General features: G+C 29.0%; 2 protein-coding genes across 2 annotated transcripts; one reads left to right on the plus strand and one right to left on the minus strand.

Moving 5' to 3' along the window:
• Positions 1 to 22238: 22238 nt before the first annotated feature.
• On the minus strand, positions 22239 to 110781 carry LOC107436583 (protein lap4). The gene is made up of 39 exons (XM_016048347.4): positions 110152 to 110781; positions 106865 to 106982; positions 106597 to 106675; positions 104309 to 104398; positions 104106 to 104226; positions 103035 to 103109; positions 101621 to 101794; positions 99872 to 100161; positions 99280 to 99346; positions 98336 to 98441; positions 97444 to 97568; positions 94366 to 94479; positions 88271 to 88367; positions 85724 to 85887; positions 84572 to 84712; positions 81459 to 81579; positions 81054 to 81187; positions 78854 to 78931; positions 77126 to 77239; positions 74449 to 74790; positions 73548 to 73631; positions 72395 to 72574; positions 71181 to 71633; positions 65065 to 65175; positions 63899 to 63961; positions 61041 to 61157; positions 40195 to 40311; positions 38623 to 38685; positions 37254 to 37460; positions 36503 to 36559; positions 35095 to 35166; positions 34940 to 35014; positions 33111 to 33248; positions 31404 to 31566; positions 29800 to 29941; positions 28146 to 28304; positions 27346 to 27449; positions 26374 to 26425; positions 22239 to 24692 (listed from the first exon to the last, which is right to left on the minus strand). The coding sequence occupies exons 1-38, from the start codon at positions 110311 to 110313 to the stop codon at positions 26394 to 26396; spliced, it is 5049 nt and encodes a 1682-aa protein (XP_015903833.1). The 5' UTR covers positions 110314 to 110781; the 3' UTR covers positions 22239 to 24692; positions 26374 to 26393.
• LOC107436584 (uncharacterized) lies at positions 110766 to 120766 on the plus strand. The gene is made up of 2 exons (XM_016048348.4): positions 110766 to 111035; positions 116848 to 120766. The coding sequence occupies exon 2, from the start codon at positions 116883 to 116885 to the stop codon at positions 120555 to 120557; it is 3675 nt and encodes a 1224-aa protein (XP_015903834.3). The 5' UTR covers positions 110766 to 111035; positions 116848 to 116882; the 3' UTR covers positions 120558 to 120766.
• Positions 120767 to 121896: the final 1130 nt, after the last annotated feature.

A 121896-nucleotide genomic window follows, 5' to 3' on the forward strand; every position in this document is an offset into this window, starting at 1 on the left:
AAACTGGAATTAAAGGGATTTGCCTCGAAATAAACATCATTTGATAAGTTCAAATTCGTTATTTTCGAACGGAAGATGAAGGAAGAAAGAAAAAAAACATTTTTGAAATCTTGGACAGGATGTTAGTTATGGCAGCTTTTTTTTCTTATGTTTGATGAAAGAGTTTTAAAACTAATCTTGAGTAATGAGTAAACTATTTTTTAGAAAAAAAATTCTTTATTTGAAAGATTATCATGTTAAAATGTAAAGCTGTGGTTCATTTTGTTGTCGAAATATTTGAATAAGATTGCAAATCCGGTGTTTCCTGAAAGCTAGACTGCCACTTTAACTTTATTAAAATTTTAAGCAATTTCCAGGGAAATGTTAATATCATTATTAATTAATTGTTAATTTCAAACTAGATATTTCTATTTTTTTATGTACAATTGAAGTAAAAGACGCTTTATTTAAAAATACATTTTGTATTTATTTCAACTGTCGTTGTTGTTGTAGTTCATTTACGTCGCACTAGAGCTGCAGAATGGGCTATTGGCGACGGTCTGGGAAACATCCCTGAGGATGATCCGAAGACATGCCATCACAATTTTGATCCTCTGCGGAGGGGATGGCACCCCCGCTTCGGTAGCCCGACGACCTGCACGCGAAGTCGAGCACTTTACGGTAGAACTGTTTAACGAGGACCAATACCGCACACCCTCGGTCCCTACGCAGACTGATCCAAGTGGTCACCCACCCGCACACTGACCGCAGTCAGTAATGCTGGACTTCGGTGATCTGCTGGGAACTTTGTCTTAATGATCAGTCCACTGTGGGACTTTCAACTGTCATGTTTTATAAAACAAACATGGCATAAAAAAAATGTGTTTAGACAAAATGTCGAAATAGGGGAAAACCATTATAAGAGAATAACTACTTAATAATCAACTAATAACTACTCAATGATCTCACGCGGAACGCGGACATTCGCAGGTTTACGTCTAATGACAGATCAATTTTTGATCGAATATTTACGGAAAGCGATTATTCATTACAAAGTTTTAATTAAATCCATACGCATATTTTCTTAATTTATTTTAAAAAATTTGCTTTTAGAATTTATAAATTAAAAAAAAAACTTTGTAAATGGAATTCATAAAAAAAATGAATTTATAAAAAAGAAGAAATATTTAGAATTTATGAAAAAAAAGGAAAAGGAGGAGAAAGAAAAGAAGAAAAACATTCAATAATCATGAAAATACCGTTGATGTTTTCAAGTTAGCTTGCCTCATAGTAGATTCGCCACCCTTGCAACAATTTTACCTTTGCGCCAGTTGTCCTAAAATTTGGCTCAATATGAATCCTATAAGAACATGCATCGAGGGACCAATATTGGGATGCCAAGATTTTGTAATTTTGGTCCTAGAATTGCCTATGTAGGGCAAATATTGGTTGTAAAGTGGCTGTAAAATATCGGGTGAATCGGAAAATTCTATATAGGGCCAATATCGGAAAAAAACGTCCTTTTGCAACCTTATTGAGTCAAGATTCATGAATATTAGTCCAATGAGAGCCCGAGTTATTTTGCTGCAAGAGCAGATTCCGATTAACTTCTTTTACGACAGGAAAATTACGTATAGCTATCAAGCACGGGCATACATTCCTCCAAAGCCTGTAGTAATTACTGCTGTATCTAATAGTGTAAATTACAACCTCAATAACCTTTAGAACTTAGAACCTTCCATCTGTTAGTATTTCAAGCTGTGGAAATAAGCGTAGACTAAAAAAATCACAGACGATAATGAAATCCTTGAAATAGAAGTTTAAAAATCTGTTTTAGGATTTTGTAAAATCGTTTTCTTTTTTTATTTTACTAAAAAAAGCGATTTAAAAATAATGTAGCGCCACCCAGTGTAAAAAAGCGAAGATCTTTAAAAACTTTCGATCTAAATAATGATGGTATTTTCACTTACCAGGACTCAATCTTTATGGTTCCGGGACCTAACATTAAATATGCAAACTATAATTTGTGAAAACGATATTTGAAATCAGACATAAAAACGTACCTTCTCTAAATAAACATGCCTTTTATTTGACGGATTCGGATTATTAAACCTCAAAACATGAGGAGTAGGTGAATTCCTATCATTTAAAATAAAATTCGCTTTTTTTAATTTTGCAAGCTGTGTCCTAAGTTTATTGAACATTAACACCTTGCTTTCAGAAAGCCTCCCAAGTGTTTGAAAACAAGACTATAGAATTTCAAATTAGCCAAACTATTGACTTACAAACTCTTAACAAGTCTTTTCCGTTTGACTTCAAATTTTAATTACATATTTAAAGTCACACCATTTCCAGAAGAACTTATGATTATTTCATTTCATTGGATAGATTTTTTTTTTTTAAGAACTAATGTCAAGCAAATTTTGTTCGTAAATAATGAATTCTATTTTCAAATATGTGCTAGTTTAGCAATAATAGGTATATTAAAAATAGTTTCTATTACATGAAGCCAGAACTCAATTCGTCCAATACATAATATGTAATGTACCATTTTTCCAATAGGTGGCGATCTTCCAAACAGATAGAGGATTTTTAATTTTTCCGCAGTTCAGCTGTTTCGCGCCATTTGTGGGATTCTTGTAATTTTGCAGTTGAAAGAAATCTGAATGACATGGAATTCTTGACAGTTAATATAAATAAAAATATTGTTTTATTAGTTTATTATATTTATCATGAAAATTATATAGTTTTTTGTTGCTATAATTTGAGCAAAAACTATTGAAATCCTTTAACATTTCCCTTACATTTGAAAATATTGAATATATTAGTTATTATTTCGTTTAATCCTTTTTAAGAATAATAGCAGCAAGCTTGTTTTGGGACTCCAAGTGATTTTCAGGAAGAGGGTGCATTTCTTGTTTTTTCAGTGGCGCCATCTATGGTCATGAATACGACTTCAGCCACACACACGTCACAGCCCGTTTTGTAAGGAGGACCCATTCATACTCCATTTATTCATCCGAAAATAATAATTTTGACCTGAACCTGAGAATGATCAATCTCCGATTCAGTACCCCCAGAGGTACTGAATCGGGGGGTATTTACCTCTGTCATGGGAACTTGGAAAATTTCATGATCCCGACAGATTTACCGTGCACCAGTCATCATTTAATACAAGGGGATCGTTCGGTTGGGGGATTCGAACTCACGAGGTCTTACCAACCGGGCTACTTGATTGTATTCAAGATTGTTGTTGTATTCCGGGCTACTTGATTGTTGCAATTATGAACATCTACCTAAATGGTTCTTGTAGTTCATTTACGTCGCACTAGAACTGCACAATGGGCTATTGGCGACGGTCTGGGAAACATCCCTGAGAATGATCCGAAAACATGCCATCACAATTTTGATCCTCTGCAGTTGGGATGGTACCCCCGCTTCGGTAGCCCGACGACCTGCACGCAAAGTCGAACACTTTACGGTAGAACAGTTTAACGAGGACCAATACCGCACACCCTCTGTCACGACGCAGATAGATCCAAATGGTCACCCACCCGCACACTGACCGCAGACAGTGATGCTTGACTTCGGTGTTCTACTAGGAATCGTGTCTTAACGATCAGTTCACTATGTGACCCAGGCTATTTGAGGAATAAATTTGTTAGGCATTTGTCTAAATTTTCATACATTCAAAAACTGTCTTTTTTTTTCTTCTTTTTAACCTAAGTTAGGAGTCACAGCCGAGCCAAAATTTTTCGACTCCAACACTTTTTACGACTCCGATTCGTCAGACTCGTTTCAAACCGATTGTGTTCATCGAAGAAAAGCTTAAGAGTTATAGAGCTGGCTTTTGCATTTATTTGGAAAAATTAGTTTTTCAGTTCACCGGTTGTTTGTTTAATAGCGAGTTTTTTTTTCTTCTGAATTTTGTTCCACATTATTGTCATCCTTATTTTTTTCGCGGCAACTGTGGCCTAACCTCTTTTCGGAGGTTAATAACATATTTATTACATTTAAATCCCAGAAACATTGGTCACCTTCGGCTTTTGCAAATTCATTATTAAGTCAATATCTTCGGAAAAAAAGTTGAAGGTTACTTTTATAGAAAAAAAAAGTAGCGTGATCAGTAGCACACCCCTAATACGCCCCCTTGTTTCATAGAATTATTTGCTGAAGTAATGAAGGAGACTTCCGTGCGGATGTTCCATTTGAAGAATTTACGACATTATACTTCCTGCTGAATTCTCGAACTTTGTACGATAAATAGCTCTTTTACGGATAAGGAATTCTCGGAATTTTATTGCCTTGAACTACACTTGAAAATACAATAGTTCTTCGATATTATTAATCGAAATAAACAAATAAATAAAAACTACTAAACTAAGATATACTGTAATCGATTTATCAGAAAAAAAGTTAATATATAAGGCCAGTAATAAATTATACCAGATAATTCTTTCGAAGTAGTTGCACATAAATTTTTTTTTTGGAGATTGACATCAATGACAATTTTATTTTCAGATACTATGTATGTATATTTTATTTCCAAAAGCCAAATAGCTAATCCTCTGTTTATTTATTTGTTACATTTTTTGTGCATTGTATTCAGCTAGTTGACAAAAAAAGAACGGTAGGAAAAAAGCTGCACAGCTAGGAGGTTAATTTGTGTGAATAGTGACATAACTAACCGGCAACATTTCCTTCGTTAAAATGCGAAGCACTCGAAGTAGTGAAGCCGAAGTCAGCAAGGTCCTGCCCATCTGGTATATGTGAAAGACGGCTAGGAAGAAATGTACTAAAAATTAATTACTCATCTAAAACAGCTTAAAATGTATTGTTTTGTGATCACTTTAGAAGTTTATTAAAGCGATTGAAGAATAATGGCTCAAAATTCTCTAACGGATTACATTTTATGCAGCTTAAAATTTATTGTATGAAGTCTAGTAAAATTGGAAACGATCCAACAATAATATATAAATAATGATTCAGAATTGCATAATGGATTGCATTTTATGCAGCTTAAAATCTATTGTTGCAGAGAGTCTTGAAGCTTAGAAAAATTTAAAACGTTCCAACAATAATATATAAATAATGATTCAGAATTCCATAACGGATTGCATTTAATGGAGCTTAAAATCGATTGTTGCAGATAGTCTTGAAGTCTAGAAAAATTGAAAACGATCCAACAATGATATATAAATAATGAATCATAATTCCATAACGGATTGCATTTTATACAGCTTAAAATCTATTGCTGCAGAGAGTCTTGAAGCTTAGAAAAATTGAAAACGATCCAACAATAATATATAAATTATGATTCAGAATTCCATAACGAATTGCATTTTATGCAGCTTAAAATCTATTGTTGCAGAGAGTCTAGAAGCTTAGAAAAATTGAAAACGATCCAACAATAATATATAAATAATGATTCATAATTCCATAATGGATTGCATTTTATACAGCTTAAAATCTATTGTTGCAGAGAGTCTAGAAGCTTAGAAAAATTGAAAACGATCCAACAATAATATATAAATAATGATTCATAATTCCATAACGGATTGCATTTTATGCAGCTTAAAATCTATTGTTGCAGAGAGTCTTGAAGCTTAGAAAAATTGAAAACGATCCAACAATAATATATAAATTATGATTCAGAATTCCATAACGGATTGCATTTTATGCAGCTTAAAATCTATTGTTGCAGAGAGTCTAGAAGCTTAGAAAAATTGAAAACGATCCAACAATAATATATAAATAATGATTCATAATTCCAAAATGAATTGCATTTTATGCAGCTTAAAATCTATTGTTGCAGAGAGTCTAGAAGCTTAGAAAAATTGAAAACGATCCAACAACAATATATAAATAATGATTGCAATAACGGATTGCATTTTATACAGCTTAAAATCTATTGCTGCAGAGAGTCTTGAAGCTTAGAAAAATTGAAAACGATCCAACAATAATATATAAATTATGATTCAGAATTCCATAACGGATTGCATTTTATGCAGCTTAAAATCTATTGTTGCAGAGAGTCTAGAAGCTTAGAAAAATTGAAAACGATCCAACAATAATATATAAATAATGATTCATAATTCCATAATGGATTGCATTTTATACAGCTTAAAATCTATTGTTGCAGAGAGTCTTGAAGCTTAGAAAAATTGAAAACGATCCAAGAATGATATATAAATAATGATTCATAATTCCATAACGGATTGCATTTTATGCAGCTTAAAATCTATTGCTGCAGAGAGTCTTGAAGCTTAGAAAAATTGAAAACGATCCAACAATAATATATAAATAATGATTCATAATTCCATAATGGATTGCATTTTATACAGCTTAAAATCTATTGTTGCAGAGAGTCTAGAAGCTTAGAAAAATTGAAAACGATCCAACAATAATATATAAATAATGATTAATAATTCCATAACGGATTGCATTTTATGCAGCTTAAAATCTATTGTTGCAGAGAGTCTTGAAGCTTAGAAAAATTGAAAACGATCCAACAATAATATATAAATTATGATTCAGAATTCCATAACGAATTGCATTTTATGCAGCTTAAAATCTATTGTTGCAGAGAGTCTAGAAGCTTAGAAAAATTGAAAACGATCCAGCAATAATATATAAATAATGGTTCATAATTCTATAATGGATTGCATTTTATACAGCTTAAAATCTATTGTTGCAGAGAGTCTAGAAGCTTAGAAAAATTGAAAACGATCCAACAATAATATATAAATAATGATTGCAATAACGGATTGCATTTTATACAGCTTAAAATCTATTGCTGCAGAGAGTCTTGAAGCTTAGAAAAATTGAAAACGATCCAAGAATGATATATAAATAATGATCCATAATTCCATAACGGATTGCATTTTATGCAGCTTAAAATCTATTGCTGCAGAGAGTCTTGAAGCTTAGAAAAATTGAAAACGATCCAAGAATGATACATAAATAATGATTCATAATTCCATAACGGATTGCATTTTATACAGCTTAAAATCTATTGCTGCGGAGAGTCTTGAAGTTTAGAGAAATTTAAAGCGATCCAACAATGGATACATAAGTATTTGGTTCACAATTCCATTATGGATTGCCTTTGATACTGCTTAAAATCTATAGTAGTAGAGAGTCTGTAAGCTCTAAAAAACGATTCAAGAATAATACATAAAACACATATACGTACTTGGTCTTAAAATTGAAGACATTTCTTTTCACGAGTCGGCACAAGCATAAAGCAAAGCACTTAAACGCTGGTTCATTTTTTCATATTTTAAGTTAAATTTCGTTTTAAGTTAAAAAAAATTTGTTCAGAGAAAAGTTTTATGAACTAATTATTATATTTTTTAGTCTTCAAAAGAGTATACAAAGTTAGACGTAAATAGCGTATCCAATGAGCGAGCAAAGCGATGCAGCATCCTAGTTTGATTCATAATTCATAACGAATTTTATACAACTAAAAATCTATTGTTGTAGACTGTAGAGAGTCTAGAAAAATTCAAAACGATCCAACAATAATATAAAAATAATAGTTCTTAATATCACAACAGATTACTTTAAAAAAAAATAAAATAAGAAAAAGAAGGGTGCAAAAAGTAAATTAAACATCCGCTGAAGCCTAGGGGGCTCATGCAAGTTGGTTCCACGATTTAATATGTTTTTTTTTTGGGGGGGGGGGGGAATCTAGTCAGCATTCCGCGCGATTTCGTTTTTACTTTCTAGGCAAGCAGACACCTATCGATCTGAAGCTGGGTAAACTTCTGGCCACCACTGAGAATCGGACCCTTGTCCAACACAATGACAGAGAGTGTTTGCTAAAAACACGTATCCCACTGAGCCATCTAGTCTTATATTTTGTGAATTTCTCAACGATTTAAGAAGTCTTACCTGATCTAAATTGTGTATCACAGTTGAAAAGAATCACGTATAAACATAATTAAATTTCAAAAATGATTTTTAAAAAAAACTTGGTGGTTCCGTCGCCTAACCGCTTTCCCTCTTAAAATTCCAGAATTCTACTTTTTTCAGATTGCATCCTAAATTGCATAACCTCCCTGGCCGAGCGGTGTGCGAAGCGTGGAGGTAGCGGGTTCGAATCCCGCCATCACCCTGGATGCATCTTCATGCTGTCCCAGGGAACACAGAAGTCAAGCATCACTGTCTGCGGTCAGTAAGCGGGTGGGTGACAGCTTTGATCAGTAGGGACCGAGGGTGCGTGGTATTGGTCCTCGTTAAACTGTTGTTGTTGTTAATTCACGTCGCACTGGAGCTGCACAATGGGCTATTGGCGACGGTCTGGGAAACATCCCGGAGGATGATCCGAAGACATGCCATCACAATTTTGATCCTCTGCGGAGGGGATGGCACCCCTGATCCAAGTCTGCGTAGGGACCGAGGGTGTGCGGTATTGGTCCTCGTTAAACTGTGCAACCGTAAAGTGTTCGACTTCGGGCTCAGGTTGTCGGGCTACCAAAGAAGGGGATTCATCTCCTCTGCAGAGGATCAAAATTGCGATGGCAGGACTTTGGTTCATCCTCAGGGATGTTTCCCAGACCGTCGCCAAAAGCTCATCGTGTAGCTCTAGTGCAACGTACATAAAGTACCTATCAATAGAGTGAGATGGATTACCGGAACACGCCACTGATTCCCTTACACGAGGGAAAAATGAAAATATTAAAGTGAATACATTCCTCCAGCAAAAAATCGTAAACTGGAAATCCTTAAAATTTTAATCGCAAGTGTGTTGAATATTTTATTTTAAACATTTTTATAGATTATCATAAAAACGGCCAATAATTTGGATTACAATAATGTAAAATATACCAAAAATGTAAGAATTTATTTCATTCGACTCCTCGAGGTTTCGCAATATATCTTAATTGAGAGATATGGCAGAAAAAGTGAAGCTCTTTCAAGCGAAGAAATGAGCTTTTTTTTACGTCACAAGGCCATTTTATCGAATGAAGAACTCTCTGGAAGAAAATTTTAAAAATTCTCTCTGCATTAAATTGAATACATATTAACTCCAAGTTCTCTTAATAAAAAAGTTTCTTGCAATACTCTTGGAATTATATAAATGAATAACATAAACGAAAGAGTCGAAAACGAAATTTTAAAATTTAGAACTAATCCGAAATTTTAAAAAATGTCCTTCTCAATTGTAGACATAAACGTGGTAGTAAAATGTTTATAATTCCTCAGCGAAAAGTTTTTTCTTTACTAGTAAAAAAGGAATTAATCCCCAAGGCTAAAAATTGGAAGAGTTTAGCTGGGAACGCCTGGTTCAGAAGGCCTTGGTTCAACCTGGACTGTCGTGCAAGGATTGATAAATAATAGAACAACATTGATAATACCAAATGAGTTGCGCAAAATCATCGTGAGCGACAAAAAATTTAAAATTAGGTTTTTTATATGTATGGCATTTTCGTATACTACTGATTGCAATTTTTTTTTCTTCAAAAATAAATCTTCTTTGAACATGTTTTTGAAATTCTATTTTAGTATTCATAGCAATAGAGAGAAAAGAGCTTTTCCCAAACTCTATCGTGCAGCACTTAAGTTGTCTTTTCAATTGTACAGCAGTAATTGTAGGGTAGAAATTAAACATTTCAAATGTGAATTGCATTGGCATGGAATAGTTTTGACAATAGAAAATGAGTACAGTAGTACAGAAAGAGTACTGAGACTAATCACCGGTATTTATATACTCTCTGGTCATGAAATTACCATGCATAATACTATAACGGATGCCCCAAACGATACTTATTATTTGGAAAATACACTTAAGAAAAATGGAAGGAAGTAGAAGTTTATGGTTAGCTGCATTCTAGGAAACAAGTTTTACATTCCCCCCAAAATTTAAAAATTTGAAACAAAGTTCGTCAACAGATGGCACAGCTGCAAAAAACAATATTGTCAGAATAACCACCGCGTGCAGCAACAAGGTGGTGGATTCTGAGGACAAAGTTAATAGAAACTCGTTTAAATATTTCGATTAGAGTAGCAGAAAAATTTTTTTTTGGATTATTTTCCAATCAGAAATGCAATCCGTTGATGAACTTTGTAACTAAATTGAGAAGGAATATAAATTAGTTTCCTAAGCAGAGCGCATCAACCGTACATTTTCGATATTTCTTCAGTACTTAACAATTGATTAATAAAATCGTCGTGCATTTTTGGGGATATTCGGCAGGTTAGTGATTGAAATTCTTGTTGTAAAAGTATGAAGTTTGCAGAACTTGACTAAGGCAGGGGCATACGGGGCAGTTACCCACATCAGAGGGAGGCCCCAAATCAAGTAGAAAGTTTATTTTACGTTTCCTTCTCCAGTGAACTTTTTGTTTTAAAACAAAATATCAATATAGTGTAAAATTCGTCAGTTTTATGTTAGCTTCTTCATTGATCTATCGTATGAACATAATCTCTATTTCGTAAATTCATGGCTTTCTAGGGCGGAATTCAGCTAAATTTTCGCAATTACGATGGACAAATTAGGCCAATCAAAAGCCTGCATTTTTTACATATCGCAAAATGCGATATGTTTACAAAAATACAGACTTTTGATTAACTTTAATTGAGCCATCGTAATTACGAAAATTTAGCTGAATTCCGCCCTTATGTCAGCAAGGATATAAATTTTACGCGACTAGATGATTAAGTTAACAATCAGAAAAGTGCATCTGGCATGATGGATGAAGAATTGTCAGAAAGTCAATAAAATGGACAGAACGATATTTCGTCTGACCATTGGAGGGGGAGGGCTTTATAGCTATTTTAGGTTCTAGGCAATCTCCTATCATGCGAGGTGAAAAATTTAAATACCTCCGTAAAGTTTGACTGTTCATTACTGAAGTAGCGAAGCAGAGAGGGCCCCCAAAGAAGTTTTTGCCCCGGGCCCCGATTAGGCTAAGTAGTCGGGCCATGCAAGTTTGGTTACAATTCAATAACTTAAAAAAAAAAAAAAAAGAAGAAGAAGGAAAGTAAAAAGTTAAATTAAAAAATAATTGCAAGTTAGCTTAGTTTTCCTGAAGAAAAAAAGAAAAAAAAGAAGATATATTACACTTTCTGATGAAAAGATACAACTAGACAAACAAAACACTTCATTTTTTTACTCAATATCAAGAGAATTTTAGAACGACCGATACTTCAAAATTTAACTAAAAAGTTCTGTTATTAAAGGTCGATGCAGCAGCTGTTGAATTCAGAAGATCATGTTCTACTTTTCCTCTTTTTAAATAAAACTGGCTCTAGTCCAAAAGGTTTTAGACTTGATGTCTCCAATAAAATCTGGACGCACAACCTTTTATGAGAAGAGGCAATATCTTTCTTCGTCGATATTGATTTTGGGAGTTGAAATAAATAAGATTCAGATTTGTTCTTAAATGCGTCTAAACGAATCTCTCCATCATTTCACTTAAATATTAAATTCATAGTCTGAAAGCATAACAGTTTTAAGTTATGTAAATTAATACATTTTATTATTTATTGCGCGGAATTATCCAGCATAGTGCAAAAGAAAGCGATTTTAAAAAAGAAAGCGATATTTTTTATAGTCTAAATTGGAAGTTATAGTATATGGAAATTCTTGTTTACTCTGAATTTTAAATTTATAAATTTTTTACACTATAATTCTAAAAATTCGTTTGTTCTTTGCAATAAGAGTATTGGAATTTAATTTTTGTTCGTATAATAGCTGAATAAATATATGCATTTAAAGATAATTATGCCTGTTTAACTAAAAATATATCAAATAATACATTTTAATTTAAAATATTACATTTTAATTTGCTCATCACTTCTGCTTGCACGGGATGTAAATAATTAATAACCTTCTAAAAAAATTCATTTACCCTACATTTGGTAATTCCAAAAACTAAATTCTTAAAGTTTAAAATGCCGATAGTTAACAAAATTGGTTTTCTGAATAATCTGATAATTTTAGACCACAGGTGCCCAGCGTGGGAGTTATTATATCAGCCGAATATTAATTAAAAATGGTTTTCTAGGTAATCTGATAATTTTAGACCACAGGTGTCCAGCGTGAGCAGTGGCGGATCCAGCGGGGGGTCATAGGGGTCATGACCCCCCCCCCCCCCCAATTGAAAAAAAAAGTAAAAATAATAATTTTTTCAATAGTTTACAAAAGAAATAAAATATTTCAAAAATTATTTAAGGGAGCATATACACCTATGTAGGTCGGAAAAATCGACTTTTTTCCATCTAATTATGTTCTTCACTGTTTCAAGACTTGTAAGCAGGACTTGAAGTGCCCAACGATCCTTCCAAGATTATTAATGCCTGTGACATCGATTTGTACCCATCAATCAATATGTTGTTGAGAATTTTAATAACTCTGCCAGTTAGTGCAGCAAAAGCAGAACGTTCCTTTTCAACTCTTCGACGTCTCAAAATCAAGAACTCAAAATTAACTTAAACATTAATCGAGAAATTGATTTAGATGTTGAAAAAATCATTGACAGATTTACCAAAGTTTCTAAAACACTCATTACATTTATTATTTGAAGATTTTGAATGCTTGAATTATTTATGCATTGTTCTATTGTTCATTATGAAAAAAAAAAGAAATGAAAAGACTAGTATTGAAATACCCAAAATTTTTTTAAAAAAAATTTTCAAAAAAATTTTTTTTTATAAAAAAAAAATATTTGTGGGGAGAGGGGAATCTGAGTCTATGACCCTCCCCAGGAAATATTTCTGGATCCGCCCCTGTGCTCTGCTTTGATAGCCCTACGACCTGCGTGCGAAGTCAAGCACTTTACGGCAGAACAGTTTAACGAGGACCGATGCCGCGCACCCTCAGTTCCTAAGCAAGCTGATCAAAGTGGTCACCCGACCGCAGCCAGAGATGCTTGACTTCTGAGTCGATATATATATATATATATATATATATATATATATATATATATATATATATATATATATATATATATATATATATATATATATATATATATATATATATATATATATATATATATGTATATATATATATATATATATATATATATATATATATATATATATATATATATAAATAAATTTAATAATAAACTTTCTCTTATTTATTACAAACATTTATATGAATTGCACAATGAATTAGTAGTTACTAGGATTACATTATACAGTAATAAACGAAATACTAGGTTACTAATTGTAACCTAGTATTTCTTTTATGAAATAATTTAAATGACAAAGGTCAAATTATCTGGAATGTCAATTTATCCGAGGGTACTGCGTTTTTTAAATGAATTAAATATGACGTTTGCCAGTTCCACCATCAAGCCAATGATTTACAGAGGTTTCTGCACAGAAATCTGAAAGGGGTTTTCCATGTTCATAATTGCGTTTAACGCTTCTTGTTTAAGACCAGTAACTAATATGTTTTTTTGTAAGTTCATTGCTGAGTAGCTCCTTTCAACCGCTGCAGTACTCCCAGACAGAGAAAACATCAATTCCATCATGCGCAGTATGTTGCTGTATTGTGGGTCATTTTGCTACCTTGTAACTCGTAAGACTCTTGTAAGATAACAAAAATTTAAAATGTATCACGAACGTTAACGGGAAAATGGCCGTCCGCGCGGACGTCGGATTCGAGAAATTCGTTGTCCGCTGGGAATTTTTGACCGCCGAGGATGGGCGGACGAGCTGTTTTTCGATGTAACATAAAAAGCTTCTATTAATCTTTTTATGTTAGTTCTTCCCTACAAAACTTAATCCTAATTAATTATTCAAATCGAAATGCTTTCTCACACTTTTAAAAGTCACATCCTGTTCTTAAAATCTCCCAAGTATGCATAAATTTAAATAAGGACATTTTTCCCTTTAATCTTCCTGGGAATCACTCAACCTAGTACATAAACCAATAGTAATTTCTATTTTTTCCCTCTTTTCCCTATATAGAGACATTTTCGGATTTTTTGCAAGATTTTCCCGACCAGAAAGACTGATCGTCCATGGAGTAAACTACACTTTTCGTTCGCCACTCAACAAAGAATGACCTAATAAAATTTACTTGCTTTCATTAAAATCCTGTAACTGTTTTCCTGCTCGGTCCGACTGCATCATTTTACACATATATATATGATTTAGATATTTTAAATTGTATAATAAATATATCGCTCATGGGCTGCAATAGTGGCACAACTCAAAAAAATCGCGTTTTAGACTAAGAACAGGTGTAAATATGAAAATAAACATTCTTTTCAGCAGCAATATTAGCACAACTCATAATCTTCGTTTAAGCAAACTAAAGCATTTCTTATGCATTTTGCTTAGCAATGAAAACTTTAAACCCACTAATCTTAAAACTTGATTTTTTGAGTTGTGCCACTATTGCAGCCCATGAGCGATATATTTACCTCAATGCAGTTTAAGTAACAGAAATTCCAGCAATGTTTAAAGAAGAACTAAAAAATAATGATATAAAAAATTCACAAATACTTATGTCTTAAAAAGTTGTACTATTTACCTATCTACCGAAAATTAACAAAGAAGTACAAAAGTAATATCTTTCAAAACTATAAAACGACTAAAGAATCAAAATTATTGATAGAGAAATAAAATAGTTCAGCTAGTTTGGAACTTTTATTCAGATTTGTTTTAAGTATATAAATTTTAGGTAAAATGTGGTAAAATACTTATGTTTATTTTTCCTATAATTTTTAACCAATAAGTGCGATATCAATACGAAATTTTCTTTTTACATTACTGGTTAATTTTAAATGTAACGTACAAATTTTCGGCATGCCTAAATAGAATGTGTTCTAAACTATTTAATTTGATTATCTCATAACTTTTAAGAACCTACCACAGGACTTGAAATTCCGGATTGCGCTAAGTGCGAAAAAAAATTACAAAATGGCACATTATTGCACATAGTAAAAATGTTATTCTTTTATATTCTAAGGGAATATCATATCAAGGAATTAAACTGTTAAATAATAATAAATAAAGTACATTATGACTGATCTGATTTTTTCACAATCTTCCGGTCAAAAAACGAATTTAATCTATAAAAACTTGTTTGCGTTTTGGGGACTATGGGTAACGCGATCTTATCACTAATTACAAGACTAGAATCTTATCACTAATTTCATTCATGCTACTCTTTTTATTAAAAATTTATTTTGTGACAGTTAGAATTGCATCAGATTTTGTATTATTTTTCAATCACTCTTTCCTGTTCAAAAATTACAATGAAACATAATTCCCATAAAAACAATTCCACTTAAAATACTCCACTTACTTAAAATAGTAAATGTTAGTAGATATTAGAAAAATGTAGGAATGAAAAATTTAAAAAAATTAATGCAACAAATTTTTTTTACATAATTGTTTGAAAATACACTTAGAAACTGAGAAAAATCGAATTTTTATATTATCATTCCTTGAAAAAGAATTGAAGAGATCACAAATAAATAAATAAATAAAAATATAACTAGTCACCCTGAATAGCTTTTGATGTAATGATCGGATCTTCACGTTCTAGGACTCAATCTTAATTGCTTGAAAAATTCCCAGAAACATGCTAATAAATTAGTGCAGAAATTACGAGATCACGCACCATAAAGTACTTTCTTTGATTAAACGTACCTTTTTTTCAACGACGTTTCGAATTCTGGCCCGTATATTATGGTACCAAAAAATTTCATAACTGTCGTTGAACAGCCGACCCAATTTTATGGGTTTACGACTACTAATGTTCAACTCCGTAGTACTGTAATTTTGAACCCAATACAGAAGACAAGGGAACTCCTGGATCGAGTTTTGAGAGAAATTTGCCTTCGTGGAGGACTTTTTGATGGAGCTAACCAGCATTTGCGTTACATGGAGAGGAAGGCAACGAGAACCTCCCACGGTTAGCCTGTAACAAGAGGACTCTAACCCATGATCTGTCTACCACTGAGGATATTTCACGTCAGCACTGTGGTCGGTACAAGCCGCATACGGAATTCGTATCGACTGGGATTCGAATCCGGTTCGCCTCATTGGAAGGCGAACGCTCTATCCCTGAGCCATCGCGGCTCTGGTACCAAAATATTGGGGGAATCTGGGAAATATAACCCCAATAGTTCGACCAGAACAGAAAGGCGGTTCAAAATTTGGACCCTTAACTTTCGCCTTATCTAATGAACTTTATAAGCGACTTGAAATTATTTTGCACAAAATTATAAAATTCTTTTATCCAGAGCTAATTTAATGCAAAAAAAAACAAACATAATAATTATTATAACTTCTAGTAAATATTTTTTTTTAATAACAGTCAAAATATTTTGAATCGTAAGCTATAAAAATTTTTTACATTATTTTAAAGTATGTAATTTTATAAAGAAAAATGCAGAATTTGAATGATATCGGTCAAATAGTTTCTGAGAAATCAAATTTTAAAAACACGATTTTTTCAAAATTCGTTTTCTCAGCAAATATTTCACCGATTTCGCTCAAATTTTTTATTTAGCCATGCAAAATTACATTCTTCGAAATGAGGTATTTTATACCCTACAATTCAAAGTTACACCAAAGAAACCAAACTCATATAAACCAAAGTTACACCCAAATTTTTACACAATTTTAAAGGATGTATTTTTACAAGAAAAAATGTAAAATTTGAACGAAATCGGGTGAATAGTTTCTGAGATATAGAATATAAGTGTACAACTTTTAAAAAATTCTATTTCTCATAAACTATACAACCAATTTTATATTATGTAAAAATTTTGTATTATACCGTGGGTCATAAAAAAGTGCACTTACAATCAATAGCTTAAAAGCATTGCTATAGAACAGGGTTTCTTAACCTTTGGTTCATGAACCCCTAAGGGGTCCATGAGTCATATTTTGGGGGTCCGCTAACTACTCCTAATTTTTAAAACGTTTGGAAGCCTACCCATTGCTTGTAAAGCGATCTGTGGAGGTTGTTTGGTATCTTTGTTAGAGTCCCCACTTAAACTCTAGAAAGAAATATAACTCTAGGAAAGCGTTCCACATGAAAATGTTTCCGAGAACGGGTTATAGGTCTCTTCATAAATAACACTAAGTTTAAATAAATATCTTTATTAACATTTAGGAAGCTTGTAAATTTAACTAAAACATTCTAACATATATAAAACTTAACCACTTTAACATGGAGGCAGCATAGAAAAAAACTGCGAAAAGGTAACCGGCGAGAACATGCCGGATTGCTAGCTAGAACCGACGGGGAGAGAGAGAGAGCAAGCTGTGAGGATGCGGCCAAGTTATATCCAAAACATACTGTGCGCATTTTACTGATTTCGCCCTTCACGCATATCTCCATTCAGGTATGAGGTTTACGTCAATTACCGGCTGCAAGCTGCGTAGTCCAACGTCAGAGATTCGTAGTTCGGACTTTGCATTTCAGACCGCAACGCCACAGATCCATGGCAGCTATAATTCCGTTTGCTACAGTGTATCCTCTCGAAGCGGGATTTTCCACACTCGTGACAATAAAAACAAAACATCGAAATCGGTTGAATGTTGAACATGATATGCGTGTTGCTTTGTCGAAAACTGTCCCCCAATTCAATTTGTTAATTAAGGAAAAGCAGCAGCAACCGTCACATTAAAAATTTTAATTATAAAAATTTTGTATACTATTAAAGTAATAAAATTAAATGTTTTCTAATAATGGATGGTTTTTGCAATTATTTTTTTCACAGGGAGGTGGTCCGTGACTTCTTAAAACATTTTAAAAGGGGTCCATTATACCAAAAAGGTTAAGAAACGCTGCTAAGAAGAATATTCGCGCTCAAACCCTTGGTTGGCATTTTCTTTTTCTCCTTCCAATCATAAATATTTTATTTAAAGTAATTAACTATCTCCTAATGGTGAATCATGACAATACTCTCAATTCATAAGTTTTCTTGGGAATTATAATAAAAGAAGATTTTAAGTTTTGTGTCTTGATATGTATCATTAAAATGGAATTAAAAAAATGTTTATCTAATGCTTTTTACATTAAGAGAAAAAACTAAACCAATTTTTGGGGCAAACGATTTTATAAATAACGTGATTCCGAAATCGTTTTCTAACGTTCAATTTTACACTTCTGATTTCGAATAAAATAAAACCGCTTATACATAAATAAAAGCCATTGTTCAGGAATTAGCCCATTTTAGTGATCACAACAATAGTTTAATTTGACATTTTGTTTTTGTTAAAATTGTAATTATCAGAACGAAAAGACTTCATCAAATGACTACCTAGAGTCACTAAGTAGCATTCATTAATGATTGAAATGAGCCGGCAAAGGCATGTTGATGAAATCGTTCTAATTATTAACTGATATACATAATTAGATGCAAGCATTCCTTCCTGAAATGTTGAAATAAATGTTTTTATTTCAACATGGTATTCGCAATCAGCATCATAAAAACATTTACTGCAGAGGAAAAGTTTTTGCACTCCTTACAAACACGATTTATAACAGCTGATTTCATATCCATCAATAACATTTACACATAAGTTTTTGTATTATTATAAATATACAACTTTTGATCTAATGATCGGATCTGCACGTTTTAGGATTCAATCTTAATGGTTCGAAGAGGTAATCACAAATATGCTAATTAAGTAGGGCAGACGATATTTTAAGTTACGAAATCAGACACAAAAACGTATTTTCTCTGAATAAACATACCTTTTTTTCCCAACCGATTCGGATTTATGACCTCCTAAATATATCAATCAAAACCCAAAATATACCCGGCAATCTGGGAAATATGGATTCCATAGTTAGATCAGGAGAGTGATTTAAAGTTCGAACCCCATAACGTTAATTTTACTTCGTACGTATTTCACTTTGTCTCGAGAACTTTTAAAGCGAACTGTAAAATTTTTGCACACTATTATAAAATTCGTTTATCCAAAGATAATTACGCGCAAAAAATAAATTTTATTAAATATTATTTATTAGTCGAAATTTTTTTGAATTATTAGGTATACAATTTTTAACATCATTTTAAAGTACGTATTTTACATGTCAAAATTCATAGTTTGAGCGAAATCGGTTGGACAGTTCCTGAGAAATCGAATTTTAAGGAAGTCTACATTTAAAAATTCGATTTCTCAGGAACTATTCGACCGATTTTGCTTAAATTTTGTATTTTACCATGCAAAATTACAGACTTTAAAGTGCTGTAAAAATTGTTCACCTAATTTTTTCCTAAAAGTATTCTTGATTATTTTACCTAAATGCAAAGAATATTTACATTTTGAATGACCCAAATTATTGTTAAAATTTCTGTAATTATAAATAATACTGTAATTAAAATTACTGTATTAAAAGTTATTTTTAAATTTGTTTGAAAATCATATTTCACTGTTCATATAACATTTTACTCGGGTCAAATATTTGCTTGTTAAATATTTTAATAAAATATTTAACAAGCAAATAAAAAATATATTTTAAGTTTCAATACTCTTGGTCACCTACTAAGAACACCGCCCCTTTCTACCAATATTCTCAATTCCATTCTATATAGTTACCACCAAAGTGTAAAATATCAGTTATTCTGTAGAGTGTAGATTAATAACAGTGATCCGTTAAAATGCCAAAATATTGTTTTATTTTTCAAATTACCCAGGTAATTTGCAAACTACTTAGTTAATCAGCACATCCCCGCGTACTTTGCAAACTACCTAGATAATCAGCACACCACTAGGCAATCGATAAAATGAAAGTGCAAATCTGCTGAAACAGCAACGTTTCTGTACGCTTAGATCAGCACACCACTAGGCAGGCACTCGATAAAATGAAAGTGCACATTTTCTGAAACAGCAACGTTTCTGTACGCTTAGATCAGCACATCACTAGGCACTCGATAAAATGAAAGCGCAAATTTGCTGAAACAACAACAACGTGTCTGTACGCTTAAATTAACATATTTATTTTTTCTATCTAAAAAAAACAAGTTAATAAAATTAAAATTTTAGTTGATAGAACCAATCAATTTATAAAATATAACACAATCAACCAAACGGTTATATTTCAATTAAGGACATATACATGTCATTTATTTGTTGTTGACGTATGCCATTAAGGCAGAAGGGGTGCGATTCTTGTTTCCAATGGCCCCATCTATGACCAAGAATTCAACTTCTGCCAAACCCATACTTCACACCCGTTAATAGGGTGGACCCATTCATACATCCACAGGTCGTAATTTTGACCTGAATCAGAAAACGATGAATCTGCAATTCAGTACCCCCAGAGGTATTGATTTGTTATAGGAACATCGAGGACTTTGAGACTCAATAGATTTAACTAGCCAGTCAGCATTTACTTCACGGGGAGTCTTCGGCCGGAAGGGATCTAACCCACGACCACTTAGACATGGGCCCAGTGCCCTACCAACCAGGCTATCCCGACCCATGTCATTTATTTAATTAGATAAATAATTCCAAGAAACTGATGCCGTGGAATCTTGTTTTATTCATATGAATGCTGATTCCCTTGTTCCAGCCCACAATTTATGTTGAGTACCAATAAAATACGATTGCAAAAGGTTAAATAAAATGTAAAAAAAAAGGACTCATTTTTAATTGTAAAAATATACAAGATAAAAGGAAACAAAATATGATAATATAAATATTAGTTTATTCCCACTTCCATAATATACAATACAAAAATAATTTTTTAAAAATTTCCAATATTCATCAATATATCTAAAATTTTTTTACATACGCATATAAGTAAAAAAATTTACACTCAAATTTTTTTTTAAAAAATGTGGCAAAAGTCAATTATTTATATAAAAATAATTTTGACAAATATATTTTCAATAAAATTTTTAAACCATTTCAATTTCTCTCCTTTTTTAGAAAATGAATTATTTTTAACATTAATAAATTAGATGACAATAAATATTACATGATTGGTTTCAGATCTGTCTCCAAGAAATACTGTACATAATAACACAATAAGAGAACCAAAATTTTTTCATACAAATGTTTTTACCATTTCAAAGATTTTTATAATTTTTTTTTATACAATATATGTTTGAAAACAATGCAATTCTCAAACAAATGCCTCATTCCAAAGATCTAACCTTATTTACAATAACTTACAAAAAATAACAAACATTTATATTGCAAAGAAAACAGTAACCTTATATTTTTGTAAGTAGTATTTTATATGAGGGTTGGCTATAATCAGAATGTTTAGACTAAAAGAAACCTATTTTATGAAACCTATTTACTCTAAAAAGATGCAACACACAATCATTTTATTCTAAATCAACAGTTAAAAGAACTCGTAATATAAAAAAAAATGTTAAACAAATTTTATAAAATATAAAAGTTAAAACTTATAAAAGTTAACTTATATGAAAGTTGTATACGATTAACTTCAACTTTTCTGATTCAATTAATCATTTTTTTTTGTTTAAAAAACCAGCTTTTTTCCAGTTTTATTAAAAGGCTTTTCAAACAGAAAAATAATTTTCGAAAAAAATTTTTGGATATGATTTAATTAAATGTTGTTGTTAATTTACGTCGCATTAGAGCTACACAATGGGCTATTGGCGACGGTCTGGGAAACATCCTGGAGGATGATATGAAGACATGCCATCATAATTTTGATCCTCTGCGGAGGGGATGGCACCCCCGCTTCGGTAGCCCGACGACCTGAGCGCGAAGTCGAGCACTTAACAGTAGCACAGTTTAACGAGGACCAATACCGCACATTTGGTCCCTAAGCAGACTGATCCAAGTGGTCACCCACCCGCACACTGACCGCAACCAGTGATGCTTGACTTCGGTGATCTGTTGGGAACCGTGTCTTAACGATCAGTCCACTGCGGGACGATTTAATTAAATGAATTAAAGGTTCAAGAACCAAAAGCAGTTGTACTGTATCACATTTCTTTAAGATACATAAACATTGCAAACTAAAATGGAATAACATTAACTAAATCTGATACAATTAGAAAACGTGTTAAAAAACAAAATTAAAAAAATAAAAATAAGTAGCGTACTTTAGAGTCATGAAACTAATACTTACACATATATAAACACGAGAAAGTAATTTTTGATAAAAAATTGGTTTAAATTAATATGAATTTGTGTAAAAAACAAAAAAAAGTTCAATATATTTTTGCATCAAAAAGTCTTCAAGCATGCCCTGTTTTATTTTTCGCCAACCCTGACTTGATTTATAAGCTTAAGCAGTTTATTCCATTCTAAAATACTAAAATATCGAAGAGAACAAAAAAAAAATCTCTATGAACTTCCCTTTGAATCCGCATAAAAATGACAATCTTAAAAATGGATGATCATGAAATATAAAACAGAGATTATAGATAAAATTCTCGTGAAAGAATGTCTCTTGAATATTAAAAAATAAGTGAAAATTAGTATAATTGCAATATGATAGATGTGAAATAGTTACAAAGTCGATATACTTCTTGGTTATGGCAAACAAAAAAGCTGAGAACTATTAGATACAGTAAAAAAAAAATAACAAGGAAAATTAAGACTTTCTTATAGTGTGGTGATGGGAAAGATTAATACACTTCTTATTAATTAGATGGCACTACTTGTCAGGCAAAAATTGTTACAATAAAGCATTATTGTGAGATTAATTTCAAACAGACAACAAAGTTAAGGTGGGTGTGCACAATTGGTCCAAACAACATTATTTTTTTACAGACATGGGACCACAATGGGAAAAATGTCTGATTATAGACAATATGTCCGAATATTAATAAATAAATTACGGGAAATTGTTTCTAGCTTGTTTTTTTTTCTTCACTGTACCTAATATGCAAATGGTTAATTTAATGAAATAGAAACAATAACAAATGATGAGTTAAAATAAGAAACAAGTTAATAACAATCTTTACTAAATTATGAGAACTAATTTGGGGCTAAAATATTAATAGATTCATTACAAAGAAAAATCAAAGGTGTATGATATTTAAGAGTTTTTGATAAAAGAAAAACATGGCAAAATAAACACAAATTATACTAAAACACAAACAACTTAATAAAAACAAGAAAATGTTTTAAAAAAAAAATGAATTAAAGAGATGAAGCAAAAATCTGAAAATTTCAATATTGAATCAAATTTTCATTTACCTATTCATTGCTAATACATACAATTTGGCACTTTAGTATAGATAACAACAATAGCATTTTATCATTATTATTTAATTATTATTAATAGATAAACATATTAAAAAAACTTAGTATGTTTATTTTCATTTATCTGTGAGTTATTTGCTCACTTGTTATAAGTTAGAAATTATGTTTCAAATTTGAATGAGTTGTTTCTATATTTATAGATGCAATTTTTCTTTCTATTCTATAAATTCTAAGAAAAATGTCATGTAGATTATAGATTCAATGTTCAAGCAAACAACAAAATTCACATAAAAAAATAGAAAAAGAATATTGAAAATTAATAACAGCCTTAAGAGATAAATATATTTATTTCGAGTGATATCAAACAAATATTTTTTTAAAAAAGCATATTATTAAAAAACAGATGATTCATTGCAAATCTCATCAATATATTTAATTTCATTTTAGAAAATATTAATTAAAATCTAAAAATACTTACTTATACACAAGTTGATTGCATAAGAAAGTATTTTATAATAAAAAAAATCTCGAAAAAATAAAACTTTAAAAATTGTCCTATGAAATAAAATAGGACTTAGCTACCTTAAAAGGTCTGCTCATTTAGACAGTAACAGATACTACCTTTAAAGCATTGTTTAGTAGCAGTAACTGATATAACCTATAAAGCATCGTTTAGTTGAAGTAACCGATACTACCTCAGGGTGCGTAGCCAGATTCTACAACAAAAAATAAGCACATTTTAAATACTTTTTAAGCACTCACTTAAATACTTTCCAATCCCTTTCCAAAAAAATATATATATTTTTTTTTTGCAGAAATTTGTGCAGCAATAAAAATAATTTTCTTCCCTGTCGTTTAAAGTTCTTAATTTATAAAAATAAAATCGATAAAATTCAAAAAATTTACATAATCATGATAAAATAACAACTAGTTTCTGATAAATACTGCAGAAAAAATTATGTTTTTTTTTTTTTTTTTGCAATTTAGAACAATCGATACAGCAAAGAAAAAAATCTCTTCTTAAAAGATAGAAAATTAAGCGCTTTTTAAAAACCCCAAATGAAAAAAGCACCTTTAAGACCTTTTAAAAAACATAAATAAAAAAATAAGCACCTTTGAGCACTTTTTAAAAACGCTACGCACCCTGTACCTTTAAAGCATTGTTAATTGCAGTAACTGATACTATCTTCACAGCATTTGCAGTAACTGATACTACCTTCAAGGTTTTGCAATAACTTTTATGAGGGGAAAAAATAAAAGGTACAAAATTTAAAAAGGTAGTAATCAATCAATCACAACAAAATTAACTGTCTTAAAGATAAAATTGCATCTAAACATGGCATTTTCAAAATTCTAAAAATTGGCATTTGCCGAATCGATTCCACACATTATCGTCATGGATGAAGGACATGTTTCATTGCAATACAGTTTCTCTGTACACCAATATGATTGTCACCTCCCTAATAGAGAGGTTTTGAATAAATTTACAGGAAATAAATTAAAACCAAACAGATGCTGCTTCCACTTCTTTATTCACATCCACAGGTGATTAATTACATGATTTGGGCACCTTTAAAGGAGGCCTATAAAGGTAAAAAAGAAAATAAAGAAAGAATAAGAGTAAAAATTTTTTAATAAAATAAAACTTATTTACTTAACACCTTTGTAATTGATTAAAGCAAATGATTGCTGTTAGATTCCTTCTCTAATCGCAGTGAATTGAAAGTTAACCTTAGATAAGTTAGACTCTGTAGCTTATCATTTGACTCATAGACTAAAAATTAAATACTTGCTAATTTTTTTATTATTAATGTCAATCAAATCAGCACTTATTATGGGAAATACACATCAATTTTTATTAAAAAGATTTAAACATTTCAAAATGTGACATTAGTTGCTAAATATTGATGCAAAAATATTGAACTTTCAAAATTATAAAAATTGACAATTGTACAAATGTAGTTTAAAATGATTTATAGGTGTCAAGTAACAAAACAGATATTATGTACGCAATTTACAAGCTTTATATAAAACTTATTTATAACTTATTTAAACATAACTTACATATAACTTATTTAAATAAAACTTATTTACTTAACAGATTTGTAATTGATTAAAACAAATGATTGCAGATAGCTTCTGCACTAATTGCAGAGAATTGAAAATTAAGCTTAGATAAATTAGACTCCATATCTTATCATTTGACTCATTGGCACCTGCTGATTTTCTTTTTTATTAATGTCAATCAAATCAGCACTTATTAAGGGAAATACACTTTAATTTTTATTAAAAATACTGAAATATTTTAAAATGTAACACTAGTTATCTTTGAAGATATTAAAATGTTGACTTCTCGAAATTATAAAACCTAGCAATTTTGGGTACAAGTGTGGTTTTAAAATTATTTTATAGGTGACACGTAACAAAACAGATAATATACGCAACTTATAAGTTTTATATAAACAATTAATAATAATTTGTTTTGTACTTAGATGGTGGTTTTTAAACAATTAACAATCGTACCATGTTGATCAATCATTAAAATGTTAAACTTCATTCATCAACAAAGTGAATAATTTTACTTTAGATTGAAAATTTGATGACAACTAAAACGACTCATTTCTTTTCATACTGTCAATACAACAATATATATTATATGAGCAGAGATAGACAAAATTAAAAATCACCATTGGACACAGGGTGACTAATTATAAGAGCGTGACTAAGAATAAAATTTTTATAACCGACGGTGAACAACTGACCGAAATTTATGGATTTACGACCACTAATGTTTAATCCAGAAGACAAGGAAACTTCCGAATGGGCGAAATTTGTCCTTGTGGAAGAATTTTTGAGGGAAATAGCCCGCATTTGCATTATATGGAGAGGAAAACCACAAAAACCTCCCACAGGTAGCCAAACGGCAAGGGAACTCTAACCCATGATCTGTCTACCACTGAGGACTTTTTTTATCGTCGGCCCAGGTTCATTTCATTATTAGTATTATTATTTAAAAACCATGGAATTAGTATGAATATTAAAAATTTTTTTTAATTGCCTGCTCGTCTCGTAAAACTTTTCTTCAATTTAAAAGTGAACCTTTTATTGTTTTTATCATGTCTTGAGAAATGCACAAGTCTTAGATTTTTTGCAACAGTTTTTATAATAGTTAAAAAGATTTTAAATTTTAAAACTGTTAAAAATGCAATAAATGGCCAGTAGCAACGTTTCTTAATTTTGCCCTATATAAGTGGGGTAACTTACAATGCTGCCTTCATTCGCTATCAAGTGAGTTTTGTACAATGACTAGGCCTTCCTGTAAAGATAAAGAGTAATTAGAAAACAAAAAATAATTAAAACAACATTTTTTTTCTTCTTAAGGGCAAGGAACACTCACATCATTAAGAAATAGCAATTAATAATTTCAATTATTTATCCCTATTAGCAATGCTAATACAAACAGTGGCTTTAAAATAATTTAACTTTCACTAAGATACAAGAGGTTATGAAGATGGCAATGAGGTCACTATTGCAATCAGCTTTATTTCACAGACAAGCAGGTTCCCATCTATCTGAGCCTGTGTAGGCTTCAAGCTGCCATCTGTCAACAACAGTTCAGAGCCATAGCCACAGTGCTATTAAGGCTCTTTCACTTATGCATTCACATTATTTTGTACACAACTCAAAAGACAAGGGAATTCTTTAATCCAACTAATGTGACCATCACATACTTGGTGGGCTGATTGAGCAGGACTTAGAGGCATTTACATTATCTCAGAGAAAAATCAAACAACCTAATGTAGGGAGCTATTTGCAATGGGAATCAGATTTTAAGCGATTTATTACTAACGATTTCAACATAGCTGCCTGAGTTGTTATGGCAATGTTATTATTTTTAGATCGTGGCAAAAAGCAAAGAATCACAGGTGTAGATTATTTAAAACAAAGATATTATTTAAAAAAATTACAACAAATTATCAGGACACTCACAAAATATGGGCTTTTTTTGAGCAAATATTTTTATTTAATAAATTGCAGAGTAATCACAAATCTCCAAGTTGCTTAATTTCAAACAAGATCACACTCCCAGCTTGAAATATAAGATGGTTGAATTCAAGAATCTCAATTAGTATTATTTGCATTTTATATTAATTTAGTATTTTTTTTGTAAATAGATCATATCTCTACAAGTTTTAAAAGTTGCGCGTAATCATTACCAATCAAAAATATCATTACCTTCAGAATCTTCAAAATTTACAGGTGACACAGAATGAGATTCTTCATTAACATTGCTTCTTGTTTGAGATTGTTGCAGTATATCCTCTTCTAATGGATTTAATCTAAAGAAATAATACTTATTTTATTGTAAACTCAAATTTATTTTTTTTACGGTCATTTAAAAATATTTTAAAGCTTTAAATATATATTTTTATACTATATTAAATAATTAGAGAGGCAAAGACCCAAAAGTTCATCTTTCAATTTTACAAAAACTGTATTGATTTAAAAACACAAGCATTTAATAAGAAAATAAACTAACACTTTTCTCCCTGAGATGTTACAAAGATAATTTAGGCTTAAATTTAAAAATGAAAAAGGTTATATTATTATTAAAACACCTGTACGCTGAGAAGAAGGGAAGAGTTGGAATACAAACTTCGTGGTTTTTAAACTGGTTAAAATATAGTAGACATTTTACTTTAACAAAAGTTTATTAACAAGAACACATTTCTTTCAAAACTAATTCCGTAAATAGTGAATATCAGAATCACTTTATACCTGAACACATATGCATTTTAAAATTAATTCTGCAAATGGCGGATTTTCAGAATAACTTCGTAACTTTGAAATTCAAGCTTTTGCAGTAGGGTAAAATAATGGCATAATAAAGCTATTTTTAGCATAAACATTTTAATTTAGTTAATTTTTCCAATTGCGAAAAATTTAAAAGATTATGTCAGCATATTAAAAAATGTTATAATACGAATGGTAGGAGACAAACTTTTAACAATTTTAATAGAACATGGACGCATTACCTGGCTTGCTTCAAAGCCATTTGTTTAGCAACATGCAACGCTCTTAGTTGAGATGGCGAGAGAGTTTCTTCAGTGGCATTACTATTCAACTCATCATCTATTCTTTGATCAACATCTGATTCTGGATTTGAGATTAACCGGTTTTCTTCAGAAATAAAGCTAAAACATAATTTAAAACAATATATATAGTAAACAAATTGACATTGTTATGGAAAAAGCTCTTATAATTTAGAGTAATGAGTGAATGTGGAAGTATTGCAATGGTGGGGAGGGGGCTCTCTCCCTCTCCATATATATATATATATGGAGATATATGGATATATATATATATATATGGAGATATATGGATATATATATATATATATGGATATATATATATATATATATATATATATATATATATATATATATATATATATATATATATATATATATATATATATATATATCTTATGAGGGTCTGAATTATCTGAACCTCACAAAATGGCTATCAAGAATTCAAATTTGCATCTTTAACATTTGCGCTAATTTGGATTTAGCAGTAACATTTGAAACTAAGAATTTTTACCTTCGATCAGCAATAGGGTCCTATATTGTTTCTGTGGGAAGATGAGTAAGGTATAATTTGGGGACTCGCTTGAAATAGTTTCTTTTTCTTCAAGAATTTAGACACAAAAATATTATAATTTTTTTTAGTTGTATATTTAATTATACAAATATTGAGTGAAAAATTTTGAGCTTAAAAATCCTTTAATCCCCTCTGCCCCCGCAGATTCTGCGATCCCTGAGAACAAGTAAATTATCTAGAATAATAAACAAAGAGTATTTTTGATTATAATCCAAGAGTTAAAAAGGTACCAAGCCACACTTTCAAATAGAGTAATATTTTGGGTCATTTGTATGAAAACTTTTTCGTTCCTTTTTTCAAAGCCATTGGTTTCAAATGAGAAAATATGTTTTGTAAAGAGATTATAGCTGATACTAATTATTATTTTTTTTAAATGTAGGTTTAACAATTCATTAAGAGATAATTTGTTTTTGAAAAGAAAAATTATTAAATCTAAATTTAGTATGAAATCTATAATGCAAGTGCAACAAAGAATTCTACGTTGAGGTTTTGGGGGCTCTTAATGGTATTACATTAATACAATACATATTTTTAAAGACATAACTACTTATTTTATGATTAATTAATAATAACACATTTTATGAATTTTTTATTACTTTTCCCCACTAATACAGCAAATTACTACTGGTAAACACAGAAATTCAACACCATTAAATAAATATTCAAGATTCCATAGAATTATTTTACCAACATCTAATATTGAAATAGAACTAAAATTTAAGTACTTTAATTAAACATAACCATTACCTAAAAGAAAGAAAAAAAAAGTTATTTCTTTTTCCTTTTAACAGATTTCACATGAACATTAGCATTAGACAAAACAACACATGATTGAATAATAATTATTGTAAGAAAAATATTTTCACTAAAAAATCTGTACACTTTAACACAACAAAAACATTAGGACCACAATTAAAGAGAGAAAAAGCAATCATAATATAAATTAGGTGATTATAATGCATTTAGTAATACAGAAAATTAAAAAATTAAATCACTTTACAACTGAGAAAAAATTCAAACACATACCATTGTTGTATAGTTGCACCATCTTCTAGAGTAACTTTCTTCATGTGGAATAAATTATTGTCAATGATTTCATTCAATTCTTCCTCTTCTAATGAGTGGTATACCTTCAATTCCTCCTCCGTCATTGAAGCAAGTTTTCTTTCTATAAGAATACACAGTTAAGTTTAGATTATTAACTACATTTTAAAATAACATGGGCATAGAAAGAAGATGTACGGAAATTCTTGAATGACATTTAGAGGCCGTTTAAATATTACGTAAATTACAGGAGGGAGGGGTGATCTGCTTATATTTGCAGGCAGCACAGTTACAAGCACTATGCTTATGTAAGCTAAAATGGCTCAGGGCATACAGCATTCGCTTCCCAATGAGGTAGGTGATTACGGTTTGAATCCCAAGTGATGGCTGGTAAATATGAATACTGCTCCCGTCTCGCACCGATCTAAGTGATTGACCTATCATGAGTTAGAATCTCTTTGATGTCGGGATAACTGTGGAAAGTTTTCCCGGTTTTCCTCTTCATGTAAGATCCAAAATTCTTTAACTTATGCAAGATCCTAAAATCTACTTATTTTTAATTTTTTTTAAAATGCAAACAAAATTATGTTGAAATAATTTTAAAAAATGAAATAACAGTTAGCCCTTTCGCTGTTGGCATTGCATCTCATATGTTCGGTGATTTTGTGCCCGTATGGTCGGCGTCACATGCCATGTGATGAAGAGAAAAATTGCATCATTGAAACTCAATTCGTCGCTACTTATACACACTTCTTTAAATCCTGCTAATATTTTTGTATTGCTGAATATAGCTAAGATGGTACAACTAGTCCCAATTTTTGTAGTGAGATTTCCCACCTTGAATTGAAATGAAAATCATTTTGTACTTTCTGTAATTTTGCTACCACAAGTCATAGGTAATATGTTAATTCAGTTTTGTGTTAAACGTAATTTTTACGCTCTGATGCCCAAGTGGACAGGACATAACAGATTTCACCACACCACCAATAGGTTAAGTGAAAAATTGCTTGCTGACAAAAACATTTTGCATTTTTGAATTTAGGATAGAACATATAACTTTTAGCAAAATATATATATATATATATATATATATATATATATATATATATATATATATATATATATATATATATATATATATATATATATATATATATATATATATGATAGAGAAGGAATTAAATTTAGAAAAAATTTCATTAAAGAGTTGCAAACTTTTATAGAATAAATTTATACTTAAATTTTGCCTCTCACTAAGTAACAGATTTTATTTGAATTTTATCCGAAAACTAGATTACTACAATAAAAGTTAAAGCCAAAAACAAGAGGGGATTTGTGAATTTCTAACATATGCCGAAGAGAGGGTATGTATAAAAAAAAAGAAGCTTACATAACATTTTAACAGCCCTTCATTCAAAATCCTAGCCAGGATTGAGAAGAGAAATTTGGTGTAAAAGTTTGGTTTTTAAGTGGAGCTATTGCAACCATATGGTGGACTAGAGCTGTAACCATACAATTAAGTTAACCACGCTACAGATAAATAGAAACCATCACCATTTCATGCACCAAATTTGTTTCATACATACCCTCTTCTTCTTTCATCCTTTCCAATTCAGCTGGTGTAAAGTAACTAAATTGCTTTACATCAACCATCGTGGGTGCTTGAATGGGTTTAGTAACTAACTCAAACCTTCTCTTTTTCTCACTGAATGTTAATTGCTCAGGATCATCAACAAATGGAATGGCAACCTTTAATTTTGAAAATATATTTATTACACACTAGAATTAAATATTAAAAAAAAAAAAAGTCTTTAAATAAGTATGTATTTGCATACACCAGGAATTATGTTACAGATTTATACCTTGTTATACAATTAATCACATGTTATATTTGTGCCACTACACTCACAATGATTTAATGGAGGGCCCAACATGGGAAACACAAAGTAATAAAGAGGAAACTTAAGAGAAGAAAATTGATTTCTGATATGATTTGAATGATCTGAATTGGAACTGATTTCTGGTAGTTTACAGCATTTTTAAATTTCACTTCCTTAGGGATTGTAATCAAAATGATCTAGTAGACTAGTGCATTAGCTTCAATTCATTTATTATTTAAAAATCTGATATTTGTAAATATACTCTTTACAAAAAAAATTAATTTTACAGTTATTTAAGTTTTTTTCAGAATTCTTTTTAAGGTACAGTGGTAGTAATAATATTTTACAGGTCACAGAGCTGCGCAATGGGTTTGGTGACGGTCAGGGAAACATCCCTGAGGATGATTTGAAAGACACGCCATCAAAATTTTAAACCTCTGCAGAGGAGATGGCTCCCCTACTTTGGTAGCCCGCGATGTGCACAAGTAGTCTAGCACTTTACTGTAGAACAGACTAACCAGGACGATCACCACACATCCTCTGTCGCGAGGCGACTGATCAAAGTGGTCCCCCACCCGTTCATTGACCACAGCCAGTGATGCTTCACTTTTCTTAGAACCGTGTCTTTACAATCAGTATACTGCAGGACTTCCAAGATACGGAAATCAGAATGCTTGAATATTGTGAAATTAACAAAATTAACGAAGCAAGAAGAAAACTAAATAGATGGCTTTAAAAAATGCTTGAAGAAAAAAATATTGAAAATCATTTGGCCTGGTCACCAGAGTGAAAGAGGAGGAGAGGTAGGCGGAGAACAATACAGCAAGTATGATTATTAATTTGTTATCGGAGAAAAAACGATTCACTGAATAAACAACTCACAACAGCATTCTCTAGTTTAGTCTGCATAGTAGTGATTGAACTGCACTTCTGGCAATAGTGCCATCTGTTGAGGAATAAGAGAAGTATTTTTTTGCCATTAGCTGATATCTATCATTAAAAAAAATTTAAATGTTTTCAAAAAATACAAAGAAATTTGGAAGAAAAAAAAATGAGTACACGGGAGAGAATCATAAAACACAGGAGTCTTGGTTAAAGAACAGGAGGCTTGGCACGTATGTCAATTTCATTGGCAGAGTTGGAATATGCCGGAGAAGATGGAGGGCAGAGATGCACCTTTCAGGAGTAAAAAGCTTCACTAGCTTTAGTATTTTTATCACTGTCTATTGCTACAAGTATAGAGAACTTAAATATTGCTACCTCAAGTGTCCCCTTCCTTTTAAAGCTTGGGAAGACAAAAATTATTTATTAAATTTACGATATTTAAGGGAATTTTCTTTTTTTAAATTCTTGGACATTAATAATTATTGCAATCACATGTTGTTGCAGTCAATATTTGAAAAGCAGACTTACTTTAGATAGTTTTGGCATAACAGGTTTTGCACCAGGAAGTCTAGCTCTGTGAATAGGATCAACCATGGATTCATCTGTACTTACAGTTAAATCAGCATCAGGAGAATTAAAGTGAATAGGAGATGGCATATCTCTTCCCTGAAAATGTTTTAAATAGGTTTGCATTACATATGGCAGTCAATTCATAAAGTATGTTGAATCAATAAGTAGGGCCAGATTCACCAAGAAAGTCATAAAAAAATGCTTGGAAAATAAGTCAGGGATATAGAGGGATTATAATGTAACACTTATCAATAATTAAGAAAGTAGGCAACAATGATTTGGTAAAAAAGAAAAATACTTTGCTGAATATTTGACCAATCATTTGACAAAAGGGCCAAATACTGAATATGCGTTACATCGCTATCAACTATGACACAAATTTATAATGATTGCATAAACAGGCTTTGCAGTGGGTCAAAGAAAAAAATCAGGACAACTTTTTGGAATTGTATACATATAATATACTTTTAAAAGGTAAATTTTAAAAAAAATTTAATTTGCTTACAATAATATGCATTAAAAGCAAATTTATCAAAAAAGGAATATAAAAAATAATTTTTATTTCAGAGTTACTTTGTTAAAAACAAATTTAAAAAGTTTTTAGTTTAATTGCATCAATACTGAACAACTCATAATAGTTTCAAATCAACACAAGAAACATTTTTATAGAACTGCTGTATTAAAAAAAAAAAAAAACTTATAATTGGTTCACATTTTTTAATAAAAATGTGCAATTAAAATTTTTCAATTAGTTCAAGATTTCTTTTATTAAATAATTTTAAATTGGAGTTTCAATAACCTTAAAATGAAAACACAGTTTAGTGGATGATCCCACAATTTATAATTTAAAAATTACACAGTATGACTACTGTACTTTTGATTGAAATTGATAATTTTAAAAGCAAGTAAAAGATACAAATCATAAACTGTGACACTATAAAAGTACACTTAAGGAGATCTGTTACTAGATTTGCTTAAAATAAGTAAGAGTACAACACCTGAATTCATCACCATTAGAATTTAACGATTTAAAACTGTTAATCGAGTTTCTTTTTCCCATAATGAATGAATTTCCAAAATTGTTCAAATTTTACGATTTTTACTAGAGTTAGTTATTAAAATAAAAAGGTGTTGGATCAGAAATTCAAATTTTTCCATTCATTATTTTTTTTGAAAAATTCTCATTACATAGCTGCCAACACGGAAAAGAAAAAATTCCAGTAGATTTTACGAAATAATATATATTTTATGATAATTGTTACAAAATATACTAAATATTTTTTACATAGGGGGTTTCAGGGATTTTTAACCATCAAAATAGAAAAACTGAAATGTCTTCCAGTTTTGATTCCTCATCAAATGATCATGAAATGTTATTTATTATGTTCATTCCCAATTTCGAATAGTAATAGGCATTTACTTCATCAAAGATTGTTAACTGAATTTTATAAATGAGGCTCGCTTTTTTTATGTATTAGAGACACTTATTTAAATATTCAAGCAAGCAATAATCTGCACAAAATTTCTATTTCAATAGGGATTTTTTAAGGGAACTTTCTCAATTTAAGAGAATTGTATTCTTATAAAGTAGGTTATTCTGATCATACACAAAAAATCAAAAATATCAGAATGCAAAGCTAAAACTCAGGAAGAATAAGGCCAAAATATTTTCAATCAGGAATATCAGGGCAACTACAAACCCTGCATAAGAGATAATGGTTATGAAATACTTATTTTTTTTAATTATTAGGGAAAGCAAATAGAGAAGTTTTAAGAATTTTTCTCACCTCCACTTTCACAGGTGTACTATACATAACTTGATCAGTACAATTTAGGATATTCTCAGCACTAGAGTATCTGATCTAAAATAATAATAAAAATATTGAGTATAAAAGAAAGAAGTTTCATAATATATAAGAAAAAGATGAATGAAAATGCTTACATCAACAGAAGCTGGATCCAATTTCTGTTCATATCCATCGCATACTTCATTTTCCTTTTCTCTATGTTGTTCCTAAATTGATAACAATGAATAATTATAAAACCACTGACATAAATTAAAATTTTTTTTAATGACAAAAGTCCATTGAATTTAGTAAGTTTCTCATAAAGTTGAAATTTTTAGTTAAAATTTTTTTTTTTAGCTATTCCGAATTTCAAATTCAACTTATTGACACTATCATGCAGGGTGCGTAGCCAGATTTTTCATAAAAAATAAGCACCTTTTAAGCACTCAAAAATTTTTTTAAGTCACTTTCCAAAAAAAAAAAAAAAAAAAAATCAGAATTAGGATCTGCACAGTAATAATTTTTTTTCCTTCTATCGTTTGTAAGTTCTTAATTTACAAACAAAAAATCAATAAAATTCAAAAATATTTCCAAAACCTTTACATAATCATGATAAAATAACTAGCTTCTGATAATTATTGCAGAGAAAATTGTGAAAAATCATGTATTTTTTGTAATTTAGAACGACAATCGACAAAGCAAAGGAGATCTTTTTTGAAGGATAGAAAAAATTAAGCACTTTTTACAAACTCTGAATAAAAAAAAAACACCTTTGAGGGCTTTTTAAAACGTAAATCAAAAATAAGCACCTTTAGGCACTTTTTAAAAACACTACGCACCCTGTCATGTTCTCAAGCACTTCAAGCTTCTTAACGTCAGACATTATAAGCATGCTCAGTAGATTTTTTAAAAAAAATTATTAATTATAAATCACAGACAAGCAACAACAGTATGGGAGTACTTTGTAGTAGCAAGCAATTCTGTATTTTTGTGGTTATTCTGCAACTTTGTCTATTACACGACAGCTATTATTTGAATAGTAGTGCAACTCAACTTATCAAAACAATGGAGTTAGCCTGACTTTCATGTTCATACAAGTCGTTTGTGTTTTGAGTACACTTCAAGCTATTTCTTCCTTCAAACAGAAAAAACCACAAATGAAACAAAATAATAAAAAAAAAAACAATATGCTCATTAGACTTCAAGGTGATAGATCTCAAATAGAGTGGGGCGTGTCTGCTACAAGTTTAAATGCATCAAAATTTATTTACGCAGAACGATAATCTTAACTTGAGGGTCGGTAACTTTCTTTTCATATTTTGATAGAAAGGAAAAAAAAGGTACGGCGAATTCTCCGGTGTTAGTAATAACACAATGCACAGAATTAGGTTATCATAAATTTGGATACATTAAAAAAATATATATATAATTTATGTAAATTGAGCAACTTTCCATATTATTAGAGTTTTAAAATGGAGCAACCTTTTTTTGAAAGAAATCATTTAATTGCTGAATATAAAATTCAAAAGATATAATCTGAAGTTTAAAATAAAAGTTACACACCATCTTTTCCATATCTTCTTTTTCCCACTGAGCTGTTTCTTTTAAAACTTCTTGTTCCTAAAAATAAAATTTTAATAAAAATTGGACTCAAATATAAATATTAGCAAAATAAGTTTCAATTTAACTAGGAATCTTTATTTTTAGATAGTGATTATATAAATATTATCCTGTTTAGTTTAGACACAAACTCTTCTTAACGTCCTTTTAAGCACAGCCTTAAAAACCATAATACTGTGAATAATCCTAACAATTTCAATCAAATATATAACTTTCACTATAAACTAAGTCACTAAACAGTAAATGCTTAACCATTTACTGTCGATAGCAAACTTAGACTGGAGTACACACTGATTACTTTCCAGCACAAAAAAGCACATTTACTCCTACTTTTTTTTTGTGTTTGCCAAAATTTTTTTTGTTATGTAACACACATAATACATGGGTGAATAAGAAGCTAACATCTATTTCGCCGTAACAAAACTCACATAGATTATAATATATATTTTTTTGAAGCCTGAAAGCCATACTGCCATTCAATTGGGAAAAAAAAAAAAAAAACGCAAGTGCCTTCTGGTAGATTAGAGAAGTGGCTCGACAACTATTTCCTTTTCTATTGCCCATACAGATTTTATGACCCCCCCACCCACCCCCAAAAAATAATAATGACAGGCAACTGAAGAAATTTTTTCTTTGTTGCCAAGAAAAAAAAAACAAAGTTTTCTGACAACGAGATGAAACAGAAATAATTTACCTGTCTGATAACACTCATCATTTCATCATCTCTATCAATGGAACATGACGAATGAAAACTTTTCATTGTGACAGGTAATTCGAGATTATCTTCACAAGATGTTTCATTAAATCCATCGCATACAGTTAGTCGAACAGTATCACAAGCTGTACGTAAGGCTGTAATAGCTTCCTGATATGTTGCTCCTAACAGAGATGTTTCATTTACCTATTAAGACAATTTCTTATTAATACAATTTACCAAAAACGACAAAGACATGTACGTGTACCTTTTACAGTAAGTTTCATATAAAAGCAGCTAACCTAATGGGTGGTGTTTTCACTATAAATGTAAACAACAACCTCACGCTCTTGACTTGCTCTACTTCCGGTTAGGAAGTGTACAGCTGCTTACTTTACCTTATGCTGCGAGGCGATATTTTTTTAACAGATAATTTTGCTTTTAATAAAAGAAATAAATTATATTATATAATTTCTGGGCTCAAATCTGCTGTATTTCATAAGATATTAAGTAATTCTGGTGAGTTTAAAGTGAAAATTTGTTTTAGTTATTAATAGATGTCTTTTTAAAAAAGACGACATGGCTACGATGCTAGATTTAGAAAGAACTTGCTCTTTTGGTGATCCCAATTTGGCCTCTTTTTTACTTATTTATTACTGTTTGTTCTTATTGCGAGTCGTGCGCCATCATACATTAAGTGTTAGCATGTAATTCGAACAGCAAGATTAAGTTTATTTTACAAATTATAATTTAGGTTTAAATTACGAAGTTGTGTTGACAGGATAAGAAGTGTTTAAATGAGGATTTTTTTTTCTCAAATGACAATTTTTACATCTTGAAATGACAGGTTTTCAAATGATGATTCTTATAGCAATTTTTTTTTTTTTATATACAAATAATAAATCAGATAACAAATACAAGCATATAACTCAAGAGAGTCTCAAAACACAATGATCACATTGTGAGCTAAACAGCTTGAAAAACACCGGAAACAGTAACCTGGAAGTATAGTCAGTAAAGAGACTGCATTGCACCCTAATGTAGAAAACACCATCCATACAAAGATCTTAATTTTAGTTTAAGAATGCGTTTTTTTTTTTTCATACATAGTTTTAATCTCAAAAGAAATACTGAATTCTTTTCATTATAACAAATCATGATAATAATTTAGTATTAAATACAGTTAAATTAAAAAAAAAAAAAAAACTATTTTTAGTTATATTTCAAACATTGTGAATTACTTAACCTGGAATGAACTGAAATATAACTTTGGCATAACTCAAATTGATATATGGTGCGCTTCAAAAAGAGACAAAAACAAATGAGAAATATTTTGCCAATACAAAAATTAATTCAATAAAAAACATACCTCAACAATTCTCATTCCAGGTAATAATCTGCCATCCAAACCAGCTGCACCATCAGAGTTTACCTAAATGAAAGATGCAAATTAGTTCCAAGTAAAAATCTACGCAAGTAAAGCAAGAATTTGTAATGTCTTCTGATAGCTACATGTGAAGCGTTTAAGATTTTCTTAAAAATTTATTTCGCAATTCTGTTAATGGTATGAAATTTCAGTTTTAAAGGTCCAGGCAGATTAAAATTTTTACTTGCAACTATTTTCACAAAAATTATGAATAATTTTTAAAATGTTAACAAATGTAGTATGAAGAACATTTTGGTGACCAAAAACATAAAAGGTCATAGAAAAACATTTATAGCAAAAAATAATATTTATTTAAAATAAGGTTGTCATATGGTTTTAATGATTCCAATATCATCAAAAGTGATTGAAATAAGATAAATATCAGAAATTTTGCCATATTTATAACAATTCACGTTTGTATACATGTATATTGCTGCCTTTCGGCACAAAAATACCATTTGTCAATGTTAAAATATGATAGGACGGATCCAGGAAAATTCAAGTAAATCAATTTACCTTCTGTTCACAAATAATTGCCGCAGTTGCAGACTGATATTTTCTCCGAATTCTACATATAAATGCTATCACTGGAAAATTTTGGATAGTTTGGATAGATCACTGGAAAATTTTGGTCAGATAGAAAACGTAACAACCAGCCCTAAATATTTAATTGCCAATGACAAGTCGGCGAGGTCGATTTTCGCAACCTTAACTAGTTACAATTCTTATTTTATCGAAATTATACAATGATCCATAAATTAAATTTCAAAATAGCTATAAAAATTTTTTTCGGTGAAAACGATGACAAGTAATAATGAAGAAACTAAACAGCTTTTAATTAAAAAAAAAAAAAAAGCTAACAATTTTTAAAAAAAAAATAAAGTTACTATTGGAATTAAGTTACTACTTAAGTTACTACTAGTTAGTTACTTAAGTTACTATTGATTATAAAATTTAGAAATCTCCGTTTTTAGTTATTAAACTATTAATTCATTTTTATTGATTTCAATCACGCTAACAGAATTGTTTATGATTTGCATTCTATTTGTTCAGGGTAATTCACAATGTTTGCCTTAAATATATATTTTAAAATTCCTGTAAGAAAGTGATCACAGAAATAAGTGAGGAAATAAAATAAAAACTCTACTCAAAACATCAAAATTTGATTGTCGGAGGAATCAGAGAAGAGTTAAATGAAGATTATTATAAAAACATAATTTTAATGAATCTTTTGATGCATTTTTTCTTACTTTCTTCATTGACAAATGACATTTCTGTTTCACCTACCCGTGAACATTAATTTGGGACTATTGATGTGGGCACTTTTTAGGCTTCATTTTTGACAAGAATTCTAAAAATATGAGCAGACAGCAATTGCCATGGAACACGTTTTATGTGTTAAAACTACAATTTATTATTAATTTTCTTTTTGTTTTTTAAATTTAGCACATTTTGAAATTCAGTTTGACATACTAAAAATGAAGCAATTTTTTATTATTATTTAGAAATTATTACCCATGAAATGAATATTCCTTCATCTTCTTTATCTTTGAAGTTGCCATTTTCACCTCCGACGCCTCCTTTAATGCCCATGCCCAATTTTTCATTGGGATGCTTATTAATCACAATTTCCTTTAAAAAAAAATATTAAAAAATCAATAAGTGCAATACTGCAAATACAGAAGTAAAAAAAAGTGAAAATAGATATTTCTAACATTAAAAATGGTTTATAAATACAAAAATTGAAAAATAGCAATAATTTTTAGAAAATATATTTTTTATTAAACCTTCCAGCACTTTTAGAGTAAAAGTTATTTTGAATATCAATTGAAGCAAAAACTATAATTAAGTACCACAACGAAAATTGCTTCACTGAAGCAACCAAAAACTATCTTCAAGGATAGGTAATATAAAATCTATTGGAATAAAAAATTATAACTAGCGTTAAACCAAACACCAATTTATGGTATACAAAATCAGGTACTTCATACCACAATATAACTATATAGTTGTAAATGTGCTGTTGAATTACAGGTGAAACTTAACTCAGAGCCCTCTGGACAGATGGCCAACCATCTATTCGTAAAGTCACTTTAATTTAGCCACAGATCTGAAGAAAGAAATTTTTTTTATATCCTTGTACCCATGGTACTGTTTATCGACTGACCACAGCACTCGCAATTTCACAGATTTTGGAAGCAGATATATATCTCGCATGTACTTGGGTCTTTGCGGATCAAACCCCAGACCCTCTGGACCGTAGAATGATGCTTTACCCCCAAGGCTACTATGGCCCTAGCTGTAATTGCAAAGCTGCTAGTTTGTATTTCTTATATTTGTACTTAAAATTAGTATAATTTTCTTTTTCAAATTTACAGCATGTTCCATACCTAGAAATTAAAGAAAGCTACTAACACAGGGTTGCCACTCAAATCTGGAAGGGAAAAAAAATCCCTGCGTTCTCCCTGTACATATTATACACAATATATTAAGAGCAAACACAATTACTGTGCTCTTGTCTGAACTATATTGGGCTAACTATACTAGTTTTCATTGCTGGAAAAATGTAGAAAAAAAAGAAAAAAGGAACAGCTGAACATACTATACTAAATGAAATAGTTTGGTAGAGCCCAAATATCCTTAAATATTCCATAGATTACACTTTGAGTAATCACCATTTTTTAAAAAGACTGAAATAAGAAACAAAACTTTCTATATTTTCTCAGTTTGTAAAGAAAAACTCAAAATTCCCGGCATTCTCCCTGTTATTTTAGGTGATTTTTTAATTCCTGGTATTTTCCAGGTTTTCCCTGTGGAGTCGCAACCCTGTATGTCTTACATCGCCCAGGGCCACTAAACTCCTAAACACAGCCCCGAGAATATAACACAAAAGCATAGATTTTTCCCTACACATTTATTATATTAGTAATGAAACATAATAGAAAAGTAAAAGATAAAAATGAAAGAAGTTTTTCTAATGTTAGTATCAAGAAAGTTGAAAATACATATACAGTCGACTCGTGTTATAACGACCCTGTGATAGAACGACCAACATGATATAACGACCCTGTGAAGGAGTCCCAATTCACATCCATAGAAGATAACGTTATTTTACTCTTGCTATAACGACCGTAAAAAAGGTCAACTCTTAATATAACGACCCTCTCTGAATTTGAACACCGCTCTTTTCTAACTTCCTATTGGAAAGTGGGGTTGAATGGTTGACCTTGAACAAGCACACATATGTTAAGTCCTCTTAACATGTTACTTCAACAAATTAATGCACATCAAAAAATTAATGTCTTCGTCTAATAAAGCCTCGTTTATGTTCCTCGGTTTACTCTTCTTTCTAATACTGCAGATTATGTACATAAAAAAATTCGTTATATATACCGCAAATTATGTACATCAAAAAATTAATTCATAAGAAACTAGATTTTTTTTCTGTCAAACTATGTTTTTTAATCAGTACTTTAAAATAAAATTCTTAATTGTTTACAGTTGTAATTCAATTGTTAAAATGTCATTATGTTTTATTAATGTATGCATCCTATCCTTTTTTGGTTTATAACATGTTTACCACAAATAGTATATGCATGCATTATGACGTTTAAAACCATTATGTGACCGATTTTCAAAGCAAATTTGCTCATTTTGATATAGCGACCATTTGATATAACGACCAGATAGGGGCAGTCCCGATGGGGTCGTTATAACGCGAGTCAACTGTATAGCCTAGAGAGAAAAGAAATTGTACTTACAGTGAGATAGAAAGAGTTGACAGGATCATGTGCAACAAAAAGGTTAAGCATACAAGTGCGCCACCACCACCACCAATCCATAAAAAGAGTTCTTAAAGAATTGAGTGCAACTATTATTCTTAGAAGATTGAAAATAGATCAATTTTCTTATTCAGTTCAAATACAACTTTTTTCCCTCTCAAGATTCATAGAATATTCTAAATTTAGATTGATTTAATGATAGAGAATAATAGTATTTCCTTGATTTTGTTTATTTATTAAACTCAATACAATAATCAAACAATTAAAATACATAAAACTTTCTTTGACAAAATACTGATTTATCTTAAAATTTTTTTTTACTATTTATTTTTAATATTGGTTACACAAAAACAAATAACATTCTTTAGTTCGATTTTTGTAAATGTACACTTAACTGAGAAACATGAAATTTAAATTAATATACCAAAATGTAATGTGAACTATAAAAAAAAAATGTATGCGTAAAAACATTGCTTTTTTAATTATTTATTTCAACTAATTAGTATCAATTAGAAGTTGTAAAAAAATTATAATAAAATCAATACTTGCATATAACTATTTTAACTTATTCAAACAAAATATTTTCAAATAAGGTCTAGTAAAAATTTAACTTCATAGAAATTTGTAAAATAAATATTCAAAGTGAAAGACTGTTCCAGTTTATTTCAACCTAAAAACATTTACTTCTGATATGTATTTACTTTTCCAGGCATTTATTTTTTGTCAGGTTTATAACAGCCATAATATTGTTTAAAACTGTTTATATTTTCTTGCAACTTGAATCTTACACTTTTTTTACAAAATAAACAAAGGAAAAAAAAAAGATTTTTGAAAACAATAGAATAACATACCCAGGAAAAATATGTAATTATAAATTTTTGGTTTTAAGTCTCAATAGCTTAATGGTTGCATTTGCTTGACAACTAGATATATTTAGCATGCGCCTTTTGCAAGATGCAAGCTAAATAAAATTGAAAGGCTTGGAGCAATATAATGATAATGATAAAAGGACCCCCCCTTTTTTTTTTTTACAAAAGTTACATTTTTACATCAAACCTGTCAAGTTCACCAGTATCAGTGAGAGCTGAATTTATCTTATAAAAATAATCTTTATAACTTGACCTCCTTCCCATTTTGTATGTTTATCAGTGAAATAAATTTGTCTAATAGTTATAGTGCAAAATTAAGAAATTTAGTTACTGGTCAATGGCTAATTGTAGTATTTATAATAATGGCCACTTTTTAAGACATGTGACCACCTTTTAAAAATTTTAAACGATTAAAGAAATTGTTAATATTAAAAATATATTTCCTTTGAAATATTTCTTAAAATATAGCTAACATTACAATGTAAAAAAGAATCAAGTGGGATGGAAAGTAATTTTAAGAATATAAAGTATTTCTAATTGCATATTTATTAAAAAATGCACACTGGTGCATTTTTGCCGAAAAAAGAGCTGAATGACATATTTTTAAATTGTCATTTGCTATATCTAATCACCTTGGCGGCAACCTTTAATTTTTCCATATACCACTAGTGTAATTGAACACTATTCTTAACCCTTCATAAATGAATTTACCTTCTAAATGGAACTTTTACATGCCAAGAATAAAAACTGTGGCTGGCATGTATTTTTTTATTTTTTAGCCCTAGAAGCCCAAGCATGTTGATATTTCATTAGAAATATTGTAAAAACGCACTTCAAGTCCATAAATGCCAATCCCTATTTTTAAAATTGCAGAAGAAATTAAATTATAGAAGATTTTATGAAGTGCATTAAGAAAATATTTATAGCAATTAAAAATTGCAATATTAAATCATGAAATACCTAAAATTTTTCCAATATTTTAATACAAAACGTCTTATTACATAAAAAATTTAAATTCATTTTATTATATATATATATATATATATATATATATATATATAATCATTTCAAACAATTTACTTAATCATTTGCTTTAAAAATATTGTTCCAATTATCTAAAAAAAAAAAAAGTGTGATGACTAATTCTTGATCAACATAAAACAGTATTGAAGAAATGAACAAGTCTGTAAAACTAAATCGTGCATGACGTTATCGCCTCATGAATCGAGCTAATTGGGTACTTTAAGAAGAAGACTATCACAGATACCCACACATATGACCTACGACATCAGCGATAGATGATCGGTTTTAAGCAAAATGGCTTGTTAAAGTTGAGCTAAGTTTCTCCACATTAGTTAGAATTTTAAATAACATGGAATTAATTAAATACAGCACCACATCGCTCATGGAATTTGATGAAACATAATTCTTACTTGTTTACATCTTTTACTTAACTTACATTTATTATTTGTTTATGTATTTTATTGTAACCGTGATATAATTTTGTTTTGTGAACCTGGTAACTTTGATGCACAATTAGTTTCTGTTCTACATGGCTTCGTGCTTGTCTTTGTGTTAATATATACTGAAAAATTTGAAGTCTTTGTGAAAGAATATAGAATGTGTTACTTAAAAGAATTGATACTCGACTAACTTGCCCAACTCGAAATAGAATGGAAAGAATAGTTGCTAGCACAATCAAATGCCACACTTCAACCATTTATGGGATCGCGATACCCACACTACGTTACTTGCAGGCACCCCATTCCAGCAAATTCACTCGACATTAATTTTAATTTTGAATTATTACATGTAAATTTTGAATTGAGGTAATTCCATTGTAAATACATGCTTTTTTTTCACGATTTTTAAATACTGCACTATTACACGCAAATTTCAAATCAACATAAATGAATGTGATTTTTTAAAACTTGAATGTGATTTTTTAAATAGTTGCTAGCACAATCAAATGCCACACTTCAACCATTTATACCATTTATGGGATCGCGATACCCACACTACGTTACTTGCAGGCACCCCATTCCAGCAAATTCACTCGACATTAATTTTAATTTTGAATTATTACATGTAAATTTTGAATTGAGGTAATTCCATTGTAAATACATGCTTTTTTTTCAAGATTTTTAAATACTGCACTATTACACGCAAATTTCAAATCAACGTAAATGAATGTGATTTTTTAAAACTTTTTTTTCCGGCTGCTTATGCTATCGATTTTAAAGAGGTTCATAAAGTTGCATCATTTTTTTAAAGCGATCTAATTGTGACAAATAAGTTTTAATTGCGCTTATTCCAATGTATTTAGTATATCGTCTTGTCTTTAAGCATTTATTGATGCAGATTTCTACACGGTTTTAAAAATTATTTTTTCTTTGATTTTATTATGACACACAAATTTAGAATCTCATAATTTAGAACTGACTTTTAATAGTACAATACAGTAGGGAACCGATTATCCGGAACGATCGGGACCATCACTATTCCGGATAACTGATTTTTCTGGTTTTCTGAATCGCTACAAAAAGCCATTTTTTTTATTGTTAAACCCAACTAAAAAAAAATTTTTTTTAGGAAATAATCTTGAAAAGAAGAAAAAACGATGAAGTAATACACTAATTATTTCCAAAATGATGGTAAGGTGAACATCTTTCAAAAAAGAAAGAAAAATCCTAAAATCTTATAAGGAAAAAAAAAATTTTGTTTAAAAAATGGCGGGAAAATTTATCGAATTTCGTTCCGGTTTTCTGGTTTTCCGGTTTTCTGATTTCCGGAGAACGGGTTCTGTACTGTATTTTCAAGCCACCAATTCCATTGCAGCTTAATTTACATGGTTTGTTTTTCGTTTCTAGTCAGTTATTGTTGTGAATTTCGACAAGATTTTAAAAAATCTTGTTATTTTTTATACTATATTATGATGTGCGCACGAATTTCTAATTGGGTAATTAGTTTTTGGCAAATTCAATTGATGCCTATTCATTTTCTATGCGGTTTTGATCATCGTTTTTTCGATAATTAACTCTACTAATTTCTATACAGTTCTTAAAATCACGTCTTTTTTTTTAAAAAAAAAAAAAAAAATCTGATTTTAATATAACATGCCAATTTTGAATGCTTCTTTGACAGTCATTGCTACGAATTTCAACACAGTTTTTAAAATCTCGTAATATTTAATTGGATTTCTGAACGGTAATGACTATCTTGAATCAATGTGGGTCTTTACACATTTAATCCATACTATCTGTCCTTATTGTGGGAACAACGTTGTCACAACTAATATGGTGCCCCTGAAAGAGTGGCCACAAAATCTGCCCTTCAGATGCCTGTATGATGAAAGGTTATTCTCCAGGTGGGCATTGGAAAAAAAATAATTCTAAAAGAATATTTTTCCATAGACTGTAGTGTTAAAAGTGGACTAAATGGAGGTAAATACACTTATATATAGTATAGTCTGCTTTTCTAAGGTTTGATACAGGGAAAGGGGTGCCGGGAAGGGAGGTCACTGTGACCTCCCTTTTTCAATATTGAAAAAGTTATTCTAATACTGCTTTATAGGCCTAATTTCCCCCAGTTCACCATAAGAAGAAAATTCATCAATTGTATTAGGTGGACTGGAAAGTAATGTCGTTTCTGGGCATTTAATGTTTGTCATCAAGATTTTATTTCTAATCAGTAATGTAGTCACCGTCGTTAGCAACAACCTTTCAATGACGGATCGGGGGAAATTTTTTTTATTTTTATTTTTAAGACTGACAAATATTAAATGCGCCGAAAAGACATTACTTTCCGGTTCACGTAATAATTAATTGTACAGCTAAAAAATGTTGGCATTTGGTCAATGATAATGTTAAATGATGATGGTGTAATAATAATGCTAAACAGATTTTTGCTAAAAATTACATTTCATTTTAGTTTAAGGCACTTAAACTGTGTTTCTTATTTTTCTTGAAAAAAGGGAAACACACAAAAAACACCCTTAACTTTGATTCACCGAAAAAAAGAGCAAAACTCAGTGATGTCCCTTACCATGCTATTATGTCGATTATTAAGCACGAAACAGGCAAATGAGCTACAAAAAACAGTCACATTCTCAGGGAGAAAAAAAAGGAATACACAGGCAAAAGAAGCAAGGTTAAAATAAACACTATAAACATCTAGCATATAAAATAAAAATAACTGCATCACATACATGGAACATTAACAATTCATATAAGCAAGCAGAATATCATACTAAACATAAAAAAAAATGTTGCTCAGTGTAAAGCAAAGTTTTTGTACTAGAACAACACTGGGGAAAAAGTATTCTTTTTGTCTTCCATTGCATGAAATTTTTTAACGAACCTTAGATATTTTCAAGTTGCTGATATCAAATCTGCAATCAGTTTCTCTCTCCAAGCTAGTTTTTTTAATGACATTTTCAGTCTTATTAAATTTTTTTTTTTAATCATGTACAAGTTTTAAAATGTTATATATAACAGGGGCTCGCACGAATGCTGCAAAAAACTTCTATGAGAGTTAGATTCAATTTAAATTTCATAGGTACCAATGTCCGTAAATGTCCTCATATGCTGATACGGGCACCTTCCTATTATGAACTGTGCTTTTAAATGCGTCATACGAAGAAAGCTCCGTCAGTTGCATACAAAATTTTCGAGCATCCAATTTTAAAACTGATGATGCGACTGAACTTCCGTGGAAAGTTGTCGTAATATTTACACCACCCTGTGATATAAAACGTTTTTAAACTTCTAAATTTCAACAACAAATAGACAGTTAAAAAAATACATCTAGCGTTAGGAGAAGAGCTAATTTCAGATTGAAATTCTACATCTGAATCAGGCAACATCAAGTATTAGTATAAATGCAACAAAAAATTAGTTCCCCAGTGTAATCAGTATTGAATCAATTATTACTAGATTTAATAATACAAAATGAATAATTTTTTTTGCAAGGAATCATCTTTGGATTTCATGCTGAGTTTACAATATTATTAAAATTTTTTGATTTACTAAAGTAATTCTAAAGACATGGCAAACACACAAAAAGAAAAATTTACTGTTAAGGTTGTACTTTGAAGGTTCTGCAGTTATAACATTTAACGATTTTTAACAAATAATAAATTGTGAAGTGCAAAACGTTAAATGAAGAAAAGTGACAGTTTTGTGAAAATAAAAAGCTTTCATGATCTAATTTTTTTAACATTTGAAGATATTTCAAAGCTGCAATTGTGGAACTCTAAAAAACATGCAATATTTGAGAACTATACAATAAATTTAATAATTTTTTAAATTAATATTTAGGCTCCTTGTTTTTATGCAAAGACAATTCTTTTTTATATACTTTAAAATTAAAGCTTTGATTTGAGCTAAAACTATTTTAACTGTAGCTTTATTTATCGTCATTTATTGGCATAAAAATTTCAAAGAACATCCTTAAACAGTAAAAGTGAGGTTGTATGTTTTCCTGTTCTAAATTAGAAAGAAAATTATCTAAATAATAATCATAATATTTCAAAGCAAATGAGATAATAAATATGCTCGATTAATAAGCTCATGAAAGTGATGCTTCAGTCTTGTGGTCAGGTGCAAAACATAACTTCATTAAAGGAGAACAAAAACATACATAAACAAAAAGCATGCTCAAAATATTTAATAATGAAAAACAAAACTTTGCAAACAAATGTAAGGAAATATAAAAACAAGCAAAATACAACCAATAACTTTACACATGGTAAAAGCGACATTCAATTAAAAGCTATTTAAAATAAATAAATTTGATGCAGAAATACAAGCAGTTTTTGTTTAAAATTGAATGGCATTTAAAAAAAAATTGGGAATATATAATAAAGTTTATTCATGCAAGGTTTAGTAAAAACAACCTTAATACTTTAAAAAATAAGCCTTAATATTTCTTAATCAGCCTTAATATTTCTTAAAATCTTTGAAGGAAATGAAGTCAAATAAGTATAAACATAAGGAGTTCATAATTAAACAAGGAAAGACAAAAACAGTATTAAACAGTAAAAGAGTTCATTAAAAGTTGGTAAATTAGGCCTAAAAATAAACAAAGATGGAGAAAATTTATTGAGACTTCCGACAGTGCACCAAATCCACAGCTATTTACAGTGAAGAAATGATTAAACCCTCAAAAGAGTTTCACAAAATATCTTAGAACCATCATCACCTCTACCAGTGATTTGACCATTGAGATAAACAAAAGACTCACCGTGACAAATGCTGATCTCAAAAACCAGCTAAAATCTAGAATTAAAAGTTTCACTAACATCTATTAAACACTAATTCGACCTATTCTGCTTTAAAACATCAAAAAAATTTGGTGCAGCCCATGAAAATAATAGCTAGAGACCTTTGAAATTTACCAAAAATATAAGCATTTTGTTCACATGCCATAAAGTGCAACAGAGTACGATGGTTCGGATATATATTCTGATCTGATAATACAAACCAAGTAAAAAACCTCGTTTTTACTAAACCCATGTGACACAGAAAACTAGGAAGAGCCTTGAACGAAGAAATATTATCATCTGAATAATAACAACAAGGCAAATATATTAAAAATACTGACTTTTTTTGATTTCTCTTTTCTGTGGTTTTCAGTGACACCTCTAGTAGCTATGATTCTTCGATTTCGATGAGGTTTTTATTTCTACCTCACTTAAATATTACCATTAATGACTAATGAGTATTCTTTTTTGACTTCTGTTTCAGACCAAGATTTTAATAGTATACATTAAGGACAGACAATTAGTACAGGTTGGGGAAAAAAAAACTTCCACGAAAACACTCTTCCAAGACATTTATATATCTAAGAACAGCTGATAAAAATTTTTAAATTTAAAAAGTTTTCATAAGAAATTACCAATGGTTTTTGGCAAATATTACAAGCAATATTTTTTGACATTCACATAGATATTTAATAAAAATATAGTTGATATATTATTGCATTTTAAAATTGTTGTTCTAAAAAAAAGTTTTTTTTAATTTTAACATTTCGTATTTTTTGTGTTTTAAAAATAAATATAAAGAAAAATGAAAATAAAGATATATTCTAAAAACAATTTAATTTTGGGTACATTTCAGTTAGATGGACGAAAGTAAATTCAACAGTTCTATTTTTTTCCCATCAATTCAGTTTTTTGAACACAAAACAAAATTGCTCAAATAAATAAATAAATACAGAAAAAAAAAATTAGAATTCACTTCCACCCAATTAATTGAAAAGTACCAAGTTGTGAAATTTTTAAATTAACATGACAATGTCTTGAATAAATTTAAACAAAAAATCATTCAAAGAAACAAAAAAGAGAGGACCAGACAATCTTTATTTGTCATAAAAAGTCACAGATAACTATAAACATTCATGTGAAATACATTGGGGCTGATGAATATATATACAAATGAGACTGTATCAAGAATGATTCAGTTATTAAAAATGGTATACAAGATTTAAATTTTGTTCCTGTTTGTGCTCAAATAGTGGAGTTCAGAACAATCTTCTATTACCTTCATATTAATAATGCAGAAAGTAAAAATTGACACATAAATGTTTGGACCCGAGTATTTCAGAAAAAAACTGACGCTCTCAAATCATTGCCTCTTATTAGGTAAGCAAAGCAAATGGGATGAAATTACATTGTGTGCTGATTGCATAATTTTAGAGATATTTATTGTTTTAAAAAGTCATTAAAATTTTACTTTCCTCCTTTCTTATGATACTTCATAGAGAAATAATGAAGATAAATTAATACACCAACATTCTACAATATTCTCTATTGAAACTTTTTTTACTGGTGCTTCATTTTTTACTAATATTATAAGTTTTTTTGAGATATTTCCTGTGCTTGGAGATATCTCATAGGATCATTGGCAAAATAATTGTCAAAAGTTCATTTTTTCTTAGAAATAACTATTACTTGTAGAATCAAATCTTGTTTTCTTATTTTTTTTATAAATAAAATGAATAAATACAGATCAAAAGAACTCAGTGCAAGTGATGATATTATTTGAAATAATAAAAGGATTTTAAGAACAGATTTAGAACAGAATTTAATTTTAAATCAAACTATTTAAATTTTTACAGATTTTGTTTATTTATTATTCTTCGATTTTTTAAAAATTATATAACTTAGCTAAACAGTAGATTGAAATTCGAAGGGTAGAATTGACATCAATGAATATCTTTATCAAAGATCATCTTCAATAAAGCTCAACAATTTTTAATATTTTTATTGACATAAGTGTTTCAAGATTGCTTGTCCAAAATCTTATTTTTCACTATATTGTACTAGATATACTTATTGTACAACACATAAAGTTCAATAAGAATACCACCAATCTTTATTGATAATTGTTTTATAACATGTCATATGAAAATTGAAAAAGTTACTCAGTTAAAAAAAAAAAAGTTATTTTACAGCTTATCAATCAATTATCCAAAATCGATTTATATTAATGTTATTTCAAAAATTTTAATTAAACTAAAAATAATTAGAATAAAAGAAATTAGTTGTCAACAAATTAGATTTTACAGTTTAATTATTCACATTGATTTAGTTAGGAAACTATAATTAAATGATTATGAAGTTACAATTCAAAAAGAGCTTAATTGATCAAAGAAATAAATTACAATTCTAGCAGCATTTTTAAAGATTAAAAATATTAATTAAATTATCAATTAAAAAATTTAAACTATTAATCAAAAAACTCAAATTATCATCAATTAAAAAATTAAAGTTATCTACAATTTCAACAATTATGAACATTTGTCAATTAATCATAATTTTTTCATCTACTAAAATGGAACAAATCAAAATATTTTTTTAAACACAATTGATTAGTTCACTGCAAATATAACTAAAGAGAGATTCATTGGCCGATTTTCAAAAACACAGATTTATTCATCCCAAATGCTCTGTTTAAAAGCTAATTTAGAAAGAAAAATTATGTCTTGAAATTCTGTGAATGGAAAAAAATTTCCATTTAATTAGCAGTGCTAATTTTTACTTGGTCAAGAAATAAAGAAATAATATACTAAGTAAATTAAAAGTAAAAACGAATTTCAGTGTATTTAGAACACATCACATGCTATTTGAAACTCTGAAAAACTAAATAAGACAGGAATGCACCATAAAATAACTTTTGAAGGAAAATAAAATCAATTTTCAAACAACAAAAAATCTAAATAAGCATATTTAAGGCACACAACAGTAAGCACTGTACCATCATACCTAACAAACATTTCCATATGCTTAACAGGTGAGTATAATTTATATTATTTTCTATTGCTAGATTACACATTCGTTGTAAAAAAGTAAAACGGCAGTGCTTATTTCATTAAGCATTATATAAGTTTGCTGTTAAGTCGAAATATTATTTATTCTTAAACAAAAAACAAAACAAAAAACTATTAAAATTAGGAAACAAATTGAATAAAGTTTATATACAGTACAGAACCCGTTATCCGGAAATCAGAAAACCAAAAAACCGGAACAAAATTCCATACATTTTCCCGCCATTTTTTTAAAAAAATGTTTTCTTCCTCATAAGATTTTAGGATTTTTCTTTTCTTTTTTTTTAAAAGATGTTTACTTTACCATAATTTTGGAAATAATCATCAGTGTATTACTTCATTGTTTTTTCCTCTTTTTAAGAGTATTTCCAAATATTTGTTTTTTTTTTTTAGTTGGGTTTAAATAATAAAAAAACGGCTTTTTGTAGTGATTCAGAAAACCGGAAAAATCCGTTATCCGGAATAGAGATGGTCCCAATCGTTCCGGATAATCGTTTCCCTACTGTACTTAGTAAATGTACAGAAAGTGTTTAATGATTAAAATATGTGATCTGCACTCTTTTAAAATAGTAAAAATAATCATTAAAAATAGCTTCTGGCAATCCAGAGGAAAATAAAAGAACGTAATACAGTCAAAAACCTTGTCCTCATGAAAAAACTTACTTTTGTTATTCACTCGCATGTTTAAGTAAATCCAATTTATTGATGACTAAAAGCATTTTATATTTCATCTAAACTATATAGAATTCATTAGGAAAAAAATTAAATAAATAAACATAAATAAAAGATTCTTTGTAAAGATTTAAGGTGTATGCCCCTTAAAACTTCAAGATAAATAAAGATTTTTTTAAAAATAAATAAGTTTTTTATTCTTGCTTCTAAAGCATGGAACAGTAGTTTCCATGTGCATTGAATTTATTGATTTATTTTTAATACAGAAAATAGTCACTTTCAGAAAAAGAGATGTATAGTAATTCTGAAACTGATTTTTATATTAGAAAAATATGCAAACTTCATTATTGCATAAGTCAAGCATATTAAAGCACTGCACTTGAAGTAACAATCATTAGTTTAAATTTTTAAAATTGACTTACAACTTGCTAGAAAACGTACAATAATGGTGATTTTGATGAATAGATTATGATTAATATAAAAACTAAAGTGAATATTAAAACATTAAATTCTTATAAGTTATACAAGAAAAAGACTACATTATTTGTGCAATGAAATCGAATCATAAGCCCTAATCAAAACATAATTAATACTAAAGATTATTTTAATTAGTTTTTGCTAAAGATATAAGGTTCAGGTTATAACTAAATTTTAAGATTGAAATTGAGTCATAGTGTGAAACAATAAATCTAATTTCAATAACATTTGCTTATTAAAAATACACATAAAAATTAAATAAATCAAACTTCCCGATTTCTACTAATTTTGCGGAAGAAGTATAGACAGACAACACAATTGTGATTAAACAAAATATTTGCAATGAAAAAAACATGAATTTTTCAAACTGTAGTAGTAATTAATACAAAAAGATATCTACAGCAATTTTTTCTTCTTCTTTTAAACAGATATTTAAGTTTTAGACAGGGTCTATTCTTTTAAAAAGTGGACTAAAAACAAATACTCCTTAATTAACTGAAGTTAATTAGCATAATATGCTCTGAACTAAATTTAGTACATTTTAACTAAAATAAATAATTTTACCAATTCTAAGGTAATTGACAAAAAGAGTATTTTGCTGCTTAGTGTAATCAAATTGAGTGATTTATAAAGTTTTAAAATAGAGCACTTTTAAAGAAGTGGTTAATTATAAAATGGTAAACATAGTGCTGTACATGTTATCAAGATTCCAATAATTCATATAAATTTCTATCTCAAAGACTATGATATATTATATTTTTACAGTAGTAAATGCTTGAACTATTAATGATTAAAAAATCCCATTTATCACAGATAGGTATATAAACTCATTTTTAAATGTCCAATTCAGTAAAAGGATTTTCACCTCATTATTTAAATATTAATTTTTGTACTATGCTATTAAAATTGTATTAAAATATCATTTTTAATGAAGCAAATAATTATACTTTGCATGAAACAAAAGATGAATTAAGATTATTTATACTTGCAAATTAAAATTTAAATAATTAATATAAAAATGTCTTCAGTAATAAATTCTTTCTCAAAATAATAAATCCTATAACAATAAAAGTACCTATTTGCAATAGATAATAAATATAAGACATAATTAGATTTTTTTTGTTGAATAAAATCTTCTTAATTTAGCAATAATTATTTTTTACTTGTTGATTAACCATAGTGAACAATAAACCTTTATATCAGGTTTTGGTTTAAAAACTACAGTAATTTTTCCCCCAATTCTTTTTAAATGAATTTCACATAATGGAAGATATAGTACACAGTAACAATTAGGAAGAAACAAAAACTTTAACAAGTCATATTACAAATTTTTTGTTAGACTGGTGTAATAGAGAGCTTTAAAACAGCAATTTAAATGTATCAGATCAGTTTAGCAATGTAATACATTTATTAGAAAATAAAAGAACAATTAAATCACAGACCATAATAAATACACAATCAAACTGACGAAACGAAAAAATAAGTTAGTGATAACATATAATCATAACTGCCAACATAAAAAGGAAATATTCCAATAGATTTTTGAAATACTGCAATTTGAGTTCAACAACTGTACAATACAGTCGAACTCGTTTATAACGAGCTCGGATTTACCGAGGGAAACGAGAATATTTCGTTGGTTCAATGTTAAGTCTATGGAACAGAAGTCTTTTTTTCAAAATGATAAGAAATGCGTTAGTTGTCATTAAATTAAGAAAAGTATTTAATTAAATTAATTAATGTAACTAAAGTAAGTAATTATTAATTAAATTTTATGTAAACTCAATCATTTGACCTCCCAAGACACCCCCCCCCCCGGTTGCACACCAGCCTTAAGGACCCCTTTATTACGAGCACTCGGATTTAACGAGTACATGTTACGGTCCCTTTTTGCTCGTTATAAACGAGTTCAACTGTATTTAAAATACTCTAGATTGGGAATTAATACACAAAAGCTGTATCAGTTACTTAGGTGCAATCAGTTACAGCTATAAATTCTACAGATTTTCTAGCTAAGGTACTGTGATGCCACAATGGGCATTACGTATTTCCTAACTTTTAAAATTTCTTTAATTATTTAAACTTATTTTTTTAATCATTATTAATCAAATTATATTTAAATTAAATCAATTAATAAATTTTTATAAAGCAAACATAAAAGATTTTATTCCTTTCATATCGATCAACGTAACAGCTAACTTTTCATTTCAATACTAATGCAGACTTATTAATTCACTGTCGCGCCTAATCGAAAACAAAAATCTATTTATAGCTCTTTATTATTAATTACTTACCACAAATATGTTTCAGTTACAAAATTATACTAATGCTCACAGTCTTGTTGGCGATTCACGATCGCCAAAGTATTTTCAAACCTAATATTGGTTATGGGGGGTTGGCTTTATTTTGGCTATGTAATCTTTTGATAATACGCCAACCTTGTATCTCTTTTCCATGCTGTGATTCTTCCTTGGTTCTCTTTTCCATACTGTCCATTGGGAACAAATTCATTTACTTTCAATTTCAAATTTGTAGCGACATTTTGGGCCTCCCAGTCCCAACCGATGAATAAAAAATCTCAACTGAAAACATTTATGCTAACTAAAATCTTGAAGTAAGAGAATGTTTTATCTTGATCCCTTTAAGGGACTTCTTTTCTTCATTATTTCTTAAAATTTTTGAATTATGGCCATTTTTAATAATTAATAAATCAATTTTTCTCAAACGATTTCATTTATTTCTCTGAGACAATTTATAATTAAATTACATCAAAATTAAGATGTATATGTAACAGTCAAAAGTCAATGATTATACTTCAACTACCACTAAAATATTAGTAATGGCGATCACTGCCACCAAAGATACAGATCAAAATGATTGATTTGTTAAAGTGCAAAAAAATTACACTTTAACTAATGAGCTAATATGCACATTACCTACAAGCGCTTGTTAAACTTAAAATAAAAATCTCTGCTAGAGCAACAGTAACTTTCGGTAGCATCTTTTAGATCAATAGATTTTGCTAAAAATCAATTTACTAAAATCAATATAGTAGTCAACAGAATCAAGCGTCAATCCCTTTAAAAAAATATAAAATAAAGCTATTGGCTTAAAATATTATTACTATTAAGGAAATTAACTCAAGTCATTTATTTATTTTTCAACATTTAAAGGATTAAGTGAATAAATACAATCAACAAATGAGTTGATAGAATAAGAGAAGCAAACTTTTACTTTAACAATATGGAAACCGTTTACTATTCAGGAATTACTATTGGATTACTATTAAGGAAATTAACTCAAGTCATTTATTTATTTTTCAAGATTTGAAGAATTAAGTGAATGAATACAATCAACAAATAAGTTGATAAAATAAGAGAAACAAACTTTCACTTTAACAATATGGAAACCGTTAATGCGTCGAGGGAAATTGTGCGGAAAGAAAAAATATAGTTTTTGCACTTGAACAGATTATTCAAATTAATCTGTAGATCTAGGTAATGTGCAACTTAACAGCTTTCAAGCTTTAGCAACAACATGTACACTAATAATTAAAAATTTAACTGCAATAATTTATGATTGATATCAAATGGGGTTGAATATAAAATGTTTTCATTAAGTCCTCTTTTAATTCATTTTTTCATTTTAGATAATTATATCATTGAATTTAAAAACTGAAATTGCAAAATAGATTAAAAACATTGAAATTGATCACTGTATATGAGAATATACTTGAGAATTATATGAACAATAATACTTATTTGAATACTCAAGCAATAAACTGGCGCAAAAAAAAAAATTATTAAGTTTTATTTTTATCAGAAAAGAATTTCAAAAAATATTTAAAAAAACTGGCAGAATACTGGTAAAATCCAGAAATCTTTTGGAAAATCCAGTTAAGTTGGCAGCTATGTATAATACTAATCATTTGGATTTCTTATCTCAGTCTATAATTATAGGAGTATTGAAAGAGTAATTATAGAGTATGAGTAGAGGAGTAATTTTGCATCATTGCTGTTCCAAATGATTTTTAAGTCATGATGCAAACTACTTTTTTTATTGTATACACGGAGCACAAATATAAAATTATGCACACTTATTACTCAAATAATGAATTTGATAGGGCTATATTAAGCACCAGTTTAAGGCACATAATTTAAAAATAAAATACGTGCATATCCTTTTAACCTCATTCTTTTGATTTTCTATTAATCAAAAATTACCATTATATGGTAAAAAGAGAGATATTCAAAATTTCGAAAACAGAAAAAAGAATAAACAAAATATCACAGAAAATAGGCAGCTTTGTTTAAAATTTAAAAGCCACGAATTTTAGCATACTGGCTACATATTACTTGAAAGTTATTCAATTACTTGAAAGTTATTAGAAAGAAAAAAAAATTACGGATAGCCCAAACAAAAAGTTGACATGTACGATAGTGCCTTAGAATACAGCAGAGTGACAATTTAGGATTCTACAGGAAAGTAGAAAAAGGGTGCTGCAAACTGCGCACAACTGATTAACTGCTTTGCATGAGAGTATTTAATGTGAATGTAAAGTTGTGCTAAAGATAGATGCTCCCAGAACATAATAACCGCAGCTAAGATGTTGATGATAAACGCACTTTGTTTTTTTAAAATTCATTTATTTAACTTTTTTTTTTACATTATTTTTTATTAAATATTTTTTTTTAATGAATTCCGAAAATTTTTCTTGTGAATTAATTTGTTCCTTAACGAATTAGAGATTATTTTGCATTAAATTTTGTTACTTAAAACAGCCTCCAATAACAAGTGATGTTCAACTGAGTTTTTTCAAGTAATATGAATTTCCCTTAGGCATTCTTTTAATTTTAACATATATATATATATATATATATATATATATATATATATATATATATATATATATATATATATATATATATATATATATATATATATAAACATTTGATAATTCAATGCAATTTTGATGCTTTCGATTATAATTAAAAATTCACAAATTCTTATTTATCTTTATCAAATACTTATTTATTAACATTTAAATTTGTTCATAATTCCCAGATATATTTAAATTATTGCTTTATTTTTATTAAATTTATAAAAGCAAATTCAGATTTCTGAGTTTTTTTTTCTTTTAAACAATTAGTATAAAATGTATGTGAAAATTTGTAAGGGCATTAATTTTTATTTTAAGGTTATTTTTGATGTTATGTTTCAATATTTTTACACATTTAAGGACAATTTTTTAGGTCGTACAACATCCTAGCCTTGATAATAACACACAAGTGTGTGATTTTTGGAGGCAAAAAAGCACATAATGCAGTATTTATTATTAAAGGTCAACTGCGAAGAATGAGCAATGTCTAAAACAGAGATAACTAAAGTAATCAATCAATTTAAGTTACATTTTTGTGATAATGGAAATATTTATATCCCAGATGAAATTATAGCACCACTTTTTGCTTAAGCTGAAAATATCCACAGTTATTTGCAAGATGCAGCCAATGAATTATTAGTAGACCTTGAAGCAAAGCTGCTTTTTAATTCTTAATTATGTCTTTTTTTAAAATTAAATTGGGAGTAAATTTCGGATGTGTATGAATATTACACAAAAATATTCAAAACTTTGTAATGCACCATTTAACTTTTTTATTTGCATTCCCAAGATCACACTTGAATCCAGTTTCAGTCATGTTAATTCTATTATAAAAAAAAACAGAGAAATAAATTGAATGTGGAGCTCTGAGGGAATTTATAACTGAAAACAAATTTTAACGAAGCATTGCTTATTTGAGTTAAATTATCAAGCACATCGTTCACATTAATTTATGTAAACATTTGATTTTATGAAAATAAAACGAATCAATGTTTTTTATAAAGGAGGTTGATGAAAGAAGTATAAAATTTTTGAGGATCAATGATCAAAAAAGTTTGGTGGGCACTGATCTAGAAGGTATAACTGTGAACAAATGGTGTTGAAGTTTTCAAGATGGACAACCATCAATATCGGATCTGCCAAAATTGGGGCAAAGAAAACGCTGATTTCTGAATTGTTCTTATAGATTAAAAATAATAAAAGGTGTCTTAATAAAAGATGTTTTAATGTAATGATCTTAAAACAGACTTAAAATGCCCAATTCTAAACTGGTTATAAATCAGTTATACATAATCTTCTGTACACCTCTACCTGTCTTTAAAACCTTGAATAGTGGTGTAATCATGATCGTCACATGTCAACTTTTAATTTGGACTACCTTTATAGTTGAAAATGTACTGATATATGTAATTACTCAATTTAAATTAAACCTTAAATGTCAGGGAAAAAAATTATTCATGATGATGCAGAAACAGACACATTCTCAATATACAAAGAATTAATAAAAAAAAGAAATTTTCTCACTTACGCATCTTTAAAATACTTGAAATAAAAGGTTCAAAGTTTACCATGAACACGTAACTACAGCCATATCATTCCCACAGTAATGGTATAAAGCAGACATAACAAATTTTGCTGATTAAACCTTTAACTGTCAATACAAACTTAGTCCAACAAGGTTTTCTGTTAAGCTAGTTTTTTTCCCCTTAAAAAGGGGTTTAGACAAGAAACTTCAATTCAGTTTCACTTAGCTGCTTGACAGTTAGTTGGTTAAAACCAAATATATACCACATACAACAAAGAAAAAATTTGAATTTCATTCTAAATTTTTAAATAAATAATAGCTAAATTGATTTAAAAAAAAAAGGTTCAACATTATTTGTTTTCATATCAATCCTAATTACTTAGGACTTCAACGTAAATTATTCATTTATATACACTTTAAACACATATATACACATCACATTTATAAGCTAAACGTTTAAATATTCATCGATATTAAAAGTAGATAATTTGCTTAAAAATTGATAATAAAAAATGGTTCCCTATTCAAGTCATAGTTAGATAAATGAGATAATCATAAAAGCAAAGATGGAAGAAAAAAAAGGAAGTGTTTTCAATATAACAAGTGTTATTATTTTCAAGGATATAAAAATTACCTATTCCAATTTAATTTAAAGCAAATAAAACTAAAAGCCAGATGTTAAAAGATAAAATTTAAATGTGATACATTACCATTGTAATACAATTACTATTATATAACAGTTCACAGAATACAATAGAATTATATTATTTAGCTAAAATATGAATTTTATGTTACAAATCACTCTCTACTGTAAGAGGTGGTGACCCTACCTGCCAACCTTGAGGCAACGGGTCGTGGCGGACGGTCAACGTCATTTCGTAAGTCGGGGCTAGGAGAGCCATCACAGCATCTTTATGTGATGCTTTACTAACTTCAGCACCATTGACCTATGAAACAATGGAAGAAAGTGTCAGTTTATTTAAAATGCCAGAATAAATATAGTTGCTGGGATAAAACATAGATTTTCAAAGATGGATGATCACTTAAACTGAGACACTGCAGTGTTTATTATAGGTTTGGGATTATCTCCTTTACCTTTATTGGTACCGACTATGACCTCACTTTTCAAGAGATTTCCTCAGTGACGAAAAATAGACCGGCAGGTCTAGCTCTCCCCTCCTGCCCATCCCTGGTTTTGTAGGAAAAGACCAGGATGTGCATTGGATCTTGAGACTGACAGACAGGCTCAAAAGGCCGCCTCAAGACTTATCAGTGGGCACCTAAAATGCATGACCTTTAAATGCAGCCGCAAAGTCTTCCCAACGTGCACGAAGTGCCATTTGATGCCGGCCTCCCCCGATCACATCCTCGATTGCTTGGGGCTCGCTCTTACGAATATTCGTGATAGCCCATTTCTGGTGCTTGACTTTGCTAGAGATGGATCATGGATTTGATCCAGCTGTCGCTAGATCCTGAAGGATTGGACACAACACAACAACAACCTTTATTGGTAAATCTACAAAATACAACTCTTTCAGGCAGCCATAGATGGTAGTACCTTACAACGAACGATTAAATTTCAAAGTGGTCGTATTACTCTATTGGTCAAAGAGAAGAGCACCATTTGTGGGACAGGAGAAGGTATGCATTAACTGGCGTTAACACGCTTTTGGAAAATTAATGAAATTTTGCATTTAAACAAGTTAACTATTGATTTTATTACAGTCTCAAGATATATAACTTCATTAATTTTCAAATGTGTTTTATAGTCTAATATTTTGAAATAAATAAATAATAATTTAAATAAAGAAATGACTGTTCAATAAAAAACAATAATGCAATTTATTGATCACTGATGGTAAGAAAAATAGTAACAGTACTACAGTGGTAAAGTTTTTATAAGACTTCAGAGGTTATTAACATAAATAATGTGACTGAAGTATTTTGTTTTGTTACAAATGTTTAGAATGTAGAAAGCATAATACTAAATAAATATTTCTTTTAATTATTAAAAATGAGAAGAAATACTATTTACATTCACACAATTTTGTGATAATTTCTATTACAAAAGTCCTGAAAATAAAACTGATATTATATAAACATTTATAAAAATGAAATAAGTCCAGAGCACACATAAAAAGGAAATCTATAGCCGAAGTTAAGTAAACGCCAGCCAATACATAGCTTCTCTCTTCCTTCACGTTGTGATATCATTTTCAACCAATAGCGTCATCCGGCCACTTTGAAATTTAATTGCCAGTCACCTTACATCCCACAGCACTACTCATACAAATCCAACTTACTGAATGACAAACTTTAGTGCCCTTAATATGACACCAGATGCAGTCTAACTAACCCATCATATTCCATGCTTCAGGTGACACTTGAAAAAACAAACATAATTGGACTACCCAATGTGAAGACACAGAACTGCAATAGTAACATCACACACAGCCGCTCTAAAGTAATATTTAATAAAGTAACCTAGTGTTTTGAGACTGGGAACATAAAAGAGATTCCATTATAAGCAGCATTTGAGCACTTAATGCCATATTTTTATTGAAAGGCCTATAAAAAATTAAGGTGGAATAAAGAGTGTATAGCAACAACAACAAGATGAGCTATTTCTGAAAAAGCAAAAGAAAGAAAAAAAAAATCTTTATATGCCGCGATGGCTCAGGAGATAGAGTGTTCACTGTTTAATGAGGTGAACCAGGTTCGTATTCCCAGTGATGGCTGGTCGATAGGAATTCAACAACCGGCTTGCACCGATCACAGCGCTGAGGTAAAATATCCTCGGTAGTAGACGGACTATGGGTTAGAGTCCCCTTGCTGTCAAGCTAACCGTGGGAGGTTTTCCTTTCCATCTAATGCAAATGCAGGTTAGTTCCATCAAAAAGTCCTCCACAAAGGCAAATTTCTCTCAATACTTGATCCAGGAGTTACCTTGCCTTCTCGATAGGTTTCAAAATTACCAAGGATACGGAGTTTAACATTAGCACTCAAAATTGGGTCGGCTGTTCAACGGCAGTAATAAAATAAAATCTTCTTTATGGAAGTTTAAATGGAGTTTCTTTTTTAAACAAAGACTGTTTCATAATTAAAATTGCACAATGTAGTAACAAACAAATAAGGTCAAGTATCTGATTAAAAGAAAGTGCTTCAAATGAAGGCATTTCTACTATGTAGTTAAATGGTAATATTAATACAAAAATTTTAACCGTAATGTTAGTTTTAATAAACTACATCAACATAATTTTTTGTTTTGTTTGAAAAGTACTAAAACTTTTATTGGAGAGGAAATATTACATTTAAGATCATATGGGGAGGGGTAAAATGGCATAAAAATAACTAATTCCAGAAATTTCTAATTGGCATTTATGTTATTATTTTGTGCGCATTTTTTACTTAATTCTATAATCATATGAAAATATAACTAAAACATGTGACAAAGGACAGAATTTTTTTGATTATTTATTTATTTATGATCATTATTCCAAGTTTGGCAAAGTTATGCTGGATTTTATACTTAGGTTTTAAAATTTAGAATAAAGATTAAAAAAAGAAACATAAATTAGATTGGGACACATTTAATTACTTACAATAATATGGCAATGGCAACTAGTTATACTAATAAGTACTTTCAAATCTAAGAAAACATAACTTAATTTATAAACTCTAATCTTACTTTTAATAATCTATCACCAACTTTTAGTTTCCCTGTTTTGGCAGCAGCCCCCTCTGGAACAATCTGAAAAAATAATAAATTTAATGAGAATAAAAAAGATAAAACAAACAGCAAATTTTTTTTTAACCAAATATTAACAAATGTATTTTATTTCAAAAACACAGAACCTTTTAAATAAGACAAAAAAAAAAAAAAAAAAAAATCATTTTAGACTGTAATTTGTCATAGCTATAGATTATTAATTTATTCTACCAAGTCTTATAATAGGAGGTTTAAACAGCTTCCTAATGTTTAAAAACACTTAAAAGCAAATTTTTTTTAGTGACTTAAGAAATTTTAATGAGCTCTTTTATTGTAACCTAAGGAGAAAGTATTAATAAATTAAATGTTTCAGTCTGAAATTTCAAACGTTAGGGGAAAATCAACACTCCTCAAATTTAAACTGCAAACTTTACTAGTATTGGATATAATTGAATGCATTTGAAAAAAAATAAGATTAAGAGATACGAGCATATTATTTAAAGGAAACACTCAGGACTGCACCATAATCATTGGAACCACAAACATAAAGTATGGAATTGCCAATTACACAGCACAAAAACCAAAATGTATAAGATTTCACTATAATTTGAAAAACTTTAATGGACTAAGATTTACTTTAGTCCATTAAATTGGTCAATTATTACAAATTATTAAAAACAACAAAGGACAATTATATATTTTAGTTCATTATAACACCAAAATGTTCAATTGCACTTTATGCAGACAATAAATGGAATAAAAAAAAATCATATTTAATAAAACACTTATTCACTGGATGTAAAACACATGCCATCATTTTACAATATATTATATGAATATATATTACAGGCAATATATAGTATGAAAACAATTTTTAAATTAATTTCACACTTGCCTACAAATGTAAATATGTTGGTGTTAATCGCACAATGAACATAGTCTACAGGGAACTTTGTCGGCAACACACCAAATTATTTTAGCAGCCATAACGATGGTTGAAAACTCTTTGTAGCAACCATACGTTTAAACTGCAAGCTCAATTATTTAATTAATATTTATATATTACAAAAAGGAAAAATTATAACTCATAGTTTATTGGCTCAAAAATATAAAAGGGTTTTTAAAAAAATTGGAATTTAAATTACCTTGGATATAAAAATACCAGGGTCATCAGCACCAAAAGGATGACACGAATGGTCAGTACCACCAATTATGCTTAAGCCTAGAGGTCCACCAGCTTTTACTAAACTGACTTCCTGAAATTTTCAGTTATACATGTCATTTAACAATATTTACATGCATCATTTAACAATTTAATGATAAAATGTAATATTAAGCTTTTAATAAACATTAAGTTAATAAATGTTTGAAATACAAAAATAATAAATGTATGAAATACAGAAACATAATAGGCAAGGGCGCCTGCAGCGGGGTGCAAGGGGGTGCACTTGCAACCCCCGGTTTCTTTAAACAATTAAAGAGATACAGAAAAACAATTTTGTAACAAATTTTTTTCATTAAACATAATTTTATTGAAAAACAAATAATTAACTAATTATTTATACATAACAATTAAAAAATTATTTAATCAAACAAGAACTGTAATCGTCTTGTTTGCTGTCCAAATATGTTATAACTTTTTCCATGAGTCATCTTTGATTCTTTTCTTATGCACACTGAGCATGCACAAACTTGGCAGATATCTAAGCTATATTTTTAAATTTCATTTAATAAAATATAAGTAATATTATATTTTCTATTAGTTATTTAGTTTAACAAAGGTGTATAACACAAACTGACTTCTCACAACTGTGAAACTTCATCAACACAATAAATACCAATGTTAAGTGTGCACAAACACGTTAGTATACAGAACTACTGTTTATAGTTATTTGTGTTTCAAAGTCAGTAGCTATGCTAGCGCCATCAATATAGTTTCTCGTGGCAAAATTTGCAAGTACAAGAAATTCGTACTTTTTTTAAAATATCTTGTTAACAATGAAGAAATGTATCTTGAAAAAATTAACAGATGAAAGTATATGTAATAACAAAACAAAATGAAATAATAAAATATTTAAAAAAAAAAAGTTATTTTTTTTGGAAGGGGGGTAGTTTGTTAGAGGGTGCACCCCCTTTTAGGTTATTCTGCCGGCGCCCTTGATAATAGGTAGACTATTATAACATGGATGTATATATACGAAAATACAAATAGCGATATCAAATTTTTAAATCACGTAAATAAGAATCACGACGCATAATGTTTAGATCCTGTCAATACTTATCGCAACGAGTAATTTTTAAATTGAGTATAAATACGAAAATCGATGTTTGATATTACAACCGTGTGATAACGAATCGTAATATTGAATTTTAAAAATATGTGAATACGAATTGCGACATTGCATTTTAACCTCGTGGGAATACGAATCGCGATATTGGGCTTTAAAAACGCTTAAATACAAATCGCGATATTGGATTTTTAAATTGCATGAATGAGAATTGTGAGTACGATTTTTAAACAGTTGCATAAAAACGAATCGCAACAAGTAACTTTTAAATCAGTTAAATACGAAAATCGATGATTTGCATAAAAATCGTCTGAATAAGAATCGCAATTTTAGCAGGTACCAGTGCAGTTCCTAATATTTAAAATTCTGAAAATCAGCAAAACAAAAGAAATCAAATATCAGTGACCGAAATGAAACTGCTTAGAACTCTCTTTTTTTTTCTTCTTCCAATCTATAGCAGAAGTTGCAGTTGTCAGGAGGTTACTGCAGGGGGGGGGGTTCGTCTCAAGTTTGACTATCGTTCGGGCTGCTTGGGTTTCTCTTATTGGACTCCCCAAAAATTTAAGTTCTTGGAACATGGTCGAAAATTTTAAAATTTAGGAGAAAAAAGCGGATTTCCGCGGAAGTGTATCATCTCTGTATAACACAAAAGGGAATTTTTGAGAAAGAGTTTACTGCTAACTACTACCCAAAATTTTTATCATTAATAATTAAAATTTTTGTTTCACTAATTTACTTAGCATAAGTCGCAACCTCAGATTTTTTAGCCTTGTACCGAAAATACGATTTTACGCATAAATGTCCTGATTTTTCGGTATTTTAGCATTTTTTCACTATTTTTATTGATTTTCTTTCCATCCATGGTGAGTCTAAAAACTACAAGCAAGGCATGCGATTTTTAAGCGAGTATTGCAGAATTTCACATATCTCATCATTCGCGGGCTTCGGCGAATCAAGACTTATAATTCAAAGAAATTTTGAAACTTATGCTAAACCCTTTCAACGAGACGCTTACATACATATGATTCTACCACCAATTAGATTCTTCTGGTTTGTCGGATCTTCACCATTTTGAATACTTGGAACTGCGCCGGGATCTGGTAATATCGCGATTCTTATTCATGAGATTTTAAGTATCAAATATCAATTTCCGTACATAAAACTAAACTCAGTGGCGCGACAGTTCATAGAGGGCCAAGGCCTACTGTGCCTATCTCAGTTTTCCTGACCTTGGGCTCTGGGGTGCAGGAGCAGATGTTCCGGTCAGGTGGTCAGCCAAACGCGGAATCCCCAGTGTTTAGTTTCCAATAGCATGCTTGGTACTCATTTATTGACCCACTGAAGGGATGAAAGGTTGAGTCAACCTTGTCCTATCCGAGGATCGAACCCAGGACCTGTTGCCCGGGAGCGCGAAGAGCTACCAGATTTCTGTATATACCTGTTCTGTATATTCTGTATTAAAAGTTATGTGTTGCAATTCATATTCACAGGATTTAAACTCATGTATCACAATTCCTATTCACGCAATTAAAAATCCAACAGCGTGATTTATATTTACACATTTTAAAACCCAGTATATTCGTATTCATGCTGTTGCAATATCAAACATCGATTTTCGTATTTATACGCAATTTAAAAACAACACATTGCTATACGTATTCTGGCAATCTAAAAATTATGCATTGTGATTCATATTAACATGATTTAAAAATTCAATATTCAATCATTATTTTCGCGTTTTTAAAATCCAATATCTCGATTTTGTAAGAAGTAAGTTTTTCTTGAATTAGTTACTATAAAGGTGTGATATTCTTAATTAATAATTTAATTTAAAATGTTAGAACAAAAAATGATGTTCAGTATGAAACAGGTATGGAATATAAATTGATATACATTTTTTGCACAAAAACACATGCGACATTTTGCACTTGGTGTTCTAATTTGTTTCTTTCTGTTTGTCTATTTTATATATAATTTGTCTATAATTTGTATATTTCTGTTTCTAACTAGTTGGTAGCTATTGAATTGCCACAATTATAATGGAAAGTGTCATGAACATAATTCGTTAAAACTGTATATATGTTAACAACAAAAAACTGAACTGAATCACAAACAAATGAAGTGAACTGAATCACAAACAAATGAAGTGAACTGAATCACAAACAAATGAAGTGAAAAGGACAGATAAGGAGCACAAATCTTAATCAATTGTAGTGAAACAGATAGTTTTTAACACTTTATCATTTTATTTTCTAAACGAACATGTTATAGACATCAACACTAAAAGCTAATATTTTTTTAAAAAGCACATGAGCCTGAATGTCTGTAATTTTGCAAACTTGAGATCACGATAGCTGAATTTTCATAGTTTATTTTGAAGCATAATCATTTGAGACAAATTCTGTACTCATAAAACCCAAATTAACGGGGAAAAAACACAAATTAAAGAAGAAAAAACTAATTAAAGGGAAAAAAAATTATAATCACGTTTTAAGGATGCAGTGAGAAATGTTTCATAGAAAGTGTTAATTTAAATTGGAACAGAAACAATTTAAATTAACACTTTAAATGTAGTTTTTTCCTAAAAAAAATCTATTGCAGCTATGTAAATCAACTTTCGTTATGTAAATCAACTTACAAGCTCCTTTAATTTGATTACTATGTAAATCAACTTACAAGCTACTTTGTAATAATATGACCAACTTTTTTTATAAATATTCTTAAATTTTCAACATGACTAAAATGTAATTTGGCTCACAAGATGGCAGACATGCAATAAAATATTTTCCCCCCTCTGTTGATAATTTATGGGATTTTTTTTTTTTTTTTTTTTACTATAAAAGTAAATTTTAGAAAAAAGAATAGATGAATATGTTTTCTAATTTACAACAGAGGTAGGAATTCTCAAATTTCTTCCTTAATTTAAGTAGCACTCAAATTTGAAAGGCAATTTTATTACACCTTTGTCAAAACATCATTTGTACAGTAAAGAACCATACATCCGATAATTCTTTGTCATTACTTTTTCTCATTTTCTTTTGGTGATTCATCGTTTATTCTTAATAGTTGCTGGAGTGGATGTCCGAATTAAGGAACTTGAAACTTCTGCCTCAAGAGTATTGACAAACAAGTTTTTTTTTTTAAATCCACTTTAGTTACTGAATTTTGACTATCCTTGATTTGTCATGACAAATTATTGTTTTAAAATTTCAGATAATACATTATCATTATGAACAAAAGTTTTTTTTATCGTCTGTTACATGTATCTATCTGTGGCATCGATTAACGAAACAATATTTTTCAATTGAATAAATTCTGATTCTTTAGAAGTGCGGTAGTATTTGCTAATTTTGATTTATATAGAATTACATCCGATTTTGTTAAAAAATAGTCTTTCAAATAAAAAGGAAAGGTGAAGATTGTTTGTTAATCTAAGCATGTGATTTTTTATTTCTAATGGCAGACAATTATTTTATGAAGCTTTCTCTTTTTAAAAGTGATACATTTCTGATTCCACTAAGATTTAAGTTTTTTCTTTCCTTCTTTTCACTGTTCACAATAAATTTCATACGGAATAACTTAGTTCTTTTTATTCACAAATTTAAAAAACAAACAAACTAAATTGATCTTATAATATTCTGTTCTGTCCAGGGTTTTATTAATTATATTAGCGCCTTTTAAACCATCGTTTCCGTTTGGTAATTTTCAAGTGTTTTTTATTTAATATAATCAATTAATTTTCCTTGCATTTATTGTTTTCTTCCTTATAATTAGGTAGGAAATACATTGTGTTTTTTTTACCGTTGGCTTTGTCTTATATTAGTTCAGGGGTGTCAAACTCGCGGCCCGCATGAGGCCCGAGTGAACATTTTTGTGCCCCAGTCAATATATTCGAAGCAAAGTAAAAATAAAATAGAAATGTGAATTAGAAACGAAACCAGCATATAAAATTATAATATAATTTATTTATAAACTATACGGATCCTTTTAAATTATCTGCTCGAAAATGTAAAATTCTAATTGGCTGAAATGGAGTCCGTTTCACACTAAGCTATCAATTAGATAGTACATAATCAGGTTTATCCTATTATAGCGAGGTAAGTTGGTTATCTTGCTCCAAAGTTCTCAAGCAATTATGGGATTTGAAAGAAAAAGTATGTAAGTTTTTACAAACTATAAAAATCAAGATACAAGCTTGTTCTTTGATTAAATATGGTTGCAAGATTTATCTTCTATGGTTGATATAACCAAACACTTATTCGATTTAAATTTATTGTTACAAGGCAAGGATCAGATCATTACGAACATGTTTGACATAATTCAAAAAGCTTTCAAATGTAAACTATTTCTTTGGGAAAGGCAACTGAAAAATGAAGATTTAACGCACTTCCCAACGTGCAACAAGAACAAATTTAGTTTAGATGATACTGCATCGTATCAAAAATACGCAGAAAAAAATTTCAAATCTTAGAACAGAATTTGAAACAAGGTTTAAAGATTTCAATTCTTTGGAAGACAAATTTTGTTTGTTTTCTACGATTTTCTCAATAAATATTATTAAATACTCAATAAATATTTATTCTTTAAAATATCATTTTCTTACCATTTTTTTTCTTTTTTAATTTAGGAGAGCTTTTCTTTTCAAAATGTTACTCTTTTTCATTGTAATTTGAGTTTGATAAAACATCGATAAACAACACTTTTTAGCCAACCCAGAAAACCGGTAAATTCAGACATCCGGGATAGCGATGGTACTGAGCATCCCGGATAATTGGTTCCCTACTGTACCATTTTTCTAACTATTGCAGAACAACATTAACTATTGAAGAACATTTAACAGCTCTTGAAAAAAAAACATTACTAAGCTCTCATTTAATTACAAATTGCTAGTCAAATTTTCCAAGATTTTTTTAACCTTAAAAAAGGGTGATGGGGATGACCCCAGTGACCCCCATGTTCACAGAGTTACTCACCTCTGTATTGCCACTGGAATTAATATGGTTCACACAGTTTGTTTTAGTATAGGCACAAGATGTGGTTTCTTTCTCACTTTTGAAATGATCGATATTGTTGCAGTTCGTTTCTGACACACTATTCACAATATTAGTCCTATTTGTTGAAGAATAGGTGGGAATAGGTTCCATATTAATAGGATCGTTCCTCAAACCAGGAAGCTTAGTATACATGGAAAATGTGGGCTTTGTTGTTGTTGTTGCATCGGAAGCAGCAGCCAATTCGGGCCGACGGTACGATCCGATGTAGGAAGGTCGATTAGCCATGTAAGAGCCTGATGAGTATATCTTTGGAGTGTATGGTTTTGGCAATCCAATGAGTTTAGGTGATTTTTGGGAGAGCAAGGAGGAAGATGACAGAGTGATGGATGTTTTCTCAGGGAGGTGAGGAGTATTTGGATCTCTTTTAACAAGCTGAAAAAAGACAAAACAATTATTAATCTTATTTCTGAAAGATAAGTTAAGGAGACCAATAGTTTCATAAAACTTTTTTTAATATAAGCAAAATATCACTCTGTGCTAGAGTGACTTCCAACAAACTCAGAAACATCACTACCAGGGGTACCACTCTAAGACAATTTTAAGACTGAACTCCTTATAATTGAACTAATAAACACAGTCTAGTGTTGTTAAAGAGAATTTACAAAATCTAATGAATATAGCTCACTGACTGAAAAAATTACCTTACCATGAAAATAACCGACATATTATATCAATAACTTGGTTACTTTTATCAACAAAAAGAACTTATTTTTATTTAATTTCTTACTTTATTTTTTTACAGTACACAGAATAAAATTAACAGCTAACCCTGTACATATTTTACACCAAATGTTGAATTACTCATATCTCTATTTTTACTTCATTATTGTTTTGCCCTAACTATATAAATTTAACTTTTTAAAAATAATTCTTATGTAATGTTGCGCAGCATTTCAAAACATCAGACAAAAAGAAAAGAAAAAAAATGCTATCTTTAGCAGATTTAGATTTACCAATACAATTTGTTTGCTTAAACAGATGTAGTTTCTTTTACTGAGGTACGACAACGTGTCACAATAATTATGAAAAATAGGTGCTTTCATAAAAAGTATAGATTTTTATTAATTTATTTTTAACAGAAAATATTTACCATAGTAAAATTTAGTTTTTTACAAATATTAAGCAAACTTTACTTTTTGACGTTGTACAACGAGGCGAACAAAACGATCCAAGCCACTCAAGAGAGAAACTGCTTGGTCTTGCCGAGCACCCTCCATGTCAACTCCATTTATGGTCAACACTTTATCACCAACTTGGAGTTTTCCATCTTTTGCAGCAGCTCCATTTTCTGATATTTTGGTAATATAAATACCCTGAAAGTATTGAAATATTATTAAGCATAGACTGTAATATATATACATATATATATATATCAATAAATTCTTATCTTAATTGACTTAATAAATCCTTAATTTACTATGAAATGTTTATGAATTAAATTTGAGATGTAGCTGATAAAATAAGTAGTGTTTCATGTCATTATAGTGCAAGTTCTAAACATAAAATTTCATGCAGGGAAAAAAAACATTACATTTTTTTTATAATAATGTTAAAAAATAATAAAATTGTAATGTCATCCTAGTCTTTCACCATATTGGGCCGGATAGTTGGGAGGATAGTGATTTTATTAGCATCAATATGTTCTCTTAGTTAGCATGTAGAAAGTATATATTTGTAAGTGATGTAGAATGTGTAGGTAAAAGTGAATATCAAAAATAAAAACCACTAATGGAAAGAAGTAATAAAACATTTTTCAAAACAAAAATTTAAATTCCCAGTTAATACAGAATAAGGTGTATATAACACAATTTTATAAGCCGCATTAACTTTACAATCGCTAAAGCAAACCAAAAAATTTTTTCACATTCAAAATTTTTTCTGTAAATAATAAATAAGTAAATACGTATTTTAGTGATTTGAACTATTTGCAGAAAAGGGAATCATTTTCTTTGGTCTATTGTGTTAGCCCTAGAATGAAGAGAAGCAACTCTCCCTGAAACGCACTATTCTTTAAGGCGGGGGGAGTTCTTACTGTAGACAAACTATAAGCATAAGAATAAATAAATGGAAAATTGTATGTAATGCAAAGCTTCATGTTTCAAGGTTAGACTTAGTTTGCGTTATAAAGATCTTTTACTGGAATCAGGAAAGATCTTTTAGGGAATCAGGGTAGAGAGAAGCTCCCCTCTCTAAAATGTGTCACTTCTTGTTTCTATAACAACAGACAGCCTTAGACTTTCTATAGACTAACTATACTTATTAAAAAAAAATTTTTTATTCACTTACATCACCATTTTCTACACCAGCTGGCTTGTCAGATATACTTAAACCCAGACCATTTTGTTCTCTAATAAGTGTAGTATGCAATATCTAGAAAAAATAAAAATAAACACAAAAATGTCAAAGTGTTATTATATTTACAGTCAATTGCTATTATATTAAACTGTTATTATATTTTATAAATATATTTATAGAAGAAACTAAAAACAGGGATTTGTTTAACACTAAACTACCCTTCGAAAAATGCTGATTGCAAAATTGCATTGGCATAACAGAAAAAATTAACAGAGGAGATTAAATAAACACATGCTGTATCTTGCAAATTTTATTCTAATTTGAATTATATATATATACATATATATATATTAAAAGATAGTATTGAGGCACGTAAAATTTAAGAAAAATCTTCGAATTAATTTAAGTAAGCAAGCCAGAATTAGAAACAGTGAACTCTTGATAATCTAATTTTAAAAAAAAATTATTTAATTCATAAAATTCAGATGCTTGGCATGGCAGAGCCATACAGAAAAAACAGATCAGAATATGAAATTGGAAACCAATGAACTCAATACCCAAAAAAATATGGTTAGATAACATAACAAATGATCGAACCATAATGAAAACTCATTAAACAGAAATCTGAGGCTGATAGCAAGACAAGGTCTGTAGCTCTAGTGGCATAAAAGAGCAAATATCCAGCATCATTAAGTGAAAATCAAAAAAACATGACTGAAAGCATATTTAGAATCCTTTCAGAAATGTTCGCCCTTAAGACATTTTAGTTTAATTGAAAGTAACCCGATCTCTGGGTGCACTTACCAACAAAATAGAGTCAAGACCTCTAAAGCAGAAGATGAAAAATAAAAAGTAATAAAATAAAATAAAACAATAAGACACGCATTCTTACTTCAAATTTAATATCAAAATCTTCAGAAGCTTGTTTTCTAAATGAAGGAGATGCAGACTCTTGAATTTTCATGTTGGATTCCTCTTCATTGGGAATATCAATTGTTAAATTTAATTTATTTTTTGTGGGTGTGTCCATTACATTTTTTGGCACAGAGTTAGATTTCTCATTCTCAACTATTTTCTTAGGTATTTCATTGCATGTGTCTTGAATGATATGTTCAGCAGCTGGAAATTTTGAATTCAGCTGGACTGGCTCTGTAGGTGAAGCACTGTCTTCTCCAATATGATTAGCAGTTCCATTCTCAATGATGTTACCATTTACAATAGAGTCAGCAGGATGCTAAATAAGAGAAGAAATTAAACTTTAAAAGATAACATTGTTGATGTAAAAAAAAAAGATTACATTAACATTAGATTATACTTAACATTACATCATATTATAAACATTAGATTATACTTTAATTTTAGGCAGCGCACTCTAAGTAGTGAAACTACTGTAGCTACTTTTTTTGTAGTATAGTGTAGTAGTTTTGTAGTGTAGTGGGCTAAATTTTTAAGAAAGTAGTGCAGTGCGATACCAGAGGTCTGTCCAGGTCAAATTTACTACCGTTTAGCTGTACCTTCACAAATTCAACTTTAGGAAAAACAATAGCTTCACAAAATACTTTTTCTTAAAATTTTATTTTTGTATATCCTGTAAGAAACGATAAACCATATTTTTACCACATTTTTGTGTGGATTTTTTAAAAATTTTTGTTTTTTATTTTCACAAATTTATATATATATTTCTCTTACACGACGACAAAAAAAAGTCTCATTACAACTCCCCGAATGACAACGCTAGAAAAGTGACCAATGATTGCCGCTAAAAATGTCACATGCCAAATCTAAATGAGGTGGCTCAACATATAGCGCTTTTAAAAACGGAAACTGAAAAAACCAGAGAGAGCATCAGCTGCGGCAATCTCATACTATTAAGCTAGTCAGAAGTGAGTAGTCTTTGTCGATTGATCTCTATTTTAGTATTTTGTCGAAAGTGCTTTTTTTCACGAATTTATATATTACGAATTTATTTGACGATTTTTGATTTATATTACGAATTATACTATAGCACATTTCTAATAGGTTTAAAGTCATTTATTTGAATTCAAATTTATTTTAATGACTTAGTATTTACTAAAAAGATGCAATTATTTTTCAAAAAAAAAGGTGTTATATGGATTTGAATGATTGTTTTGAATTCTTAGAATTTTGTGCATTTGCAATGTACCTAAGTTAAGTAGCGAAGCAAGCCATATAAGATTGCGTAGCCCACTAGTTATGTCTAAATTTTCACAAAATAGGTACCTAACAGAAAAACCTAGACTGACCCCGGGATAAAAAAAAAAAAAAAAAAAAAGTTTATAGTGTAGTGTGTTACTTTTTTAAAAATAGTAGTGCAGTGAGTAGTGTAATACAAAACAGTAGTTTGTAGTGATTTCTAGCAATAAATTTTGACGTTAGTTAAGAATAGTAACAAAGCTGTAACGCTACAAATGTTTCAAATTTGATGGGCACAAATTTTAGTGGGTCCGTCAATGGACGCAATGAGAAACTACGTATTTAAAATCACATATAACTAACCACTACGGAAAATAGATAATTAATCACTTAGGTCGCATTTTCACATAGGAATGTAGACTCGTGAAACATTGATGTTATTTCAAAGAAAGGGAAATTTTTTTTTGATGTACTTAACTTTTTAGGGAAATTAAAAGAGCACTAAAAAAATTACAAGTAATTGAGAGTTACCTTTCTTAAATTAAATATTTGTTGACAAAAAAGGCATAAAAGGTTGAAGGTGAAATGAAAAAAAATTTGAGAATTTTTTTTTTTTGGAATGACAAACTGGCTTGCCAATAAATAATTCTTAATTATTTCCTTACATTTAATGTAAGCCAATTTCCTATTCAAAATAATTTTAAACATATGTGTTAAGTTCAACTGCAAAGTTTATCTCCTTAAAATTTATCACTACATTTAAAAATAGCAGTTACAACTACAAATATGATGTAGTTTTTTTCGACCACTGATTTTAGGGTACAGTGGAACTCATATCCAACGAGAAACTTCTGAAACAAGAAATACTCTCTAAATCTAGATGTAAGGTTCCACCAGTAGTAATGTTTCCATATAATATTTATTGAGAAGTTAAAATGTACTTATATAATGTTTATTGTCTAGCTTTAGAAGAAAAAAAATTTCACTTAATTTTTGTAGCGAACACATAATGCATATGTTTCATCTGCTGTACTTTTAATAATTTTAAAAAACTACCTTAGAACATTAGTATTTTAAGTAAAGTTCAGCTAGTTTCAAGCAAGAAATACATCATGAAAGACCTTTAATAATTTTAAATGATTAATAGGGCAATGCGTATTTTAACTTGGTACAGAGAATTTCTCCACCTTTTCTTTAAACAGTATAACATGAACAAGGATAGTACATCATTTTTAAATTTAATCATTATAAGCAAAAGGGATCATTATTTCTAAAAGGAAAGAAATGGAATTTGAATAAGAATTAAAAGTATGAACTTAGTCAACAATTTCATATTAAAGAGGCCACTTAATATTTAACAGGCAAATTTTCTATGTTTAAATACTAAATGATACAATTGTTGAAATTTTACATACATTTTTGACATCCTCGGCTTCTCTTCGAATGACCATAACCATCGTAGAGCCAGCTGCTTTTAAAGCATCCACAGCATCAAAGTGAGTAACATTTTCCAAAATTTTCCCATTAACCTGCACAAAAATAAAGCTAATTAATTGTACAAAATTTAAGTATGAAATTAGGATTTATCACACCATAACTAGTTATGCACCAGTAAAATCGAATAGACTTGAGCTTGTTTCGATAGAATGTTACTATTTTAAGGATGTGAACAATATGAAAAATTTGTCCTTGCCTTTTGAATTTATCAATAATATATATTATCAATAATGATAAAAATAAGAAGAATCAAATTTCTTAAATTGAAAATTAAACAACAAAAACCAACCAAGTTTGTTAAAATACAAGAATTTAAAGAAATAAAATAATTTGAAAGCATTAAAAATATTAAAAGACACGTTTTTGCACAATTGGTTGCAGTACCAATGATAATAGAACTACTGATGTACCTCGACTAATAATAGAACTACTGATTAAAATCAGACTGTCAGATAAGTTATATCATTAGATCATTATAACTAGATCATTAAAATATAAAAGAAACAAAAGAGAAACACAATGAAACTGCTGCTTAATATTTTTGTACAAAAGTAATTTAGTGGATAATCACTCAAATCATCACTGAAAAATTCGACAATATGATTACCATATAATTGATTGGAATCTATCATTTTTAAAATCAGATGAAAGAGACAAACTGCACAACTTTAACCCTGTGATAGTAATTATTGCATTTACTAAAAATAATTAATTGGCAAATGACCATCTAGATAAAAATTTGATAATTAAAAATGACGAAGAGAGTTTCTTTTCCATAAAATGTTTGAATTCCTAAGTAATTTGAAACAGTGAATCTTGTGGGTAAGGCTATGTACTGAACCACGTATATATTTAATCCGAAATATTGAATTTTGCAATTTTTATTAGCATCATTAAATAAAATAAATCGAATATTTTGAAGTAGTTTGTAATCTTAGAAAATAGGATAGCTTGAACACACACAAAAATTTGAAACATCAAGGTAAAAAAACTAAATAGCAAGTCAAATAAGGACAAAACAATTTTTAACATGACAATCGGACAAGTACGAACTTAATTAATGCTTTTTAACAAGTATTTCCTTAGTAAAATATTCAAAGATATAAATCAATCACTGCAATTTAAACTTAAATTTCAAAGTACATGCTTAAACAATATTAATTTTTCTTATACTTTCGCCTAAATTCGAAATGCAATCTAAAGATATAACATAAAAAGAATGCAATTAGGTTTAACAGTATTTACCATAAAATAAATTACAAAAACGATATAATGAATACTAAAGAGATATTGCTAATTCATTTTTTATTTCCATATAAATCTAAAAAAAAGTTTATTAAACATTTTCTTATTTTTAATGTGCACAAATTAAAGGAACACTGTATTACACTCCCAAATCAATGAATTCCTTTAGTTTCAAGGGGGGACAACATAAGAATGAAATAACTTCTTCTTGATATCCAAAATTTTAAAAACTTAATGAAGCAAGTAAGAAAAAATATTTTGATTGTTTTGTTACAAATTTTGGCTGATTCAGAAATATTTTTGTAAAGGTATTTTAAAAAAGAAAAAATTTCAGTATGATATTTAGAAAAAAAAAAACATTTAAAATTTAAATGAATAAAATGGAAAAGTAATATACTTACTGAGACAATTTTATCACCGATCCTCAAACCTCCAGCTTCAGCTGGTCCACCACTAATCACTTTAGATACAAATATGCCCTGAAATATACCAAATTGTTAGTTATAATTAATTTGTTAGTTATAATTAGGGCCCTATAAATTATGCGGAAATTTTTCAAAAATTATGCGGCTAGGATGCGGCGATTTTTAAAAACTATGCGGCAAGGATGCGGTGTCTTTTAAAAATTATGCATGCAGAAGTTAGTCCAGAAGCTGCGTTTTCTTTCAAACTCTGTCTTTGTTTTGTAAAAATTTGGCCGTAGTAGGATACAGCTCTTTCACAATCTACTGAATTAGGAAGCACTGAGAGCACTTGTCTTGCTTTTTTTGTAAGTTCTGGAAATCTCTCTGAGACTACCTCTGAATTCCAGAATCTAATTAAGTCCTGGTTTGAACATTCTTTTACATATTCTTTGTAAGCAGCATACTCGAGTTTTATATCTTGACCACTCATTACTGGAATATTCTTGAATACATCGTCGTCTTCAATGTTTAAGTTGACTATTTGTTCTGGATCAAAAACTCGAGCAGCTTTCATGAAGCTTAATGCAGATTGACTAAACTTAGGCGGCGGTTTTTGAATATGTCTAGTTCTGGAGAGTAGTAAGTATTAAACTTTGCAATTTGTTTTGTGAAACACTTCTTGAAGAAATACGTTGCGTGAATCTTTTTGTGAGTATGATGCCTGAGAATTACATCGAAGTTTAGACCGCAGATCAAAAATCTTATTGTAAGCTTTGTGAATAGATACACCACATGTTTCGAAAAAGAGAAAAGTATCCATTAATATCTGAGCGTGTTCTGCAATGAACTGAAAGTCTTTGCAAACGCACTTGCTTTCCACAAAAACTTTGCACTGATTGAGACAAGCAGTGTCAGGAGTAAGGTTTATTTCACTGCTAAAAAATTCTATGTAAACATTACAATATTCAGCATGATATTGCACTGATTTAAACCAGGAATTCCACCGTGTCTTCACTGGTGCTGGACAAAGTTTAGCTTTCTTATTGTCATCTGTTAAAAACTTTAAATAGCGGCGCTTTCTTGCAGGACAATGCTTGAACAATTTCTTAAAGTTTCCTGTGAATTTGTCCACCTCTGTCAGATTCTTGGAAAGATTTGACCACCTGACCAGAAAGATTCTTGGAATTGAAAAAGAAGATACATTTCAATTGAAAAAAAGCCCTTAAGGAGAAATTTATCTGGTAAACGAATACATTTTGCTGAAAAATAAAAATTATACAGATATGCTGCGATTACGCGGAAAATTGTAAGTTATGCGGATAATTGTGAATTATGCGGGTTTCCGAATCTTCCGCATATTCGCATAATTTATAGGGCCCTAGTTATAATTAATTTTAAAATATCACTCCATAAAAAAAAACATTTCAAAGAACATTACAAAAGAGAGTTATTAGAGCTTCGTAGACCATATACGTCAGTATCGTTTTTAGAGGTACGTGGATATGTACCTGTTGGAAAATAAAGCTAAATAGCAGGCTAAAAAACGAAGTGCGACTCTTTATGGATAAATGTACTACACATCTACATCTGCAACTGTAGAACTTAATGAGACAGAATGTGAGAATACAGATTTTTATAAACTTTAAAGAAGACATTGCTGCTTATGGCAAAATTTCTGAATAATTTATATCATCAACAGAAGGAGAAGAAGAAAGTATAGAAGCACTAGCTTCAAACACATAAGAACCAAGAATGATTAGAGGCTCAACAAAGAATTATAAAGAGCAAAGAAAACATTAATGCTTCAATACTTTTGCACCTACAAAAAATTGATGATTTGTTGTTTAAAGAGACTTAAACGTGCTCAATTTAACGAAAAATGTGATATTACTTAATAATGAGAAAGTTAATTAAAAGTAAGGTTCATACTCACATTCTAATAATTCATAATCTTGATAATTTTTCTTAAATTTGGGTCATTCTGTTGTTTAAAAATTATTTATTAAATCAATTATCTATATATTAATTATTAAATCTAAATTTATTATAACTTTAAAAAAATTAATCTAATATTAATCTAGATCTCAGATAAGCCAAAGTTGAGCTTCAGTCCCTTCAGATTAGAGTTATCCTAAATCGATTATATGTAAACTTCTTTGTACAAAATAAAAATAATTCAAATTTAAAAAAAAATAACCTCATCAGTTCCTTTGTAAGGCGTAGAACCAATACCTCCAGCTATACTTAAACCCAAGCCTGCAGTCGTTTTCTGGATCACTATCTCTATGTCAGAAGGAGCAATAGTAATATTTATATTTCTTTCATCAAGACCTATAAAATAAATTAAATGTTTTGTTTAAAAAAATATTGATGAGATTCACAGAATAATTACCACTGAAATCAAATATCTCATGAAGCAAGAGCAATTGAACCATAAATAACTTGCCATTAAAATTTTATAATAGAATTCATTTTTGAACTAGCAAAGGAAATATTTCATTATAACACTCTGGCAAGTTCTGTTTTTCATTTTAACAAATTATAAAAATTGCTTTAATTATAATTTATTATCAAAAAAATACAGAATGTATTTAATAATAACCATTTGCATCATGAGTAGTTTCATCATTTTCTAATTCAGGTGGAAGAGGTGAGGAGTTGGAGGAGGGTGCTTCATCTGATATAGGTTTTTTATCAGCAGCTTGTGCTAAAATAGCAAGAACCTATAGAAAAAAAAGGGGTTAATTTACATTTCTTATAGATATCTATATATATATATATACAGTAGAGTCCAGATTATCCAAGTTAATGTGGACCACGACTAACTCGGATAACCGAAAAACTCGGTTACAGCGAAGAGTATAAAGAAATTTTAAAAATAAATAGTAGGTATAAATGTAATATATTTAACAAATACAAAATTTATACGACTACACCACATACAATACATATTATAATTTAAAAGCTTACTTGAAAACTCCTGAAGAGCATACTTTATGAGAATTAAAGAGTTTTTACTTAAAGAAGTTCTTAATCATTTTTTGTTTAACAATACTTTGGTGCTTTTTTGTAGCAATGCTTTGCCATTTTTTTGAGGATAACAGGAAGGCTGGTGTCACCTTTTCTTTCTGTTCCATATATTCAATAGCACTTTCAATAACTTTAAGTCTGTCTGTATGAGAAATTTTTATATGTTGATTTTCATAGTCACTGATTTTCATCATCTTCGCTAGATTCGTTTTCATAATTGACGATATTAACGATCATATAATTGGATCAAGTTGTTGGATTTCGTTTTCCTGAGTATTTGGAAGATAAAACTGAGATTATTTTCGGCGGTAGTTTAAAAAAAAAATCATTGAAATATTTGATAGCTTGGTTAAAGCGGAAACTCACACAATCGGGACTCTATCGTATGTGCATATACAAATATATAAAGACAATAGAGCATTATTGTAATTTAATATTATATAGTCCATAACTTAAATCTGATAGAAGAGGCGAATTCTTTTTTTTTTTTAATGCTTAGGAATGCCTTTTTGAGTAAAGGGCTACATGCACAGCTGATTGACCAATGAAGGGCAAAATGCCCAAGTATTTAGGCACGAATATCGGTAGTAATAATTATAAAAACATTTTTGTTCTAGGCACTAAATTCTTTTGAGCAATAAATTTAGTAACATGTTTGCATAGAATTAAATACTTTCAAATGTTTAAAACTATAGATTGCAAAACTGATTACATTTAAAAATAAATTCCCTTATCAGAAAAAAAAAATATCAGATAATTTGAAATAAATAAAAATGGGAAAAGTCATGGATTTTTTTATCACATTACAAAAGTTATTTTAAACATAAATTTTAACAATAAATAACTTTAATGTTCATTAATTAAATTTTTGTTAAAATAAAATATAATATTCTAGTGAGTAAAATAAATGCAAGTTATATACTTTAATTTAAAGAAAGTTTATAGGGTTTAAAGCAATTTAAATAGAAACAAAACCCTTACAGTGCAAAAAAAGATTTAACATTTAGAAGGGAATATGCTTAAAAGTTAATTTCGCATTTGATTGACAACATATGTAAAAATGTCATATCTTAATATTATTTACATTAATGTGATTATTTTGTAGCATACAGTTTTCAGCATTAATAACAATTAATCGTGATGAGTATTTTTTAATTGAATCAAGACAAATTTTAATATAAAGCAGCATGATATATTCAAGGCAATATATTATAAAATTAAAAAAATATTTAATATAAATAAAACAATGAAAAGGAATGAAATTTACAAAAGTGTTGCTGTCTCCCTGTCTAATGATTTTAGCTTTCTCTCTCATTTTCCAACCTTTCGTAATTAATCAATAATTTGCTTCTACACATCAAAAAGTAAGTAAAGCAATTTAATTTTAATTAACTAATATGCTCTAAAGCAGGGGTGTCAAACTCGCGGCCCGAGATGAACATTTTTATGGTCCAGCCAATATATCTGAAGCAAATTAAAAATAAAATAAAAATGTGAATTAGAAACGAAAGCAGCATATAAAATTATAATATACTTTATTTATAAACTACATGGATAATTTTAAATTGAACGCGCGAAAATGTAAAATTATAATATACTTTATTTATAAACTATATAGATAATTTCAAATTGTACGCGCGAAAATGTAAAATTCTAACTGGCTTAAATGGAGTCCGTTTCACACTAAGCTATCAATTAGATAATACATAATCAGGTTTATCCTACTATAGCGAGGTAAGTTGGTTATCTTGCTCCAAGGTTCTCAAACAATTCTGGGATTTGAAAGAAAAAATATGTAAGTTTTTAAAAACTATAAATCAAGATACAAGCTTGTTCTCCGATCAAATATGGTTGCAAGATTTATCTTTTATGGTTGATATAACCAAACGCTTATGTCAACTATTTCTTTGGGAAAGGCAACTGAAAAATGAAGATTTAGAGCACTTCCCAACGTGCAACAAGAACAAATCTAGTTTAGATGATACTGCATCGTATCAAAAATACACAGAAAACAATTTCAAATCTTAGAACAGAATTTGAAACAAGGTTTATAGATTTTAATTCCTTGGAACACAAATTTTGTTTGTTTTCTTCGATTTTCTCAATAAATATAGACTCAGTACCCAGTTATAAGCAAATGGAAGTGATTGAGATTCAGTGTGACTCAAATTTGTAGGCAAAATTCACTGAAGTGGGTGTGCCTAAATTTCACGAATATTTACCGGCAAGGTTTGAAAATACCCGAAAATTCGAGCATTAAATTATTTCCATGTTTGGAAGTACTTAGGGAGAGCAATTATTTTCTGTTATGAATGAAAATAAATCTCCTGTCCAGAACCGTATTAATAAAGTTCACGTTGGGTCAATTTTGAAAGTAGTCTCTGTCAATAAAATTTCTCCCAAAATAAAAAAGATAGTAGCAGAGAAGAGATGTCAAGAATCTGGACGTAAACAATAATTTAACTTTATATATGTTTATTACAATTCAAAATAAAAATATTTGTTTCTATGAACATAGATTTTTTTTTCGGCCCGCCTAAAGTTAAGCATTGTTTATTTGGCCCAAGTTAGCTTTTGAGTTTGACACCCCTGCTCTAAAGTATTTCTCAAGCAAAGTTAATCTAAAATAAACAGGTCTACAGATGCATTGAATCTGTAAAGCAATTTTTTACTAAAAATCCATACCTTTTCTGAATCCTTTTGAGAATCAATCAGGTTAATGCGTTTATTTTTTAAATGGTGAGGTGTATCTCTTCGATACAATTTATTTGGCCTATCTGATTGATCATCTGTATCAGTGTCGAATCCTACATGTTTCTCTGCTTCCTGTAAGATAAACAAAAATATTTTTAAAAATTCACTTATTACACAAGAGAAAATAAACATGACAATCATATTACAATTTAGATTGATCTTAATTAAGGCCAAAATTTTAATGACAATTGTAATTGTTATGAAAGCATTAAAGGATTTTTAAATTTACTCTTTTTACTTTATTTTTGAGATTCTTTGGGACATGTAATATTGTCCCTTCCCTTCTATTTCAGGGTAATTATTTTTTTATATTCTAGGGCATTTTTTTTTTTTGCTATACAAACAAAATTGCTTTTCATATCATAGATTTCTTCATTATTTCGCCAAAATTAAATTACGGTTTTGTATCAGACAGTTGAACTCGCAGGTCTGGAGTAGTATCTAGCCTCCTCTTTTGAATTTGTTTAGGTTAAAATTTGAGTCAAAAATAAATAAAATATGCTGAATTATAAATTTTGTTGGAATGGGGAAAAAAACTTATAAATCTTGAGAATGAACTTTCAAAGAAACTTCAAACTTTTCAAAGAAAATCTTTTTAGCATTGAATTCAGTTTTTCTAACAATATTTTCAATTCAAAAGTTAGATGATGAATAATAATGAATTTCTTTCATAAATACATTTCCTTTTCCTCCTAATGTATTCAATATTTTTTTGGCAAATTTTTTTTTTTAAATAATTTTGTCATTTCTTTTTTTATTAGCATTTAGCTTAAATAGTTTAAATAAAAATAACTGAAATATGCATTAAACAAATAATGAATTAATAATGGGATATTTATATAACTATACAAATAACTACAAAATCATTATCATTTCTTTTTAATCAAAAGGTCAAATTATTGGAACCCCTGGTACAGTACCGATAGTTGGACACCTTTGAATTACAGAACGAGAAACTTATAAATAATAAAGGATTCATATCTAATCTCCAGGAAAAAGTTTTTCGAATTTCAAAAGCAGTAGCTTTAAAAAGATATAAGCTGCATGAAAAATCTATCAGTAAAGACAGAAAAAAAAACATACATCCGAACTGTCGAGCGCAGATTCTTCTTCATCCAGCAAATCTTCACGGGTTTGAGCACGATACAATGGACGATTTGAATCAACATCTTCAGTCTGTTCTGGCATTTGATCAGCCTCTGGAAGATCATCTGAATCAGGAATATCTGCTAAGCTCTGAACAGCATCTGAAAAGTCAGAGCTTAATATTTATACTCCAAATTATTAATTAATAATACTTATACTCTGAAAATCATCAAGAGTTTTTCTTTATCTTTAATTTTAGTTACAATAACTTTTTTATTTCTCATTATAATTAGATATTTTTTTCATCAACAAAATAAAAAAAATTCATTTGATTTTACACTATTCTTGAGTGATAATAGTGTGTTCTTCTAAATTGTGTTTTTCTGGCTATAAAACTAAAATTATAAACTAATTTAAGATCCCACTTATGAACTAAAAGAATTCAAACAAATAAAGAAACTGACATACGTTAAATTTAACATAAAAAAAATATTTTTTTCTTTCTTTTTTGACAGTAAGTTGATAATGCATAAAGACTTAAAATTTACGTTAGAATAAACTTAAAAAATGTATATTTAAATGATTTATTCATTCACATGTCTTATTTGTTCTAATAATAAATTTTTGCAATGGCACTAAAAGGTTTTTTAACTAAATAACAAGCAATCTTATTTTATTCATTTTTTCCTTTGAACTAAGCATTATCTAATTACAAATAGATCAGAATTACAAATAAATTAAATAAGTGAAATTTCCTCCAATAAGTGAAATTTCATATTGCATTACAGATACATTTAGATTCAAATTTTACATTTGTCTCTTAATGGAAAACATTAAATAGTAAAAAATATATAGAGTAAAATTAATGGCCGCCATCAGACACTAAATATAAAAAGTGGGGATTAAAAATTTTTCAGTCACCAATTTTTTATCAGAGAATAATGCTCCCACGAGCTCTGTTACATGTGCTTTCAGCTTTTCGTATTTACTACATAGGATTATTTTTTTCCACCACGAGGTGCCCAGTGAGAAGACATTTTCAGAGTAAATTCAAGATTTTTCCTGTATCGCGCCAATCACATTTAATATTAAATAAAATAAAAATACTTTATCATTTAAAATATATAATCAATTAGAGTAGAATGAAATAATAGCGATAGACAGTTTAATATTATAAATTATTATTCTAATATTATATACTTTTTTTTCTTTCATTATTCCAATATTATATATTCTAGATCTTAAAAATGACATTGAATCCCCTAAAAAAAAGTATCAATCACAAAAAGGAGCATTGCATTTCACAAAGATTTGCATCACTTTAAGGAAACCTAAAATATACTAAGTTCATTTACTATTCATACTACTTAATTTGTCATGATAACAGTGTATAAAGACTTAGAAAAAACATGGCCCCCCAAAAAAACAATGGGGTAAAGACGTGGATTTAAGGAGGAGTCATTGTGAATCACACACGCCAAAAAGTGACAACTCTTATTCAATTGTTTGTCGCAATAACATATTCAAGAAAGAAAAAAAAGTTTGATTCCATCCTGTGGAAAGAGCTTAAAAATGATAAATAGATGAAAAACAGCACATTCATCGAGGTGAAGTTATAATGTCAAGAATCTGACAGATTAAAAAAAGTGATACATCAAATTCAAAATTCCTATGATGTAATAAAATTGTATTTAAAATATCTAAATTTGAAAAACCATGAGAAAAAGCTGGAAAAATGATAAATAACTTGTGAAAGAACAATCATCAAATGACATAAAATCACAATGGAATCACGAAGAATCAAAAGATAAGAAAATATAATAGAATTGTTACGAATTGAGCACTTAAAGAAAGTGATAGCTCAAATTAGAAATTCACATGTCATAATAACGTGTTCAATATATCCATTTCGAAAACCTATAGGTTAACGACCGAAAAAACGACGAATCACTACTGAAGAAACTTCAGGACCAGAAATATGGGAGAAAACTTGTTTAGGTCATTCTTGGTGAAGCACTGCTCAAGGATTGAAGCATTGATGGCTTAAGTGCTTGTTATAAAATATTTCCTTTTTTTTAAAGATTTTTTAGAAATTCCTTGAAATTTCCAAAATCAATTAACTCCCGATAATTCCAATTTTTCCTAGTTGCTGCACAATTATAATCAGAATTAAGGGAGATTTTTTCGATAAAAAATACATTTGTGTTCAGAAATAAACACAGTTTGATGTTGCATGAACCTTATTCCGAAATAAACATAATTTGATGTTGCTGGAACCTTACATTTTATAGAACTTTTAAATTTTACATAAACCAATTTGGAGAGCTCAAGGCTTTTTTTTTTTTGATAATTGCACCAGAAGAAATATTTTACATTAATAGCATCAGTTTTTTTTAATTGTTTAGAAATTTCAATTTTTGAGAAAGTAGCCACATGTTTTAAAAACTAGTCACTGCTAAAAAGGCTTCCACAGGCTAGTAACAAAATTTCTTAAATTTTGCCCTAAACTCTACAATAAAGAAAAAAAACTCATCCTTCACATACCTTTAAACTGTGTCGCTGAGGTTTCCGAGCTCGATGAAGTGACAGATGTTATGCTCGATCTTTGAGGTCTAAAACTGTCAATCACTTCATTTCCCTTCTATAAACAATAAATAGTAATGGTAAGAAAAAGCAGAAAACGTTAGTAGATTCGAATACAGTACCTAATCGCCATACAATATTACTTTTAAATGTAAATTCCCAATTACAATCTAACTAAATATAATAATCTGACATTTTTTAATGTGTGATATGTATACACGTTTGATTTAAAATTTATATAAGGTGTTGCTAATTGAAAATGCCAATAATCTGTGATGTATAATTTCTCCTGGTTGCTTTGACAAACCTATCGGCATATTTATCTTTCACTTTTTTACATAAATATTTTTCTTTTACAATATTTTTTGTTTAAAAATTAATAAAAAAAATAAACATTCTAAACATTTCTTTACTAATAAACTTAAAAATTCTTAATAAAACTTAATAGTAAATTTCACTTATTTGGGCCAACTAAAGTTAAGATTAAACGGCAATATTTGATTTTCATTTGTAAGAATGGGATAAAATGAAAACAAACAGAGCACTTCAAAAATTTGTATTATAATAATCTAGAGTATACATTGAATAATGATGTTGTGATTTTAAATTTTTGTTATTTAAATGGCAACACTTGAAAAATAAGTTTAAAATTTCATATGCTATTACCTGGAATATTTCTTTTTTCATGGGTGGTGGGGCAGATTTTATTATCTAGCTTTAAAAATAATTTCAAATATTATTACAGCACTTCAAAAAAATATGCTTACCAAATTACCTTTCAAATCAACACATTATACCTTGTAACTGCTTTATAAAATTAAAATAATTAAGGTTCTTACCTTTTCATGTTAAAAATTAAGTTTTAAATGTCTGAACAATCACATTCAGCCATTTTGTCTACAATTTTCTAATCTATAGATGAAAGATAATATTTTAGGATTCTTTAAGCACTAGATTAAAATGAATTAAACAAATCTTGCTTTCACGTTTTGCACCAAAATTTCTGTAGCACGTGATGCAGCAAGTTGCTGTTAATCATAGACACAATTTATTTTAGGCAGTCATTCGATAGAAAAATACATTTATAAGCAAAATAAAAAGTGTTTAATTGTATAAAAAAAAGTTAAATGGCTAGGCATACAACTTAATAAAAAAAAACAAAAAAAAACAAAACAATTTATTTAAATAAAAAAAAGACTATTCTATGTTTTAATTTAAATATTTAATCAAAACTATTCTATAAACGATTATCTAAACAGAAAACACAAAGCATTCCAATGAAATACTATGTAGATAAGAAACAAAAATATAAATTAGAATTTGCCAAATGTTTTCAAAATATGTCAATATTCAAAAGAGGGCACAGATCTTATTAAAATGTAAAAGTTTATTACAATTTGGGATTTAAAAAAAAAGGGTACAACAAATCTAAATTTACTTAAATAAAACTGTGCAGCAAGCGTCTATATGCAAATGCAAAATAAAAGCAATTACTGCATCACATTTATATTACATTATTCTAATATTGAATTTAACAAATGGCAAAATAGTCAATGTTAAAGTCTGAGTAGTTGAACTTCGAAAAGAAACATTTTTTCATAATGTAGCAATTGAAATTAATGCAATATAGAAAAATGCTATTATCAAAAATCTTGTTCAAAAATCGCTCAGTTCAAAAAGGCAAAAACAAAATTTTCACTTTTCAAAAACATTTGAAGTACTTAAAAAACAGTGAGTATGCACAAAATACAGAGTGATCCAAAAGTAACAAAAATTTGAGACAAATTACTTTTGAAATATTTACAGAAAAACCATGTGAAGTTTTCAGAAATACTCAAAACTAAATAATATTTGTCATAGCAGCTTTCGTAGAATCCTATTAACTTATCAAAATTATTATAAAAACCTTAACATAAATTTGCAAATAAGACCAATCACAAAAAAGTCTTCCTCTTTTTTTTTAAAAAATGCTTTTACCATATTAAAAATTTATACTCTTAAAAGTATGAAGGCAAAAATACTTTTCAACTAAAAAAATATAAATTATGTATAATAGAAATATATAATCTATATCATTATTTGTTTAATTTACTATAAATAAGTTACTATAATATATACAGGCTATGTAGCAAATTTTATGAATAAATTTAAACTTAAAAATTTAAAGTCATTCACAGTTTTTTTTAAAAAAAAGGGAAATAAATGTATATATAGCCCAATGTATCTAAAAAGGAAAAAAAAATTATAAAACTTAGTATTCAATTATTATATTATAGAAAGGAAATGTCAACTAGTTGGATAAAGCTACTGCTAGTAAACATAGTCAGTAGGCTCTTTTAGTCTATATATTCAAAGAGAAGATGCAGCAATGCTTTTACGTCTTATCTAAAGTTTCGTTTGCTATTTAAAATTTTAAATCGATGGATACCCGCTCACATCATACAAAAAATGTATTTTAGTACATCTGTTAAACATTTGCACTGATACAGAGCACACACAAAAGTCATTTGTAAATTTTTTCAAAATTCAATATTCTTTTAGCATGCAGTGTCAGTTGAAATTATGCATTCATCAGACTATAACGTGAAACGTATTCAAATGTTCGAGAAACCATTTCAGAGGGGGAAAAAACACATTTCTATACAAACAACGAAATGTTTTTGTGCATTATGCTGTTACATGAAAATTCCAGAAGCTCTTACCTATCAGGAAACAGTAGTAAAAAAAATTTTTGACGAAAGGTAACTTTGTGGCTAACCACAGTAATGCTCTAATGTTATATGTAATAAGTCATATTCATTTTATGTAATGAGTCATATTCTTTATACGTAAAGAGTCATATTCATTTTACAGAACCATCCACCACTAAAATACACATGCTGTAGGATATAGATAAGTGTCTTTGTACTCAAAACATTAAAGGAATTTCAAATTTAAATTCTCACAGGGGAGGAATTTTCTTTCTCTTAAAGCCTTTAAAAGACTTTTTAAACCAAACATAAAATTCCATTTTAGAAATAATTGAAAAGAAAAAAATATTCTTTGAATATTTTATTTCTTTAAGGATATCTGAATTTGTGATAACAAATCTGATTAACTAGTAAATTTAAATTTTATTATGATGTAAATTAAGAAAATAAAAAATAAATAAATAAAATACTTTTTGATCCGATGAGACATTATAAATGTACAAGTTATGAAGGTAGCGGTGCATGTAACTAAAACAATATAATAGAAAATTTTACTCGTAATGCAATTATAATCTATTACTTTAAATAATTATGATAATTATAATTTATGAACTTTTGCATAAAACCAATCTAGATATATTTGTTATCACCGAATGAAATAGCAATGAAAAGCATAATAAGTAAAAAGTGCCAGGAATTTTTATACACTATTATTACTTTTGATTTCTTATTTCAAAAATGCAAGCTATATACAAATATTTTTTAAATTTTAGACTATATTTTTAAGCAATTTTTTGTTCAAAAAAAACAACAAAGTTGTTTTATATTGGATAACATTGCACTTGAAATGAAAAAAGTAAATAAAAAGTTTCCAATAACAAACAGTAAAATTTTTTAGTTTTAGGATTTTTCTTAAAAATTTTTATTTCAAAATTTTGTATGGTAGAGTAAAAGTTGTTTTTTTCAGTTATTAAACTAAATTATTATATTAAACTATTATTACTAAATGGAGTTATTTAGTTTTAAAAAAAACGTTAAGTAAAACACTTTTAAACTCTCAATTTCCTTTGTGAAAGATTATGTTATGATTGGCATTATGCAATAAATATTAATTTTTTTCTGTCATATAATTCTTTTAGTAGGTAGGGCTCTAACTTTTCCTTGAACAGAATCAGACCTGCATTTCGCAGCAGCATTTTCCTATCAAGAGAAAAAATGTGACACTTTTTTCTTTCAAAATGTAATTTAAAACTAAGACTCTAAATTTTAATCTAAGGTTTTAATTCTATAAATACATGAAGCAGCCATGCTATTTCTTACTTGATTGTCAATTTTAGTAAATCCATTTTAATTTTCATAACAAAAAACAAACATCTAATACACTATTTCCCAATTGATAAACTTAGGGATCATTTACTAATTGAATTTCTCAATAACAACACACTGTACTCATACACTATAGATTTTCTTAACAGTTTTTAAACATTCATATCTCATTATTAATTTAATTGAATAATGGTGGTTTCAGACGAATTTAGATATTGAAAAAAATTTAACATATCAGTAAATTTGATATCACAGAAAAATGTTTGAGCTATTTTATCTTATCTGGTGAATTTGTTTAAGATTGTGGAATTCTTTGGAATGTACACTTTTATAGACACATTTTAAAGGATTTATTACTTTTTCTTTACAAGTTTAAATTTTTAAGAATTTTATAGTTGAACTTAGAGTTAGCAAAATTCTTGCTTCGATTAATTATACTATCAAAATCATTATTTTTTATAGAACATAGCATTTACACAATATTTTAACTTTAGTTTGTAGAATCATACCTATGTAGATGAAGCTTACAGTTGAAGTCATTTCTTTGTGTTCATTATTACAGTATTACTATCTTTGATTACAGGTATAATCATTGATTTGGAAAGAAATTCGTTCAAATTCCTTTGAATTTATCCTATTTACATAAATTTTTTCATTAAATTAAATTTACCGATTCCCCCCCCCCCCATCTACAATCATTACAGAAATTTAGTGTTTTATGTATGTATTTCTCAGATCTTCCCTTACGCCAGTAAAAGTAAGCAACTTGAAAGCCCCTTCCCTCTTCGGCTCTTGCACAATAAATGAAGACCTGCCAATTCATAAAAATAACACATCGACTTAGTTTTTCAATTATAAAACTTTAGTCACACTCAAACATCAGTGTTACCAGCCATGCAAAATATGGAAAGCAAAATCAGCAAGCATGCCTAAATATTAAAGACAGCTGCTCTATGACTTTTTATGGTAAAGCAAGTAATTAAGCCATTCATTTCAAAAATATACAATAATTAATATTACTCTCACAGACAACGATTTTCTTTATGATCGAATATACAATACTTTAAAGTTAAGAATATTCAAATTGCTAAAAAAAAATGGACTCATGCCACTGCAAATCCTAAAAAAAGAAGAGCTACAAAGTTCATTTATTTTCAATCCATTATTTTTACCAAGGTAGCAATTAACTTTAACCACAAAAATAAATACAGGGTATCTGCTACATTTTAGATTTTCAAATTCATGACTTTTCATGATTTTCCATGACTAATTCCAAGAATTTTTAATGACTTAACAAAGTTACTATTTTCTCCGACAAAAACAGAACAATAAATTCAAAAAGGCATTATAATAACATTAATTGAAATGATAGGTATAACCAAAACTGTTATACACTGCATCTTCTTATTTATAGATATTAAATTGATAAAAAAAATAATAATAATAAAAATTCTGAAATCACAGAAGTTTAAAAGATAATTCGTTTTAGAAATTATGTTTTTTCTTTCATTTTTTGAAAGAACACCATAATTTTTAAAGAACATGGTAATAACATTTTATATTTTAATAAAATATGACTGTGAGTGGGGATTTTGTTAGAAATTAAGATATTCGAAACACCATGAAATTTGGGGATTCCATTTTAAAAATTAAATTTTTCGGCAACCTAAATCCATGACGTTCCATGATTTCTTTTAAAAAAATAGTAAAAACCATGACATTTCATGACAAATTTAGTTCAATACCGAAATTCATGACTTTCCAGGTATGCGGTTACCCTGTAAATAAATAAAAAATATAAAATTGAAACATCTGAAAAAAAATTAGTTTCAAAATAAATGGCTCAATTCCTTGGTGGTCAATTCCTACAAAAAAAAGAAAAAAAAGGTAGCTTCATTTCATATAAATATTTCTGCAAATATTGCGTAACCTACTGTTAAATAGTAAGTAGTTTACTCATTAATCAAATGTTTTGTTACTTCTGGAACAACTACTTCATTGTGATAAAAAAAAATTCAAAACAGCAGTACAATGCATTACCTCTTCATGTGCCACAACATGGCCGTCAATGTTTTTAGCCTTGCTAACTAGCAACTTATTGTGCCTAGCTTTTAGTTCTCGTGGATGAGGTGTATCATGCCGCACAAATTGAGTCTAAAAAATAAGAGGGAAAACAAAAATAGTACTAAAAATAAAGGGAAGAAAAAAATGGCAACATGCAGTGAATTTTTAAAGCAGCAAAGCACTGTGGGATAGATAATAACACATGCATAAACTGGAGAGTCCACTATGAACACAAACTCGTTATGCAGATTACTGAAAAATTTCATTCTAAGCAAAATTTAAAGAGTAAAAATAAGGAATCAAAAATATTAATCTGAGGGATCCTTAAAAAGTAAAATTCTGATTACAAAAATAACTTAAAATCAAGTACATTCAAATTCAAGTAACAACAGCAAATACATGAAAATTACTATGAAATTAAAGTTGTAATTGAACCTTTAAAAACACATATCTGATGTGGCAAACACTGAAAAACAAAACTTGATTTATATTATGAAAAATTAAAAATTGTGATAAAAAGACAGGTTAAAAATACTTTCTTCCTAAAATAGAAAATGTATTAAAAAAATAGCAATCAATGAGTAATTACGATGATCACTTAATATGAGATTCCTTAACTAACAAAGGGTTGCCACTCAAATCAGGAGAAAAAAAATTCCCCGTACATATTATACACAATATATTAAGAGGAAACATCACTGTGCTCTTGAGTGGCCTATATTAGTCTAGCTATACTAGTTTTAATCACTGGAAAAACTTGAAAAAATAAGAAATAGCTTAACATACTTAAAACAAATAATGCTATAGTAAATGAAATACAGTCTGACTTCTATTTAAAGAAATTTAATTTTGAAAATTTCTCTATTGCGCGATTCTTTCAGACGAGCGAAAAAACATTTTGGAAATTTCTTTGTCAAATAACTTCCAAAAAGTGAAGTGAATTTTCTATTTAACAAACTTTTTGAGATCCACTTTCCCAAAATATTTCAGAACATTTCAAACTTGTTAACATGTTATATGGGGAAAATGACTTTGAATTGATTTGTGAAGCCACTTAACTTAAAGACAAAGCAGTAAAATCCCTTTCTTGTTTGAATTTCAAACGAAAAACTCAAAACATAATTAAGAGATTTTATCAGTCGCAATTAAGTCTAGTAATCTTTAGTCGCAATTAAACTAAAGAATGCATGTGGTAATGTAAGTTTAAATTAATTTTACAACAAATACAGCCATAATTTTATACATAAAATTAGCTTTTTTTTTTAAGTTTAAAATTAATGTAGCATGATAATGTTTAAAAGTGTAACACTTGATAATGTTTTGCTCTATTCTTGCTCTCGATGCAGATTTCTTTTATGGTTAATATTTATAAAATAAATAGTAGATACTAGTTTACAAGATAAAGGTGTATCAATTGCTATTTTAACTATGTCCAGTGTTTATGAATTTAAAACCTGTTTTGTGTTATTTAAGTACCTCAAAAGGTCATTTTCAATTTAACGGATTTTCCATATAAAGAACTTATTATCGGGATTTAGTGACTTCATTAAATAGAGGTCCAACTGTAGTTTAGTATAGCCGAAATATCATCCTTAAATATCTCATGGATTGCGTTTTAAATGGTCACCACTTTTAAAAGACAAAAATAAAATTCCATGTATTTTCCCAGTTAGAAAGGAAAAAATTAAAAATTCCCAGCATTACTCCTGTTATTGTAAATGATTTTAAAATTCCCTGTATTTTCCTAGTTTTTCCTGCGGGGTGGCAACCCTGTAATGATACATTCTTTTCCTCATTTTCAAAAGCAAATTAACAACTCAGGATGCGTAGCGAAATCTCTCAACAAAAAATAAGCACCTTTTAAGTACTTTTTAAGCACTCAAAAAATATTTTTATGCACTATATACACAAACAAAATGCAAAATAATTTTCAGACTTTACATGATCATTATAAAATAATTAGTCTATAACAAAGAACTCTTTTCTTTATTATATCAGACATTATAAAATGATCAAGAGATTTTTCGGTTCAATATCAAAGCATGGAAAATGAAGCCTGAAATAGAGAATATCTTGCAAAATGCAGCAGAGTTGCTCACGAGAATGCAATAATTTCACCAAACCCATCTCATAATACATGGCGAAAATCAACATGGAAGAGAAAATCTCATTTTCGAAAAAGGAAAAATAAGCACTTTTTAAAATCACCCAATGTAAAAAGCACCTATAAGGGCTTTTAAAAAGCAAAAATAAGCACCTTTAAGTACATTTTAAAAAATCTACGCACCATGACAACTGCACCACTGTCAAATTGATGAAAGGTTTGAGTAACAATAGTCAAGGCATGTTACATACAATTGTGTATGAGTTTACTTTTATCTTCAATCACATTTATTATTCTACCAGAAAAAAATATTTACATATGAAAGAGATGCAAAGTATAAATTCTAGTTCTAATATTTTAAATAAAATATACAAAAATTTTTATTTATAAATGTGATTGATGATTTCTTGAAACTTCTGAACCTTGGATTTCCGGATCACGGTTAGCGAAAAAATCCTGAAATCCGGACTTTTTCCGGAACACAATCATCTCTGAAGAATCTTTTCATATTTTTTAAGATTAAAAATCAGTGAAACATGTTTTGTTAATGTGCGTTGAACTGATGAAAACAAATTTTTATAAGAATAATGCTATTTTTTTAAAAATTTATTCTAAAAGAATATTTTAAAATAACCAGAAGATTTGATGTTGATCAATTTAATGTTTTTACACAATTGGCAAACTGCCTAAACTTAAACCTGATCAATCAAAATGCATGCTCAGATTTAAAAAAAAAAAAAAAAAAATTAAGTTAATGAATACCAGTACCCCCATCATTATTTGCATCTATGATAAATAAAAAATATAGATACATAATAATAAAAAATATAACAAATGAAAGTGAGGAATTGATGAAATGCTAAATTTATATAATTTCTATAAAGTTCAAGCCAGGAAGTACAAATAAATCAATTCAATTTTAAACTTTAGTTTGCAATTACAATAATCACCTCCTTATCTTCTTTGTCTTCCAATTCTTTCTCATCTTCAACAAACTTAACAGAAGAAGTTCGATCAGCTTTTTGGTCCCAACTTAATCTGCTATCCTGCTCACCACTGTCTCTGAGCAAATTTTCTAAAGAGTACAAATAGTAGGTTATTAAAATACAATAGAATTACAGGATGATAAAAAAAGGGGGAAACAAATTTGCAGTTTTGCAAAGATTACTTGTTCATCAATCAGGCTCACAAAAACTTGCAAAAAAAATTAAAAATAACAAAAACACAAGATGAATGATAATTATCTGAGCCACTTTGACATACAAATAGAAACAAGATTTTGTTGTTCATACAAGGTGCTTTGGAAGTGACAAAAAAAATAAACAAACATTTGTAGTTTTTTTCATTAAAAATTTGCTGCTAGATTATTTATATAATCCTTAAGTAAACATGTTGCATTTATGTATTGGATAATTCATTTGATAACTTTAGTTAATTCTCTGCAACCAAAAACAATTTTAAAATAACAACCCAAAACAAATTTAATTTAAAAATTCTGACTAGATGTAAGTTCTACTCGAAGTTCAACAAATCGATCTTTAAAAAATCCCATTGAAATTTCAATCCCTTAAAACATAATTTCTCACTTAAAAGTCTATTTTTTAAAAGAAAAAATTACATTTATGAATATCTTGGCATTAACAAACCATTTTCTAACTAAGAATCTGGATAGTAGTACTTTATTTACGTTGGACTAGAGTGGCAAAAAAAGATATGTTGCTGCAAGTGATGATGATGATGGAAGTTACAATAAATAAAATTGATTTCCTATGTTGCATGTACAAAGTTGGTCAGATAATTACATTTTAGACACATGGCTAAATTCAGTAGATGGAGACATACCCATACTTTCTGGGTGATATTCTTGTTGGGGCAACAGAAAGCATGTCAGCACTTTTGTTCCTGTTCTTTCATTAACATCAGTTTGAAACTTTAACATGGGCTGTGACTGTCAAAACACAAAGGATAAATATTTAGTTTTTTTTTTAAGAAAAGGGAGTGAAAAAATGGAAAAAAAGAAGAAATGTAGTAAAATATTCTACCAACTAGAAAAGAGCTTCAAGCATCTGCAGGGTATTTGAAGTAACTAGAAATGTATTCTCACCAAGTTTCAAAACTGGTTACAAAATTGGTTAACAGGTGGCACTTTTAAATAAACCAATGATTGCAAAATAATGTCTGCTTGCAGCATTGAGTCTGAAGACAAAAAAGAATCAATGCCTTTGCAAATACTTCAACATAAATCAATAACAAGCAGTAGAATAACCTTTAATAGTTTTTCAGTCAGCAATACCATCTGTTGATGAATTTTGTAACTAATTTCAAATATTTGAGAGAAAACTCCTTCAATCCTTTTGGGGACTAAGTATTTTATATGCAAGCATGCCTCAGGCTTAATTTTAGAAAAAAAGAAAAAAATTGTTATTTATAAAATATGTACATAAAAGTAATTTCTCAATATAAGATTGTTTCAATTATTTCTTTCAGTTTTAATTCTCTTATTGTTTTTATTCCTAAGAAATATTATAGTTTTAAGAAAAGTCACATTAAAATTTTACCATGCCCAATTCTTATTTAACTACATCAATTATTAATTTCAATAATAAATGCCAGTTAAATTCAAGCTTTTAAACACTATTATGATCGAAAATTTCAAACTACTCCTATTTATATAAAAACTGCAAACTAAGTTACATTAATCACAATACAATATTTATATTAATAAATTTAGGTCACTTTAAGCATGCAAAAACTCTTTAGAAAATAATTAGAGGAAAAAAATTTACCTGATTTTCAGCTAACCAAAGAGCTTTCAAGTTTAAAGCAGTAATGGTTAATGGCAGATATTGCAATCTAAAAAAGGAAAATTATAGTCGATAAGAATTTGCAGAGGTACATTAAGTAGAATATAGCATAGTATGTATGTGTGTTAAGTACTTACTTAAATAACACATATTAGCATTGAAAATAACTAAATAAAATAATTAAGTAATCTCAACATTTTAATAAGTGCTGTTTCAAACCTTGTAAGTTTCAGAAAACTAGAGTTGACCATTTAACAAGCAAACAGCAATAGTTAACCCAAAACTGTCAGTATTAAAGTATGCTTATATTAAAAATTAAATAAGTACTTTTAAACTTATAGAAAAGGAAGGTGACAAATGCAAGAAAAAAATTTCAAGATACAGCTGCAACGCCAAGACTTGCACTAACTTTTTTTTAATATAAATATATACTGATTTTCAATTTTTTATCTATTTAAAGTTATTTGAGTGTTCGGAAAAAACCTCGGAAATTAATAAAACTTTGTGAAGAGCAGTTTCGGAATAGTCACCATCCATAGAGTGAAGTATAAAAATAACTGAAATCAATACTAACCGGTTCCCCGACACATCCAAGACATGTAATTCTTTTAACATTCCAGTTTCATCAGGTAAGAAATTTAATCTATTTTCTCGTAGGGATAGCACTCCTAACCTTGTCAGGTTTCCAATTTGGGAAGGTATTAGAGACAAACGATTTCTGTCCAGATTTAGGTTTGTTAGGTTAACTAAATTTCCAATTGATGAAGGTAGTTCTGATATAAGATTTTCAGTAAGTATCAATTCCTGGAGAGATTCACAGTTGCCTATTTCTGGAGTAAGTGAGAGCAGACGATTCTGATCAACCTAAAACAGATAGCAAAAAGTCAATAACAAGGGGGAAAAACAAATACTTAGTAAATATAGAATAAATAAATAGAAACAATATACACTACACAATTCTGGCGGCATAGCTCCAAGTCTTACTTTTTAGGACTCTAACAGATATTCAACATAATTTTGACTGGGGTCAGATAGCGTAGACAGCATATGAGCTGGTACCCATTTCATGAAACCTCAACATCACAACTAACAAGCGAGCTTTTAGTCACAACAGTATTAATGTCCTCATTGTAGAAAATAATTTAGTCAGCTGATACTACCAAACTAACACAGGGGTGATTGTGAGCCCAAGTCAAAATTCCGGAAAATTTCTTGAGTAAAAAAAAAAAGAAGTTTAAATCGAAAAATTAAAAAAACAATTTGTTGTTGTTGTTAATTTACGTCGCACTAGAGCTGCACAGTGGGCTATTGGGGACGGTCTGGGAAACATCCCGGAGGATGATCCGAAGACATGCCATCACAATTTTGATCCTCTGCGGAGGGGATGGCACCCCCCTTCGGTAGCCCGACGACCTGCGCGCGAAGTCGAGCACTTTACGGTAGCACAGTTTAACGAGGACCAATACCGCACACCCTCGGTCCCTACGCAGACTGATCCAAGTGGTCGCCCACCCGCACACTGACCGTAGCCAGTGATGCTTGACTTCGGTGATCTGCTGGGAACCGTGTCTTAACGATCAGTCCACTGCGGGACAAAAAAAAAAAAAAAACACTTAAGCAAGGTTTTTTCCTTTTCCTCAATATTTCTTAATTTACTTGAAATATATTTAAAATTTTACACATACCTATGATGACCTGGAGAAGTAATTGAAATTTACAAATATGTCTTTCTTTCTTGAGTTTATGATTATAATAACTATTTACTGATAAAAAAATTAATATTAATCTTGAATATAAGCTTGCAAAGTATCCCTCTGGCTCTCCCTTAGAAACAAATAAAATAAACTGTGTTTTTAAGTTCCACCTTTGAAAATTTGATTTCCGGAAGCTTTTGCTATCAATGATTTTTTGAAACGTCTGAACCTTCGATCTCCGGAAACTTCCGGATGACGGTTAGCGAAAAATACGGAAATCCGGATTTTTTCCGGATCACAATCAGCCCTGCTAACAGCCCCAGTTTTCTACCAGCGAAATAAGAGACCTTCATTGACTGCAGCACCAGAATGCGAAAAGGAACATGATAAAAACATTCCTATGCATTGACTTTATTAAATTTGCAAAATGAAAATTAAGTATTTAGACTAATCTTTAACAGACTATAAAAATGCATTTAAGCGAACTTATATATTCATGACTAAAAAATTTATGAATAAAAATATTTAAAAAAATAATAACACAACAGTGGTTGTTAAAAAAATCTTGACAACTCCCAAAATAGAGAGACATTGCTAAGATATCCAATTAACTTCTATGCATTACTGACCTTGAAGATGGTAAGTTTGGACAATTTTCCTATTCCATCCGGCAGAGATTCTAAATAATTTTGAGATAGATGCAAGTCGGTGAGATTTTCTAAGCCACCAATTTCTTCAGGTAAGTACTCCAGCTTATTTTCACTAACATCCAAACAGGCTAATTTTTTCAAATTTTCAATTTCCTGAAACAAGAATAAATGATTAAAAGAGATAGCATTTATTTCTCCTGTGGCTTGGAACATATTTATCTAAAAAATAATAATTTGTACTTGATTCTTCCCATCAATTTTTTTCCCATTCAAATTAAACTTACAAACTTACAGAGCAAAGAACATAAACTATAGAATTATGTTTCAAATGAATATGCTTAATTTTATTTACAAATATATACATTACAGAAAAAAATATTAGCATTATAATCAGAGTGAAGACTTGATATATTTGGAATATTATCCTTATAATATTATTAGTAATATTTGGAATAGTATTCTTTTAGTAATAGCATATTAAATATTCTCACACACGTTGTGAGAAAGCAGAAGTGTAACTGGATAAATTCGAAAATTAACTTTGAGGATAAACCAATTCTCAAACATATACTTTTACAAGCATGCAAAAACTTGTGACCAGTAGGTAAGGACACACTTACACACGTTTATTTTTAGTGTTCCTCTTGACAATTATAAATAAATTATGATTGACATTCTGCTTTTATGTGTTATATAAATTTTTATCTAGATTTTTATCTTTAATAATACAGACATACGGTATTAGCATTTTATCACACATCTAACACAGCTACGCACTTAGCCATGTTTGCGAGGGCGGGATTATTTAGTAACAATAGTCAGAATTTCATGTAATTTTAATCCTGATTAAACAGTATGGACCTATTTCAGACTGATGTCCAAGTTGTCTGTACCAGCTAAGAGCATAAAAAGGAAAAATACTCGGAATTTCTACACTGATTGTAACTTTAATGATTTAAGAGCCATCAAATAACAATTACTGGAAATATCACAAGTAACCGCTTTTCGAAAATTTATTTAACCCACTGGCGGTTAAGGAAATGGGCAAAATTGGGAGAATGTTTCTCCCCCACACACAGTTCCCCTATCAGTTAACATGGGAAAACCGGTTTTGCTATGCAGAGAAGACTGCAGGTTAAAATGCGATTTTTTACGTGCAGAACCGTCAGTGGGTTAATATGCCTTAACGACAGTAGTCATGAATAGTATAAAATATTTTCATTTAACACACTAATTTTTAATACCTAATAATTTTCCATGAAATACAAGAGAATTGTGTTACATGAAATTATTTAATTACAAGTAAATTATGTAACAGATGTAAATAATTAAAAAAATATATTTTACATACACATTTTTACGAAACATAAACACAAATAACAAATATACTAACTATTGGTAAGGTGTAAAGATCATTGCAATCCAGCCAAAGTTCTTGTAGACTAGAAAGCTGACCAATAAGAGCAGGCTAATGTAAGGAAGGGAAAAAAAGATATTTTAAAACAAATTTAAAAAAAAAATTGCTTAAAAATAAAATAGAAACTTAATTGTTGAGGTAATTAACACTACAAAATTTTATCAGTGATAGAATTGGTGAACGAATACCACTAGTTGATCCATTGTAGTTTTGCGAGAGGCAGGGAGACCTGTATTAAGATCACAATTGTAGGCACTCCAGTGTGTGATCGAGGCTGAGTAGTAACAGAGTGAGGAGATCAGTAATAAAACCTCGAATAGCAAGTCAACTGTTCACCGTATTCCATTCCTCAAACTGGGAGTGTTAAGATTGAGGCGGGCGTCTCTGTTGAGATAGGCGTGTTCAAATCATGTCCGGGTCACCAATGTGGGGAGAATAATACAGACAATGCCAACCGTCATCTATCAAAAGGTACCTCAAGATAGAATTCAGTTAAAATGTCTTATATACTAGTGAATGGGAATGTTATAATTGCAGTGGTAATTACGCCACAACCTTTTAATAATATTTTATTATTTTTTCGTATAATAAATAAATAAAAAAGGTAAATAAGAAAATTCAATAAAAATGCTTACTTAGAGCAAATTTTCATTACGAACTAAAAATTAATATACTATAATAGGTATTTCTAGACTAAATTTACGATGAAGTTACAAAGAAAATAATTTTTAAATCGAAGAAAAGTAAATTTGTTCCAGGAAAAAAAAAATTCAAATTCTATACTTTTAATATCATTTTATAATTTTCTCATGTAATAAATAAATAAAAAAAGGTAAATAAGAGAAATCAACAAAAGTGCTTGCTAACAACATATTTTTGATACAAACTAAAAATTAATATATAATAGATATTTCTAGATTAAATTTAGGATGAAATTAGAAAGAAATTAAATTTTAAAAATCAAAGATAAATAAATTTGCTTAGAAAAAAAAAAAAAAAAAAAAAACAATTTAAATTGCTCATTTCACAATAAAAAGAATAACTTACTAATTCTGATATTTCATTACTCCCCAAATCTAGCCTTTCTAGTTTTGTCAAATTAGAAAATGAGGGAGGTAGATTTCGAATACTATTTTCTCGAAGCTCAAGAGATTGAAGGTTTGATAAGCTGCAAATAGGAGAAAAGATGGAAGTTACGAAGAATAATACCGGTACAGATGATATTTTTGAAATAATTACATTTTACTTACTTTCCAAAGTCATTTGGTAGCCGAGAAATAGAAATATCATTTAACCCTAAAACTGTAAGATTTTTAAGCTGTACAAATCCAGCGGGCAATCTATGAAAGGAAAAAAAAAAGATATAAACAATTTTAATAAGGGAATTAAAAAAATTATCCATTATTTGCCAAAATAAAATAGACAACTCTTTTGATACAAAAAAATTGTTATTTGATATTCATTCTTCAATAACAACTTCAACTTAAAACTCAATGCATTTGCTTCCATTAAATAAATAAAAACTAATATAAGAATTAAAATTAGAGTAAAAATAGATTTAAACATTTCTTCAATTCTCTTCAGATATTGATCATATGTATATTTATTTATTCAATTATTAATACATTTGCAAATAATAATATATATTTTCACATAATTCAAAAAGACTTAATTTATTAAAAGTATAAAAAAGTATTTTTATACAACAAAAAAATATAATTTATAAAAAAAAATTATTCAGCAAGCTAAATACTTACTATTAATTACACCCCTAAGCAATGTACGAAATACACCTCTATATAGCAACATTCTAGTATGTTTTAATCAAGTATTTTTAGAATTGGCTGAGACAAAAATAATCGTAAGAGTTTGACTGCAGAGTGAATAAGTAATAAAATCCCTTTTTCGGTAAATAGGTAGTAAAAACTTTTTTTAAATTGCAAGTGTTAGTTTTGTAATTAATCAAGCTTAATGTATGCAAAAGTTGCAATGATTTTATTTCTTATAAAAAAAATACATATTAAAATACTAAAATCTTCTAGCTAATATTACCTTAATCAGAAAATAAATTTAAACTTTTGCATTTTATCATAGGCAAAGATAAATAAATATTCTAAGGAAATCAAAGTCTTTTATTAGTAAATTATGACACTTTAATAACTAAACACATTTCCCCTTCATAGACAGCAACATTTAATGTAGAACTTTAAAGGTCAGGGGATGTTCAAATATTATTTAAGAGTTTCTTTAATATTCTGTTGAATAAAATTTTTAATTCATTTTTTTTATTTTATAAAATACAGCTTTCTTACAATAATTTAAATAGAGTATTTATAGATCTTTTATTTTCAGAAAATAAGAATAATCCTTGGAAGTTTCTCTTTGTAAATAAACATTTTTGAAAGCTATTCTTTTTAGACTAATTGTGTTCTAGGAACAAAATACTACAATTCTTACCCTTTGAAATTATTTGTACCTGAAAGAGCCTGAAAAAAAATTTTTTTTAACCACAGAAAATGAATAACATCCTTGAATTTTTTCCCCTCAAATTAAAAATTTTTTTAAATTTATAAAGAGATTTTCAACAATAAAAAGAATTTTGAATAATAAACCTTAGATTGAGACTATATTCCCCTATCAACACATTAGAAATTTTTTTTTCCTTTCATGCATTTAAGTAATATTTGAACGGCCCCTCATTTGCAAGGTAGAAGAAGAATTATAAATCAATTTGCTTTAAAACACCAGCCTTTTCAGCAGCTCGCAATATTTCCTTAATTAATAGAAGGAATTTCTATTATTCAAAATTAAACACACATAAAAATGAGCATAAAACATCAAAAATTGAATTTATGACAAAATAGGAATTTAAAGAGAAAGAAAGAAGCGTGCAACTATCCAACGTTGAGTAGAATAAAAAAGACATTAAGAATACTTTTATAATTCTTTAACTGCAATCTAGAGAAAAATTTTTAATCATTTTTATCATCACCAATTTTCATAATAAATTATAGTTTTTTTTAAGAGTTTAAACTTTCAATAAGTTAAGTAATTATAAGTTTAAATAAATAATTCAAAATGGAGTCAAAAAGCTCTATTCTCTTGGTTGAGCCACTGCTTCATTTTCTACTTTGAAACAATGTGCGTCAGAAATAATTATAAGACATGAATATAAATTAAATAAATTAATCTAATAATATAAGATATACTTATACTAATATATACTTATACTTACATATACTCAGATAAAATACGTTTTTAAAAAAAAAAGTCAGGTGATTATTAATGTGACTTAAAAGATTTTTAAATCTCTCAATTGTTTCATTAAGAAGCATATTACATAAATTCATGCCTAGATCAGTAAAATAAAAATTATATAAATTGCTTAAAAGAATTTGATAATTACAAAAATAAATAACAAATTTTATAAAAATAGTACTATTTTATTATCCTCAAAATAATTTAAATATTAGAAAAATTAGAATTTTATCTGTTTTTACAAAACCATGGTAAAGATGCATCATATTTTAATTCTTACTTTGTTAGAGGATTGCTACTAATGTCAGCATTTTGCAAAGATTTTAAAAACTTGATATTTTCAGGGATGTCAGAAATATCTGCAAATGAAAAAAGCAAAATTAATCTTAGTAAGATAATTACAATCAAAATTTATTTGATATGCACATTAATCAAGAAACTTTAATTGAAATATATATTTTTGAGAATGCTAAACAGTCTATTTCATAAATCTCATTTGATAAGATATGTATATTTTAGATAAAAACAAAAATAAAGATAATACTTACCATTTTTACTAATATCTAGTTCAACTAAATTTACCAAGCTTGCAATATCAGAAGGCAATAAACAGATTTCATTATCACTCAAGCTCAATCTTCGCAATTTTATTAGACGAAACAAACCCTGAAAAAAATAATAAATAAATTTAGTACAATAATTTAACTATACAGGAACATCATAAAAAAATTAAGCAGCTAATTAAGGACTTCCAATCTTGGCTATTTTAAAAATATCTTGTCTATCAACTATTTATAAAATAATAATTTAGTATTCCGTAACCAATTATATTTTTCTAAAGTAATTTATTGCCTTATAAAAAAATCAGTCATCAAATGTTAATATAAACTATTAATATGATTAAGCTTTAAATTATAACAATAACTATTAAAATCAAAAATAAAATTTTAAAAAAATAACATTTTTAGCCCTAAATGGACTTATTCCACTTTCAATGAGAAATGCATACAATGGTAAATCAAGTTCATATTTTAATGCACATTGGCTTTACTAAAATTGATTTTTTAATATAAAAACACACTGTTAATACATAAATAAGTCACTTCATTAATCATAATATTTAAGTATTCACCTACATAGTGACATTTTATGTTTTGACAACATATTAATTTTGTAGAGATTCTTTAATTAATTTATTTTAGATTATTTTAAAAACGAGTAAATTAATAGAATAATACATATACAATTGATTAGAAAAGGAAACAAACCAATTAATAAGACTTGGAAATAAATAATAAACAAAATCAGACTTGATAGGTTTCCAGTGACAAAACATGGCCAAGTCTGGGCAGTGACCTACGATAAACTTATTAAAAAAAATCACACAAGGGGACAACTCCAAGCCTAGGCAAATGTCTAAAAGAATTTTTTTTTGAAAATTTCCAAGTTCTAAACCTATTTGACACTATAACCCTATTTGAAACCTATTTAAAATTCTATCTCTTACTTTAACAACAAATCATGTTCCATTGAATGTATGATTATAAATGTAAAATAAAATATCGAAATAAAATAACGAAAAGTGAGTACATCTCTTTTTCAAAAACAAATATTTAATAGTGAATGAATTCATTTATTATGCTTTGTAAGACCAGAACTTATTGTGTAATAACCTATAATTTACCTAGCTTGTAAACAGAATTGCTTACTAATTTTCATGATATAAAATTAAATGCAAACTCAAACAAAAAACTTAACTGCTTATTAAAAACAATTCTACCATTTATAATTGGTAAATTTGTTCTTACACATAATTATACCAGTAGAGATAATTTTTATTGACACTAACAAGGGAAACTAGGGAAGTGTGACTCGCCAATTTTGAAATAAACTAGTGGGATGCATGCCTTATGAGGAACAATTTTAGGGGGCAACATTCGTTTCGGCCCATAGAAGGTCCTGTGAGAGATAAAAAATAATTCAATATATGGAAAAATCGGTATTTTATTACTATAATGCAGACTATTAGTTATCGTAATTGTCTCATAATCCAATTAATTTGTAATTAATTGGATAATTAATTATTTTTTAATTAATAAATTAATCAGAAATTATTAATTAATTAATTGATTTGCAATTACACACTCCAATTAATTTGGAAAGTTTTTTGAAGAAAAAAATTTAAAAAATTTGATGTCAATTTTTTTTTTTTAAATTAACCTAACAGGTTTTTCTGAAAAACTGCAGATACATAAAATTTTCAAAATTAATTTTAACAATTAATATGCATTATATAGTACGTGAAAGTAAATAATTATCCAATTAATTACAAATTAATTGGAGTATGAGACAATTACAATAACTAATAGTCTGCATTGAAGTAATGAAATAGTGATTTTTCCATATATTGAATTATTTTTTATCTCTCATAGGACCTTCTATGGGCCAAAACGAATGCTGCCCCCTAAAATTATTCCTCATAAGGTATACATCCCATTAGTTTATTTCAAAATTGGCGAGTCACACTTCCCTAGTTTCCCTTGTAAGTTCCATTAATTGATCAGTTTTTCTCAATTTCAACAGTGACATTTCCACACCAAGAAAATTATACTGACCAAAATTAAAACAGTTTGCGAAAAATCATGTACCTTTGACAACATTTAAGTCAATAGAGGTAATCCCTACGAACAACAAACCTCCATTAATGACAATTTTATTGTGGAAAAGAGAGTGGTCGCTTCAGAGAGGTATCAACTATAATTTTTTTCCTTTACAAAAACATGGTCTTATATTCATTGACACATTCACTGAAACACAGCTTCAACCAGACTCTAGTTAGACTTTGCTTCAGGATATTATGAAATTTTTCAAAAAAATTCAAAACTCCCTTATATTTTCAATATGATGCCTAGAGCATCCCGAATGTTCAATTGTCAGCTGTAAAATCTGATAATAAAATTAAACGTTGTACTTTATTTAAGCCACATTGGAGCTGCAAAATGGGCTAATGAGTAGTAGAATAATGAAAATTGTCAAATTTTTTGGAGTTAGACGATTTCATCACCTCTAATTTTCCAGTGATCAAGGTTACAACGCCATTCCTATCGAGAAAGGATGGTTCAGTGTAGAATGGTGTAGTTTAAAGATTAGTTACGCAACTAAAGGTTTTTCTTTCAAGATATTTTCTTTTCAACATATCCTAGTTTATAAATGAAACAGTAAATATTGGGTATTAAATATCTACAACATACAAATTAACAAGTAATAAAACTTTTATATTAAAATTGTACTTAAACACAATTTCACGGCTTTTAACAGATTAAATATATAGTGAAAACAATAAAAAATTGCTAACTACCCCATTGTCAAATCACTATAATAATAATAAAGATATAAAGCACTAATTGTATTCAACAGATAAGAATATTATCAGATAAGAATGAAAATGTATAGCATATTTTTACAGAGTCAAAAATAAATTATTAGTCTAAGAATTAATGTTGTTTACAAAAGAGATCCAATAGTTTAAATGGATAAAAATGTTGTAACTAGTTAAATCATTTCAACTATACAAAAAATAACAAAAATCTAAAAGAAACAATCAAATTAAGATCACGACGGGACAGAAATCTCTTTTTTTTAAACCGCTCTTAGGATATAAAATTGGATCACGATTCATGCTGGGCCCGTCACGTCTTGTCAAATAACATATAACCCTTTAGGCTTAGTCACGACAAATTGTAAACAAAGTGGGCGTCGGCTTTGCAATCCTTAATATACCAAAAATTTTGATACACAATAATCTTCAGTTTAAATACATAATAATAGCAATAACCTTTGGTAGATCTCGAATGTGGTTTGAATCTAGCAAGAGCTCTTCTAATGTCCTGGGATAACGTAAAACATCATCAGGTACGTTTGCCAAACTACAGTGTCTCTTGTCGATGCATTCAACTTGGCGATTGCAACCTCGAAATAATGGAATACAGCGAAACATTTTCAATAGTTTAGTTTACTTCTCATTGTGAGTTTAGAGAAGTTGTTTACACATCAAATTGTGCAAAGCTTAAACAAAACTGACACTACCCCGATGTGATTCCCTAAATGTCTGCCGCATTTGAACACGAAAATTTACTATGATTACGTCACTAGCTACGATACTGATTAAGATTATCTTTAGTTGGTAGTTATTAAATCACAGGTACAAAAATCACAAGTACGAATATTAACGTATAAGCAAATGCTTAATAATAAGGTTTTATGTTTTGTAATTATCTATGAAAATATTACGGGATATTATATTGATTTAATGGCGAGATCAGTACACTTCTATTGTCAGAAATCAACAGAAAAATGCATATTTTTAACATGCAATCGATTTTAATAACAGATATTCTCTAAATATCACTCTTTGGTAACTGGTATCATTCTCCTTGGGCGGAAATCCATGAAATGTCCCTTGTCTAAGGTGGAGTTGAGGGGTATTTTTTTAACTGAAATGAATTTGTTGATGAACCAAAATTGAAAAGTTGAAGAAATTGTTTATTAATTTTCTCACTGTTTTTATTGAAGTGGCGGAAATTTGAAGTTTTGTAATCGCAAATCCGTACTTTTATTAGTTTAGTGTGATTTGTTTAAGATGAGAATACATTATACAAGTCTACTAAATGCGATGTAAAGCTTCCAAAGTGGCTTCTTGCATCTGTTTTCTCGTCTGCTGTAAGTTTATGATATAAAATCTGCCGATGTTTAGATTTTACCATAAAAAAAACTTTAAATGGGTTCTTATTCCATCTTTGTATGAAATATAATTCACATACCTTCTTATTATATCTGTAATAATTTGTTATTTTAATGTATTTGAATGTTTTCGGCGTTCTTAAATATCGTGGATTCGTTATATTCTCACATTGTATGTTAAAGGTTAAATACCGAACAATGTAAGAAGTCACATTACTACTATAATCTGTATGTGATACATTAGATGCAACATAATGAAAGTAATCTAAGTTTAATTCTTTAAACAAGCAGTTTTTTTTTCTTTCATGAATGGTCATATTGCAGTTTAATAAATTTAAAGATAGTTAGATGAGTTTTATTGCGTAATGTACTTTCCTTTTTTTTTACCAAACCTCTGAAAGCTCTTTATTTGTATAGTTTTTAGTGAAATTGTTCTATCCTGCTATTAGGTAATGTATGAGTGAGAATAATCGCCAAGTCTTGGTAACATCCGGGCAGCGGCCCGCTAAAAACTGAAGAAAAACATCACAGAAAGAGACCAAATCGAAATGTGTAACTCACCCACGGGCAAACATCTACATGTTGTTTTTTTACAAATTCGCAAGTTGAAAGGGGTGATTTCCACATCCTGATCTTTGGTACAATAATTGCCAAATCTTGGCAACTTCCGGACAGTAGCCCGCGAGAAACTTAAAAAAAACATCACAGTAAGGGACCAACTCAAAATGTATAACTCTTAGCCACCATTGTACAAGCATCTACATGTTTTTTTTTTTTTTTAATTTGCAAGTTTAAAATCTATTTGGCACCTTGGCAATACAAAAATATCCCCGATTTAAACACCTATTAACACAGTTAAACTGTGAAGATATTTCCATATCATTAGTATGATTGCCAGGAGATTTTTCTATGTCAGTATCTACCAAAATAATTGCCAAGTTTTTAAGACAGCCAAGCAGTAGAAGGGAAGAAACTAAAAAAATATCATGGAAAGGGACAAACTCGTCACCCTCAGGCAAACTTCAACATGTATTTTCTAAAAGTTTAAAATCTTTTCCACCTTGGCGATAATTCTATCGCAGATCACACAATATGGATAGCTACGTAGCATCTTCTCATGTGCTACTGATTGTAAGTTGCTAAAACTTAGTGATTATATTAGCACAGATATTAATGTGGAGATCTTTCCATTCATCACAATTAAGATTAATTGTGGTGAGATCACATCACTAGAGTAAATAACAAGTGAATTTCTAGCATCTTCCTGAAACAATAACATTTAAAGTATTTAAATTATATTTTACTATCATAATTATGATGACAGACACAAATACGCATATTCCAGAAAATCAAACAACTTGTGAATGTTTTAGCAATTATTTCAGGCATATTTTCATATCGGTACCTGTTCATGTGAACTGCCTTCACTAAGGTACCAAAGAGTTTTTGTGCTGATGAAAATGTACATGCTCAGTTGTTTGCGAAAGAGCCAAAACAGATTTGTCTCCTTCTATAATGTTGGTTAAATTTCTGTTATACCGACACCTAAAAATAGCCCAATTTTGACAGTAATCTGATAGGGGTACGTGATTATTTTTAAAAGAAAGTATCACACACATTCGAAAGGTATAATTCTGAGCAAGCATATTTTTGATTGAAATTACAATTTGCTGTGTTGGCATCTATAAGTACTAATATGGAAGTTATGATTTTTCGAAGCTCTTTCACCAAGAAAAATAAAACCACGGTTTAAATCTTCTTGAAGCAAAGCTATAATTTTAAGCCATCTTGCCGTAAAGAATAATCTGGTTTTTAGTATTCAAAAATTGCCAATTTGGTAAAAATTTTCCACCCAGATAAAAACTATCAATGTCAAATGCCTTATTTTTATTTATTTTTTTTAAATTTTTATGGGCTCAATTATGCAGCATTGTTGTAAGTTTTTAAATATTAAAAAATTAGTCCTCAAATCCTCTTTTTTTTCTTCTTAAAACTGGTTTCTCACCACAAAAAAAAAAGTTTTCAAAATTTATGGACAGGATGCTGGCTAAACTTGATCTTACAACTGTTGCAATCTCACACTAGTTTTGAAAGTAGCGTATTATTGGCACAAAAAAGCTTTATTTCATGTGACTACAAAACCTTAAGATAAAACCTTTCGTAGAATTTTTTATTACTTATAGTTTCTTCCGAATCAAGAGTTCTTTCCAGATCTGATTTCCTCCAAAGTGTACCATCTATTTTGTTGCAGGTGCTAAAACGAATGTATCACCCTGTGAAAAGTGTTATAAAAATAACTTATATTTAATATAGTGTCAGAAGTTTTTTTTTTAAAAAAAACATTGCTATTTTCACACTTTTTATTTTTGTTTCATACAAAATTTTAAAATCTCTTTATCTAAGGGTAGCTTTGAGTAATTAAACTCAGCTGTAATTAATTATAAAAATTGATATGTTTTATTGAAATCTATATTCCTTGTTTGAAAATTTTATTCTTTTTACGATACGTTAGTTCCGTTAGGTAGTTTAAAATTATAACAGCTCGGCTATCATTTTTGCAGTTTTCTGAAAGCATATTATTTATCAAAAAGTGTTGTAAGATTTTTGGTATTAATGATTAAGAGATTATTCTTGGGACAATATATTCTTCTTGATCTTTTCATTTCCCTATTTGAAAATATTTTTCTAGCTAATATTTATATAATTAATAGCTTTTGCATGTAAATGATATATCTCAAAATCAAAATAGATGTGCCAAGAAAAACAATAAATTTAAACAAATAATAAATTTCATCTTTTAATTTAAAATTTTTTTAATACATTTAAGATTTTTTTTCCAGATAACATAGCTACATATACAATAATTAAAATGAAAGAAAAACTATTCTTGAAATTTGTGCTCCATTGAAACAGGGTTTGCGAAAATCATGATTTTAAAATAAAATCAGATTTTTTTAATCTTGTATCCCATTTAATTTTGTATCTAACCAAGCAGGTGCATTTTTTTTAAAACCTAATTTCAATGATAAAGCTTGATTAATTATTCTAAAATGGCGTGTAGGGAACCAGCCAAAAATTTTACATAAGCGATTGATCCCATCTATTCACTCCAAATTTGTTTCAGAATTTTTAACACTTTTGAATAATATAAAATAAAAAAAATTCAATAAAATTTTCCAAAAAAATTTTTTTTGTGAGTTTAAATTGGAGGTCATATAGTTATTTACAACTTTTAGAAAATGTAAGCAAATTTTATATGATAGAAATTTGTTAACACAAATTTTAAAATTATTCCTTTGCACAGTTTATTTAAAATGTTTTTAATTCAATTAACAAATAATTACAGAATTTTTAAAAATGACCTTCTGAGTGGTTATTTTCAAAAAAGATTTTCTGTAATGTTAAGCTGTATTTAAATTAGCGAAATACTACTTAAATTTAAAATATGAATAATATTCTGAATCACAATGTTTAAACAATATTAAATTTCCAGGTAGAGAGATATTCTGTTTGAGAGTTTAATAAGTAAATAATGATGTTTTGATAAACCTAACAGAAAAGCATCTCAATAAAAAAACAAAAAATTTTATAATGTTGCGAAACACACTTTCAAATTATTTAAATTTTTTTATTTGTTACAAAGTAAATGTTACAGTTGCTAAGTCAGTGTATTATCCGGGTGATTCCTCTGGTAAAAAGTTGAAAATAAAAATATTCTTGTGGTCCTTCCTTTGTCCTCCTATACCAAATAAATATGATGCAACATGAATATTTTTTATTTTTACTTCAAATTTTAAAAAAAAAAACTCTAACTGTAATTGATTTTGTACTACTCTGTATTCAGTGAGAACTGATATTTAAATTAAACAAATAGCACTAATCTGACTGGTGCTGAATATGAGAACAATCGCTAACTTAGAAAAGAACTGTCAGAAATTGATAAAGATAAGCAGCTAACCTTTGTGCGTACTTCTGCCATCAATTCTTCTTGAACAGAGTATTGAGTAGCCGACATGTATTGATGCTTTATTATTTTCCAAATAATTTAATGTTAAATACAAAATCTGCAAGTTAGTGGGATATAAAAAAAAAAATTGAAGCATTATTAATTGGTCAGGAATCTGTTTCCTTAAGCTGATTTAGAAATTATAATGTTAGTAAAGACTGAACTACAGCGTTTGTGAAATTAGGTTTTGCCCAGGCGTTGATGCCACGTAATTTTGATTCAGTGTAGCTAAAAAAAATTATCACATTAATAACTTCGGATCTAATGATCGAAGCTTTATGTTTCAAGAGTCAATCAATCAACATCAGGTTAACTTTTGATCTAGTGATCAGATCTTTACTTTGTAGGGTTTAAAGGGGGATTTTAAGTGTACAAATTTATTATGTAAGGCGATACTTGAAGTTTAAAAAAAAGACTTGGTTTACTTTTTCTGTATAAACATACATCCCCCCCCATGAATTCAGATTTATGACTCACAAAATAACGGTCTGCCGTTAGAAATGAGTTTAGTCCCTATTTCCGAGGTACGAACTAAAAGATTTTTAATCTGAACCTTAGATACATAAGTTTACTTAGTGAAGCCCATCCTACCTGGAATAAACTTTAAACAAAGGTTAAATTTTGCGACCTCACCAATAGACCTTTGATGTCTAAACAACGAAATCTGACATTTTTAGTGATTATTTAGTGAATTATGCTTAAAATTTTTATTACTAACCTGCATAAAAGAATTAAAATTATACCTTGTAAGTTTTAAATTTTTTAGACTTAATACCTGAACAAAATGCTTGTTTAAAAGTAATAAAATTAAGAAAAGTTTTATCAAGTCAGCTTTGGGCTCAGAATTTGATAACTCAGAAGCAATTTGATCGATTTTGATCAAGTCTTTTATTTTGCGTTATAAAATTACATCTTTTATATTATGTAAAAATTTGCATACCCTACAATTAAAGAGAATTTATAAAATAATGAAAAATAAAAAAAATTATTATTAAAAGTTATTTTTTGCATCTTTAGGTAAACGAACTTTATAAATACGTATAAAAATTCAATTCCCTTAAAAACTTCTAGAGATATAACAAAATACGCAAGAAGTAAAATTAGCTTTAAGAGGTTTGCTCTTCTGTCCAAACTATTGGGACATGTTGCAAATGACAGCCATATCTAGAATATGTGGAAATATATAGCAATAACTGCCTTAAAGTGGTTGAAAAATAACTAAAATTTATGGTTCAATGTTTTTCACATTTCTTATTTTTTTAAAGAAATTTTATTTTATATTTTTTCGTTGAGTTGCTCCTGAAGTTGTGCATTCTTAACTTATAGTTTTTTTGGAATTGTTGAATGTCTGTCACAATTTACTTTATTATTGAAAAAATATAATCATTAATATTTAGCATTAAATTGTAAAGCTATCCATGTTTTGATTAAAAAAAAAAGTTGCCCCTCTCCCCTTTTTGAGGCATTAGTGATTTTTTTTTTAGGTCTTTTAAAGTACATATATATTAAAAATATATATGTATATGCATTTTTACTAAAGTAAATTTAGATTGTTATAAATAATTATTGATTGATTATATTTCATTGAAAATTCATCTGATAGAAATATAAAAACATGAATATAAAGAAGTTACAAATTTATAAAAAAATGATATTTAAAAAAAAAAATGTAAAATGGAGTACTATTTACTGTTTTTAACCAATACCCAATAAATAGATCATTTTTTCTAACATCTTCATTTCATATTTTTTAAACTATATTAATTACATTTTTTATTGTTTTAGGAACAAAATTAAAAAGTATAAAGCTGAGCCATAGTATGGATTTTAAGAAGATTGCAAGTTCTGAACGAAAATGCAATAGCTGTGGATTTGTGACATTTTCTTTACGTGTCTTATATCGACATAAGCACAGGTGTCAAGGTAAACTACAAGGATCCCCCCAGAAATGTGGCTATTGCAAACGCAAGTTCATTTTCCCTTTCATTCGAAGACAACATCTAAAGACCTGTGTAAAGCGAACTAAGAAAATTTCTAGACTATTATCAAAGAAGAAAAAGAATAAATTAACAAACGGCTTTGTTACAAATGAAACATCTAAGGATAACAAGCCTTCAACTATTGTGTGCCCTATTTGTATGAAATTTTTTAACTCAAGGACACTTTATGCTGAGCATGAAGAAAAAGGAAATTGCGGTCCACAAATAGAATTGGAAAAGAAATCTGCTTCTGCGAGAAAATCTTTTCAGAGAACTCCATCTCAGTACAAGAAACGTAAATATTCGAGTGATTCGACTGATAGTGACAGTTCCTTAGTTTCAGACGATCTGTTATCTGATATTGTTGAGCGTAATAGAAAGTTTTTAAAATCTAGCCGTGGATACTCGTGTATACGTTGCAAGAAAACATACCCTGCCAAAGTGATTCTTTTAAAACATTTGGATTCGAATTACAAATGTGCTTTAGCTCATTTTGAACAAGATTTTTTTCAAAAGAAATTTGCTAAAGCTAGAAAATCTGTCCGCCACGTTGTTGCTCGAAAATCATTCTCACGTTCATATCGTAATTCACACCAGTTAAACAGATCATCACCTAATTTTGGGGCATCAGCTAGAAAAAGTTTATCGAATTCAATTCATAAACAGCAGTTTAAATGGCTTAGTGTTAAACAAAGTTCAGTAAAAACTGCAAATCAGTGTCCTGTATGTCATGAAAAATTTCCAGATCCATTCACTTTTTACCATCATCAGAAAAAGTATCATCACTGGGGAAAAGCTACTAAAACCATTAATCTTAGTTGCAAATGCCCATTTTGTCATAAAGAGTTTTTCAGTGTCCGTGCTCGTAATGCTCATCTACGTAACCATGCTGATCAGACAGACCAAAAAATTGAAGCATTTTTGAAGAGTACAACATGTGATCTTTGTTCTCAAGTATTTGTGTCAGAAGCTTTGAAATTGCAACATTTAAAGATTGAACATTCTAAAAAACAAAATTCTACAATTGTTACAGATTCTACTGATATTCTGATAAACGATGGTTCGAAATATGTTTCTTTACCTTTAGCTATAAAGCAACAGCTCAAGCAGTATCCTAATGAATGTCCTGTTTGTGCTGAAGAGTTTTCGTCACCAACTCTACGTAATAATCATTTTGAAGAAATTCATCTGAATTCTGATATAGCCTGCCAGTTCTGTCCTATCAAATGTAGCCATGAAGAACTTGTTGATGACCATATGAAAAAATTTCATTATGATCAGTTTAAGTATGAGTGCTTTGTGTGTAAGGACAAATTTCCGTCAGTGTCTCATGTGGTTGCACATGTTAAAAAGCTGCATCCTGCTCATGATCCTAAGAATAAACAGCAAAGTGCAATTAAATCTTTTAATCAACAAAACTCGAGAGCATTTGAAACTGCTCAGAGAAAGGAGTCACAAGAGAAGGATCAGGGTTATTTTTGTGATATTTGCAGTTTAACGTTCCCGAAATTGCAACTTCTTAGAAGACACGAACAATCAAAGGAACACTGCGACACTTTGGTAAAGAATTTGGATGCTGTGCATGAATCTTTATCTAACCTTCCTCCCTCTCCTTCCCCAGTATTGCCTAAATCAGTCGCAACACCACAAAATATTTCTTGTTCAGAGTGTTATGAAGAGTTTACTACCTTAAAGGATTTTGTTCCTCATCGATTGAGCCATTTTGGTGAGAAGGAAAAGTACATGGAAATCAATGAAGATAACACGTACACTTGTGAAATATGTGGTGATGTATCTGATAGCCATTCTAAGGTGCAAATTCATTTATTTTGGCATCTTCAAATTGAGTCTTCATCAAAGGAAAGAAAGACTCCTGCTGTTTCGAAAAGTAATTCTGCAATGAGTGGTAGATCAAGTAGCCAACATGTGGCGAAAAAGTCATTTGGTAAACAGACTCGAGAAACACACCAAGAAGTTGTTATTGGGGGTGTGAAAAAGCATCTTTTTACTTGTGATTCATGTAAAATTGGGTTTACAGATCAAACCCATTATAATTTGCATGTTCGCAGATTTTGTAGAATGAAAAATAATCCATTATTAAATAAGTCTAGTGAGGTGGTTATTACGGAACCTTCGAAATCAAGTAGTGCCTTGTCAAGTTCAAAAATTAATAAATCTGAAACAAGGGAAAATGTTAGTGTGGAAATCATGCTGTGTCATCAATGCTGTAGCATTTTTAACAAATCTATTAAAAATGTTCATGATGAACTCTGTTCTAAGTGCAAAAGAAGTCATTTAGAACCTTCTGCGAATGTTATTGGCTTCAAAACTTCTATAAAACTTAAAAAGGCAGTTGCAGCTTGCCTGAAGTGTGATTTTTTGTTTTCGACATCACAAAAGTTTGTTGAGCATATGATTTCCATCCATGGTCTTCGTGAAGAAAAAGAAAATCTTGTGCATAACAAAAATGAAATTCTCGATGATAAAGAAAGGGAAATTCTTCAGAATGAGGAAAAAGAAATTCTGGTGGATGATGAAAAAGAAGTTATTGTGAAAGATGAAAAACAAACTTTCCTAGACAAGGAAGAAACAGAAATTCCTGCGAATGAAGAAAATGAAATTACCATAAATGATGAAAATGAAATTTCCATAAACGATGAAAACACCCTGGTCTTAGGAGGAGATTTTGTAATTCACTGTACCACTTGCAATTTCATTTTCTTTGCTACGGACACACTTAGTGAGCATGAAAAGACATGCACTAAATTCTCTTACAGTAATTCTAGACTTGAGAATTACACTCCTGAGTTTAAAGCTGCTTTAGAGGAAAATGGGATTGTTTCAAGTTGTCTTAACTGTGACTTGGCATTTAACAATGCTCAAGATTTAACCGAGCATTTAGAGTTTCACCAGAAAGATTCTATATCAACGGAACAGGGTAGTTCAGAGGTCATGGTTCTCAATGAGTCTTCTATTCAAGATGAAAAGATGGACACTAATGACACGGTTTCTGAAAATACTTCAGTTCCGGCCCCCGAGGTACTAAAAAGTACCCAAGCGTCTGACAGTGTTTCGGACATGCTGCCTAATGCACAAATTGACTCTTTAGTTAACAATAAAGACGTTTCATTAGTTCCTGTCAATGCACCATCTGACTCTTTGCCAAGTAAAAAGGCTGATGATATTGATGGTTTAAGAAAGAACTTTTCTCAGTTACTTTCTATCCTGGTTGCTGATCCTGATTTGATGCAACAGTTAGGATATGGAGAACTCTTAGTTGATGAAGTTCTTATAAATGTTTTGCAAACTATGGAGCAAACGCCTGTTTTAAAGGATGAAAAGACTACGGATTTAGAATGTCTGCGCAAAAACATTCTTATTTTATTAGACTTTTGCTTGGAAGACCAGATAATGGCTCTTATTAAAGAGGGCAAAACGTCAACTGATGACATAGTTGTTGAAGCTCTAAAAATATTTGGTGGGGAATCAAGTATGTCTATAGTAGCTTTAGAGTAAAATTACTATACCATTCAATGCATTTGTATTATGTTTTCATTCATAATTGTCACATGCATTTTATTTACTTCAACAGTTATTATCATACTTTTAAGATGTATTTTTGAATACTTTTGTTCTATTAATTTCTCTTTGACTAACCTTTTGTGGTTAAATTATAATACTTATAAAAATTGTATATTATATATCAATAAAACTTGATTTGTTGATTTAAGCATTTATTCTTTGGAACTCATACATCATTTGAAATCATTGCTGGTCTGATTCAACTGGTCTTGATTCACTACAAAATAATCCTCAGCCAAGTTCAGATGGGCTTACTTATTCTTCAGTATCTTAAAATAGTATTTAAATATAAATGTCATTTTTGTTCATGTATTTTTTAGTTATTACATTATAATTGATTTTTAAATTACAATAATAATTCAAGCAAAAGATATTGATAAAAACAAAATGTATAAACAGTAGTTATAATTAAGAGTTAGATTTTAAAGTAATTCTTCTCAACTATACAGTTTTGTACAAACTTGTGACGTTTATTTTTATAGACTAATTCTAAAAGATCAATTACAGAATCCTGTGTAGTTAATTAAGCAAAAATCAAGTTGAAAATTTTTCGTGGTGACTATTGAAATAAAATTAGTTAATCGTCAATTTCCATCTCCTATTTTTAATGAAATGATATATGAATGTCCGTGATTTATGTTTTTCAACAGATCAGCTTCAAAAACATTGTTCTTGTTAACGGCTCTTTTACTGACTGCAAGGTGCCATTTTTTTTTTAATTTTTAGAGATAATTAAATAATAAAAATCTTAACTTTTTGAACTAATATTATTTGGAAAATGAAAATTGTTATGATTATCCGTTATGTTTGAAAAGACACTTCGGGCACAAAACGCTTAAAATACTAATAGGTTTAGTTCTCTCCCCCTTTTAAATCTATGTAATGTGTGTAGAGTAAAAAAGATAAATACTAGAGATTAAAAAAAATAGTCACTGAGCAGTTAGTATGAAACAATAGTTAGTAAAACTGCCACTAATATACCTTTCTCCCACTATGTTTGATTGATTTATGTGTATAAGATACTATATTAATCTTAAATGCTCTTCTGTCTCGTAATTTACTTTTTTTCTTGCATCTCATAAGACTAGATTTCTCAAGGGATTAGAAAAACCTGTCTCTAAAAATTCACTATGAATTTCGGGGATATTAAGTGATTATTAATGATGGCACACATTTTAACTGTTTTGTTTAAATCTATTATTAGGCAATGAAACTTTTAATTCGATATGATTAATAATATAAAACTTATCCAATATTATTTTCTATTAAATGC

This window comes from Parasteatoda tepidariorum, chromosome 4 (assembly GCF_982258835.1).
Source record: "Parasteatoda tepidariorum strain Cologne lab strain chromosome 4, Ptep-v5.0, whole genome shotgun sequence".
Classification (NCBI taxonomy): Eukaryota; Metazoa; Arthropoda; class Arachnida; order Araneae; family Theridiidae; genus Parasteatoda; species Parasteatoda tepidariorum.

What these genes read in the sequence shown, in the direction of transcription:
- LOC107436583 (XM_016048347.4), bottom strand. Translation starts at nt 110,313, where the DNA reads ATGTTTCGCTGTATTCCATTATTTCGAGGTTGCAATCGCCAAGTTGAA. An exon ending in ATTTTGATATTAAATTTGAA is followed by an intron (nt 73,632 to 74,448) that starts GTAAGAATGCGT and finishes TATTTTTTCTAG; the next exon opens with ATATTGCATACTACACTTAT. An exon ending in ATTCCAGTGGCAATACAGAG is followed by an intron (nt 65,176 to 71,180) that starts GTGAGTAACTCT and finishes TGAAAATTTCAG; the next exon opens with GAAGTCAGTTTAGTAAAAGC.
- LOC107436584 (XM_016048348.4), top strand. Translation starts at nt 116,883, where the DNA reads ATGGATTTTAAGAAGATTGCAAGTTCTGAACGAAAATGCAATAGCTGT.